Source organism: Armigeres subalbatus, chromosome 2, assembly GCF_024139115.2.
Source record: "Armigeres subalbatus isolate Guangzhou_Male chromosome 2, GZ_Asu_2, whole genome shotgun sequence".
Taxonomy (NCBI): Eukaryota; Metazoa; Arthropoda; class Insecta; order Diptera; family Culicidae; genus Armigeres; species Armigeres subalbatus.
The window spans coordinates 203,709,142-203,853,320 of NC_085140.1; the positions used below are offsets into that span (position 1 = coordinate 203,709,142).

Here is a 144,179-nt window from a genome sequence, read left to right on the forward strand (position 1 = left end):
TCGAGTAAAAATGTCTTCAATATCAAAATTACGATTGTCAGTGAAAAAATTTCAAAATCCAATAGGTTTGTAATTTCAATCATCTCCTTGTTTTATGTATCGTTTATTTTTTAACACTCGAATTGTTAGAATTCAAAAGAATACCCTTCTAAATCTTCATGAGTAAGGGCAATGACTTTCCCTTGGATTTTCTAATGAGTCTTTAAATATAGTTCCAACGGTTTTTGCCTTTCTCGTACAACTAAGTTGTACCGAAAGGCTATCATTTCACTTCGAAAACGAACTTTTTATAGAAGCTTCTGAGACCCCTAGTATTATATACCAATCGACTCAGCTCGACGAGCTGAGCACATGTCTGTCTGTCCGTGTGTATGTATGTGTATGTGTGTGTGTGTGTGTGCACAAAAGCTATAAAAAACATTAGACAACTTTTCGTATAGTAATCCTTAACCGATTTTCTCGCAACATGTTTCATTCGAAAGGGGACAAAGCCCTGTTGATCACTATTGAATTTTATAACGATCGTACATTGCGTTTCGAAGTTATGAAGCAAATGGTACATCGGACCATATAAACCCCATATAAGGTTGGTGTCTTAACTAAATGCGAGAAAGGCATCACTAACGCTAGGTGGATTATTCTGGTTTTTCTAACTGAATTTCCTTGTGGAATTCTTTTGAATTTATTTTTAAAGAATTGCCTGTAGGGATTAGGAAAAATTCACCGTGAAATACCTGAAGAAACTTCCACAAGATTTTCTGAAGAAATTTCCGGGAGAATTTCTGGAGAAACTTCAGGATAAATTCTTGATGGATTTTTCGGAGACTTCCTAAAGGAACTCCTGAAGGGATTTCGGGAGGAATTGCTGTTGAAACATCCAAAAGATTTTCTGAAGGAACTTCCAGATAAATTTCTGAAGGAACTTCCGAGTGAAATGTTAATGGAACTTCCAGAGGAATTACAGGAGGAATTCCGGAGGGATTTTTGGAAGGAATTACTGAAGGATTTTCCTGAAGAATTCCTGGAGGATTTTTCTGAGCAATTAAAATTTCTGAAGAAACTTCAGGCGGAACTTCTGGATAACTTTTTGGAGGAACTTCCTGAGGTATTGATGCAGAAATATCCAAAAGAATTCCTGGAGGAAATAACAGAGAAATTCCAGAGTATAACGGTGGTATAACTTCATAGGTATTATTGGAGAATCTTTCGGCAACATTCTTGGAGAACCACCAAGAGGAATTCCTGGAGAAACTTCCGGACTTGGAGGGATTTCCGTACGAATGCCTGCAGGAGTTTCGAGAGGACTTCCTGGAAGAAATGCTGGAGAAAGTCATGAAAGAAACAAACTAAGGAATTTCTGAAGGAACGACTGAAGGACTTTCCGACGGAATTCTTGGAGGATCCTACGGAGAAAATTCTGGACGAACTTATGGAGGAGCTCCTAGAGGTACTTCCAAATGAAATTCTGGAGAAATTTTCTGAAAACTGAAAATTGCTGGACGAATTCCTGGGGGAGCTTCATGGGGAATTTCAGAAAGAATTCCAGAGATGGATTTACTAGAGAAATTCTTAGAGAGATTCCCAGTTAAAATACTGGCAGAGTGCCCAAAGATATTTCTTGAAAAAAATATCAAAGGAATCCAAGGAAGAATTCAACAAGAAAGTGTAACAATTTTATCCTGAACTTTCAACAGAGTATTTAATAAAAACTCTGGTGGATTTGTTTATGAAATTCCTCTGATTATTTTTCAAAAGATTCTCCTGTACAAATTAAAAATAATTTACCGTGGCTATTCTGAGAAATATCCATTTAAAACCACAACAATTTTAATTTCTTGTCAACATTCGTAAGAATTTTCTATGGAAATCAAAGAAAAAATTTTGAGAAAATTGAAAATAATTTCTTGTGGAAATTTAAAACTTTCCGTAAAAATGTGGTACATGGGAAATCCGAAGAGACATCTCCAAAATTTCAAATACAAATCCCACGAAAACTTAGACAAACTTCTTGTGGGAGTTGGGAGTTCAGATGACTTTCCCGCAAGAACTTAGAAATTTGTATGTGGAAATAAAGATGAATTTCTCATTTCAATTTTGGGGGAATTCGATCCTTTATTTGCCGTTTGAAATAAAAAGTCAACTAAGTCGTGTCAAGTACGAGACACTGAAGACGACCTTACTGTTGAGGTCGAAATGCGTATCTGTCAAGGTACAATCATGTGGTGGAATTAAATGGGATGTTACAAACTCGTCTTAGTGAAGACATCCCAATGAAAAGCTCCAAATAATTGTCTTACCAAAGTCTAAAATGCGTTGCAGTTATTAACCTTATCAACCGACTAGTGTAAATGTGTTTTTACGTTTGGAATTTTTAGCCCGAGATATTAGTCTATTATGTACAACTTTGGTAATATTTATATTTATTATCTGCATTAGAAGTCGCAAAATTTATAAGTTAGTAATCAAATTATATTTTCTATTCGCTGGCTTATTGATTGTCTTCAAGTATCTTTAAATAAGAAGATAAGTCTTCAAATATTTCAAAAAGTCTTCATGAAATAAATGTCTTCACAGAGATTCAAATGTCTTCAAATTGAAGACATATCTTCAAATCTGGCATCCCTGCATCAACCTGAGTTATCAAAATTGGGCGATTGCATAACAACAAAATTAATTATCGTTTTTCTCTCAAACTTTCCTCAACTATACGTTCTTCGAAAATTTAGGGGGTTAGGTGTCAGGCCGTGCAAGCCAACCTTTAAAAAAAACTAGGGATCATATACATAATGAGAGATGTGCGAAAGTAGCCATTTTGAGCCAATCGAGCATTGAGAACTGTCGAAATGTGAGCCAAATGAACATTGTTATTGTTGCAGATTGAGATTGAGATAGTAATGAAAGAAACTTTAAGAAAAGTTTCATCGAATGAACCATTTGTTTTACTTTCGCGAGTAGAACTAATTTGGTTTATGCATTTCAAAGCTGCCCAATGGATCAATCAAGGTAACTCACCGCAGGAAACAAAACGGCGGCACTGTATATGCATATTTGTATACGGTGGCGCGGTCTGTTCATTTCATAGCGGCAGATTTTGCTTATTTATTGGTCCATTGTCTACACAAGCTGATAGTCAGCATTTGAAAAACAGAACAACTACCGGAGGAGCGGTAGGAAGAGGTCATATGCCCCATCTAAAAAAAGGAAAAAGCTTCGAGCGATCACCATCCTCAATGCCGCCTACAAAGGGATATTCCAGAACATCTTCCGCCGTCTATCACGTTGTAAAAATTCATCAAACTGACTTCGTTGACGGCCACTGGACAACGGATCAGATCTTAACTGTACGGCAAACATGCCGTGAATATCAGGTCCAACGCACCATATGTTTATCGATTTCAAGGCGTACGCGTACGATAGTTTAGACCAGCGGTTCTCATGAACTTTTTTTTTTCGAAAAGCATCTTTCTGCACTTCTCGGTTATCTCGGAAAGCAGCTAAGCAGCTTGGAAACCACCTTTTAAGAGGCTTGGAATCCTTTTTTCAATAGGCTTAGGAGCATCCTTTCAAAAATTTCGAAGTCCTGGAAGCCTTCTTTCAGGAGGCTTGGAAGTCTGCTTTTAAGAGGATTGGAAGGCTGCTTTTAAGAGGCCCAGAAACCTATTTTCAAGATGCCCAGAAGTCTCCTCCAGAGGCCAGGAAGCCTCCGATTAAGAGGCCCGTAAGCAGTGACGGGAAATGTCATATCAATGTCATGGGACTAATTTGTTATTAACTTTTTTCACAAGTAATTTACAATCGTATGTTTTATATAAACATAAAGCACTCAAAGGATACTTAAACTTTTTCTAATAGGTCATTGCTCTAAAACTGAAAATGGCGGCGTGAGAGCCGAATTAGTGTCAAATGACATTAATGTCATGACATTCCGTGACATTTTTTTAAATTCGTTATCATGCCTCACACTGTATATTTAGAACAATGACCTGTTTGGCAAAGTTGTAGGATCCTTTAAGCATTACATGTTAATAAAAAAAATCCGAGTTGTAAAAGACTTTTGAAAAAAGTTATTAGCAAATTAGTAATAGCAACCCCATGACATTTTTTTGACATTTCCCATCACTGCCCGTAAGTCTCAAGTGGCTCGGAAGCCTCCTTTTAAGAAGTTTGGAAACCTTCTTTCAAAAGGGTCGGAAGGCTTATTTCAAGCGGATCGTAAGCCACCTTTAAGTGATTCGGAAGCATCCCTTCAAGAAGCTCGGAGTACTTCTTTCAAAAAGCTTAAAATTCTTCTTTCAAGAGGCTTGGAAGCGTTCTTTTAAGCGCCTCAGAAGCGTCCTTTCAAGGTGCCAAGAAGCCTCCTTTAAAGTGGCTTGAAAGCCGCCATTCAAGAGGCTCGGAAACCTCCCTTCAAGAGGCTCAGAAGCCTCTTATCAAGAACAGACATCAGCCCGCATAAAAAAGGATGAGATTGAGCATAGATTGCTACGCGCACATAAACTTTAGCGCACGCGAGTCTCACGAAGTGTTTGCACCTCACATTAACATTGGTGAGTCGCACTGCCATGACAAACCTTTGAACACAACAGCTAATGGCCGTAAAACAACTTTGGCGGGAAATTTTCATTCAATAATATCGTGGCCTAAGTATATTCCTAGCGCATGAGATGAGTCTCATGAGACGTACATTCAGACAAGCTCACTCAGTTATTTATTGCGCGCGCTGCCTTCTCTCGCCACACTGTCTGATCCATGTATACACAAGAATTAAGATACGCTGATCAGAAGGCGCGGAAGCCTACTTTCAAAAAATTCGGCAACTTGTTTCCAGATGTTCGGCAGCCTCTTTTCAAGAGGCTCAGAAGCGTCCTTTCAAGATGCTCCGAAGCCTTCTTTCAAGATGCTCAGTGGCCTTTTTTAAGGTGGCTATAAAGCCGCCTTTCAAGAAGCTCAAGCCTCCTTTTCAGAGGCTCGGAAACCTCTTTTCAAGAGGCGCGGACAGGGCCGGATTAAGCCGGAAGGGGGCCCTGGGGCCGACGGTATGTGGGGGCCCCAAAATGTACCAAAAAGGTTGGTTTTGGTACATAAGATTTGTGGGGGCCCGGGGCCACGGCCCCCCACTAAATCCGGCCCTGCGCGGAAGCTAGAGGCGCGGAAGCCTACTTTCAAAAAACACGGATCCTTCTTCCCACAGGCTCAGAAGCCTCCGATACCAATAGTCATACATAAGTTCTGTAGTAAGCTTGATGCTTTAACTTAATTTGAATTGGAAAGTTCCACATTTTGATGAATATTAAAATAAATAACTAACGATTAAGCCATATATACAGTTAGAAGGGATTGAATCCTAAAGAGAATGAACAAGTTTCTCACTTATCATCTCTGTATACATATACGATATGTAGCATACCGCGAGAGACTTTTTTCGCCAGCTGTCATGATAGAGAACTGATTCGGGAGGCTATACCCCATGATAAATTTCTTTTAGAAAGCTCCAAATGCGGGGAGCACTGGCTCTGATGATGCATTTCAACTTGTTCTACACAGCTGTGCAGTAACCAACACGAAATGAGCGAAAACAAAGCAAGAATCACCATTTTTCTGTGGGGGCTGCCTATCCGATTCTGTTTTTTCGCACTTGTATACTGCCCCCACTCGCATAACAGTCCCATTTGACTTTTCGTCACTTTTGAGTTAACCCACTGAATATGGCTCATTTCTAATGTACTTCCATAAATCATAATAAAAATTGTGATTTTGTATGCTCATCAGTGAAAAAAACACCAAGTCATGTGCGTCCCATTTTGAAAGTACCCGCATAACAGTCCCACCAAAAATTTACATGACCTGATTGCACAAAACTAAACGATGTTTCGATCAAACTAAATCGCTGAGCAAGATACGATGATGTTTCAATTTATTAGATTTTTTTGAAGTTTCATATGCAAGATGCGATTTGGAACTTCAATGGCTATTTTCTCAGTATGCGAAAAAAAACGGTATGGGACTGATATGCGAGTGGGGGTCGTATACAAGTTTGATAAATTTGTTATCATGACTTGTTATGATTCGGAACAGTTTTTGCTTCTCTTTTATCGTTGTTCGTTTCTATTGAGAGCGATTTCTGCAAACCCATTAGTTTTCAGATCTTCAGGGGAAAGTCAGGCAAGATGACCATCCTAAGCGGTATCCCTTGTAAAACAATTAAATTCCTTCGAATTCTGCTGATTTGTCCATGGAACCACATTTATAATGACCTGCCTTTGACATAAGTATCAATAAACACTGATTAATGACTTTTCAGTATCTTATAAACTGGTTTTAAAAAAGGTGTTTTTATGATGCTTATATTTACTATAAGGCGCGATATGGCCACCCCCTCGGGGCAAGACGAGCAAGGACCAAAAGGGTCCTATCAAAAGGGTGCTAAATTTAATTTGAACGGATGACACATTTCTTGCACTTCTAGGAATTATGTTCCTGGAGATGACCTTGTTCCTAATACAGTTGGCAATACCGCCCCAAGCCAACATATACAAAAATTAATATCCTTTTGATCATAATTGCTTTGAATATCCTCAAATTAAAATGAGTCATTTAGGCTTTAAACCTTAAACTATGTAACTACAAATTTATAAGAAAATTCGAATTTCAACTAAATCATCCCAAAATTAATATTTCAAGAACAAGTGAGGTTTTCAAATTGCGTTTTTCAGTTGTACAGCCCTTTAACATTATTGTTAACCATTCCGTGTAATAATAATGTGAATATAATGCTCATTTCTCACTTAAGTCATAATCAGTGTTGACTGTCTTGCCCCACTTTCCCCCTATATCTAATGAGCTATGCTTATTTTCATTTACAGCGATAAAAAGGGGGGTACCTCAATTAATGCAAAAGTTCGAAGCATTTTATCAAAATAATAATTTTCTATGTGTACATAACATGTCGTCCCAAGGACGCTTTCAAGTTAAAGTTTCTTTATGGAACTGAAAACAAATGAATTTCGGATATTTTCCAATACAATCTGGTTTTCATTTGTCAACAGCAAACAAAGAAAAGTTATTTTATTAAAATTTTTATAATGGGGGAAACATGAGCTTACAATAGTTAGTTTAGAAATTGCTACAAATGTTAGACATTAGATTCTTCTGCCTTAGGTGATCTAAAAATAGTGTAATGTATAACAATTTTAATGTATATTTAATAAGTTTTATATATATTTCTTGATTTCTGACTAGTTAGGTGACCTGTAAGCTGGTCGAATTATTAATTTGCTTCTCCCCGCACATGATAACCATTTCACATTGTCGATTTATCTTCTTCGGGTTCGCCCGTCCCACGTTCTGATCACAATATTACGAGTTCTTTTAGACACAGGTCGCTTTTCCGCTGTTGGTCGTCGTCGTTGTTCCGCTGCTCAAATTGATGTCCCGGCTCTTGGAACACATCTCGCAAATGCGTCTGGACTCGGGGTTCAAAAATGTGCAAAATTCACAATTCCATTCGCTGCTAGTTCCACAACCGTTATTATTCGGATTTCGGCTGTCGTCTGGGTTTATTATGGTAGCGGCTGCCGTGTCGAAGCTGGTTTTCTTCTTTGCTGACGTAGATGCTATAGTGTGGGGAGCGTTATTGTGATTGACCAGGATTCCACCACCGTATGTACTGGAGCTGGACGTTGGGTTGCCGGATATGCCGTTCTCTTTACTGGAGACCGAAATCTTGCGCGTGGTGGAGTTTCGTCTACTGATTGTTCCACTATCAGCAGAGTGAGTGGGATTATTAATGTGATTAGCTCTCTGGTGGCTATTGTCTGTCTGGTTATTGCTAGAGGGTTTAACAACTTTTTGTACTGATATGGGCCTTTGCGCAGATCGAGCAACTGCTTCGTTTCGTTCGTTGTCTCGGTCGTGTTTGGTTGATTGTGATTGCTTTGACGAGGGCATACGTATCCCGTCGACTTTGTCTGCTGATTTAGCCTTCATTGCTTTCAATTTGTCATTGCTGGTACGTTTTATGGTACCGTTTCTGCTTGTGTTGGTAACTTCGGGATGTTCTTCGCCGTCTACATCGACTAGTAAGTCACCCCTTTCACCCAAATCCTTCATGTATCCCTGTTTTTCCAAGTTTTGAAATACGTAGTTCCACTGTTCGTACGAACCAATCCCGTCCTGATTCTTGCTCGTAATCCGCCTCGTCACATTTGTTGCTCGCTGATTTGCTCCAGTTAGCAACTGTTCATCTTCGTAGCTGTCGAAATCTGATTGCCGTGAGTTTCGCGATGTCTGATGATGTAAGTGAGGATGGCGATGCGTATGCTGACTCCTTTCGGCCAAAGCTTCGGGAAGCATATTAGTTTCATAATCCACAAGCAAGTCGGTATTCTTTGAGCCACGTTCAGATTTCTTTCGTTCTTTCTTGTCTTCTTCTAGACTGTCGATATAAATGAGGTCTCCAGGACTATTAGCATCCGCGCCATGTCGTACCGAAGGAACATCGTAATCGTCGTAGGAAGTCTTCTTTTTGCTCAAAATTGATGTAGGAGTTTGCGTACCGGAGTAATCAAAATTGTGATTCATGTAGAGGTCTGTAGCATGCCTTTGGGGTTGTGTTTGCTGGCCATAAATTTGACCGTTGCTACTGCTTCGATGATGGTAATATGGCGACATCTGTTGGTACCCGTTAATACTGGTTTGGAAAAAAGGCTCATTTCCGTTTTGCTTCACTGGAATTCCATTCATTCCAGGTCCCAGGTTCGTGGAGAGATTGTAGGGCAGCGGAAACCGATTACCAGAAACATTGTAAGGATGATTGGTGAATGGGATGTTACAGCTGTCAACAACATCGTAGGTTCCAGTGGGGGGACCCATTCCCATCGGTCCGCCATAGTGTGATGCCGAGGATGCTGCAGCATAATCAAAGGCCTGATCAATCGAGTGCCGCTGCATGCAAGCGGTCAAGTTGTACATAGCTGCGGCAGGGTCTTGATAATGGTCCAATGATTTGGAGTGGGGTATTGTTCCCAGAGGGGGAGGTGGAAGGGGAGGCATCACAGAGGAGTGGTTGGATGGGTGAACATGAGGTTGAAAGGAAGAGGTCGGCAGGTAACTTTGATAATTATTATGATGATGATAACCGTAAGCTAGGCCTGGTGTTTGATTATGCATACTACATGGAACGGTATTGTACAAGGACTGAGGACCGCAGAAGGACATCGGAGGAACTTGCTGAGGGAGGACAGCCATATGAGGAGCCAGCGATTGTTGCTGCGGCTGCTGCTGTTGTACGTGGGGATGAAACTGATACGGATTGCAAGAATTACAAGAACTAGCTGCTGGCGCTTGCGTACTGCTATACGATTCTAGATTAGCGGACGAAAAAAGAGAAAAAAATAAAAACGATCCATTCACTAAATTTGATGATGATAAGAATGTGTCAGAAGAAATGCTAGTTAAAATGCATGCAATACTATACTCACTAGATGAAGGATGTTGCGAAATGTATACGAGGGTAATTAACTAATGTAAGATAAAAGTTTGAGGGTTCCAGCCAGAAAATACATGCCTAGCTTTTTAAAAATAACAATAAAAGAAGGAAATTAAAAATGAATTCATGAAGAATTATGAAAAAGTTGATTGATTACTGACACCTCTAAGAAACACGAACTTAATTCTCAATGCACGAGGACGTAAAATAGCTTTTCTGGTCTAGTTGTCTTTAGAACCATAAAAGAGCTAGTTGCAGTCTTCCGAGTTGTAAATAATTCTGTTGATTATTAAAAATGCTGACTTGTACTACCGAAAAGAATAAAAACTGCACTAGGTAATTGATCAACGATTGTAACGGAGAATCTCAGGCTACAGAGATAATAAATAACATAAAAAATAAGTTGGATTTATCTACCACAATTGAACTACACAAGGTAGCACCACAACAGCCACTGCACAGGGTACAGTGGTTCCGGATCAGAGAAACGACTGATTGTGACGGCAAATGTAAGGGGCTGTCCATATACCACGTGGACAGTTTAGGGGGGAGGAGGTGTATGGCGAATGTCCACGGTTCATACAATTTTTTGAGAATTTATAAGAGTAGTTGTCCATGCTGGGAGAGGGAGGTCTATTAAACTGACCAAAACCTGTCCACGTGGTATGTGGATAGCCCCTAATCAGCTATTCGCAACACTACGTGAGAATTATCGAAGCATAATACAAGCTGGCGCAAAACAGAAAAAACTCGACTTTCCGGAGTGAAAGGCTAGCCGAAAGATCAAGACCACCCAGCAAAGGAGCAGCTGTACGTTGTACCGAGCACTATGAAGAACAACGACAAAGCGACAAACCTGGAAGCGCGCACGCCCGACATAAGGTTTGCAGCTCCAGATCTCCAATTAGCATATGTGGAGATTGGCTGGTTGGAAAACAACAAATCTCGTTCGTTTGTCATCTATAAGCAGAGCCACTAACATACGTAGACAAGGCATTGATTAGAGAGCGCTATATTGGGTAATTGCCAAGATTTGATGGGAAAATGTTTTTCCGAAAAAGCAAAAGCGGATTACTGGATGGAAAATGGACTATTACAACCTGAGTTGTTACAACTCCTGCACTATTAAACCGCTGAATGCTGCTTACAAGGTACTTTTCAATTTTCTGCAATCGTCGTAAGCTAAAACCAGTTGCAAAACCAATTGTGCTGTACGCCGAATACGGTAGAAATGCGGCGGAACATATTTACCTAAAACACATCTCTTCATTAACTTCAAAGCCACATACAGTAGTGTTCGGGATAATAGCAGCAAAACATAGTTTTTGTTTTGTAAATAATTGGAAAACAATTGAATGAATAGTAGTATGTCATTTTTCAACAAGCTGTTCAATAAATTTTAAATTTTGTGTATGTTAATTTCAACATATTTCACTCGGTCATCGGGGAACTAAGTTACAGCATGCCAGATTTGGCAAGTCGAGTCAAGTACTAGACCCTGAAGACGGCCTTACTGTTAAGGTTGAAATAAGTACCTGTCAAAAGTACAATCAAGTGGTGGAATGAAATAAAATTGTACGAACTCGTCTTATGACAAGTAAAGTTGGTTATTTTGTATGGAAATCGGCCTTTTTGCTAATATTCCGAACACCACTGTAGTTTACATAGCTTGTTTTCAATAAATTTTACTCTAATTTGCAAGAAATACTTTGCAGTAAATATTGATGTTTGGTTGATTGTATAGGCTAGGCTGAGAAAGGATCATTTATAAAACACCGTAAAATCGACGTTACCCCATACTCTTTACAAATTAAAAATATCGTGCACACAAGGGAGAGTGGTATTGAAATGGACCCTAAGTATGTAGTCCTTTTGTGAAATATAAACAAAAATGAACTGATACGTGTTATGAGTTATAAAAAGCCCTCAACTTATGTCAACAATAAGTTTATTACAATTAACGATAAATAGATCAACATGAGAATTATTGAAATTTGATCAGAATGTCCATTAGCTGATTAAATTGGAGCATGAAATGATGTTAATTATGACTGATATCGCACTAAGTACAAGATGATATTAAAGGAATCACATATAGAGCAATATGATAGATTTCAATACAGATGGATTTCATGGTTAGGACCTAGTCTACTTGATTGCAAATTCTACAGTTTTAATTTCCAAAAGAAAGGATACTATGAATATGTTTCATACGGAAGCGATCGCAAAATACCTTTTCGCCTAGCTTGTTGGGTTTTCTGGTGTTTCTCCTGAATAAGGGTAGACATAAGCTGCACAGATTTCACGACGTTCACTGAAAAAAAGCATACCTAATGTTACAAGAAACACCCAAATAAATAACTGTTGAATACATTACTTTTATTGCATTGCCGGAAACTGTAGATATCACTCCAGTTAACAGGAAGGGACATTTCAGTCAGTTGGCGACAGATTTCTTTCATTATCTGCAAACACCAAAAAACGTTGTTAAGATACATTTTTCGATTGCAAAGACTTGCAAAAAAGAATATTACCTGGCACTCTACGTTAGCCGTGATGGCATCCCTCGAGACGTTTGTAACCCGATCCGGACAGATGGGTCCCTCCAGAACCAATGTTTGGTTTGGCATTGCTCGGTATCCCATCTCTTCGAAAAGGATTTCTGCTCCTATCAGATTGGCCGATATTTCGTGCTGGTAGAACCCAGAGTACATCTACGAATTGGTTTCAGACAGTTATCGATCGACAAATTTGAAAAACAAAATAAAACCGCTATTACCTTGATCACCTTGTACTCCTTTCGCCATGGTTTTGTAAATAGATTATTTGCGTACTGGCTGATTGCATCAAATCCGATAGCTGCTTTGTATGCGGAAAAGTCTTCCAACTTTGCGATTGAACTGAACGGAAACGTCGGAAATGTTAGAACGATAGTTCAGACAAAATTTGTACGTGTATAAGAACTTTGCAAATATTAGATAAAATCATATCAAATTCATAAATGCTTTGGGTATGATTTGTTAAACGTAAATATCTACAAAAAAGCTTGTAGAATAATACAAAACATGCAAAATTCTTATGCGTGCACTAATTGGAATCATCAAATTAAGAGGGCGTTCAAGTCTAATGAATCTTACTTTTCCAGTACTCTCACAGTAGGGGGTAGAAAAAACTTCTGTTCGTGTGGCATGTTACACAAGTGTTGGAAAATTAAATCTGGAATAAAAGGAATTACACAAAATCGATTAGTACCTCGATAATTATTTTTATTCTTTCATCATGTTCCGCTGATGGCGAACCACAACTCGAGCACGACGCTACGCCATACCGTTAATGACGTTAAATACCCGGATGAGCAGCTGTAATACCTCAAACCTAAATCCCAACCTAGTCCGTCCTGAAATTACGCAATCTAACCTTGAGTCGCCACGAGTATCTTGGTCTATACCCTTATCTCCTTACTAACTGTTGATAATAAGATGATATCGATTGTAAATATCATAAAGTCTCGGCTCCGTTAAGTATTATGCACGCCTGAGCCTTTCAAATAAACGCAACAGATAAAAAATATATATAGGGAAAATCTTCTGTGACCTCCAAATGCCATAAAAACGGCCCTACGGAAAATCTGAAACATCCGCACGGTGTGTCTATGGGGAAATATTATTTTTCAAAAATCAGTATCTCTGAAACACCCACCACGTGAAAGTATATACTCTCCTCTTTCATATAGTGGGTAAACTAAAATGTTTTCTAAATTAATGATTTTGTGTGTGTTACTTCTACGTGAAGTTAAACGATTTACAATGATATGGAAATGCTAATATCATCTTCCAAACTTAGACGTACATGTTCATGATAGAATTAGAGGCGAAAGTATAGAATTGATTGTTCCGTTAGGATACGGCAGGCATGAAGAATGTTTTTAGAGAAGTTGGTTGCGACGAGACGGACGCAATGAGAAAACAGAACTGTGTAATAAAAATCCTATTCGACTAGATGCGGATGTCATATTAGAAATATGGAGACATAACTCGTCGATAGAAAATCCTTCCGCACGCGATGGCATATGAGCAAATCAAACCACCTTCCTTTTGCCAGTGGAGATATATCAGCTTCCACACTGATATTCTTCCCTCCCCCTTCATACGGGAGCTTGGCAGAAGGAAGGTCATGTGATATATGCCATCAAAAATATTGCCCTCCGCTAGCTTTCAAATCGACTTCTATAAAAACATTCTTCATGCCTGTCGTATCCTAACGGAACTATCAATTCTATACTTTCGGCTCTAATTCTATCATGAACATGTACGTCTAAGTTTGGAAGGTGATATTAGCATTTCCATATCATTAAAATGTTCTATCGAGGGATCTAGAACAATTTTTTTTTCTTTATTTTTGGTGCAAACTCCATAGAAATCGCAAATGCCGATTTAACCCCATAATGGAAAGCAAAAAATAGCAAAGCTGTGGGATGATTTTTTGGAATTGACCATTTTTACTGATACCTACTATTGATTGCACAATAATTGTGCACAATAATAATAAGTAATTATTACTTCCCCCCAATGGAGGAAAAAAAATGTGGAGTTCTGGGATAAACTTCAGGAATTAATCATTTTTTTGGTATCGACCACTTTCACGGATGTTTCGGATCTTCCAGAGGAACGTATCGGGAGTATTTGCGGGTCGCAGATAATTTGCACAATTGATTGCACAGACATTTCGCCGGTATGATTGATTATGAAGAAATTGCGAAGCTCTGGGATGTATTTTTGAAATTGGGCACTTTTATACGTATGCTCCGGATCTTTCGGATGACCGTATCGGGAGCTTTTTGGGATTACGGAAAACTTCCACTACTGATTGCATCCTTTATTCGTCAGGATGGATGATTACGAAATAATGCGAATCTCTGGGATGACTTTTGGGATTGACCATTTTTACGGATGTTCTGAATCTTCCGAAGCACCGTTTTGGAAGCATTTGGTCTCAGAGCACTTTCACTATTGATTACATACACAATTCGCCGGTATGAATGGTTTCGAAAAAATCGCGAAGCTCTCGGATTAACTTTTAGAATTGGCTACTTTTACGGAAGTTCCGAATCTTCCAGAGGGCTTTCCGATGACCGCTCAAAGGATAAATTTGGCCAGAAATGCAGGGCTGTTACAAAATAGTCGAATTCCAATTCGCGAAATCCGCGACTAGCAAATTGAAAACCGCGACTGTAAAAACAAATCCGCGACAAACAAAAATATGGTTTCTTACTTATAATTACACGTTTTAAAATTTTAAATTTTTTCAATATTTTTGCTTCTTATCTATTGGCATATTCATCAATAGAAAACAAAATGAAAGAACATTCACTTATTTATGTAATATATAAAACTGTATAGTATATAAGACCATTTTTTTTTAAAAGCAAGCGATTCTCTACAGAACTCTGCAGAGGCCCGAGCAAAGCCTGACGAATCTGATTTAAAAGCACTCATGCGAAATGAAACCAGAGGTGGACAGGAACGGTCCTAAGGCCTGCGATTTTTTAAGAACTTGGATAATATTCTCGATTTGAAAAATGATGTCATTAGCACTACGTATGAGATAATGGATGGGTATTGCTTAGCAACACGGCAGACTCGTTACGTTGTTCATTTGCCGGAAGAGCGTCAAGCGAAGATAACATGCACTAGACATCCCAGAAAAGGCCGTAGGCTTCATGGTAGGCCACGTACACGATGGCGTTTTGCCATCTATAGTGAGCATTACAACGTCGTATGTGCTATCCATCGTAGAATTCGTTTGGAGTCTCAAGACTCAAGTTCAGTCAGACAGTTTACTGCAACTGAGTAATCACGAACGAACTCTCAATGGATATAAGAACAGCGAGGAATTTTGAAGCGGAAGTAATGGAACAAAAACTAGCCTAACAAAAAAAGTTATTGGAATGCATAATAGAACAAAGGATGAATACTGAATGCTTTGAATGAGATGCCTGCAACAGTGTGAGTCATTGAGCATGGTACAAAACTAGACGCAACTGATGGTCGGCCAATTAAAAAACAACCTCTCGTTTAACCGACGATATTCGGATTTCTGAATATCGCCCCAACCATTGAAAGGCAGTCTGATCCTTTCTCACAAAGAGAAATGTCGAACAATCCACAAGGATTTTCTGTTTGGCAACTAATATTGGCGAGAATGGTCAAAATGTGGCATTCCCCACCCAGATCTCAATGCTTCAGCTTCAGCAGCAAGATAACATACCACCGGAGAACAGCGCGCATAGAAAAGATTACTGCGAGACACTCGAGGATGCAGATGAACCATATTTGCACCACCCTGAGAAAAAAGCCATAAAAAAACCCAAGATTCCAAGCAATTAGCGGCACAAAAGTTCTAAGCAATATAATAAATAGCTCTCGGTATTTCGGTAATCCAGAAATGCAATATGATCGATCTGACAATTCGACAGACTTTCTATGTATCCACTTAAACCAACATCCATACGACTATTGAAAGATTATTCAAATACTATGTGTTTGGATCTCGACGGGTTATCTATTTTGCAAACGCCCAAATAAATGACATGTTGAATTAATTTAATTGAGGGAAATCGCGATTTTCGCGAGTGTGTAATTATTAATCCGCGATTTTCGCGACAATATTTGACGGAACCGCGATTTTCGCGACTGGAAGAGTAAATCCGCGACAAATCCGCGAAATTCGCGAAAAACGCGAAAATCGCGAAATCCGCGACTGTTGTAACAGCCCTGGAAATGGCATATACAAGATAGCAAATACAGTTGGGATCATCAGAGCCAGGGAATCAATATTCGAGCAACGCCTAACAACATACCCTTTGTCATCAACAGAGTTTGTTACTGACAAACGCACCTTGCAACAAGCCTTTGTCAGAACCTGAACACAATATGACAAGAATCATTTGCCTTGCATGCTCTGATATTTCCGAGAATACGAGGCTATTTTTGTAATCAGCGTTAGATTCTCGAATATTTCCATGAAAGTAGAAACTACGATAGCATAAAACCGAAATTTGCTCTAGAGAGAATGTAAAATAACGGAATGAAAAGTTAGCAACAAAATTGTCCTCTTTTTTGTCGTGGACAAAAAATTTCGGATCTTTGTCATTATTATCTCCGACAAAAACAAAGCTTTGTCGCTGGTTCTCTTTTGTCGTTTGTTTCGTATGCGCATCGACGAAAAATTTATTCCTCTGATTCAGAGCACATATTTGCAAGCAATTTTATGTCTCATAAGACGAAACTCGAAAATTAGGTATCAAATTGAGAAGCTCAAACAGTACACCTTTAGTACAGGTTCCCCGGGGACTAGAGAGGATGAATCACCCCATGGGCTTGTTTTCGTTTGGTGCCTAAAGATTGAAAATCGGTTGAAATTTGAGTTTTTGTGATCGTGATGAAAATTTAGCCGAAGCACCTTCTTTCCCCGCAAAAATATCCACAAGGCCACATGGAGATCACCTAACCAAGAAACGGAAAACCAAATCGACCACGTTCTAATCGACGGTAAACTCTTCTCCGACATCACGAACATCCGCACTTACCGCAGTGCGAATATTGAATCCGATCACTACCTCGTTGCAGTATGCCTGCGCTCAAAACTCTCGACGGTGTACAACACGCGTCGAAGTCGGACACTGCGGCTTAACATTGGACGGCTACAAGACGGTAGACTAGCCCAAGAATACGCGCAGCAGCTGGAAGTGGCACTCCCAACGGAAGAGCAGCTAGGCGCAGCGTCTCTTGAAGATGGCTGGAGAGATATTCGATCCGCCATTGGTAGCACCGCTACCGCTGCACTTGTCACGGTGCCCCCGGATCATATAAACGACTGGTATGACGACAAATGTGAGCAGTTAGTAGAAGAGAAGAATGCAGCATGGGCGAGATTGCTGCAACACCGCACGAGGGCGAACGAGGCACGATATAAACAGGCGCGGAACAGACAAAACTCGATTTTCCGGAGGAAAAAGCGCTAGCAGGAAGATCGAGACCGTGAAGAGACGGAGCAACTGTACCGGGCTAATAACACACGAAAGTTCTATGAGAAGTTGAACTGTTTACGTAAGGGCCACGTGCCACAGCCTGATATGTGTAAAGACATAAACGGGAACCTTCTTACGATCGAGCGGGAGGTGATCCAAAGGTAGCGGTAGCAGAGTACCTTAATGGCGATGTGGTAGACGAAGATGGCGGTATGGTGATGGTCCTGGGAGAACGCGCGTAGGACATAATTCTACCGGCTTCGGATCTCCAGGAAATCCAGGAGGAGATTGGCCGGCTGAAGAACAACAAAGCCCCTGGGGTTGACCAACTACCAGGAGAGCTGTTTAAACACGGCGGTGAGGTCATTACCAAGATTTGGGAGGGGGAAGTTTTGCCGCAGGAGTGAATGGAAGGTGTCGTGTGTCCCATCTACAAAAAGGGCGATAAGCTGGATTGTAGCAACTACCGCGCAATCACATTGCTGAACGCCGCCTACAAGGTACTCTCCCAAATTTTATGCCGCTGACTAACACCAATTGCAAGAGAGTTCGTGGATCAGTACAAGGCGGGATTTATGGGTGAACGCTCTACCACAGACCAAGTGTTCGCCATACGTCAGGTATTGCAGAAATGCCGCAAATACAACGTGCCCACACATCATATATTTATCGACTTCAAAGCCGCATATGATACTATCGATCGGGGCCAGCTATGGCAGCTAATGCACGAACACGGATTTCCGGATAAACTGACACGGTTGATCAAAGCGACGATGGATCGGGTGATGTGCGTAGTTCTAGTTTCAGGGGCATTCTCGAGTCCCTTCGAAACCCGCAGAGGGTTACGGCAAGGTGATGGTCTTTCGTGTCTGCTATTCAACATCGCTTTGGAAGGGGTAATACGAAGAGCAGGGATTAACACGAGTGGTACAATTTTCTTTAAGTCCGTCCAGTTATTCGGCTTCGCCGACGACATATATACAGGGTGTTCGGTTTCTCAGTGCAAATATGTTGGGGGCTGATAGATCATCATATTTGATGAAAAAAATTGTTCTACGCATATGCTCAAATCTCAAAGACTACTGAGTTATTGTATTTTTACTGTTTTCGTACATAACTGCCTTAAATTGATCATAACTCTGAAATTATGCTACATAGCTTAAAGCTACTATCTCCACACAGCAAAAAAAATATTAATATGCCGCGACGTAACTTCTCTAGACGTACCTAATATTTCTATGTAAAAAGAGATTTTACGTATTTTTAAGGTGGCTTCGATGCTTTTGTACGTCGCTCAATGTAAAATCTAATTTGCAAAAATAATTTTATGCCTACGTTAAATCAACAAAAAATTACATACGTTCTTATGTATTTATTTACATTCAAAATTATGCACATCATTATTGTTCAATAACAAACAAAATATTACATTAAAAAGTGGTATATTGCGCAAAAGCAGTGTAATATTACAGAACCGAATCAGAACTGTCATCCTAGTCGGTAGATAAGTTTTCACTTTGATTGTTTTTATTCGTTCGTCAGAAGAAAAATTCAATTTGTGGTAGCATCAAGTGTTGAAAAGTCCTCATGAATTTCATCGAAGAATAAGAACCCTTCCAGAACAAGCAGGTAAGATGACCTCCGATGCACGAACACTTTCGCAAGTTTTCAATCTTTTTCATTTTCGAACTTGCTTTTTTTTGGTTGCAGGACAAATTTTCCGGCGGAATCTAGCTAGCAATTTTGATTTGCCGTTTGGTGGAATCAACTAGCTGGAGATGAGATGAAGCCGGAGAAGTTCCCCGAAAGAGAGCGTAACAACCAACCGGACCGGTTAATGGAACCAGCTGAGAGCAACGAATAAGAATTGCACTGACGGTCCCGTTTCGGAAAAGAGTGGAATGAAATTATTCCGGACAGTCAAACGGACCCAATGAAACGCCAATGAACTGAACGCCAATGCCAACTAGCATCAATCCATGTCAAAGGTAACATCCTCGAAACACGAAAATTCGAGCTGATTTAAAAAAAATAATGGTATTTGATTTTTTAATATTCTCTTTTTGTTTTCTAGCTGATCGAATGATACTGCGGAATCCTAGCAGCATTAAGGTAGGCAAGAAATTTAAATTGTTCTTATACATATTGTAAATGGAAAAGAAAAAAATGAAATCCAACATACTAATGATGTAGCTAATCAAGGACTCCACCGAAATTAAAAATTTGGAAATTAGAAATTACACTTTTAAAAAAATGGAATAACAACAAACAATTAAAAATTAGAAATTAAAAATTTTAAATTCAAAAATTTATAATTTAAACTAAAAATAGAAAAAAAAAATAGAAAAAATTTCAAACCTAGAACTAAAATAAAGTTAAAACCAAAAATATAAAATTTTTAAATTTATATCGAGTGTTTTAAATCTCAAGTTTAATGTTGTAATTATAAAGCATTAAGTAGGTACTACACTCCAACGAAAAAAACCTCCCAAACAGTCGGAACGTTATTTTCAAATCGCTATATCTCGGCCGTTAGTAAACCGATTTGAACAATTTTGGGAATCACAAATTTTCCCGTCCTCCAAGATTTATCTGAGACCTCAAAACGTCGTAGCAAGTCGTGATTTTCATACAAATTGCGTGGTTGGTGCTCACCAGCTCGATGTTCATGGTGATATAAGTATGATATTTTGCAATCCTTAAGATTTAGAGTTGCAAGTCGTTCCAGAAGTCAAAATGAAACTGTCGCAGATTATATTATTTCGGAACTCATCCGTTTGGCGGCGCTAGTGTATATGGGAATCTTCGTTGGGTTGGATATTTTGGAGTCCGTAAGATTTAGGAAAATGCAGTCTTATACAAAGTTGTTCAAAAAGTCAAAATGAAATTATTGCAGATCATATTATTCCATAACTTATCCGCTTGGCGGCGCTAGTGTATATGAGAATGCTCGTTGGGTTGGATATTTTGGAATCCGTAAGATTTAGAAAGTTGCAGTCTTCTACAAATTTGTTCAAGAAGTCTAAATGAAATTGTTGCAGATCATATTATTCCGGAACTCATCCGCTTGGTGGCGCTAGTGTATATGAAAATATTTGTTGGGTTGGATATTTTTGAATCCATAAGATTTAGAAAGTTGCAAACTTCTACAAAGTTGTTCAATAAGTCAAAATGAAATTATTGCAGATCATATTATTCCGGAGCTCGTCCGCTTGGCGGCGCTAGCGTATATAGGAATGCTCGTTGAGTTGGAACTTTTGGAATCCGCAAGATTTAGAAAGTTGCAGTCTTCTACAAAGTTGTTCAAGAAGTCGAAATGAAATTTTAGCAGGTAATATTATTCAGGAACTCATCCGCTTGGCGGCGCTAGTGTATATGGGAATGTTCGTTGGGTTGGATATTTTAGAATCCGTCAAATTTCGGAAGTTGCAGTATTCTACGAAGTTGTTCCAGCAGTCAAAATGAAATCCGGTAGGTCCGGTATCGAAGATCTCAACGTCTCAGACAAATCTTGGAGGACGAGAAAATTTGTGAGTCCCAAAATTTTTCAAATCGGTTCTCTAACAGTTGAGATATAGCGATTTGAAAATAGCGTTTCGACTTTTTTCGAGGCTTGGTCGTTCGTGTAAGTAAAACCTACCCGACCGAGGAGTGTTAAGTATTAACTTTCAAGTTTTAAGTTTTAAGTTCAAGTATTAAGTATTAGGTATTAAGTATTAAGTATTAGGTATGAGGTATTATTAAGAATTATGCATTAAGTATTAAGTATTAAGTATTAAGTATTAAGTATTAAGTATTAAGTATTAAGTATTAAGTATTAAGTATTAAGTATTAAGTATTAAGTATTAAGTATTAAGTATTAAGTATTAAGTATTAAGTATTAAGTATTAAGTATTAAGTATTAAGTATTCAGTTAAGTATTAGTTAAGTATTAGGTATTAAGTATTAAGTATTAGGTATTAAGTAATAAGTATTAAGTATTAAGTATTAAGTATTAAGTGTTAAGTATTAAGTATTCAGTTAAGTATTAGTTAAGTATTAAGTATTAAGTATTAAGTTTTAAGAATCAAGTATTAAGTTTTTAGTTTTTATGTTTTAAGTTTCAAGTTTTAAGTTATAAATTTTAAGTATTCAGTTTTTTGTTTAAAGTTTGAAGTATTTCCGTAGCATTTTTTTGGGTTTTGGAATAATTTCTGGTTGTTCTTACGAACGATTTCTTGTTGAATTTTTAGAGGAGTTCTTGGGCGATCTTGTTGTTGTAGGATTTATTCCTGAGGAAGTTTCGCAAATAATTCCTGGGGGTATTTTTTAAGGAATTCCTGAGAGAATTTTCCTAGTTTTTCTTGAGCATTTTTTCGAGAATTTCCTGGTTGAATTTACGGACGTTTCTCGGTTTTCTTGAAATAACTTAAGTTCCTCTGCTTTTGGCTGAATCAACGAATCTTGTGGCATTTTCTGGAGCATTTATGGGACAATTTTCGGCTTAAAGTATTTCACGAAAAATTACAGTTTTTTTTTAATTATGTGAGGAACTCTTTAAGGATATTTCTCTAGGATTCTTGAATGAATTTTCAGATGTTTTTCTATGCAACCTTTTTGGTAGAATTACTGGGATTTTTAGGAAGTAATTCTTTATTCTAGGAGGAATTTCTGGTAATATTTCCTGAGGAATCCTTTTTGAATCTGTAATTCTTGGACAAATTCGTAGAAAAATTCGCAAGAGATTTTTTATAGGAATTTTCTTAAAGACTTTCGATAAAATAAACTTGTGCATTTTTTATTTTTGTCTTTAGTGGCTTTACTGATGCCTACACTGTTGCTACCATTACCTTAATCGACTGAAGACATTTGCTAACAAAATATGAATGTTGAATAGGCCTATGCGCTGTCGCGCCACGCCGCTGACGATTTCCTTGTGCTACTGCTGCCGAACTTCCGGAGGACTTCCTAGAGGAACTTGCGGAGCAATTCCTGGAGGAACTTCCGGAGGAATTCCTGGAGGAACTTCCGGAGGAATTCCTAGAGGATCTTCCGTATGTATTCCTGGAGGAAATTCCAGAAGAATCCTTGGAAGAAATGTCAGATGAACTTCCGGTGGAATTCCTGGTGGAATTTCCAGAGGAATTCCTAGAGAACCTTTCGGAGGAATTCCTTAAGGATCTTCCGGATGAATTCCTGGAGCAAACTCCAGAGGAGTTTCTGGAGGAAATTTCAGAGGAATTTCTGGAGGAAATTGCAGAGGAATTCCCGGAGGAAATAACAGAAGAATTCCTGGAAGAAATTTCAGAAGAACTTCCGGAGGAATTCTTGGATGATCCTCCGGAGGAATTACTGGTGGAACTTTCGGAGGAATTCCTGGAGGAACTTCCGGTGGAATTTTTGGATGATCTTCCGGTGGAATTCCTGGAGGAACTGTCAGTGGAATTCCCGGCGAATCTAATGGAGGAATTCTTGGAGCAGGAATTTCTGGAGGAATTCCTGGAGGAACTCCTGACAGAGCTTGCGGAGGAACTCTTGGAAGAACTTACGGGGAACTCCTGTAAGCTTCCGAAGATTTCGGCAGAATGTTTTATATGTAAAATTAGCCCACGTCGACCAACGCCGCCGCCGCTGGCTAAAAATGATGTATGAAAATGAATCCAAATAACATGACGTCGCCATGCTGCCGCCGCGCCAAAGCCATGGCGCGCCGGATGAAAATGATCTGTCATGCAATAATGAAATCAGTCGACAATGTCTATTAGTATCTAAAAGTATAAAAATCTGACTAAAAATCCCAACACATTAAAATCTTAAACCTAAGGAACAATAAAAACTTTTGAAAGGCTTAAATCTAGAAACTTTTATATTAAAAGCAATTTTTAAAGCTAACGTGTCTCGAACATCAATAATTTGTTATTATACTTTATGTTTTTGTACAACATTTTTTTAAATAAAATAATGTATTGCATTTCTTCAACGTGTATTTCGAAAGCATGAAAGAAAATTCCCGAACACCCCTAACCCAGCTGCCGAAAGCGAGGTTTCTACGGACTGATTTTTACGTCGATTTTATTATTACGTCGAAAACATTACGTCGCAAATCGCATTATTTTGAGGAGAAAATTCCAAGTACGTCACTTTTTGTAACACAAAACTGATGTAATATCACATACGATTTGCGACGGCGATGATGTGCATCAAATCTGATGTGATATTACACATTTTTTTTTACTGTGCATTGGAAAGCTGATGAAATTTTCTACATGTATGCTGTCTCTAAACTACGAGAAATTAGCTTTCAATAACATTTGAGAAGCGAAAATGTAAAAAATTTGTATCATTCTAATGGTTTTCCATTATTTTTCGATAAAATACGTTGTTATGTACACTGTTTTATTTGACCAAAATATACCTTTGAAAATACTCTACCACTCTGTCTTTGATCCCAACTCCCTATCTCGTTTCAATTCGCTGCAATTTCAATATTAACATATCACGTTGTGTCCTGAATTAACAGTTCACAAAATCACGAATGTAGAACCACTGTGTTAATGTTGACGTCTCTATGCAGCACGCACTGTAGCGGTTCGCATGTTACGACGGAGACAAGTATGCAAGTGGTACACGGAAACGATGCAAACCATCTTCCAAAGTTAATGTTTAATTATCCTTTTGATATGTTTAATGGATGATTGGAAATGTTATTGGGGATTTCATAGTAATTTGAATTTGTGTCCCATTCGAAAGATTGGAGTAATCAACAATTAATTGTTATTAAAGATTTACAGCGATGGAAACGAAATAAAATATTTTCACACAAATTGATAAAAGTGTGTTATTACAACAAATTGTTCTTCATTGATGAGCTTTTCTCCCAGTAGTTGATTCATTTCAAACAATATTTAATGGCACGTACCTTTGAGAAGATGGAGGAAGCCTACATTGGACTGAAGAGGGAAGTCAAGCGGATAGGACTAGTCATTAACACGTCGAAGACAAAGTACATGATAGGAAAAGGTTCAAGAAAAGACAATGTGGGCCACCAACCGCGAGTTTGCATCGGTGATGACGAAATCAAGGTGGTAGAAGAATTTGTGTACTTGGGCTCACTGGTGACTGCCGAAAATGATACCAGCAGAGAAATTCGGAGACGCATAGTGGTTGGAAATCGTACGTACTTTGGACTCCGCAAAACGCTCCGATCGAATAGAGTTCGCCGCCGTACCAAACTGACAATCTACAAAACGCTCATTAGAGCGGTAGTCCTCTACGGACACGAGACCTGGACGATGCTCGTGGAGGACCAACGCGCACTTGGAGTTTTCGAAAGGAAAGTGCTGCGTACCATCTATGGGGGGGCAGATGGCGGACGGTACGTGGAGGAGGCGAATGAACCACGAATTGCATGAGCTGCTGGGAGAACCATCCATCGTTTACAAGGCGAAAATCGGACGACTGCGGTGGGTCGGGTACGTAGCCAGAATGTCGGACAGTAACCCGGTGAAAATGGTTCTCGACAACGATCCGACGGGCACAAGAAGGCGAGGTGCGAAGCGGGCAAGGTGGATCGATCAGGTGGAAGATGACTTGCGGACCCTCCGTAGACTGCGTGGTTGGCGACGTGTAGCCATGGACCGAGCCGAATGGAGAAGACTCTTATATACCGCACAGGCCACTTCGGCCTTAGTCTGAATAAATAATAATAATAATCATTGACAAATATCAATTCAATTAATATTACTACATCATTTTCTTGCTCAAAATCATTCAGTTATATTATTTCATAGGGGAATTTAGATAAAAAGGATGGAAAAAGTGTATCTTCCAACACCTCCTATCTATAATCACAACAGGACTCATATAAAATGACTATTCTTGTCTAGCTGTGCTTCGGGTATAGTTAGGAAATGTCTGGCATCGGTGCTATTCAAAACTTTTGAAAAATCTGTTTTATATTCAAAAAAATGACAAAATAAAACATTTGAGAAACGATTTAATTTATTAGTATTTGTTCGGCAAACACTTATCGATATCCGTTCAACACTTTGGGACAATAATACTAACAATTATCTGTAAATATTATTGATTTTTATAGAATACATGAAAATTTCACATAAAATGCACTTTGATGTTTATTTGACCCCAAAAACCCTTAAATTTCCAACTTTCACCAGCAAAATATATTTAGGGCCGATGCCCACGTAGCGTTTTTTCAACGCTGCGTGCACGTGGCGTTGAAAAAACGCAGGTGTGCATCGGTGCGGCGATGCTGCGTTACCGCTTTTTTCCGATGCACACATGCGTCCTTTTAACGCCGTGTGCTCGCAGCGTTGAAAAGACGCTATGTGGGCATCGGGCCTTAGTGCCCTTCTGTGGATCCACAGTGAAGAGATAAACACAGTTTTAGTACAATATCGCAAAAAAAAATAAGGAAGTTCGTAATACATACAGAAGAGCCCCACGTCCATGAAACAGTACTCACTGAATTCCTTGAAAAATTCTCTTTCTAATAAACCCTTGATCTTTTTTGTAAATTGATTGTGACGAAAGTTATCAATTGTTTCCACATTTGAAATCGGGTTTCCCCAGTGTGCAGTGGATTCAAGCCAATTGCGGTGGGCGAAATCGCTCGTCACGATAACACGAAAAAGTATCGCGACCTGCTCTATCGTTTCCACCTGGAAGGACCTGAAGCTGGTCGGGATGATAAATTATACCATCGTTAGCTGCTTCACATTTGGACACGGCAGCCGGAGTTGCCGCATAAAGCCACGCTGCAACAGATAACAAAATGCCTTCGGAAGAATCTGCTCCGCTCTACACTTCGGAGCAACTGGATCCGATCTTCACGCAGCTCGCCACCCTTCAGCGCAGTTGCAAAACACGTTTTGACCGGGACATAAGTGAAAAAGGGTTTTAGGGTAGTCCTGGTCAACGAGAACGGATTTTCCTTGAGGAGCAGGACGTGGCGTTCATTACTGAAGCAGGAGAGAACGTTACCATTCCCCGGACTTCCGGGTTGGAATATCTGGTAGTGATCCCAACGTCGCACATAGGGGTATTTTCGCAATCTAGCCGGAATAAATTATTTGATCTCTCAAACTGCTATATTTCACCTTATTTTATGATACTGTGATGATAATTTAGCTGAAAAATCAGTTTTCTTAATTTTCACTTTTTGACCCATGTGCTTTACCCTTTAAAACCCCGAAAAACATTGATAATTTCAATTAATTTGTTCTTGTCATCGCTAATACCGAAATCAGTTGTGCTCTATGTGTTTGCAAGGGCAAACATAGAGCTGAAAGATGGTGTCATGGAAATTGCTCTATGACTCTTCCTCTTTTCATGGGGATGTTGAATGTATGATATAGGTCATAAATGCCTTAAATACAGTACCAAACTAAAATCATCCGCTTTCAAAATGGCGCAAATTTGCGCAAGATTTTTCTTCAGGATCCTAAAATATAGACATAAATACGTCCTCTATACTTAAATACTACCGAATATCATCGAATAAGTGTTTTATGCTTATTGAAAATATGAGGAACGAAAATGGACTTCGAATTACTCTTTTGTATTTCTGTTCAGAATAATTTATTCTTGTCAAAAACACGTTTACATGATACTATTTTGTCTACTTTTTCATGGTATGTACTGATCTGTGGATTACTGTGACAAATATTTGACCACAATAGAACATACCGAACGTAATCAAATTCAACAGAGAAAACCTCAATGAAAAACCTTTAACTTTCTAGAAGTGTAGTGGTAAAACTTTAAATCTAAATAGAAAACCTAGTACTAGGAGTAACTCGTCTACTATTCAGAGAAGTTTGAGACATATTTAGACTGCTCTAGGACAATTTTGAAAATTTAACTTTATCCCGGCTAGAATGGCGAAATACCCCTATGTGCGTCGACTACGAGGCGCGCCAGAAACGCCTGAAGACAACCACCCCTATTCTTGTATACGGACGAACGAAACTTTCGAACGAATGCAGTTCGTTCGAATCGTTTTCCCATTTGATTTTGCTGGCGTAAACGAGAATGCGCATCAGCTTTCATTCGAAAGCGCGTTCGTACGTAAACAAGAATAAGGGTGAACAACAGCCGAGTTCCATCGAATAGGTAATCTCGGCTAAAATTGCATTAATTTTAATGATATTATAATAATCTCATTCTGATTCATCTGAACTTCTAAAAAGCAGAAATTGCTTTTGATTCAATACATTATATATTTTGATTATATATGCTCACTACTGTAGCAACTGATCCGTTGAGTGATCCGTTCTTGTCTTCAGCGACACCCGTTACGCACCCATCTAAAACAGATCATATTTCTTAAAAACAGAATACAAACGCATTGCTCGATACTACTGGTATAGTAGTTGACTAACTGGCGCTATTTACGACGATTGATTGCTTCACGCCGGTATACTAATCGTAATCCTACCCACCACGATAAGTATATAACACGGTGATGATCGACTTTTGAGCCGTGGAATTGTTTAAAACGAAAAATAAATCAGATAGTCGAACAAAACGAATTCGACACAAAAAAAACTATTAATGTGAGAGTGGAGTAAAATCCATCAGAAGCAATGATAAATATAAGCGACTTCTGGACTAGACATTAGACCGGCCATAAATCAGTTTCTTTTGTAACACTGTGTAAAACATTTACTCTTTTCTTTGTTACGACTGTCCTTCCCGCTGTCGTCGGCATGTGAGTCATCGTCATTATCGCTAACGGTCAATGGACAAAACAAATTCACCGTATACCTCATAATTAAGATTGCAATAGACTAATAAGCTAACAGATATAGAAATGTGCCTGGAATTATAATTATAGTAACCCAAATACATGTGTGTAATACCTGAAAAACATTCTATTGGTCGATTGTCACTCTTTTAGAGACAACAACTATTATAATGAACGAATAAAAATCGAGTCTACGTACCTTCCAACTTCTGCCTCAGCTCAATCTTCTGCATACACTCGTCCGCTTCAAGGAACGCCCAGTGCACGTTCGTAATATCATTCCAGAGTGCCCTGAAGATCTCGTTCTCGTCGTAAACAGGTGCCATTGCAGATGGTGGATTGTCGTCGTTTGCCGTTGAATATGTTTATCAATTAGTAACTTCTTCACGTATCATTTCTCCTCTAGCACGCTTTCACCAAACCACCGATAGTACGATTCATTCGCGTAAAGCTGGCATTTCACATAATCGGGAATGAAAAATAAACATGATCTTATCAGCACTGTTGAATAATTCACCGCCCTGATATTGATATCATTCGGATAAACAATCACATGTTACAAGCCAGGATTTTGAATATTCTAAAGCAATGATTTTCGCCATTTTCCACCGAACAACACTTGTCTACAACGACTCGGTTACTTTTCTGATCGTTTTACAGAAACCTTCTCACTACTTAGCCCAAATATTTCTGCATTCTCTCTTGCTGTCGGCTATAAATATAATAAGTGCTTCTCACAGATCTTCGCTTTGATGCTCAATGCGATAGAGCTTTGGTAAATTCTAGTGTAACAGAGGAAAACGATAAAAGTAGCAAGAAACTCTATGAACATAATCGACATAATCAGTTCTGCGATATTATTATAATAGAAGCACAGACTGATCTACCTAACGGTGGTGATGTCTTTCTCGTACATTTTACAACGTTAATAAGAAAAGCTCATTAGAAAAGGTCAAAGATAACAAATAAAGGAAACATATGTTTCCACAACCGTTATAAAAATAATCGTTACACATAAATAAATCCGGAACGCAATGCTTATTGTGGTTCATCTCCAATATGTAGCAAAAAACCGCGGATACCCCTTGGAATGCAAAATGTTGCGAACGAATCCAAAAGAACCAAAAGTGTATCTCACATGTTTGTTCACATAGTGTGTTTGACGGCGAATACCAAATCTTGATTAATTTCGGGAATACAACTTGCGGATCTGTCTTCTCTTTGTCGACTATAAGACAGCATGCGATCCAGTAAAACGTGGTAATCAAGCCTCAGAAATAAGAATATCCGGCGATACATTCGATTCCTTCGTGGATAAGTTTGAAGCAGGGCAATGCGTCTCAAACCTGCTGTGAGACATAGCTCTGAGTGGTGCGATTCGAAAATATGGTGTGCAGAAAAAAAACAGATCCATCATTAACATCGACATCATCCAGCAGTGGAATAGACCTTCGTGCCTTTCAAACGGCAGAATGAAACAGTAGGACTGGTCATAAACTTTGCCAAAACAGTATCGAAGTAACGAAGAAACCCAAACGTCGTTGGTCCCGAGGTGAAAATGGATGGGATTTGTTGACGAGTTTATATATCACACTTGGAACATTTGTGACATGTAATAATAATGTTAGCCACGTGGTAAAACGGCATTTTGAGACCGCAAGTCGGACTTTGCCATCTTAAGTCTCGCAGCTCACAGTCGCTGATCAAACTAGCTTTGTGTATATATAGTTGTTTAGTCCACAGGCCCTGTATGCCAAATATTTGGAGGAAAACGGTGAATAGCTCAGTGGGGAGAAATGACACTATCATTACACGGTCATCTATGCTCCAGGACTTTTTGGACGACATTGACCTCATTGTAATCGATGACACGGCAGTAGAAATGGTTTTGTTTACGGGTCAATTTCTTCACCTCCGCTTAACCCTTGAAGGTTGATTACCCATACGTTTAAATATGGCTGAAGCCCTAGGCGGAGGTGACGAAATTGACCCTAAATGAAGAGGGAGACGACAAATGATTCAATTAGAGTGACTCTACAAAGTAGCTAAGACAAAGTACATGATTACAGCATGCAGACAGAGGTAGACCCTTGTAATGTTAGTGCTGATCTAGACTTTTGATATTTCTGATTTGTGCATTTTCAATAGAAATGGCAAATACGATGGATGAAAACGCATGGAAGCAATGAATGAATCGCTTAATGGAGCCAAACAAATTTCGTAATTCGGTGGAGGTACGGATGTCAATCGCATGTAGTGATATGAGATACATTCGTGTCTTCAACTTACCACCAGAAACAAGTGATAGAAGTTATCGATGGCACTCGGACGATATGGGAAAGTGGAATATTTAACAAGAGAAAAATTTCCCGCGAATTCCGGCTTGGGGCATATGTCCACTGGTGTGCGTGGTGTGTTTATCGACCTGAAAAAAGAAATACCGGTCTTCAGGATGTGTGTTTTCTTTGCCGGGCTACGGGTCATCGGAAGGATCCTTGCCCACAACGACCCTCCGGAAATCGTAGGAAAGATCAGCCTAAAACCCAATCACATCCGAGTTTATGTGCTGGGGTTGTGTCTGGAGTTGTTCTAGTTGATCATGACTCAGAATGCGCGGATAAGATCATTGAACAATTGGAGGAAGATAACTTTGTGGAACCAATGGATAACGCAGCTACGGAACACTTGGATCCGATCGAAAGAGAAGATCTTGAGAACAAAAGCAAAATGGAAGATAAAGGAAGTGAAGTGGAGAAAGAGAAGATACTGAGGCAAAGCGGGTTTCGTCAGCCGGTTACCTAACGGATTCGGAAAATTATGAAGATGTGACAGATGCCGACCTTCAAACGATGCGGAACCCACAGGCGAATCCACGAAAAGCGTATGGTTTTTAATATTTGATTTCTTGTACAGATATTAGAACTTGACAAAAACATGATTAATGTTCAGCCCGGAAGGATTTGACTTAAGAAATGTAATTCAAAGGCTAGCGATCAATGTTTGTTTACAGAACCGAGAAATTTGTGGCATCTCTTTGAACTCTACAACTGAGACTCTTACGGGAAGGCATTCCCTTCAATATCTAGGCGATTATTTTTAGGAAATCTAGTGAGGATTTCTTCGGTAATCCAATCGAAATTCCTTCGGGAACCCAACACATTCCTTCTGGACCATCGCGAGAATTCCAATCGTTATTGGACATTAAGAATCTAATGGAAATTCATCCGGAAATACAATGGGGATTCTTCCGGGAGTCCAAACGTGATTCTTTTGGCAGTGCAATGGGAATTCCTTCGGAAATGCAGAGGGAGATTCCTTCGGAGATACAATGGGGATTTTTTTTCGAGAATCCAATGTAGATTCCTTTGGGAGTCCAATTCCTTTGGGAGAGCAATGGGGATAACTTCGGGAATATAATGGGGGTTTCTTCGGGAGTTCAATGGTGATTTCTTTTGAGAGTGCAATGGGGATTCCTTCGGGAAACCAATAAAGATTTTTCTGGGAGTCTAAAAGTGATTCCCTTAGGAGTCCAGTGAGGATTCTTTCGGGAATCCATTATGCAGATTTTTTTGGGAATTCAGTGGAAATACCAGTGAGAATCCATTCAAGAATCAAATCTAGACCAACATTTAAAAAGGGCGTAACAGCCAAAATTTATTCCTTCTGATTCTTCGTCTACATATAAAGCGTTATATGTAGACGAGGAATAAGAAGGAATAAATTTTGGTTGTTACGCCCTTTTCAAATGTTGGTCTAGAAATATAGGTGAGGTGGATCAACTCATCATAACCATCAACATCGATTTAGGCAAAATTGAACAATGGGCGAGGAGAAACCTCCTTTTTCCGAACCCTAAAAAAACGCAGGCGATCGTTTTCTGCAAGGAAGGCTCAGTAACACCGACAATGGACATTACCTTTTGCGGAGAGCTCATTGGTCTGAAGGACTGCGTGGTGAATCTAGGCCTCAAAATGGACCGCAACCTGAAATGGAACCAACAAATTAACGACATAACGGCAAACGTTTTTAGCACGCTGCGAACTTTTCGGAGGTTCGCTTCTGTACTGCCAGTTCAAACCCGTAGGAAGTTGGTACAAGCTGTGATAATCCTTTTCTTCACATACTATGACGTCGTCTACTACCCGGGACTTTCAGCAGCACTCCGCAATCAGCTTAATCGTTGCTTTAAAGCATCGGTTCGTTTGGTATACGGTATCTGTCGAAGAGAATCTACAGCTGTAGTTAGGAACACCATACTACGGTCTAGGACACGACTTGGACACCAACTACCAGAACCGTATAAGTTGTTTCATACACCGGGGTTATGTCGAAACTCTTCCAGTCTATCTCCAACAACATTTAACAGAAGACTGGAGCGTGCTCATACTTTTGTGATCCCCCACCACACAACGGCGAAGAGGAAAAGTGTTTTGATCGCAGGGGCAATCCACTGTAACCAGCTGCCTTTGGCGATCAGACAACAATCAATGATAAGCAATTCAATCAAAGGTAATTGCCTATTTCCGGGGATTAAACCACCCGACTTGGACGTTAATTTACAATGTTATGAAAACTCATATGTGAATATGTACGTTATGTGGAAGATATTGATTTGGAAAATGTATTGGAGGTAACCACTTTCCCTTCGATGGGACTCGAACCCATGACCCAACAGCACCAGTCAAGCGTACTGTTGGGTCATGGGTTCAAGTCCCATCGAAGGGAAAGTGGTTACCTCCAATACATTTTCCAAATCAATATCTTCCACATAACGTACATATTCACATATGAGTTTTCATAACAATGATAAGCAAATTTAAGAAAGCACTCGCTACAAGATAGGGCAATTACAGAAGCTAGACTCTATAAGACACCCTATACCAGAACCTAGATTTAGTTAAACTACTCCTACTCTGTCTTATATTCCGACCGTTCCTTTCAATACTAATGTATCTTCCTTGACCTAAAATATGGGGTAACCTATAGGCTTCCGTTATGACAATAAATAAATTACAAATTACAAATATAGTATATTAACAATATAGTCCACTTCGTGAATCTCCATATATTAGGCAAGAGACAGCACATTCACACCATCTTGCTTCAGAAAAGGAAACTAACGCCTGAAAACGATAGCCAAGGGGTGCGATAATTGCAAGAATTACACTTGTTTTACAATTTTTGAAAATTTGAATTACATTTTTCAAAACTTTATTTTTAAACTCAGATATCAAAATGGGATCATGGGATGATTTCTAGCATATTACTTCAACTTGTAATACTGCATATTGAATCATACGTTTAAGCACCCCTCGGAATGTCTCTTCACTATATTGCTTGCCTTTTGTGACACCGCGGCGCTACTGCGTTGTCTTTTCAAATCAGGCAGAGTGGACTATATTGTCAGTATACTATATTTGCAAGAATTCAATGGGAATTCTTTCACGAATCCAATGGAGATTTGTTAGGGAGTATATAGGTAGCTTCTGCACGTCCTTCTGGAGGTTCTGAATTACTTTCAAAATCCCTGGAAGATTCCCTTCGTATATCCTGGAGGTTCTCCTTCGGAGTCCTAGGAAGATTCGCTTTAGAACAACTGAAGTTCGAAATCTCTGAAGGATTCCCTGTGGAATCCCTGAAGGATTCCATTCTGAATTCCTGAATCCCAAAAGGATTCCCTGAAGGATTCACTTGAGAAATCCCTGGACGAATCTGGAGAAATCCCTGGAGGAACCCCTGGAGGATTCCCTGCGGAATCCCTAAAGGATTCTCTGTAGGAATCTCTAAAGATTTCCTGGAGGAATCCCTGGAGAGAACTCTGAAGGAATCCTTGGAGGAATTCTTGGCTAGCTCCCTGAAAGATTCGCTGTAGAAATCCCTGAAGCATTACCTGTAAGAATCCCAGAATCCCTGGAGGTTTCCCTGGAAGAATCCTCGCGAAATCCCTGGAAGAATCTCTGGATGAATCCCTGGAAGAAGCCTTGCGGAATCTCTGGAAGAATCCTTGCGGAATCCCTGGATAATTCCCTGGAAGAATCGCTGCTGAACCCCGGAGAATTCTCTGGTGGAATCCTTGGAAGAATCCCTGGCTAGATCCCTGCAGGATTTCCAGTAGGAATCCCTGGAAGATTACCTGTAGGAATCCCTGGAGGTTTCCCTGGAAGAATCCTCGCGGAATCCCTAGAGTAGAGGAATCTCTGGAGGAATCCCAGGAAGAAGCCTTGCGGAATCTCTGGAAGAAACCTTACACTCAGGCAAATGAACATAAGGCAGAAATTATGAATCTACAAGATTTTTGAAAATCGTTGAAACATAAGTCTCTCATGATTTTCATCCTGAGCTCTTCATATTTCATTATTGGGATTATGTCGTTCATTAGTAGCATGTAACGAATTTCATAAGACACCTTTCGGTATTTTGTTCAAAGTTGATTTGAAGGGAATCATAAGAAATTTTATGAAAGACATCATGTTCATATTAAGTTTCCCTAGTTGGAAGGAAGAGCTTCAGCCAAGAGAATTATATTCTCACACATTGTAAAGTTTTTCAAGCCGTGCGGTTGAATTTTTCATCGAGGGGGTCTGAAGAAATTATTATGTTGAACATTTGGTGTCAACGGTGAATAATAAGTGTTGAATAGCAACAGCAAATTAATAATTGCGCTAACAATTTCAAGTGAAAAGTTTAATTCGAATGAGATGAGCAACTTTTTTCCAGATCCGAAGACATTTTAGAATGCGTTCGACACCACTTGTTTTTTCATACTCCCTCGATGTCCTCGATACAACCAAAAAACGAATTGGAAATCACATGTATGCATAACCGCATGAATGAACCAAACATTTTAATTATTTTCTGCCATTAAGCACATGGTCATAATTCGAGAAAATTTTCAATATGCGCGAATTAAAATTCATTATGCAGCATTATGAATCGAATAATATTTAGGAAAATGCAATAATAAATTCATAAATCTGCATTATGAACTCATTAAGATATTTCATAGGAATTACGAAAGTCATAAGGCATGATTATGGCCTCCAAATGCTACTTAGGAAATTCATAATGTAGGGTTATGAATTGGTTAATGTTTAGCGTATATCGTCCATAATGCTTCATTGGGATTTCATAAAGGTGCCTTAAGAAAATATTATGTTTTGTATTAGCCATGAAAATCTAATTCATAAGGAGTCCTTTTGAATTTCAAGTTCAAAACTTGTGGCAAATTTCCAAAAGTCAGAATTATGATATTCGATAGTCAATTTGCCTGCGTATACGTATACGTATACGTATACGTAAGCCGTGGAAAATTCCCTGGAGGAATCCCTGGAAGAATTCCTGAAGGATTCCCTGTAGGAATTCCTAGAGGATGCCCGAGACCAATCCATGGAGGATTCCAGGGAGAAATCTTTGGAGGATTCCAATAAGGAATTCCTAAAAGATCCCCTGGGGATTCCCTTGAGGAACCCATGAAGGATTTCCTATATGTTTCCCTGTAGGATTCCCTAAAGCAATCTCTGGAGAATTCCCTCCGGAATCCTTGGAGGATTCCCTTTGCAATCCCTGTAGGTTTTCCGTCGGAACCCCTGAAGTATTCCCAACGAAATCTCGCAAGGATTCCCGTCGAGATACCTCAGCTGTAAGCGAAACAAAATCCTCCAAAAGAATTCCCGTTGGAATACCAAAAGGATTCCTGTCGGAGTACCGAAAGGATTCCCGTCGGAATCCATCGAAAGAATTCCCGTCGGAATCCTCCGAAAGAATTCCCGTCAGAGTATCGAAAGGATTCCCGTCGGAATCCCTGAAAGATTCCCGTCGGAATCCCTGAAGGATTCTCTTCGAAGTCCCTGAAGGATTCCCGTCGGAATCCCGAAAGGATTCCCGTCGGAATCCCGAGAAGATTCCCGTCGGTACAACAGGCGATTGATTTTGGCCTGGAGTGACAATGAGAGCTGGCCTGCGACGCGCTCCAAAATGCGTCAGAAAGCAAACCGGGGTAATGCTATATAAGCTTCGTAATGGTAATGCTATATAAGCTTCGCATGGTTCGCAAAGCCTGAGAAGGTACCCAATCGAGCAAAGCATTAAAGTAAGGAAAACTGTGCAGCTCAGGCTACTAAGCCACAGGTTGGTTCGACTAGTTCGACAGTTTTCCAGCTGACCGGAATCGCAGGCACATCTAAGAAAAGGGTGAATGTTCCTCACCTTGCAAGGAAACTAAGGGCAGAATTAAGCGAGACCTTGTTGGAGAAGACGCACAAAGACAGATACGCCAAAGTCTTGAAGTCCACACAAGGTGCCGAAAGTCATTGCACACTGGGTGAGCCACCTGGATTACCCCGTAAACTGAAGGTACGGACAGCCTGTTAGCCAATCTATTAGGGTTTCGTAAGACCTTCGGTGGACGCTTTCAAATCTGTGGTTAAATTCGAGGATGTAGCGATCCAACGCAATTGGCCTGCCGAGCAGCAACAGTCAAGATTGAAACTAGTGGGAATCTAGTAACGAGAGATTACGCACGAGGGTTACAAGTTGTCAGAAGCTCAACGCATCCCGCAAATGCTTCGTGCCGCGAGCCGAAATGTGCAGGGATAAGGATGGGAGCATCTTGACGGACGAACGTGTGGTGATCGAAAGGTGGAAGCAGCACTACGAGGAACATTTGAATGGCGCTAAGAGTACAGGCAGTGAAAGTCAAGGCAATAGAGAAGATGACTACGTCAGTCCGTTAAGGATTAAGGATGCCATCCAACAGTTAAAGACCAATAAAGCAGCTGGTAAGGATGGTATCGGAGCTGAGCTCATCAAGATGGGCCCGGAAAAGTTGGCCACTTGCCTGCACAAACTGATAGTCAAAATCTGCATCTACAAGAAAGGCGACAAGCTGTGAGAACTTTCGAGCGATCACCATAATGCCGCCTACAAAGTGATATCCCAGATCATCTTTCCACGTCTGTCACCATTAGTGAATAAGTTCGTGGGAAGTTATCAAGCCGGCTTCATTGACGGCCGCTCAACAACGGACCAGATCTTTACTGTACGGCAAATCCTTCAAAAATGCCGTGAATACCAGGTCCCAACGCACCATCTGTTCGTTGATTTCAATGCGGCATACGACAGTATAGATCGAGTAGAGCTATGAAAATCATGGACGAGAACAGCTTCCCTGGGAAGCTTACCAGGCTGATCAAAGCAACGGTGGATTGTGTGCAAAACTGTGTGAAAATTTCGGGCGAACACTCCAGTTCGTTTGAATCGCGCCAGGGACTAAGACAAGGTGATGGACTTTCGTGCCAACGTGTATTGTTCAACATTGCGCTAGAAGGTGTCATGCGAAGAGCCGGGTGTAACAGCCGGGGTAGGATTTTCAACAGATCCAGTCAATTTATTTGCTTCACGGATGATATGGACATTGTCGGCCGAAAGTTTGCAAAAGTGGCAGAACTGTACAACCACCTGAAAAGTGAAGCAACAAAAGTTGGGCTGATGGTGAATGCATCGAAGACAAAGTACATGCTTGTGGGCGAAACCGAGCGCTACAGGACCCGCCTGGGAAGCAGTGTTACGATAGAAGGGGATACCTTCGAGGTGGACGAGGAATTCGTCTACCTTGGATCAAAAAAGATTCACCACCGCACCAAAACCACGAGCTCGTCCAGCTCTATGGTGAACCCAGTATCCAGAAGGTAGCTAAAGCCGGAGCAGAGCATGTTGCAAGAATGCCGGACAGTAACCCTGCAAAGATGATGTTTGCTTCCGATCCAGCAGGTACGCGACGGCGTGGAGCGCAGCGAGCGAGGTGGACAGACCAGGCCCAAAACGACTTGACGAGCGTGGGGCGGATTCGAGGATGGAGAGACCGTGTATTGTGGTCTCAAATTGTTGATTCAGTGTTATCTGTTTAGATGTAAACTAAATAAATAAATGAATGAACTCGGTCAACCCCATGCGAAAGAACAGAAAATACTAGCTGGATAGGGCATTGACATGTTCCGCCTCATTAACCGATTCATGCGTTCAGAAGAAGACTGCATTACTGCTTCAGTTTCTCAGGCAAACAGGCTGACCGCCACTAAAAGACGCGTGAAACGACTTGGTCCAGTAGAGAGTAATATGTTGAAGCTTATACCAAACTTATAAATCCTATCATAAATGAGACATGAAGAAAAGTAAACATAAACGTTTCTGTCGTACCAATGGCTGAAAAGGAAGATCCAGAAGAAGCATAACATAACTATTCCGAGCATCGTGATCCAAGCACACGATCGACCAAGGCAAAATATTAGGATCTCTTCCAAAATTAAGGAACCTTTACTCCTTAAGGCAGAGAGTAGTTATATCAAGGTAATCTATAGGGCACTGAACGAACAAATCTCTCTTACTGAACTGTCTCATTGAATTCCACCATTAGATAACTTTATAGATACGTATGTCGATCTCAACAGTAAGGGTAAAAGGCTGTCTCCAGTTTCTTATACTTGACTTAACTTACCAACAATAATCAATTAAATAATGACAAACTGACAATAGAATAAAATGCAAAGCCTTAATGCATGTTGCAATAATAATTACAAATTCATTCAAAAATTAATCAATGACGATTTGCTTCTTTTTACCGATTTCCTTTAAACGGATCCATGATCAATAACCGACAGGCTGACGTAGAAATAAAAAATACAAACCAAACAGTTACACTTTGTCTTATTTAACCATTTTGATCTGTTACACTAGATTTCTGTGATGATGTTGCTCTTCAGAGCAAAAATGGCACGACGAGATGTTCTATTAAAAGATTTGCATAAGTACCTCTGCCTTATTTTTCTTCCGCTGGTCTCTGAAAACAGCAGACGGCTGGCCAGAGATTGATTGTTCTCTGCTATGAATCCGTCTTGATCAGGTCTTGGTAAAAAAAAAATAACTGTTTCACACCACTAGGAACCAGAAAATTTCTTTGATCCGATCACGATCGCATAACAAAAATTTCGAATCGCAAATTTACAGCTTCAGCAGCTCGTTCATTTCATCGATTAGCGTATGATGCATGCGTTATTTTTCCACCGTATTTTGCAATATCACGATCGCGGCACATAAATTACACTCGAAAAGAATAGTATATTCACTGACACCGACCAAAACTTTTTATTTTTGCGCATAACTTGTAGTAGTAAAGTTTGCTAGTTGAGCCACCATTTAGATTTTTTTTTATTTTTCCTCAAATTGGAGAAAATGACAAGTGTTCAGGAATGTTGACATTCTTCTTTGTTTTGACCGTTTTGACGCGAATCATGCCAAGTTTGCGTTTATCTCAATGCGTTTTATCCGCGGGGCGAGGGGACCATCAATTGATTGCACTGAACAAAAAAAGAGCTTTCAAAATGAACATTGATTAATATATATTTTAAGTTATATTATTTTGTTTTCCTCACTCGCACAAGTTTGTCTTATTTCCCGGATTAAATTAATACAGTCGTGATTTGCTGGTTGGAATTTTAGTACTTGGGGCACTTTTTAGTCGGGCCTTCGCTGGTTGGGCCATGGCCCACAGGGGAACGACACCCAATTTTTTCACTATGGATTTTGACAGGTTCGCCTGTTCGTGCTTTTTTGGGTGATAAATTTATCCCCCAGTGTCAAATCATCCCAATACTGATTTATTTTGCAATAGTATGTGCGCGAATTTTGAATGTTTACATTTTTACAGGAGAATATGATACAAAACGCCCATTTCACTCATTAATGCAACATGATACAATCATGAGAAAATAGAGAAAAAATGAACGAACTATAAATTAAAACTATTTTAGACTCGATTCCATGCTTTAAACTTAAGAATGTTCAACTTATTTGCTCAATTCTTTAGAATGCTGCTTGCGTAAGGCACTGTCTATGCCTTCGTTCGTTTTATATCATTTTCACCCTGGAAGCTGTTTGTGTTGCATTCGCAGTGCACTCGTATTGGTGACTCAGAAAAGATGTGACAAAGATGGCGTAGCTTGTCATCCCCGTGATGGCCCAACTAAAAAGCAACCATACGTCAAAATTCAATGTAAACACTGAAAACGGGATTTGGCGTCACTGCCCGCATAGATCTGGACTAGAAATATTAGAATAAGAGATCGGCGAAAACGCCATCTTGATTCCAATCAAACCGTCAAAAACGATTCCAATTGACCTTTCCCGTCAAACATTTTTATTCGCTCAATCGATTCTTTGGCTTATTTCGACACGGTTGTTTCATAAGGGCCAATGTCGCAAACGTAAACAATGACTTTTCCTGCAAATTCCTCAACAACTAGGACCGCTCCCAGCTAACAACCACATGGAACTGGTGGCGCTCCTGAAATCAGCGAAAGAAGTCAATGTTTACGTTTGCGACTTTCGCCCTTTTGAAACAACAATGTCGATTTAAGGTCAACTTTCCCACACGTAAAAAAAATAATGTTATTTATTATTAATATTTCTAATACTTTTTTGCCAAAGCAGGCGCCCAATGATATGTATAAGAAAAACCCAGATTAATCCACCTAGCGGTGATGGCGCCTTTCTCGCGCAAAAGGTAATAAATGTAGCCTTTACGCTTACACCTCGATGATATACAAGAAAGGCAAAACAGTTACACCGTCTAATGTTATTTATTTATTTATTTATCCATCAACAGGCTTAAAATAGCTCCAATGATGTTGGTAATAATATAAAACAAAAACAGAGATACAAATCCGGTCGGCAAATAGAAGTAAAACAAAATAAAAATAGAACAAAAAATAACAATCAATAATCTACACCGAAAAAATTCTTTATATTGAATATATTTGTCGCACACATAAATTTTTGCAATTTGGCGACCCAAATATATGCAATTTGTACCCACACATAAATTCAATAACTGCATATTAGAGACCACCCATACATTTTATATGATTATAGATTATATTTGTACTTCGCGTGGAGAGTGGTTATGTGTGCACTAATTAGAATCATGAATTAAATTAATGGATTTTTGCCAATAAAAATGTGTGGAATTTTTGTAGTGTACATTCATCATCTAATACTGTTACGGACACCTGTTAGAAAAGAATGACGAAAACTTATGACGAAGCATATCACGTGTACTGTTGAAGTCGAACAACGGTGCCACTCTATTAAAGATCCGTTGTAAGCCACTAACTCCTCCTTGCAGGCCATAATTGGTACGTCGTAGAGGCAACCGAAGCATTACACTGTTGCGAAGCGTGCGTTGTTGAACGTTAATATCGATTCGCTCCAAGATGGCCTTCGATTCGACCTTGAAGCGTATCAGCAATCGTCATTGCTCTTGCTGTATCTCTTCTGGTACGGAGCAGCTCAAGATCTATTAAACGACATCTGCTCTCGTAGCTCGGCAACTGGAACGGATTCCTCCAAGGAAGCTTTCGAGCATGAGCATGAGCATGAGCATGAGATGATCGTACAATTCGTAGTTGCTACTCCGTGATTGACCAGAACTAGCGGAATTGCACAAGGAACCAACAGATGGGACTTGGGATTAGCACTCCATCCTCAATGTGCACGTTCCGAAAGCTCAACATTTGAAGGTTCAATAACGGCGCCGGCCACGTCCTTACGATCATCGAGGGAAGGAAGGAATGTTATTGTAACAACCGTTGTTTTAGAGACCGACGAATCGTCTGCATCTCTACGGTTGTTACGGGAAGGAGTATTGTAGGTAGGGAGAGGAAGTGTCATTACTTAGATAAGGATTCACCTTGGTAAGTGATGTAATCCAAGTAACTAGCATGTTAATGTTGACGCGAGAACAAAGCTAAGATCAGCTACGACGTATTTTGTTGTGTCATTGTTCACCCAACGTAAGGGCAGACAATCAATCGCTCCGGTAGAGCAATTGTAAATGGTTTGTGATAATTCTAACATAATCTGCTCCTGAAAAATGTATGCTGGGTGTTTCTGTAATTGTAATATTACGTGGTCCCACTCAAGAAATGGCGTACCGCACATAAGAAAACATCACAATGTTATTTATTCATAGTTTAGCGGCGAGACGTGAAGTTTTGAGCAAATCAACCACTTTCTTGCTTTGTTATAAATTATTCAGAATACATCAATTTACTAGAAAGATCAAACATTTTTCATTATACTAATTTTCAATGAAAGCAACATGCAACACAGCAGCAAATAGAATATCCATTACGTAGACGAGCCTTGAAACTATAGCCTAATTATTGTTTCTATACATTCCTTTACACCATAAAACTAAACTATCTCGCATTTCGTTTTATGAATTTTTTATCGAACTTCGTGTTTCAGCAACAAATCACTCAATAATGTCATAAAAATATTTCTATCATGCTGACTGCCATGGAGGATTATTAACTAATAATTTGAGAGTGCGTTGCTAATTTCCATTTGATTAATAAAACTCAAGCTGATGTCATCAATATAAATAAATCGTTACCTTTATGGGAACACCCAGTTAAGCCAGCACTAACCAGATTGATTTGTTCTTAAAAATGAGATTATGACAAATCGTGTATACCGTAATCGATAAGTGTAAATTTGTAATAAATGTAATGAATATAATGTCTCAAATAGCTGTGCCATCAGCGTAAAGTTGTCAATTCAGAGATTCAGTTTGTAGTTTTGGCCCGGTTCAGGATGTTCAGTGTTTTGTAGATAGAACAGAATTGTGTTTTTAATTTCTATGTCTTTTTTCGATCGTATTTTTGGTCGTGTGATCAATAAACCTCAACGAAAAATCAAGTTGCCCAATAAAATGTCATGAAATAGAATTTTGTTCAATAAGTTTGTTGAGATTAAAAAGGCTTGTTCATCTCGTGCAATCATTCGCATTGAATAATGAAAATATAATGTGGGTTTTTGAATAATTTTTTCTGAACCATACAATCCAGCTTGCTTTCACACTAACAAAAATACTAGCCATTCGAAAGAAAATACTCCCTTGCGTGATGAAAACTCCTATGATCCTCTTCTGTTCTTGAATAAACTTATCATTCACTTTAGCACTTAACACCACATGTTTCTGATTCAACTTCAAAATTCGATTCCTCCAAGGAAGCTTTCGAAGCGCAAAACGAAGGAAGCGGCGCTGGTCGGATTCTAATCTTTCAGAGCCTTTGTTGTCAACCGGGCTCCAAACTTTTGCACAATATTCCAGTGTGGAGCGAACGAGGGCACAATACAGAGACTTCAGACAAAAAACATCGTTAAAATTTTTCGCTGTTCTGAAAATAAATCCCAGCGTCTTTGCAGCTTTCTCGAAGATATACGAGACATGCTGCTTGAATGTTAATTGCGAGTCTAAAATAACTCCCAGATCCTTCACTTGATTTACGCGCCCGATTGTGGTACCGTGCAGCTTGTAGGCGAATGTGATCGGTTGCCTCTTTCGCGAAAAGGTGATGACGGAACACTTGGTAGGATTCAGTGTCAAGCGGTTTAGCAGGCACCAACTGGCAAAGAGATCTAGTTGCTCTTGCAGATAGTAGCAGTCGGCGATTGATTGGATCAAAGGAAGATTTTTAGGTCGTCAGCGTACGATAACCGGGGCTCTTTATGATCAAATGCGCATCGTTGAAGTAGAGTAGAAAAATCAGTGGACCTAGATGACTTCCTTGAGGTATACCGGATGTTGCAAAGAAGCAATCAGATCTGAAGTCTCCAATCGCTACCATCAGTTGTCGGTCCGACAAATACGATCTAAACCAGCGAAGAAGGTTGCCGCAAATACCGAATCTATCAAGTTTTGCTATCACGATGACATGGTCTATCTTATCAAATGCGGCGGATAGGTCGGTGTAATATGATGTTATGATAGAAAATTTACACTAGTAGACGACAGATGGCGCTGCCAAAAGTTTCTCGAATTTCCTAAGTTCGAATTTTGACTTTCGGACAATTTCATAGTACTATGAAACTGAACGAAAAGCATACTTACGCCTAAATGCGTGCAACACGAGCATCTTTATAGTACGATGAAACTCTTAATGGGAAGCCACGGATAAAATATTCATAGATGCAAGGCATTTTTCATAACACATTATTGTTCTATGTGACTACCCAAGTAACCGTAAGCATTATAATGCTGCTTTAATTCAGCTACATAACTGCACGTAATGCTACCCATTTAATGTTTATTAGCTTTGAGTGCAGATACAATGCTGATATAATGCCGGAAAAGGCGAATTAGCATGCTGTTATAATGCACAGACGAAAGCTCAATTGCTGCATTAGTGATGCTAATATAGGGTTAAGAATGAAACGTCAGATTTTTTCGCTCACTATTTATTTCGAGCGAATTTTTCGCGCACTTTTGAAGAGCTTTTGCGAGCAGCTGATCAGCTGCCTATATTTAATAAACAACTGCCGAATCACCACGAATTGGAGAAATTGAGGCAAAACAAAAATTATCTTTTCCACCATTATTTGTTGGTGATTCAAGTTATTTATATATAATGTTTATACTTAGCAAGTTAGACCGATGATATTGTGTTTTGCCAATTTTTCGTCGTAGAATGTGCTCATATGGGTCTCGAACCTGGAAGCATGACACGCGGCTCTCACAAAGTTGCCCTCCCTTGCTCTTTCGGCCACGGATGCGATGTCATATCTTCTGCTGAAAGGCATATTTAAACCATTTGTCTCTTTTTATTAGCAGAAATTATAATAGTGGTTGTGATACATTCACCCGAGGAAGTTCTCACTACTACTTACAGAAATTCCAATCGGTTTTACTACCAAAATATTCGACTGCATTAAACACTGCTTTTATTACGCATATAACGCTAATGTAATGCTAATTTAATGTTAATAAACATTTGATCTTGCAGCATTAACGATGCAGATATAATGCTATATGAGAACTTTGATGCATTTGCAGGGCTGTTATAAAGCTTTGAAGCATCTTTCATGCTGATTTAAAGCCTAAAATTAATGCTTACGGTTACTTGGGTATGTCTCATCACTATTTTAATATTATCTATTTTTGCAATTTGCAATTATTATGAAATTCAATAGTGATCAACAGCGTTTTAGTCTCTGTCGGATGCAACTTCTTGCAAGAAAATCGGTTAAGAGTTTCTATGTGAAAATTTGGCTAATGTTTTTTATGGCATTTTGTGCACACACACACGCACACACATACACACACACACGCACACACGGACAGACAGACATTTGTTCAGCTCATCGAGCTGAGTCGAATGGTATATAACACTATGGGTCTCCGGGACTTCTATCAAAAGTTCGATTTTGGAGTGAAATGATAGCCTTTCGGTACAACTTAGTTGTACGAGAAAGGCAAAAACTTATACATCGCATTAGTCACATACATTCCGAAACTTATACTTTTCATTAACTTATGAATGTTATTAGCTTTTTGATATGGGATCATTCATTAGGTGGCATAATGAAGAGTATAAGTATTTTCGAATGTTTTTTTGCCATAACATATAAGGTTATTTTTTTACGTGCATAGAACCCATATTTTTTGACGCCTCTAAGTATTTTTAAAATTTAAAACAAAAATCAAAAAAAGTGCTGTTTTTTAAGATTGGCCCTATTTAGGCTTTGAACCATTCCACCGATTCGTTTAACTTTTAGTTAAAATTTGACACTTCGATGGTTATTTTCCCATTGTGGTTAAAATTTAACTCCGAAGCCGACCCATTTGAGTTTCGACAGATTGATAGTTATTCGGAACGAAATGGATTTGGCGCCAATTTTCTCGCGAACAAAGTTTAACTATTGAACTTTCAAATTTAACCATGCTCCGGAGCAGGGTTATTTTTAACCACGGCGAAATAACCATCGAACTGTCAAACTTTAACTAAAAGTTAAACGAATCGGTGGAATGGTTCACAGCCTTAGAAAGAACATCGGGTGAATTTTTCAGGCCGGTTTGCACGTGTAGCACTTTTTCGGTTTTTGTTTTCGATTTTAAAAATAGTTAGAGGCCTAAAAATATATGGGTTCTTTGGGAAAGTTGACCTTAAATAAGCCAAAGAATCGATTGAGCGAATAAAAATTTTTGACGAGAAAGGGCGTAGGCTAAATCTAAAGAGCGAAGCAGAATGGATACGTTTGCGTGCGCTCTCAAAACAAGCTCGATTTTGTGAGGATAACACCGTGCAATGCTGCATATTTATTTTATTTTTCCGTGTGAATCTCGTCGGAAGTGGGCCTTGCTGCCCTTTTCATCAGCGTCATATATACAAACAGTTTTGGTCCAAATGCACAATATTGTGCGTCTCGAGAAAAACACAAATATTGCGGATTCTTGCTGGTTGCCTCTCAGGTTCATCGCAACAGCCACTATATACAACACGGGTAGATCAAACAACCCAAATTTTGAGTTGTTTTCGATCTGGCATCTCTTTCATTCCATCCTTTGATGTCAAAAACAGAGAAAGAAAACCACCCAACGATAGCAGTTCGATGGGGGAAGCCAACGCTAGGTTAAAGGGGTTGAACTCAAATTTAGGTTGTTTAAATCTATTTGAACTTAACATTAGGTGAAAACAACTTAATATTTAGGTACTTTTTCACACGGCATCAAACGGAAACTACTCAAATCCGAGTTGGGCCACCCAACTCAAAATTGGCTTCCCCCACCAACGGTCCAAATTAAGTGAAATGAACTTAATTTTGAGTTGTTTGAACTTCATTTTGGGTTGTCTGATCTAACCGTGAACAAAGTCAACATTAACCCTCTCCCGCCCATGGTGTCTGTGGTGCACCATCAAATTTTGCACCTTCTAACCTTCATCGAATTGTTTCAACAACAAATAGGAATATTGTACACATCTTTATGGTTCCATTAGACTGGAAATATAATCTTTTTTGAGTACAAATAGTGAAACTATTGAAAACAATCAATTAACTATTGATTTACAATCAAAAACTTTTTTTTCGTTTTCCACTAATTTTGGCTATGCCAAATAACTTTTGTTCTAGCATTTTTCTCAAAGATGATTACTTCTTATTGAAAGCTTTGAAAAAAGTCGTGGGCGGGAAAGGGTTAATCTTCCCCACACAGCAAAAAAAGTTGTTGAATATTACATCGAAATCGCTGCAACCCGTTGAATCCATCGCTTGTTGAATATTACATTGCACGATGTACTCGAGAGCTTGCTGTGTAATAAACAAGAGCGATGTAATTTCTTTCGATGTAAAAAATAAGATGTAATCAAAACGATGTAGAAGAATGTGATGTAAATCCGTGCGCAATGCACTGAAATGAATGAAATTATTTCGATGAATTTTCGTTTTCAAATTTATTTTTATTGAATTGGCATGATACTTAATTGTTCTTATATATTTATTATTTGATAATATATGTTTCTATTAATAAAATAATGTCATGCAAAGAAATGTTTTTCTATACAGCTGAAGCGGCATAATGCGACTCGGTGACCATTTTTCGTTTATTTGATTTTTGATTCGTTGTCCTGGATCGGTCTATCCGCAGCTCTAAAATGTAATGGCAATATCAGCCAGGTCAAAGAGCCATAGTGAATATAACCTTCCGATGCGGCGAAAGGTGAGCGGCTTCTCACTCGAAACTCGCAGGTCACTTCCAGATAACTTGCCAGCGTGGAAAACAACAGCGGCACTGACTTCAGGAGTCTTGGGCGACGTCGAACGCTGAAAACGAGAATAAAAAGTGAGGCTTATGAGCGATAATAGATATTTTTTAGAACGATTCATGTTTGTTATTTTTTTAAAAACATCACTGATGATTCCCCAGAATTGTCTTGTCTTCTGAAAACATCCTTGGGATACTGAAAAGAATCCATCTGGGATTCTGAATGGAATCTTTCTGGGATTATAAATAGAATTCATTTGGAGTTCCAAATAGAGTCCTAATGGGATTCCATATGAAATCTTTCTGGGATTCCGAAAGAAAACCTTCTGGGATTCCGAAAAAATCCTTGAGCTTCAAAATAGAATATTTTTGATATTTCAAAGAGCATCCTGCTACGCATTCCGAATGGAGCACTGATGATATTCCAAAGGAAGTTCTTATGGGATTTCAAAATAAATCCTTATCGAACTCGAAGGGAATCCTAATGAGATTCCAAAAGGAGTCCTTATGAAATTCCAAAATAAATCCTGTGATTTCGAAGGGAATTCTTATGGGATTTCAAAGAGAGTCTTTAGGGGTCGTTCAATAATTACATAAGCATTTTTTCTTGGTTTTTCGGACGAACCTCCCCCCCCCCCTTGTAAGATTTTTCCTAAACAAATTATTTTTTGTTTATATGAAGAGTAAGAAAATGGCAGACCCCCCTCCCCCACATGTGCTTACGTAATTAGTGTACGACCTCTTAGGGGATTCAGAATGGAGTCCTTATGACCTTAAAGGATTCCGAAAGGAATCCCTATGAGCTTTGGAGGGAAGCCTAATAAGAGTTTTCCAAAATGAATACGAAGTGCATTCTTTTGGGATTCCGGGGAGAATGATTTTGGGATTCGAAGAAAATCTTTTAGAGATTTTACCAAGGAAATCGTGGAATTCTGAATGAAATCGTTTTTGGATACCAGAAAGAAACCTTTTGGGATTCCGAAGACAATCTTTTGGAATTAAATAAAAACCCATTCGGATCTTCGGATCCTAAAAAAGAATTCCTTTGGTGGCCCTTAAGGTTTTCCATCAGATTCTAAAAGGAATCCTTCGTGAATCCCGACGGGAATTTTTCAGGGATCCCGAAATGAGTTCTTTCGTTATTCCGAAGTAAATCGTGAATTCTTTCGGAAACCCGAAGCGAATCCTTTTGGGATCCGAGGAGGATTTCTAAAGGAATTGTGAGATTCCGAAGGAAAACCGTTTCTGGATACTAAGAAAAAAACCTTTTAAATCCTTTTAGGAATAGAAAAATAAATATTCGAATTCTGAAAAAGAATTCCTTGGAAGTCTCAGATGGTTTTCCTTTTTGAATTCTAAAGAGAATCCTTTTGGGACTCTGAAGGGAATCCATTTTGGATTCCTGAGGGGATTCTTCGAAAAATTCGATGGGATTATGAAGGGAATCCCAAGGTGCCCCATATGCAATTTCTTCAGGCCCCGTTAAGATTTCTTCGATTCCTTCGAAAGCCCGTATGGATGCACTCCGGAAGCTCGTGAGAATTCCCCTCGAAGGTCGGGAGAATTCCCCTAGGAAGTACGTAATGAATCCCCCAAAACTCCGTGAGGAATCCCCTTCGAAAGCCCGGTGGATTCCTTTCGGAAGCCCGTGAGGATTCCCTTTGGAAGCCCGAGAAACTTCCCTTCGAAAGATCGTATTAATTCCCTCCGGAAGGCCGAGAAGATTCCCTTCGAAAACCCGTGAGGATTTCCTTCGATCGTCATAATGAATTTTTCTTCGAAAGCCCGCGAGGATTCCTTTCGGAAGCCCGTGAGGGTTCCCTTCGAAAGCCCGTAAGGGTTTCCTTCGAAAGTCAGTTAGGATTCCCTTTCGAGGCCCGTTAGGATTTCCTTCGGATGCCCTAATGAATTCCCTTCGGAAGCCCGTGAAGATTCCTGTAGGAAGTATGTAAGGAATCCTTCCGGAAGCCCGTGAGGAATCCCCTTTGCAAGCAAAGCCCGTGAGGATTCCCTTCGGAGGCCCGTGAAAATTCCCTACAAAAGCCCGTAGGAACTCCATCCGGAAGGCCGTGAGGATTCCCTTCGAAAACCCGTGAGGATTTCCTTAGATCGCCCTAATGAATTTTTCTTCGAAGGCCCGCAAGAATTCCTTTCGGGAGCCCGTGAAGATTCCCTTCGGAAGCCCGTAAAAATTCTCTTCGGAAGCCCGTAAGAATTCCCTCCGAAAGGCCGTGAGGATTCCCTTCGAAAGCCCGTAAGGATTTCCTTTGAAAGTCTGTTAGGATTCCTTTCCGAAGCCCGTGACGATTTCCTTCGGACGCCCTAATGAATTCCCTTCGGAAGCCCGTGAAGATTCCCGTAGGAAGTATGCAAGAAATGCCCTTCGAAAGCCCGCGAGGATTCCTTTTGGAAGCCCGTGAGGATTCCCTTCGGAAGCCCGTGAAACTTCCCTTCGAAAGCCCGTAGGAATTCCTTCAGGAAGGCCGTGAGGATTCCCTTCGAAAACCCGTGAGGATTTCCTTCGATCGCCCTAATGAATTTGTATACGAAAGCCCGCAAGGATTCCTTTCAGAAGCCCGTGATGATTCCTTTCGGAAGCCCGTAAAAAATCTCTTCGCAAGCCTGTAAGAACTCCCTCCGAAAGGCCGTGAGGATTCCCTTCGAAAGCCCGTAAGGATTTCCTTCGAAAGTCCGTTAGGATTCCCTTCCGAAGCCCGTAAGGATTTCTTCGGGCACCCTAATGAATTCCCTTCGGAAGCCCGTGAAGATTCCCGTAGGAAGTACGTGAGGAATCCCTCCGGAAGCCCGTGAGGAATCCCCTTCGAAAGTCAGTGAGGATTTCCTTCAAAAGCCCGTAAGGTTTTCCTTCGAAAATCCGTTAGGATTCCCTTCGGAAGCCCGTGAGGATTTCCTTCGGACGCCCTAATGAGTTCCCTTCGAAAGCCCGTATGGTTTCCTTCCGGAAGCTCGTAAGGTTTTCCTTCGAAAGTCCTTAAGGATTCCCTTCGGAAACCCGTAAGGATTCCCTCCGGAAGCCAGTAAGGATTTCTCTCGGAAGCCCGTCAGGATGCCCTCAGAAGCCCGAAGAATTCCCTACGGAAGCCTGTGAGGAGGCCCGTGAGGATTCCTTTTGGAAGTACATGAGTAATCCCCTTCGATAGACCGTAAGGATTCCCTTCGGAAACCCGTAAGGTTTTCCTTTGTAAGCCCTTAAGGATTCTCTTCGGAAGCCCGTGAGGATTCCCTTCGGAAGCCCGTGAAAATTCTCTCCGAAAGCCCGTAGGAATCAATAATTCCCTCCGGAAGGCCGCAAGGATTTCCTTCGGAAGCCCGTGAGGATTCCCTTTAGAAGGCCGTGAGGATTTCTATCCAAAGTCCATAAGGATTCTCTTTGGAAGTCCGTGAGAATTCCCTTCGAAATCCCGAGGGGATTCCCTTAGGAATACCATAAAGATTCTCTTAGGTAGCCCGTTAAGGTTCCCTTCAGATGCTTGTAAGGATTCCCTTCGAAAGCACTATGGATTCAAGTAAGCACGTAAGTATTTCATTCAGAAGACCATACCGATTCCTTTCGGAAGCCCGTAAGGCTTTCTCCCGGAAGTCCAAAAGAGTTCCTTTCAGAAGCCCTTGAGAAGTCCCATCGGAAGTCCATATTTCTCTCCTCCTATATCAAAAGCGCGGTCAGGTCCTGAGACGTGGGTAGGACAAAAACTGGATTATCAAATCTATAGAATACTTTTATGGAATTTCAGCGAGTTTCCAGGCATCCTCTCAGAAGAGAGATTTTTTCGGACATCCTCAGATAAGTTATAAGATACCCTAAGACTATTAGGACAATAATTACATTTCTAGTGTTTATAGAACATTTCTTAAAAGCATATCTTCAAACATTTTTACGAATTTCCAGAAGTGGTAATGGATTCCTGTAAATTTTATAAAATATTGGATGATTTCAATTATTTCAATACAATTTCAATTATTTCAATATTATCACAAACTTCTAGAAATTCTAACCTTTAAAAATTCTTTAGAATTTCACTACGATCTACCAGTGAAGCTTCTGATCGTCCAAGAATCTTTAAGGGTGTTCAGTATTATTCACGGGTTTTCTGAAATCTCAACAACAATGTTACTCCGAATTTCAGACCATTTTCTTTCCAATTTCTAAAATTCCTTGCAAACATAGGTGTATATTTGTGATTCCTACAGATTTCAATAAACTCTTAGAAGCTTTCAGAATTGTTTTTTTCATTGGCCTGCTACCAGACATACGAGTGGACTACAATCATTATAGTGCTAAATATTCGTATATTTCTGAGATTGTTCTCTCATATCTTTGTCTAGTTTCTCAACTTAAGACTACATCACTTTTCTAAGTGAATCCTTGATCTATATTTCTGTTCATCTACTTTACCGGGTTAACGAAATCTTCTTTCTGTGGTATTTGAGGATGCAAAGGTTTTCTCGATGTGCGAGGGGAATAAATATGTTCTACGAACACCAGCGTATACAAATTTTGTAAAATTTAATTGAAAATGGCTAGAAGTATAGGGTTTTAACACCAAAATACTAAGCCAAGCCAACTAAGCATTGTCTGTTGATTGTAACCGATGTTTTGTACCGTGCTCAAAGCGGCGCTCACAGCCGCGCTGAAAACATCAATGTTCGAGCGCCGCTGTGAGCTCGGTGCAAAACATGAGCATCCAGCCTACCCTCGGGCTCATGTTCATTTTTACGAGTGCACGTTCCAGTCCGAAGCGAAAGTTCATTCGAGTGCGGCAGCACGGATAAACATTTGCTTGGTGCTGCACCTTGAAGACTGGATTTGTACCAGGTGTATAAAGGGCTGTATATTGTTAAGCTTATACAACACGGCAGACTGCGGTGGGCTGGACACGTTGTTGGTATGCCGAAAGAACGTCAAGCGAAGATAATATTTAGTAGAGAACCCGGAAGAGGTTGCAGGCTTCGTGGAAAGCCGCGTACACGATGGCTATTTCCAGTTTAAGAGGACCTGAGGGTCTCAATGTTCAGGGCGACTGGAAGCGATTGGCCCAGGATCGAGTCCAGTGGAGAAGGATACTCCATAGGTTCATCAAAGAGCTGTTGCCCATCAAGTAAGTAAGTAATCCCTGGAAACTTGCACGATTGCCAGTTAAATAAACTCTGATAAACTTTCAAACCTCTGATTAACTTTGAAACGTTTTAATTATATTTTTATAGATCTAGAAATTGAAATAGTATTGATAGTATTAGATCTTTAATTGATCCATATGCTACCGTGGTGCATCGGAATCCACTGTATTACATTGAAAACTGCGAAAAATATGATAACATAATGAATAAAATCAATACAATCTTATTCGAAATCCGTCCACCTTGAACGGATTTCGAATCACAGGATCATAACCCGTACAACTATTTCCTAACTTTAATATTTAACATAACAAAATGGCGCCTGAAACATTGCGTTTTCTGAGTGGCGATTTGTTATTCAATTGTGATATTTAAATTTCAGAGCATATTTCCATTCAACGGCCAGACATCTTACTGTCAAGATCAGTGTAAGATAAATGATTAATAAATGTTATCCCCCAAACCCACTTCAAATTATAGTGATATTTCACGAAGTGAATGGAATTCGGTGTTGTACGGATTTCTGTCCTCCACGGTATGTTCTTACTACAATCATGGGTAGGACAATGCTTTGACTGTCCTACTCAGTTATTTTCATGCGCCAATGTCCCATATGAATCTCACCGGATTCGTAGAATCATAATATGTACAAATGTTAGACACAACTTTTATACAGTTTGCTATTCGTTAATTTTCTGGAATTAATCGCGACAGAAGGTTCCCCCTAAACACACGCGACGCGATTCTATCGCTTGGTGACTGCGATTTTGTCGCTATTGGCATGGAAGCGTAAATGCAATATTGCCTACAGCGACCCAACGATAAAATCGCGGCGACTAGTTGTCGCCGTCGCGGAGATGATATCGCTCAGGTCTGGGGAAACCTTAAATCTGTTGAAACAACATGTGTAATATTAAGGGCCCCCCACACTTTACGATTTCATCGCCGCGACGGCGACAACTATTCGCCGCGATTCTATCGTTGGGTCACTACAGGCTATATTCCATTACCGTTTCCATATCAACGGCGACAGAATCGCAGTCGCCAAGCGATATAATCGCGTCGGGTGTGTTTGGGGGAACCTGAATACTAACATCAACAACAAACTTTAAATTCACTTTACCTCATACCTGCACTGCTTCAAAAACTTCATCCAGTGTTCGTTGAATTCTCCGCTGGATGACTCACTTCACAGGTCATGGTGGCATGTTCAACTCGCTGACTACCTGTATTTCCACTTGGCGAGACACCGTACAATCGATTTTGCTTCCAACTTGCCCTACCCGGCGTACAGAGGGGATATCTAAATTGATTGTGGTCAGCTGGTGTCATATCCAAACCTCAGTTGGTGAAAGCGCGTTTATTTTTCCTCGTTGAAAACTTAGCAAACTGCTCCCAGCATTTGATGCATATGTCGCCGTTCAGATTTCTACAAACTTCTTTCCACAAATCGGCCAATTTACATACAATACAAATACTCTCCTTCCACAGATGTTTAAATTTTTCCAGTGCTCTCGGACTTAATCATGTTGTTATTTGCAGTCGGTTATAACCTTGTGCGGAACGATTCGTTACCTGCACGACAATGTTGTTAAAGGTGGTCTCGGATCAACTTCGAAGGTGTCCTGCTTCATAGCGCATACTTCTGGCACGTAGTTAACCCTTTGTTCATGTTCCTCTTCCTGCAGCTTGATGGAAATACCACGCACCTGGGGGTGACGCAGACGCTTTTTCAGATGTTTCTCGAACGCGGCAATTCAGTTGCGCAGGGGCGGTAGGAATAATAACCACTTCTTCGATGCAGCGCATGTCTGTGGAGATTCCTCGTCAACCGAGTATAGTATATTTCTCATTAATGAGCTTCTTGATGGTCTAAGTACGCGACAACCCATTCTGGCTAAAAGTTTTGCTGTCGGTAAAGTCGGCGTTTTTTTTGCGAAAATTCCGGACAAGCTTTAAAAAAACAAGTAAACTAAACATCTAACTCCCGTCGATTCGGTGCATCCTACATCCAGCCAGCAGATGTGAGGAGTGTGCCACCAGTCATACGACCGGTACCGTCCTTGCGATATTTGTGTACAACAAATCGTACTACGCTACGGTGTCAAATTGGTTTCTGGAAAGCAGATGTGGATAAGGAATGAAAAACAGTAACAAAAAGCAGATTATTATGCAGGTGTACCTGTTTCCTGGCTAATGCATTGCGGTTACAGATGACTGAGGACATTTTTATGGATTACAACGGGGCGTAATCTTGGCCTTTTCTCATTTTTACAGCATTGCTCCAGCCGGTATTAAATTTAGTTGGGAGCTGCAAGCTTGGTACCGGTTAATAGATACCTACATGGTCTGGAATCTGGATGCAACTTGTATAGCTTCTGTTCGATTGTCCGCACAAATGAACTCCCGAGAGCGATTCCGGCTATTCGTTTTTGTTTTTCAATAAAGCTGCAAAACAAAAAAAACATTAGAGAACATTTTGAAGAACAATAAACTAAATTATGTATATTACAATTAATATCAATAAACCTTTCGAAAAATGATGTTGGAAAAAATACTTCGCTGCGAAAGATGGCGGAGAGCGGACTGAGCGTTGTGAAACTTCAGCGATGGAAAGCGGATGAACAGTGTTGCTAGATTTAAATTTGCATTATACTTTTATGTGATCTTACATTCTTTTTGTGTAATTTCACACAGTCATATTATAATCAATGGGTTGCATTTTCATCTATGTAATATTCATGTTATTTCTACGTATTTATACATAGAAAAATGTAATTAGAAAAGCGAATTTACTTGTGTGTAATTTGAAGAGCGATGTAATATTGTGTTGAAGTGAATGCAAATTTATATCTGAAAATGCCTATTACATTGGAATTTAAGTACATAGCATGAATTACATTGGAGCAAATTACATTTCTTTTTGCTGTGCATCGTATGCACTTGTCTTGAAAAACACTAATGCTGTCCAATAAGCAGCTCGAAGTTGTTCTCATCCTGCTCGTTCTTTTTTGTCAACAAATGGGCATCAGCAGGACAGGGAGAAACCTCGACCTACTTCAAGCTCTCATTGGACAGCACTACTCTCTATGTGCTCAGTGAATCCGGTGATCTCTCACTAATACAATCGAACACTGCTGTCATTTGGCAAAAAACACGTGGTTTTGTTTTCAGCGGGAAAATTCTCCCTATATTTTAACCCGCCGGCTATCTTGACGATTACCTTCGCCACAGATAACAGATATTGAGGCTGGCATCCAATAGGTGTGTAAACATCCGCAACCGTTAATTCAAACACTACTAAATATTCACACATATTTATTGGCAAAAATCCATAGATTTAACTTAAGATCTATATTAGCGCACACATAACTATTCTCCACGCGAACTACTAATAAAATATATATCCAAATAAACTTTATGTGTGGTCTCGAATCAGCAATTTATTATTTAATTTATGTGTGGTTCTATATCGATTATATTAGGGTATAGAGCTATTGCAAAAATTTATAGCTGTTATAGCAGCGCGTTTAGTAGCGACCGGTAAAGTGTCAATGCCAAACGGCTTAAACTCACCACCGGTAATCTTGCTCTTATGCAGGTAGCGTTATGGTGATTCTGGATTTGGAGAACTCCAAGGCTATAGAAAGTGCTGGAGGTGGATTAATCTTTTCTGATGCTTTGTTTCTGTGTACGAGCTCCCTCGGCCGGCGTTCAGCATCACCCGCAACTGTCAAACTGTGCGTTTCATGTTTCCGTTCAACTGTCTCCTTCACTCCTCTGCACATCAGCTGCTATCGCTGTCACTCCCCCGGCAAAAAGTCAGCTGAATCGACCGACTACTGCCAAGACCGGACGGCTTTCAGACTTTCATACTCGTTCGCTCGATTCGACCGCGACGTCCATCTTTCCGAGCCGCTAGAAGAAAAGTGTCACTCTTGAGAAGGGTGTTGTAAAGTTCGAAGAAACCAGGAAGGAACTAAACGAAGATGTCGATGATCTCTGCCCGTCTGGCCGCTCAGGTGGCCCGCCAGCTGCCGAGAACCGCTAGCCAGGTAAGAGAAAACTGGAAGAACGAAAAAAATACTCCGCCGCTTTTTTTTTTTTGCTGATCAATGGAGGCTGCTCGACGACGAAAAATGGTGACATAATCAGACCGAGAGAAAATCGGAATAAAGGCAACTAGTTTTGGGCATCGCACTGGGATGATGCTAAATCGGATACCGAGGTATTTGCGGAGAGTGTTTTTGCTGGAAAATTGCGAAATTTGTGATCTTGCCTGGACTTTTTTTTCGCGAGCCGGGGCGATTGTTATGTAACGTCATCCTCTTGAAAGCTGAAGTTCTGTGCTGGAAAATCTAAAGTGGACAGTGATAAATAAAAATTCAAATAAAATATTAATAAACTTTCTTACATCTGATACTGTATTCAAAGTGATTCATTTTCTAGTGTTTGAAAGTGATTTGACCAAGAGATTTTTTGGATTCGTATACGGAACATTATTTTTTGCAGGGCTGGTTGCATTCGAATTTCTATGTTTCTCCAGAATTCAATTTTAAACAAAAGAGTGATATGAATTTCGTTTAAATGTAAAATTCAAAAAAATATTTTTTAAATTACACAACAAAAAATCTTGTGTTTTATGTCTTATATAACTAACATAATGATTAATTTGTCCAGGATATTTCGGATCATAGTTTTATTAATGCCATCATTTAGTAAATCCACTGCATATTTTATAACTGTTTTAGTTATTATATGGCAAATATGTGGGAAACAATATGTAATTTATGGTGATTTAGGGTAATTTTATATGTTTAAGTATTCGTGAATTAGATTCAGTACTCTTTCTTGCTATAGTATTAAAAATTAGAGGAATCGTCGATCGAACTCCCATTCTAAAGTTCTGAACTAGTATGCTTCGAAATATTTTTCACATTTAGTAGAACATTTATGCAAGCTCAAATTTTCAAATCCACTAGTCAAACATCTTATACAAAAAAAAAGCGTTATTACAGCCTAAACCATTGCTTCAGCTAGTTTTTTAGTACATTAAATAACTTTGGGTAGTTAATACTTGGACAACTGGAAGTTATATTCAATGTCGATTTCCTTTTTCCTTTGATAGAAGTCGCTAGGTTTAGCGACTAAGGATCATACTTTAATGACTATAATATACATAAGTAATAATAATCCCATTTATTTTTTCTACAGGTCGCTAAGATCGCTGTGCCAGCTGTGACGGTCGCTGCCCGCAATCTCCATGTTTCCACTGCTAACCGCGGTGCGGAGATCTCTTCCATCCTGGAGGAACGAATCCTCGGCTCGGCCCCGAAGGCTGATTTGGAGGAAACTGGACGCGTGTTGAGCATCGGTGACGGTATCGCCCGTGTGTATGGTCTGAAGAACATCCAGGCCGATGAGATGGTGGAATTCTCCTCCGGTCTTAAGGTTTGAACACCGTCCACATTTCAGTTGGCATTTATTTTAACTTATTGGACGTCGTTTGCACAATTTCAGGGTATGGCTCTTAACTTGGAACCCGACAACGTCGGTGTGGTCGTCTTCGGTAACGACAAGCTGATCAAGGAAGGTGACATTGTCAAGCGTACTGGTGCCATTGTCGACGTTCCGGTCGGTGATGAACTGCTCGGTCGTGTCGTTGATGCCCTGGGTAATGCTATTGATGGTAAGGGCGAAATTAAGACACCCCAGCGCTTCCGTGTCGGTATCAAGGCCCCGGGTATCATCCCTCGTGTGTCTGTGCGCGAACCTATGCAGACCGGCATTAAGGCCGTCGACTCGCTGGTCCCAATTGGTCGTGGACAGCGTGAGCTGATCATCGGTGACAGACAGACTGGGTAAGCAAAAATAATAATTAAAATGAATAAGCAACTTTTTTGTCTATTCTTTCCTAATCCACTATTATTATTATTATTAACTAATTATACATTTTTCTCCAAACAGAAAAACTGCTCTGGCCATCGATACCATCATCAACCAGCAGCGTTTCAACAACGGAACTGACGAGTCCAAGAAGCTGTACTGTATCTACGTTGCCATCGGTCAGAAGCGTTCGACCGTGGCCCAGATCGTGAAGCGTCTGACCGATGCCGGTGCCATAAACTACACCATCATTGTTTCGGCTACCGCTTCTGATGCCGCTCCTCTGCAGTATCTGGCCCCGTACTCCGGTTGCGCTATGGGAGAGTACTTCCGTGACAACGGCAAGCACGCTCTGATCATCTACGACGATTTGTCCAAGCAGGCCGTCGCCTACCGTCAGATGTCGCTGCTGCTGCGTCGTCCACCAGGTCGTGAGGCCTACCCTGGTGATGTGTTCTACCTTCACTCTCGTCTGCTGGAACGTGCTGCCAAGATGAACCCAACTCTGGGAGGTGGTTCCCTGACTGCTCTGCCAGTCATTGAAACCCAGGCCGGTGATGTGTCCGCCTACATTCCAACCAATGTCATTTCGATCACTGATGGACAGATCTTCTTGGAAACTGAATTGTTCTACAAGGGTATCCGACCAGCCATTAACGTCGGTTTGTCTGTGTCCCGTGTCGGATCTGCTGCCCAGACCAAGGCCATGAAGCAGGTCGCTGGTTCCATGAAACTGGAGTTGGCTCAGTATCGTGAGGTCGCTGCCTTCGCCCAGTTCGGTTCTGATCTGGATGCTGCCACCCAGCAGCTGTTGAACCGTGGTGTTCGTCTGACTGAACTGTTGAAGCAGGGTCAGTACGTGCCAATGGCCATCGAGGAACAGGTTGCCGTCATCTACTGCGGTGTCCGAGGTTACCTGGATAAAATGGACCCCGGCAAGATCACTGCTTTCGAACGGGAATTCTTAGCCCACGTTAAGACCAACGAGAAAGCTTTGCTGGGCCAGATCGCTTCAGAAGGCAAAATTTCTGACGAAACGGAAGCTAAGCTGAAGAACATTGTCACCAGCTTCATGTCCACCTTCAGCGGTTAAGAAGTTACATCTTGTGTTAGCTTTTAAATCGAGCTGGGTTCGATACAAGCCTGAACTCAGCCACAGTGCGTTTTTGAGTCACTAGCTTTATTTTAGTGATTCGACACGTTCCATCATCAAACTAGTAGGTACCATCTTGCGAGCGAGCATAAAAGTTGAAAAAGGGGGAAATGGAAAATTTGCGATACCCATGCCGTAAGTAAACAGGAAATTATGTTAGTGAGGTAAAAAACGAAACAAAAATAATCGCAGCGACATTATTGTAGCTCTTCAAATTGTATTAAACAAAAAAAAAATATGGAGATAATATCCTAATATCGAAATACAGTTTCCAACCAATAAGTTTACGTTTCTAGTTTCTATTGTTTAGAGAAATACTTGGCAGATATTCATCTGATATTTATATCTGTGCCTATAACAGATCGATGTTATGCGGTGGATGTAGTATGAGAATACCCATGATTGATAGCGGCTCGAGCTCGGATAGTTGTTACACCCCCGTCCGCAATTAAGCAACACATCAGGGGGACTATTGAGAACACTCACGCCTATGCTAACGCACTCGACGTTAATACACACAACATCGACTTAAGGGTGGTAACCTCACCACCCGTCGATCGCAAGATATAATAGTGCGGGGTTAGGGACCACCTCCAACAGTAAACGAGGGATGCAGGACTACATCCCCGACCCGCTAAACCGTTTCCATTGCCGCCAAGCCCATAGTCCCTTCGGTACTACCAGAAAGTAATGTTTCAAAGGGGGGGCGGGAGCAGTGCACAACGCACCCTCGAGGTTAGCTGCGTGTCCTTGCAGCACCGAACATCGTGACTCGCTTTTTTAGAAGAACACCATGGTATCGTGCCAGCGCATTGCCGGCTTTCCAGGTGGCCTTACCACGCCCTATGTCTTCGGAAGGTGGGAAGGTCGATTTCGCGCCTGCTTCCCTCTGCACGGCTGGAATCAAGAATGATTACGCCCAAGGATGTTTTTTTTTTTTATTTGTTTGAGTCTTCGAAAATATAAAAAAAATCGTACAGACTGGTAACTTAAATATTAATCTTAGATCTAAACACATTTTTCGACATAGTAAAATCAAACAAGTGGTACACATCATTAAAACGTTGACAACACACATCTAGCGGATTATTTTGTCCATAAAGAGTCCGATGCGCTGCACGACGAAAGAAATCAAATCGCCTGGTTATCCTTTCTGGGGCGTTGAACCGAAGCTTTCCCAAGAGTTCAGAACAGTCGATATTGCCTTGGAGCAGGTCAAAATCAGCAAACGTTGGAGAAACTCACGTCGCTGTTGTAGCGTTGGTAAATTAATCAAGGCACATCGTTGTTGGTACGGTGGAAGAAACTCACGTGTGCGCCACGGTAGGTGTCGAAGTGCATATCGTATGAAAACCTTCTGGACTCGTTCCAGACGATCGATTTGCACGGCGTGATACGGGGCCCAGATAGTAACACCATATTCCAAAATACTTCGAACAAGCGAAACGTATAACGACTTGAGGCAATAAACGTCAGTGAAGGTCCTCGTGTTACGCCTTATCATTCCCAAAATAGCAAACGCTTTGGCGGTAGCAATTGCGATGTGCTCAGAAAATCTTAGCTTGCTATCAAGTGAAATACCCAAGTCCTTGATGACCGCAACTCGTTCCAGAATGATATTCCCCATCGAGTATTGAAAATTGATTGGAGAGTGTAAGCGAGAGAAAGTGATCACGTTGCATTTTTTGACGTTTACTTCCATGCCATTTGTTACGCACCAGCCAATCAAAGCATCCATGTCCATCTGAAGAGCACAGCAGTCTAGTAGGGATGTCACTATTCGGTATATTTTTAGGTCATCTGCATACATTACTTTACATGATTTGAAGATGGAGGGCAGATCGTTGACGAAGAGCACAAACAGTAGTGGCCCTATATGGCTACCCTGAGGGACCCCGGAGTGTACAGAGAAAGGCGCCGAAAATGCTGAGCCAATTTTAACATATGCTCTACGATCAGCCAGGTACGATTGAATCCAGCTAGTAAGCCAAGTCGGAAGTCCATATCGTTTCAACTTTTCGACCACCAGATTGTGAGGGACACGGTCGAAAGCTTTAGAGAAGTCGACGTAGATAGCGTCCACCTGCTCACGTTTCTCAATTTTGTCTAATAGAAGGGACACGTATGACATGACATTTGTTGTTGTGGAACGTTTCTTAACAAACCCGTGCTGTTCATCTACGATGATATGGCGTATAGATGGATATATGATGTCCAACAACATACTTTCCATGATCTTCGGCAGGCAGTTGAGTATGGATATTCCTCTGTAGTTTTGGACATTATGTACGTCTCCGGCTTTATGGATTGGAGTTATTGCAGCCATCTTCCATAAGTTTGGAAAACGCGCCTCACTTAAAGAGCGGTTGAAAAGCAGCGTAGTAGGTAAAGCCAACGAGGAGCAGCATCCCTTGATGAAGCATGGTTGAAGATTGTCAGAGCCAGGGCCTTTCGAGGTTTCAATGTTTAGGAGCTTTCTATGCACCTCTTCTACCGCAAAAGAAACAGTTGGTATGTTCAAATCATATTCCGGTAAACTGCTCAAGTACTGTTCAGACAAAGGTGGTGAGTTATTACTTGCCACGTTTTGAAAGAAAGACGAGAATAAGTTTGCAGAATCGATCGATGAAACTGATGTGGTATCCTTGTAGAACACGTTCTGAGGGATTCCACCGGTTGAAGTCCATTGTCGCATGTACTTCCAAAGACGTTCTGGGTTCGTTTTGACTTCATTTTCGACTCGGTGAACGTAAGACCTGAAGCATGATTGGTTCAAAGAGTTGAATTGACGCTCTAATTCCCGCACAACCGCTTTTTGATCTTCGCATCTTTGCCGAAAATATCGTCTACGCGCTTTACTAAGCCTTGCGCAAATTACGTAGCTCGCCATTCCACCAGGGTTGTTTATTATCAAAACGGCGAATTCGTTTCCATTACGGCACATTATGTTGAATAATTGAATCCAATTCAAGGTAGAATCTGCTAACAGCATCGTCCACGTTACGCACTGCAAGTATCGTTGCCCAGTTGATCGATGAAACTAACGTATTCAACTCGTCGTAGTTGCAATTAGTAAAATCATAATAGTACACGTCAGTTGTGTAGTCAGGTAATGAGCGTGCCGTGACGAGTTTAATTACAAATGGTTTGTGATGTCGATCAATACTCATTAGCGGCAATGGAGGTTCGAAAATTTCACATGATTTAAAATCATTAATAAAAACCAAATCGAGCATTCTCTGGTTTTCATTCATTAGGTGATTTGCCTGCTGTAAGCCAGATACCAGTATCGATTCAACCAATGTAGTCTCTTGTTCGGAAGCTGCATTGATGGGAATATAGCATTCTATATCATCATCGAAACGCCAGTGTAGCTGTGGCAGATTGTAGTCCCCCAATACCACTATCGTATCACGTTCTTTCATTTGATGATAGATGTTGTCGATGCAAGTTCCGTGACGTTCGTAATTCGTTGGGTCAGAATTGGGAGGAAGATATATCGCGCAAACGTACAGAGCCTCATTTCCCACATTTACGCGCACAACTATTTGCTCCAGCTGGTCTGCGTCGTCAATAAAAACGGTGCTGCTCGGCAAGTGGTGCTTTACACCTATCAACACGCCACCACCACGCTGAAACTGGCTTGTATTTGGATTACGATCACATTGTTATTGATCATTTAGTAATTTGCGTTCGATCATTTAGTCGTTTGTCAATAACTCATTCCAGAAGCCGAATTTCAAAATGTATTGTATGGCGGACTTCTAGTGCGAAGGTTTTTCTAAAACTCTGCCTAATGGTTTGTTGTTCCAATTCAACTAATAACGGAGTTAAAGCGCCAGCTGCAGTAACTTAAACTAAATGATTGGAATGTTATTATCATTTAGTCTAAGTTACTGAAACTATAGCTATAACTCCGTTACTAGTGGAGTTTAAGCAACGAATCCTTAGATAGAGTTGTAGAAAAACCTTCGCTCTAGAAGTCCGCCATACAACAAATTTTGAAATTCGGCTTCTGGAATGAGTTATTGACGAACTACTAAATGATCGAACGCAAATTACTAAATGATCAATAACATCCTTGATTATGCCGCGTGCACCCCAAATCTCTGCGATAGGACCTATTCGCCAACACACAGAGGGACATGCGGACCCGGTGCCTATGCCTGCCCCAGCCTTGACGAGGACCCCTTTCCGTCCTCGGGCTCGGAACCCGCCCGGTTGACCGACGCCGCGAAAGCGACGATACCATGTTGTTCTTCGCGCGGCCACTTGTTCGATAAAAGGATCGAGTTCGACCACAGGGCACCGGTATGAACCATGATGCCGACTCCGAACCCTTGGACCACCTCTTATTTGCACCTGAACTAGTCAACTTCATCTTTACACATCTTCCGAACTAGATTGTCCCGGGTAGTGTCCAGACCACATGTGGTCACGCAATGTGCGACAACGTGGGCACACGAACAACACGTGTTCCGCCGTTTCCTCTAAACCTGCGCACACCGGACACTCAGGCGAGGCCGAGTGTCCGAACCGATGTAGATACTGTCTGAAGCAACCATGGCCTGTAAGGACCTGGGTCAGGTGGAAAGTGATTTCCCTATGGAGTCTCTTGACCCACGTGCCTATCTCCGGTATCAACCTATGTGTCCATCTTACCTGCACTGTGATTTTGCAGCACGCGGCACTTCGAACCCCCCATGGGGTGCTTGCTGTTCGCAGCTTTGCTGGAACATATCAAACAATTGGGAGGGTTCGTGCAGCATTGTGCCTTATGTCCCTCCAATCCGCAGCGTCGGCAGAGCTTGCTTATGTCAGGGTCTTTGCAGTCCCATTGCTTGTGCCCCGGTTCCAGGCACTTGAAGCAAACTTCGGGTTGCTCGTATATGCGCACAGGGCATACCGACCATCCCACCTTGACGCTCCCTAACTTGACTACCTTGGAGGCGTCCGCTGCAGATAGCCGAACCAATGCTACCTGTGTCCCTGCCGGACCTTTCTGTAGACGATTTCACACTGTCGCTGCAGTGCCGTGACGAGCTCTTCGACTTCGGTGATCTCGTCCAGGTCTTTTACCCTTAGATTCACCTTCGTCGTGAGTGCCCTTACCTTGACCCTCTCGCCTAGGACCTCCTCAGCCAACTTCTTGTAGGCGGCGCCTTTTTGCGAGACGCCCCGCTCAAGCTCGAGGATCATCTCGCCCGTCCGGGTACGTCTTAATCGACGTACGTCGGCGCCGTGTTCACCTCATCGCCTTCAAGACGTCCGAGTACTTAGCCTCGTCCGTCTTGATGACTAGGGTATCGCCCCTGGAGCGATTGGCGCCTACCCTAGACTTCTTGCTACCCTTATTCGCCTGGGCCTTCTTTTCGGCCCTTGACGTCTTCGGTTTCCTCTTGTTCTTGTCCAAGGTCTAGGAGGCGTCATCCCCCTCTATTTCCCTGGTCTGGTGGTTTCCTGGGTGGACGGTTTTGGAGATACCTGGTCGGGGTTCAGCTTCCCAGCCCCACTACCCTTGTTCGGGGTAGTAACCCTCCGCGTTTTGGAGCGGCCCCCAGGGAGCTCATCCCCTGGATACTGTCTCCCCCGTTTTTGTGTCTGCTCCGTTGGAGCATTCACCCCCGACGTGCCCGCGAATACTTGAGCCTCAGTCTGGGTAGACTTTGGCACTACCGTCTTCGCTGGCACGCCCTCGGTCGATTCGACCTTGCCCGAGTCCGCGAATCCTTGGGCCTCAGTATGGGTAGACATCGACTCGACGGATTTCACGGATTTACACTTGGCCGTCTCGACCGCCCTCTCCAGCTTGGCGCCAACATCGACTTTCGAAGTTTCAGCAAGCTCCCCTTGAGGTCCTTACTGATATTATGCTTCGATGACGCAAAGTCGATGATGGTGTCCAGCTGTTCCGTCATCACCTCGAAGGTCGAAAGCCCATCGCGTTTGCGGTTCATCGCCCGCACAAGCCATGAACCGTCCATAACCACTACCAGCATAGCCGGGGAGAAGGTTAAGTGACCCACGCTGGCGCTGCGCACCGAGCTGCCGACTATTGCCTCTGACCTCCTAGGTGGAGACCTGAACAACCTGTAACATAGTTACAAAATAGGAACCGTTTTAGTAGATTTAATTGAGTTTGATGGGTTAGCTTCTCGCCATGAGAAGCCGATTTAAATCATCTTGTAGGATTAAGTACTAAGATTCGAGCAAATACGTATTACCGGTAGCGCCTCTGGTTGTCGCAAAATGCAACTACCTTACATACTGAATCACAGGCAACTTGGGTGTCACTCGCCGTTTTTCTTTTCAGAAAAATATGATGAGATGACGAAAGAATTTTGAGATAGTATTTCTTTTAATAATCTATTTACCTTTAAGATTCCAAAGGTTATAAAGAAACAAATTGCCAATCTGGATTTCTGAGTTGAACGACAATTGAAGCGGACGTAGTCCCTGAGAAAGTGGAAGTTTGTGACCATTATTAGCCGGAACAATCGTTCAATCAAGCTTTAGTGAGGCAAATTGTAGAACCTTATAAGTACGTTCTTTGTAAAGCATTTCTATGCTGTTCTAGCTATCAGAATCACGAAAATTGGTGGAAGAAAGTTATCCGATGTAAGAAATTGCAAATGTAAATTGTTACATAAAAAGAAAAGCTTGATGAAAAATTTCGTTACAGTTAGTATTTGAAAATTAGTACCAATATCTAATTTTAGTAAAATAAGTCGTGGCTGCTCGAGGCTCAGGTAAGGCATCGAATAATTCTGCTCAATCAAGTCGTAGTAAAATTGGTGTTATGTTGTGCTAATGTGACCTGTGATTTATGTTTTTCCTTTTTGGTGTGTGAAGGAACTTGAAATCCTTCACGCGAAGGTGTTCCGTCCGGTCTGAAGATCGGATTGTAGGTTGCGAGAGGTCTCGATCACTCCGATTCCTCTTGGTGGATCCAGAAGCTTGGCGGCTTGTAGGCATTTGTCTCGTTAGAATTCATTGTCTGTCAACGAACAATCAACAAGAGAGTACGGACCGTAACCATCGGCGAAGACCACTGCGACGAAAAGGGACTAGCGATTGGAAACTCGGTTCGTGGCACTGCAAATTTCTGAACTTCATCGGGAGCACACGCATACTCGCCGATGCTGCAGGAGGTTTGTTGGAAGGGATCAATGGTGCGAACGTTTAGGGTCTGTCTCATTTGGAGAATTAAACTGAAATTAAACTTAAAGGTGACATTTCAAAAATTATCAAATAACCCTGCTCGCAGAGCAAGATTACTTTTGACACATATCGAATCATTTTGCATCGATGTCTTATTGGAATTGCTGGGTAGCACCAGCCATTCTTATGACTGGGTTATTTGCTAATTTTCGAACTGTCACTTTTAAGTTTAATTCTCCAAATGAGACAGAGCCTTAGAGGTAATCATACCATCTATCAGAGCTGCGGCAACGGCAACACACACGAGCTGGGAACAGCTTTCATAGTGATGGGCGATATGCAAAGGCGCGTGATCGGGTGGTGGCCGATCAATGAAGGAATGTGCAGGTTGAGGATCATAGGCCGGTTCTTTAACTTCAGCATAATCAACGTCCATAGCCCACACTCCGGAAGCACTGATGATGATAAGGACGCACTCTACGCGCAGCTGGAACGTGAGTACGACAGCTGCCCAAGCCACGACCTCAAAATCGTCATAGGAGATTTGAACGCTCAAGTTGGCTAAGAGGAGGAGTTTAGACCGACTATTGGGAAGTTCAGCGCTTACCGGCTGACGAACGAAAACGGCCTACGACTAATTGATTTCGCCGCCTCCAAGAATATGGCCATTCGCAACACCTACTTCCAACACAGCCTCCCGTATCGGTACACCTGGAGATCACCACTGCAGACAGAATCACAAATCGACCACAAAGGCACTTCTCCGACATTATCGACGTCAGGACATATCGTGGCGCCAGGGTAGAAATATTTCACAGTCAATGCAGTGAAAAACATGGATTTCAGTATAATCTGCAGTCGCTTTCATCGCCGCCGTGGTGAGTGCGACTGGGGGCAGCCGAAAAATCATTTCCAACACCGACCATTCAATTTCGCATTCAGCCACTCACAAGTCGCTCTGACCGGCTGCTCAGTTCGTGTTTTACCGTATGACTGTGAGTGGCCCATTAAGGTGGTTATACAACAAGGCCACAAATCGGCTATCTTGGAAACCACGTGCGTTTCCTAGGTATTTTTCAAGAGCACGAATTGAGAGAACCAAAACGCCAATGGGGTTGAAACTTCCGTTGATCTTTTGCTTACATATGCTAAACAATCGACTTTAATTTCAGCATTGTACCAAAATAATTACGCTAGATTTGAACTTTTAATAATATGAGTAGAAAACCGTGTGGTGAATTTGAAATTTACCACTTGGCTTGATTGTATAATCACCTTAAAACGCGTGGTGAATTTTTTCAATTTGCTGGGTGAATGTGTACATTTTGCTGTGGTAGATTTCATCTTCGCGGCGCAGTGGGTGATGTGAGTTCTGTTGTTTACTTTTCTGCCTCTCCGGGAATGTGAGGTTGATTTCAAAGCAGGAAGAAAATAAAAAAAATGATATAAAAAAACATCACCTTCATCCAGTGCTGCCGAATATTTACTACCCTGCGTGGCGCTAAAATCGACTCTGACCACTATCTGGTGATGGTTAAACTGCGCCCAAAACTATCCGTCATCAACAATGTTCGGTACCGACGACCGCCGCGGTACGACCTAGAGCGACTTAAGCAACCTGATGTCGCCACTGCATACGCGCAGTGGCTCGAGGAAGCGTTGCCGGAAGAGAGTGAGCTCGATGGGGCCCCTCTTGAGGACTGCTGGAATACAGTCAAAGCAGCCATTAATGACGCAGCGGAGAACAACGTCGGGTATATGGGACGAAGTCGACGGAACGATTGGTTCGACGAAGAGTGCAAACAGATTCTGGAGGAGAAGGACGCACTACAGCAAGGTACCCGGCAGAACGTTATAGACGGAAGCGGGGACAGCAGACCTGCCTTTTTCAGGAGAAGAAACGCCGCCTGGAAGAAGCAGAGTGCGAGGAGATGGAACAGCTGTGCCGTTCTCAAGAAACACGCAAGTTCTATCAGAAGCTCAACGCATCCCGAAAAGGCTTCGTGACGCGAGCCGAAATGTGCCGGGATAAGGATGGGAGCATCTTGACGGACGAACGTGTGGTGATCGAAAGGTGGAAGCAGCACTACGAAGAACATTTGAATGGCGCTGAGAGTACAGGCAGTGAAAGTCAAGGCAACGGAGGAGATGACTACGTCAGTTCAGCGGACGATGGAAGCCAACCAGCCCCAACCTTGAGGGAAGTTAGGGATGCCATCCAACAGCTAAAGACCAATAAAGCAGCTGGTAAGGATGGTATCGGAGCTGAGCTCATCAAGATGGGCCCGGAAAAGCTGGTCACTTGCCTGCACAAATTGATAGTCAGAATCTGGGAAACTGAACAGCTACCGGAGGAGTGGAAGGAAGGGGTTATATGCCCCATCTACAAGAAAGGCGACAAGCTGGAGTGTGAGAACTTTCGAGCGATCACCATCCTTAATGCCGCCTACAAAGTGATATCTCAGATCATCTTCCGTCGTCTGTCACCATTAGTGAATGAGTTCGTGGGAAGTTATCAAGCCGGCTTCGTCGACGGCCGCTGGACAACGGACCAGATCTTTACTGTACGGCAAATTCTTCAAAAATGCCGTGAATACCAGGTCCCAACGCACCATCTGTTCGTTGATTTCAAGGCGGCATACGACAGTATAGACCGCGTAGAGCTATGGAAAATTATGGACGAGAACAGCTTCCCTGGAAAGCTTACCAGACTGATCAAAGCAACGGTGGATGGTGTGCAAAACTGTGTGAAGATTTCGGGCGAACTCTCCAGTTCGTTCGAATCGCACCGGGGACTAAGACAAGGTGATGGACTTTCGTGCCAACATTGCGCTAGAAGGTGTCATGCGGAGAGCCGGGTGTAACAGCCGGGGTACGATTTTCAACAGATCCAGTCAATTTATTTGTTTCGTGGATGACATGGACATTGTCGGCCGACCATTTGCAAAGGCGGCAGAACTACCCGCCTGAAACGTGAAGCAACAAAAGTTGGACTGGTGGTGAATGCTTGTGGGCGGAACCGAGCGCGACAGGGCCCGCCTGGGAAGCAGTGTTACGATAGACGGGGATACCTTCGAGGTGGTCGAGGAATTCGTCTACCTCGGATCCTTGCTAACGGCTGATAACGATGTTAGCCGGGAAATACGAAGGCGCATCATCAGTGGATGTCGGGTCCACTACGGGCTCCAGAAGAAACTGCGGTCAAAAAGATTCGCCACCGCACCAAATGTGTTATGTAAGCTAATAAGAAGCTAATAAGACCGGTAGTCCTCTACGGACATGAAACATGGACAATGCTCGAGGCGGGCTCGCAAGCACTGGGAGTATTCGAGAGACGGGTGCTTAGGACCAACTTTGGCGGTGTGCATGAAGACGGTGGGTGGCGGCGAAGAATGAACCACGAGCTCGCCCAACTCTACCAGTAACCCAGTATCCAGAAGGTAGCTAAAGCCGGAAGGGTACGATGGGCAGGACATGTTGCAAGAATGTCGGACAGTAACCCTGCAAAGATGGTGTTCGCTTCCGATCCGGCAGGTACGAGCGTGGCAGGCGAGCGTGGGGCGTATCCGAGGATGGAGAGATGCAGCCTCGAACCGTGTATTGTGGCGTCAAATTGTTGATTCAGTGTTATCTGTTTACATCTAGACTAAATAAATGAAATGAATAAATGTTTTTTTAAAGGCTGGCTTGGAGGGCCTGACACCAAACCCCCTAAATTTCCGGAGGACCATTCCTCCTTATTCCCGGTGGACCATGGTGAACAGTTTCACTTAGAGTCCCTCGCTGGCACTCGGACGATGACCAGCCGCCCCTAACATGGAGAAAAGACGCTGTTGTGAGCCGATCCTGACATGGAGAACAGACGCTCAGTAAGATTTGCACCTCCGGAGAGGAGCAACCCCCCCCCCCTTCCCTGTCAGCATACGACCATAGTTCCCACCGGGGTTGGTTACCCGATCTTCCCTAAGGTTGCTCGTATCCCGGCCAGCACCACGGGGAGGTAGGGATAGGAGTTGCTGGGTAAGATGCTAAAGACCGCGAAATGTGGTCTATTTTATTCCTTCAGGTACGCGAGTTATTTTAAGTTATTCCTTCCAATCCCGAGCAGGATAGATTGGCTCAATAATACCTAATTCTGTTATTGATATCATACCCTGTTATGAACTAGCCCTGCATAAGAGGTAAAATACCAAAGGAATAATACCAAAAATTAATATGCACAATACCTAAGCCATAACATACTTAGTTATTAAATTGAATTTCAATACCAAATGCATAACCAATTAGTATTCATTTTGTATTGAAATACCTAAGCATGTTATCCCTCAGGTATTCTGCATAAAAGTTTTTGGTATTTTTGGTATTTTATCTCTTATTATTATTATTATTTATTTAATTCATTTGACAGCAGTCTACATGAATGTCTTAGATAATTAATTTAGTCTTCCGGACCTTTCTATTGTCTTGACAACCAAGTAAATCTTCAGATCATCAGCGTAGACTAGCACACATTTCGATCCTAGCAGCAATGTAACATCGTTGAAGAACAGCGTAAATAGCAATGGACCCACACGGAAGAAATAAACTACCCAATAGTGAGTTTAATTCACCCAACCTCGAACATCCGTACGGGAAGCCAAAATTGAGTAAGTAGGGTCGAAGTAGTTTGCCTTTACTCCCATGTTAAAAAAGTACCCAACGGAAAATTTATTTACCCAAATGTAAGTTTAATTCACTCAATTTCGACCTCAGGTAATAAAACTCAAAATTGGCTTCCCGTATTGAACTGGCGTCGTTGGATTGTTTGGCTCTTTTGTTTTTGACAACAAAAGAAAAAGTGGATGAAAGAGAATAGAAAAAATAACTCAAAAGTAAGTTTAAAAAAACTCAATTTTGGGTACTTTTTTTCTTCCGTGCAGATTGCTACCTTTTGGTACACCTGATTTATTACTAAACGGACGGGATACACACGAGTCGATTTTAACGCGCAGAACACGATTCGAAAGATAGCTTTCCAGCCACAGCGTAAAACGTTCAGAGGCACCGAGGTGGGAGAGCTTAGACAGGAGTATTCGATGGTCAATCACGTCAAAGGCAGCTTTCAGGTCCGTATACACGGCATCCACTTGCGCCTTAGCTTCAATCTGCGATATACAAGTACTAGTAAACTCCAGCAAGTTAGTTGAAACGGAACGACCGGGCATAAATCCGTGCTGATTGGATGAAATGTAGCTCCTTGTGGCACTTAGCATAGCATTGGTTACTATTATTTCGAAGAGTTTTGATCCTGCGGAGAGACTGGTAATTCCTCTATAACACCACTGTAAAACTTACCCGATGAAACAGGAAGTGCGGAAGTGGCGGTTACTGGCGGTTACGTTTACTGGAAAACTGGAAGCCGTACTAGTGATCCGTTTTTTGGATTTGGTTCAAATTCTCGTACAGTTATCCCCTCTGGCCAATAAAATGAATCACCAACAACATTTGAGACTGTTCTGCTGACTGTCACTTTGCAGGATACAAAGGACAAATCTTCTACGTTCTTGCCGCGGGGAACTAATTTGACTGCTTTTATCATGGAAGTGTCAATGTTCGAAATTTCAGCTACGTACTGTTTGATTTCGTCTTCGTTCTGGTCAGGTGAGAAAGCTGTCACGTAGAAGGATTCCAAATCTAGAGTAGGCTGCAAAACGTTCGCAACTTTCAAAGGAGTTGAGCTTGTATTGCCGGGTCCACCTCGAGCAACACGGCGATTTGCAAACTGGTCATCATTCCGCTCGGGATGTTTAATGAGTCCTGTACTTAGTGTTTGTTGAAGAGCAGTTGATGATGCTTTATTGCTCGATATGTTCGAATGCTTCTCAGGTGCGGCCGGAGTTGATACGCTGACGCGAGAGGTAGTTTTGTTGACTCCAGAATCAACCGAATTTGTGACGATTTGCACACGTTTGTTCGACCCAACGACAAATTTATCCGGAAGTTGTGCAATGGAATTATTTATTTCATCAAGGACTTCAAAGAACGACGTATCGTCGCAGGACCTAGAGCGGTTAATAGGGTCTTCGGCAGTATCGTCCAGGGTTAGTTCATCAATGCATCGTGAAAAAGAGGCTTGGTGATGCGAGATTGATTGCGAGCGAGCTTAGATTGCGTTTGAGTTCCAAACCGCAGATCCAAACATTGTCCGATTGATCTTCCGAAGATTTTCGCCATCATTTCCTTCAGGCGGGTATCCATCGAATCAGTGCGTATGAGCAATTCACGTAATGCCCGTATGATGGTTTTCTCCCGATCGTATACTGCCGGTTCAAAGTTTAAGCGGCAAGAGTTAAGAATCAAAACAAAACGGTTTTCGCACACCATGCAGAAAATTGTGATTTAGACAGTCCAACGCAAACGAAGTGAAAGGTCCTACCGCAAGATCCGCTGCAATTAATTGCTCGATTTGAATCCAGAAGATTTGAGCATACTTCACATGCTTCCATCGTTACAAGTATTTTGTTGTACACTGTACCAACTCGTAAAAAGCGCCAATGCAAGAAAGTACTATCGAGAGAAAGTAATATATTACCGATAAATCCCTGAAGATGTCGCTTCCAGAGAAAAAAATTGCGTGGGTTTTGTTAGAGTTGTTATGATAGCATCAACTCAATTAATTAACAAGACTACACTTTCAGGCACAATCACAATCACAGGTTTACCGACGGATTGAAGACGAACATACAGTGCATTGAACAAAAGCACGTGTGTGAATAAAAACGATGAATAACGCACAAAAAAGACAATGCTAGGAACTTTTTTCAAATAGGCGTAACTGTATTTGACCTTGGAATTTGAAACGGCTCCTACTTTCTCTATTCAGCATATTTTGTGCAACTGGCGTTACTACCTGATAGATCGCAATTTATTCTTTCTGTTGAGTACGTTAGTTGACTAAAATAGTTCGAGTTAACAGCACAATCATCAAATCAAGGTCAGAATCAATTACGCCCATTTGAAAAAAGTTCCTAGAATGTATTTACTACGCTAAATGCGAGCGAACTTTCGAACTCATTAGACCGGTCCGGCTTTATGCAAGGCTAGTTCATACCAATTTCTGTTATCGAGGTCTTTGCTCCTGCTCTGGATGGTACGCTTTACCCAGCATTTGCCGTGCCATGTATAAGTATTAGGGTGGCTCAAATTAGCATGGGAAAAAACTTATTTCGAATTTTTTGATGGGCCACCATCTTATTCCGACAAAATTTCAGCCAAATCGGTCAACGTTTGGGTGGTGCTAAACTTGTTGGAAGCTTTAAATACGAAAATATATGGGGGAACATCGAAAAACAGTGATTTAAAGTTAGATGGCACCATTCACGAATAAAAACTATGATACTTATTCAGCTCATGCAGAATGGCTTGCTGAAAACCGCGAGAGGTTAAGTAAACGGCAAAGTTATTAGCAGCCCATAAAAAAAAGGAAAAAGTGTTTTTTTAGCCATCTTAATATGTATATGGGCAGGCAATGAATTAACAAATTGGGGTATAGCATAGAACGTTATGTGACAAACGCGGACTTTCACGAATCATTGATAACGCCTATACAGTTATGTCACAATTATTTTAGCATTTATTTGCAATAATAATAGTAATAATGATATAATAATAATCAATAATATAATAATTGTGTTGTGTATATAATAGTTTTTTTCAATAGTTTGTTTCACTTGTTTACCATATATTATTTTATGCAAGTATGTTATTCATTACAATATGCTTTTGTGTGTATTATCTGGTTATTGTTTGCAAATATGTGTTTGTGTGTGTATGTGTGTTTGTGTATGCATTCTGTTCGATTTTTTTTTCACTCACGCTTTTCAATGCAAAACAAAAATCAGTATTATTCTATTTGTGAGATACAGTAGTAAAAATTTGAGATGTACATTTCCTTTTTTTTCAAATGCTGACTATAGAGGTTCACCGCCAGCACTCTTGCAATAAAATCTTGCGCAATTAGCAGTGCACGCGGATTCCGTTTTAAATATATATTACGTCTCTCTGGCTATACAATACCTTTGTTTCTTCCCTTTCTCTACCTTCTACACGCAAGTATGCCTCGCACCACAGTTAAATTGTGGTTCGCTCTATCCGCACAAAGGTTACTCTCTGTTCTGTGTAACACTTAATATAATAATATACTAATTACAATTTTCGCTTTTCTGTACTCTCTGGTTGGCAAAGTTGCCTTCACCGAAGACTTTGCTGTTTCTTTAATTCGTTCTCTGAAAGTGGTTCCATGTGTTTTCACAATGCTTTGTTCTTTTTTCTCTTAAATGTATTGTTTTAAGAAAACGATAAAAACTAAATATTCTCTTTCTTGAAAGTCTTTAAAATTTACTTTCACACACATTCAAAACTCTCCTATAATACTCGATCATACTGCTATAAATCTCTATTGTTTCACTTTGTCGCAATCACTCTTTTTTTTTGCAATGCAATCGTTTGATTCGTCTCTCCTACACATAAAAGTTATCTTGCTCTAGCTGAAATAATATATTTTTCTTTCTGTTTTTTTTACTCCGACGCTCAACTACTCACTTTCTACTTTTCACTTTAGCGGAAAAGTGGGCGTGTGCTTTGCGGATCTCCACTTAAACTAACGCACTACTATATGCAAAAATATTGAGTGTGTATGTGTGCTGGAAGGTTGTGTGTAAAATTATGCAATGATGATTGTTGATGACAAAGGGGCTGGTTAAATGGGGATGATTTTTGTTATGTCGATGAAATCTAATGGGTTTTCTGTTTCGTGATTTTCGCTTACTTGCTAGAAGATGATTACATGACAACATAAAATCCAACTCGCGAGTGTATTTGATTTTTAAATAATGACGATACTGGAAATAGTACGGGTTTAATGTAGACAAGGCTTATCGGTAGTGTGCGTATTCACTTTCGTTTAAGTCATTTCTGGAACAAGGGAACTGGAACTGTAGAATATTCAGCACGGCTTTTTTACCGTACCTAAAATATTTGTCGGTTTTTTACCGTGACAGCACCATATTTTAAGCAGAAGAACATTTTGAAAACAGGCCTCAAGAATACAACTTCACTTTTTATGCCCTGTACGTTTAATCAATTTCGTTGCGTTAAGAATCTAGCAAAGCTAGATTGCGTCTTCTAGTCAATTTCATTGCCTTTTTTTCTGAAGAAGCTTGAAAGCTCGTTCTATTGCAGAAGCATAAGCTGGGTTGCGGGTGTTGAAAAACTCAAGAATTATCCACTTTATACCTAGAAGCAGAGAAATAAGAGAGGGAAAGGCTACAAAAACACTGAACATCCCTCCTTTTGGGAAAACAAGCCAACCGTGAAAATTCCTTCTGCTGATTGCTGTGATGGATCCATTATGCGATTGATTGGCAACACGTGTGCCAAACAGAAACCCTTCAATTTTGCTGTGTTCTGCATGAAATGGCCACACAAGACAGCATTGCAAATGTCCTATTCGTTCATGGCAAAAGATACCCTTATGATGTGTGCGATGGCTTGCGTAGTTTTTGGTTAGAGAGGCAAGTGCGGACAAGGATGTTTTCGGGTGGGGTACATTCTCAACTCCCTGCATTTTGCTTAACAAAACACGATCTCATGCTATGGCGTTTATGTTCCAATTGGAATGTAGAACCATTGAAGAAGAAGAAGAGTGGCAAGTACAATCAGCACTGTGCAAAATTGATACTCTACATGAAGATCAACATCATAGCATAAAGTGCATAATACGATACGTGTCGATGACGAAATACACGAAAGCGAAAGAATCAAGAAAATCTGCATTGCTGGTGTTGTTTTTGAAGTGGTCTGGCGTACAGTGAGCAAAACTGATTGAAAAGATGGAAAAGGTGCTTTAACGGACCGACCAGGGGCTTCTACATACTAATCAAGAAATAGAGAGGTATCTCTCTTTTGTCCACAAAGACGAAATTATTGGAAATTTGCCGAAACTGCCGCTTATAATATTATGTAGTGGCGCCGCTCTCTGCACGCTTTGGGATGCAACAGGGAATCGATTTTTGTTAACGAAGACAACCAATTTGCTAAGATGATCGCTGAAGATTCTAAACATTTGGGCTCGATGCCCAAGTAGCGTCATTTCAACATTGCGTGCACGCGGCGTTAAAAAGACTCAGATGTGCATCGGGAGAAAGCAATAATGCGGCGAAAAATAATCTGCGTTGTTTTAACGCAAGTGGCGTTAAAAAGACGCTACGTGGGCATCGGGCCTTGGGAAGAGGCCTTCTGCTTAAAATGCAAACTGGCCCAGAGGAAAGGTTTCAACTTAACTCATGCGAAAAGGCACCACTCCCATGTGAACGCTAACGGAGATGACAAATGCAGCGAAATTTCCGCACTACCGGTATAGCCTGCTTCCACCTACTTACTACACGTACTGAAACGATTGTTGCAGGTAGTCGATAGATTCTGTAAAGCTGTCCACAAACTGTAGATTGTTGGTTTTAGATATGTCTGTTAGGGTGTGATCCTGTTGTTGCTGTTGTGCTTGTTGATGTTGTTGCTGCTGTTGCTGATGTGGATGCTGTTGATTCGGGTAGCTGATACCTGCCGTGGGTTGTTGCTGTTGTGACATCTGATGAGGGTGTCCTGTGGCAGAAGGTCCAGGCGTTCCATGATGAGCACCAGGTGGCCCTGGGGTATGCGGATGATGATGAGGATGCTGCGGGTGATGTGGAAGATGTGCATTGTACTGATGCTGCAGCTGCTGCTGTTGTTGGGTTCCCTGAAGCTGCTGCATATGAGGCGGGTGGTGATGCGGGCTTGGCGTTTGTTGCTGGCCATGGTGACTGTGCAACTGCCCGTGATGAGCCGGGTGATGAGGCTGTTGTTGATGATGCAGACCATGATGGGGTTGCTGGTGAGGATGATGGCTTGGTGCGTGTGGGTGATGTTCTTGGAAATATTGCTGCTGTTGCTGCTGTTGTTGGTGATGGTGTTGGCTGACCATCGGGTTGTCCACAGACATCATATTAGATTGCTGCTGCTGTTGTTGTTGATGGACATGTTGCTGTTGCTTGTGATAGTTGTTTTTGGGTGGAACCTGCTGCACCTGGCCTGCAGACTGAGTATTTTGTTGCTGCTGCTCCGCACCCGTGGCAGGTGGTATAATGTCATAATTCTGCTCATAATTACTATTGTTGCCTATCAGCTCTAGATTCGATAAAATGTTTCCAATGTTATTGTACGAGCTTCCTGATACATTCGAGTTGGTTACATCTTCTTGGTATTCCATCTTGCCCATATTAGCGTTCCAGATTTCCTGTAAAAATAATTTCAAAATTGGTGAGATTTACAAATTTACAGAAAGAGATCAGCATATACCTGATAGCCCATGAACTCCTGGTTATTCATCATTAGTTGTTGTTGCTGCTGATGCTGCTGTGTTTCCTGTGAACTCTTCACCTGTACATTGGCACCAGGAATAGTCTGATGCGGCTGTTGCTGTTGGGTCTGCTGATGATGAGGATGCTGTGGATGAAGTTGTTGTTGCTGCTGATGATGATGTGGTGACTGATGCTGCTGGGATTGTTGAGATTGGATAAAACCGCCACCGGCGGTACCACTGGAATCCATCACGGGATAATATTTGTTAGCTTTCATGGTTGCGGCTACCGATTGGACGGTTGGTCCAACGGTTCCGGATGTACCCATTCCTGGGTCAATACTGTTTTGTAACTCCATACTGCGCCACTCAAACGAACTATTCATCTGTCCATAGCCTCCGGCAGTATAGCCTGTATTGGACGCAGCCGTAGGATCAATTCTGTATGTCATGGTTTGTTCATTGGCAGCCCGCCCTGCAGGGCCATAGTGAATTGCGTTGTTCGGATTTTGTACAGTGAAGTGTTGCTGCTGCGGCTGTCCCTGGCCAACAACATTATTGTAGTGCATTCCGGTACCATACGGATCGTAGGGTATCGTATTTGGGTTACTTCCAGTTCCCGCACTACTTGTACTGCTGGTTCTAGAAGGAGGCACTAACATGCCAGTAGGCGTTCGTGGTTCATGTTTCACCGCGACCGATGGACCAGCCACGCTACCCATTGCAAGTGCAGCAGGGGTGCCCCCAGGAATCACCGGAGGTGGCTCGGGAAGGAGCTTTTCACTGGCTGCCGCTTTGGCGGCTGCTGTCGCCTTGGCTTTAGATCCGCCTTTCTCACTCGGATCTGGTCCAATACTGTGCACCATCTTTTTGTGCTTGGTAAGGCTGGCAGGGGTCTTGAATGACTCCTTGCAATCCTCGACTGGGCAGGGAAATGCACCTTCCTCCTCATGGCATAGTTTATGGCGTTTGAGTGAGCGCTTAGCGGCAAACAATTTGTTGCAAATGGTGCACTCGTATTTTTTCTCCTAAAAAAGAACGAACAAAAATGATAATAATATTTAAAATTGGAAATGCAGTATAATATTGGTCTGAATAATAAGTTTTAGGAATATATTATATAGGAATAACAAAGTTCATGTCTGAATCCTGACATCGACATTTCTTTCTATAATAAATTAATGACTTTCATTTTACCCCCTATATCCAAGCCTTCCCCTTAGACGTAGTTTACGCCAAAAATCCCGGCCCTTTGCGATAAAATCTACCAATTGGCCATATCTTTCAGGGGATGCAAGTAGGCTCCGCCAAAGCGACCGTGTGTCGCTCAAAGCGCACAAGCCCAAGTCCTGGTATTAGGTGGGACGCTAAACAGACCTGACACGACGGCCCTCCGACGAGACAGAAGGTTTGCGCAGGCCTTATAAGCCGCCTTTGATTAGGATTAGGAACGACATAGAAGATAATACGACTCGATACAATCGGCACAATTGGAAGCTTGGAACATGGAACTGCAAGTCGCTAGACTTCGCAGGTTGCGACAGGACAATCTACGATGAATTACATCCCCGCAACTTCGAAGTAGTAGCGGGCATCGAGCGGCTACCTTCTACCAAAGCTGTGGCACCACCAACGTTTTGGGCAAGAAGCGCCAACGCATGATTGGGTAGCAGCCAATAAACGCAAGGATGTGCAAGCTGAGGATAAAATGCCGTTTCTTCAATTATAGCATCATCAACGTGCACTGCCCACTGCGGGACGTCAAAATCGTCATCGGCGACTTGAACACTCGTAGGAAGGGAGGAAATGTATATACCGGTCATCGAACCGGAAGTCTGCATACCGTATCGAACGACAACGGCCAACGATGCATAAACTTTGCAGCCTCCCGCGGAATGGAAGTCCGAAGCACTTTCTTCCCCCGCAAGTATATCCACAATGCCACATGGAAATCACGTAATCAAGAAACGGAAAACCAAATCGACCACGTTCTAATCGACGGTAAATTCTTCTCCGATATCACAAACGTCCGCACTTACCGCGGTGGGAATATCGAGTCCGACTACCTCGTTGCAGTATGTCTGCGCTCAAAACTATCGACGGTGCACAGAGAGAAAAAAAATTGTGCTTTTGAGAATATCACACTCTCGTTTTGAAAGTTGTTCATTTCTTGTGATTTTGAGTAACGAAACATTTACTCTGAGAACAAAACTTTCTATTTCAAAGTTGGTTTGTCAATGAAACATTGTACCTTTGAGAGCGGAAATTTTTGAACTGAAAAGAGAAAAGTTCTTAAATGAATGCTCTTCATTTTCTTGGTTTGGCGACACTGGCTATAAATAAAAAATACTCTGGCAACCAAACGAGCTGTCAACGTCTTGAATCAAGAAAATACTCCCGGCGTATTCTACACTCTTCAAGGCCTGAATAAATTCCTTCGAAGAATTTAATGGAATAACAGGTAAATACGAGTAAATATTTCAAAACGCTCTATTTTTCAATGAAAACTCCATGGTCTTTTCTTATCTACCGTCGTAGATGTGCACTGACGTCAGAAAAGATAATCGAGCACGCAAACAGCTAACTTCAATCGGGCATCCGGCTGTCGGCATTCAACGGTATATTTGTGCTTGACAGCGTTTATTTTACGTGAGTTTCCATTATACCGATAGTGATTTAAAAAACTCAAGATTTTAATATTAAATTTTGTTTACAGATCCAAGCTGTTATTAATAGATCACATCCATCAAAAGATAAAATTTTCACGACAAAATCCCGAAATCCAGGAACGAACTGCACCAACCAACCACCAAGTTGACCGCCGCTGTCCTGAAATATGAATCTGAATTTATAAATATGATCAGAAGGAAAAAGGCTTGATGAATTATAAAATAGACAATAAAATTAAAGCTAAATAACAAATTCGAATTGTTTTTGTTTTTTAATTTGGCAATTAAAAATTATAAATACGCCTGTGAAATTGAGAGAGAATACAACTTGTTGTTTTGAAAGTACTACTAGTTGATTCAAATGTAAAACTCACCTTTCAATTTGAAAGGAAAACGTTATTTTGAAAATGTTCCTCCTGTCAAACTTCTTTCCGAGGTGACATTTTTTGCATTGGTAGATTTAACAATTATATACTTTCTACTGAAAATCACTAACTAATTTTCTTAATTTTACCAACGTTTCTTTTAATTTTACCAACGATTTTTTTGTGTGTGTACAACACGCGTCGGAGTCGTCCGCCGCGGCTAAATATTGAGCGGCTACAAGACGGTAGCTACGCGCAGCAGCTGGAAGTTACACTTCCAACGGAAGAGCAGCTAGGCGCATCGTCGCTTAAAGATGCCTGGATCTGCCATTGGTAGTCCCGCAACCGCTGCACTAGGCACGGTGCCCCGGATCAGATAAACGACTGGTATGACGGCGAATGTAAGCAGTTAGTTGAGGAGAAGGATGGGGCTACCCCGTTGGGCATAAAGTCATTTGGCATAAAGCCGTTTGCCATAATGGTCATTGGGCATAATAGTCGTTTGGTATGTTTTTTTTTTAAATTACTTTATTAACGTGATTTTTATAAATTTTACAAGTTCATCACGGATTTGGTATAATGGTCGTTTGTTTACGAACGTTAAACGAAGCTTTCGCTAATACGTTTCGGAACAATTGACGTAGCTGTATCAGCATTCTACGACAAACTGTATTCGATTTGCAACGATTTCGTGCCCCGAAAAAGGCAAAAAATTAGTTCAAACTCCAACAAGCCTTGGTGGACGCCAGAGCTGCGACAATGTAATGTGCTTCGAAAATCTCGACATCGTTTCTTTCTAACAAAAACTGAGGGAGACAGAGAAACCCTAAGGGAAGATACATAACCAAATTCAGGCTAGTGTTAGACTAAAGCCATCACGTTTCTGGGATATTGTAAGGAAATACTAATCATCAGATCGCATTCCTCACAATGTTAGCTATGACGAGATTCAAGCTAGTCCAAAAGTGGAAGCTGCTAACTTTTTTACGATGTTCTTTGAAAGCGTATTTAACAATGAGTCGCCGATTCCACGTAGTGTGCTCTTCAATCATATTCCTATCTCCCACTCATTGAGTGTTCGCCCGAAGTAGTTCCGCAGGCTATTGATGGATTAGACGTTACGACAGACAATATACCTCCAATGCTCCAAAGATGTCTTCAAAAACCGAATCAGTAGAATGGTGTAAATTAGATATAGTATTATAAGTTTAATTCAGTATGTACGATTTATTTTCGAAAACGGAGTGTAATAAATAAATAAATTAATAAATAAGAAGGCTCATGCTTTCAAAGAAGGCATCATCAACTCTCTGCATTGTAACAACCCCACGTTGCTATTATTGTATACATAGAGATACATACTCTTTACATGTAACAAATAACAAATTAGGAAAATGCACGTTCTCTTATGGTGCCCTGAGAGAGACGGCTAGGTGGTGCCCACTACACGGTAATACAAGAATACTCATTTTAGGAGTACTTTTTAATCACTTTGAAGAATGTTGCCTATACGTCAAACTATGCGTACTTTTAGTTATTGGCGTGGGAGTACTTTTCACGCTTTTTGTGGTTTGAGGATAAAACTGAGGAATGCGTAAAAAGTAGTCCATCGCAAGAAAAGAAAATTTTCATGCACGCGTCTTCACAGCTGCAATCAGTTAGTTGTTGAATATTTTTTGATTTATTCTTACGTTTGTAATATACGGAAAGCTCTGCGTATAAGACAGGTACGTAACGGTAATATTTTTCAAAGATTCTTAAAATCAATTATAATGATCATTGTTGTCCTTTTGTAATAGGAATCGCGTGAATAAAGAAACCCTCAGCAAGAATCTGATCTTATGTGTTGCTCCGGACTGGTCTACTAGAAGTCCATGGGGAGTCGTTCCAGCTGACAAATGGCAAGCTTGCATCCAGGTCGTACATTTTCCAAATCAAAAGACCAGAAAAATCAAACTATGAGGTAACGCTTAAGCCTCGCTAACCGCTTCCGTTACGGTAGCCGCAATGTTCTTCAAGCTGTTATATACGACGTGCTGGTAATATTCTGCTACCACTGCGATCCGCCGTGGCTATGGAAAGCCTGGCTACCACCGGTACCGGAAGTCTCCAAAGCATCCAAGAAAGCTGAGTCAGACTTAAAGGTTCCGGAAGAAGCCGATGGTGACGAAATGTTCTTGGTTCCAGAATATCCCCGGACGCCACGGGAATCGAAGGTATATAAGTAAAATGATAAGTATACTAATGCAATTATTAATTTACTGAAATAAAAAAGCTTATGGATTTAAAAACTGTCCTGTTTTCTTATCGAAATAAACTAGGTTGGAAAACCTTACCGAATTTTAAAACCGAGTCCATACATGGAACTGTAGGGGTAAAAACTACACATTTTACTTTTGCTCTCGGAGTAAAAATTACACACTTTTTACTTGTAGAAAAGGAGTAAAAAGTATGCCCATTTTGACGTATGAGCAGTATACTCATAAATGAGTAAACGAAATTTACTCCTTTTAGGCGTAGTTCCACTTTTCCAGGATTATGCGTACTTTATAGTTCTAAAAGAGTATATTCAGGTTACCGTGTACGGGAACTGACGACGTTTCATAGGGGCCGTACACTAATTACGTAAGCATTTTTTCTGGGTTTTTCAACCCGCCCTCCCCCCATGTAAGATTTTTCCCATACAAATCATTTTTTATTTATATGGAACGTAAGAAAATGGGAGACTCCCACTCCCCCCATAAGTGCTTCCGTAATTAGTGTACGACCCCATATAAGATTTTGGTCCATCAGCCAAATCACGCAAATATATTTTTATTGCGTATTGCGCTTTTTGTCTACAGCAATTAGTTTGCTGAATTCATAGATGAGCTTTTGTGTAGGATTCTTATCCTATATGGGCACCTCGAATCATTTAATGCCATTTGGAATCAACTATTCGATGTCTGTGTCTGGAGCGAATTTGGGACAAATCGTAACTAAACATTTTATTGCCTACTTCCAGGCTTTCCTCTTGAGTCCAGACATAGAATCAACAAAAAATAAAACAGACACAATATAGCACAGACGATACAGACTCGACCGAATATTTACTGTTTGAACAAATTAAAACCAACCGTAACACAACCTTATCCAACAGCACCAAATTTTTCATGAATCGGAGAACCGATTCATGAAAAACTCTTAAGTCAGCTAGTGATGAATAATTTGACTAGAGGACTAACAGACCGGAAACTAAACCAAAGCCACAAATCTCAAAAAACTAAATCTATTCTAAAACTTAATAACGGTAGCGAATCCTACCAAAAGTTGTCTGAACACCAACGAGTTTTGGCAAATTGTCCTATAATCAGATTCTTTGCTACACTGAACAAATTCTGTTGTTCCTACAAATAAATTGGATAACAAAACCCTAATAAAAAAATCCTATAGAATAACAGTAGAAATTATTGTAACAGTACGCTGAAATTAATTGTAATTACGGTAAACTCTAATGTGGCTCACAATAAAATAACATTAAAGAATATTGTTTTCCACCATGAAGCCTATTGTAAATGTCAGTTTTACAATAGAAAATAGGGGTTGTTATGTATCTTTACAATAAAAAAATCGATTGATTCTCAAAATTTTTTTTGCCATTACAAATGAATTTATTGTAAATCTATTGCCAACATTTTACTGGCAATAGATTTTATTGTACGTCTATTGGAACAACAATATGGCACATTAATTGGTATGATATAAAAACAATAGAATTTATTGTACATCAATAAAATGTATTGTAATTTTATGATATTTTATTGTAACTCTATTGTATTTTTTATCCGGGAAATGATTCTCGCGAAAAATAAAATGAATCACACACTAAACAATCAAATCGATACTTGCCGTAATGTCAAATCGTCATTCCTATCATTGTGGGTTATTTAAGCTGGGCGCCAGTGTCACAGGCCTCACGCTACAATTATTTTATACAACCTTAAAGATAAACTATCAAAATGTAACAAATGACAATTTAAAATAATGCACGTTCTCTCTTGGTGCCCTGAAAAAGACGGCTAAGTGGTGCTCACTACGGGAAATGACGAAGTTTCATGTGAGATTTTGGTCCATCAGCCAAATCCCGCAAATATATTTTTATTGCACATTGCGCTTTTTGTCTACAGCAATTAGTTTCCTGTATTCATAGCTGAGCCTTTGTATAGGATTCTTCGGACACGAGACCTAGACGATGCTCGTGGAGGTCCAACGCGCACTGCGTACCATCTATGGAAGCCTGCGGTAGCCACTAGTGGAATTCAAACAACGAATCATTAGGCGGAGTTGTAGAAGAACTTTCGTACTAGAAGTCCACCATACAACACATTTTAAAATTCTGCCTCTAGAATGAGTTATTGACAAACTACTAAATGATCGAATGCAAATGATCGATAACATCCTTGGCCTAAGGAAACAACAACCCGCCTTTCGATCCACCGGAGGAAGCCAGCAAACAGCCTTTTGAGTTGAGGCTTGAGTTAATTAAGTCATAATTAGAAAACAGGCTATTTCAAAACATTAAACACGGATACATCATTATATGCGTCCACTGTTAAAGTATAGAGGTGTTGGAAGTCATTTATTTAATTTAAAAAATATTGATAGTGATAGAAATAAATTCACCTGTAGGACCCCACTTATCCCTTCAAATGGGGCAAGTGGGACCTTTTCTGCTTCATACTGTCGAACGCAACTAGTTTGAAGAATGTAGATATACCGTTATTATAATTTCTGTGTATTAGTATTTTCTGATCATGGATGGAGATTGATTTCATGTCGGACTTTGTGTTTGCAACAAGGAAGGGATTATAATGTTCAGAGTCTATTATATAGAGTTTCGCAAAGAGTATTTTCTTACACTTATTCTGAACGATCTTCTTGTTATTCTGTTTGCAACTTTCATTTTTGTTCAACCCTTAAAGTGACTTCACGGGAGTGTTCACTGCTAAAGCTTTCTAATTCGATAACCAAGTCACCCACATAGTGCAAACACGTAAGTTTCTTGTTGCTATACTTTATTGGGGGGTGTATTGAAGTTTTTTCAAGCTGTTTCTAGAACAAATCTTCTTCTTCTTCTTCTTATTGGCATTACATCCCCACACTGGGACAGAGCCGCCTCGCAGCTTAGTGTTCATTAAGCACTTCCACAGTTATTAACTGCGAGGTTTCTAAGCCAGGTTACCATTTTTGCATTCGTATATCATGAGGCTAACACGATGATACTTTTATGCCCAGGAAAGTCGAGATAATTTCCAATCCGAAAATTGCCTAGACCGGCACCGGCAATCGAACCCAGCCACCCTCAGCATGGTCTTGCTTTGTAGACACGCATCTTACCGCACGGCTAAGGAGGGCCAGAACAAATCTAATACATTTCAATTCATGCGTTTTAATTCGCCATAACAATTATTAGGCGATAACAATACTTCCGCCTTACCAACAAGCATTTGTTTACTTTGCTCGATAGGTAGACGGTTTGACAGTTCAATAGGTAGATTTGGCTTCACTCTTTGCGTAACTCTATATATAATAGACTCTGATAATGTTAGCAGATATGAAAACAAGACAACAGCCGATTTACTGTTTATTCGACTGTTGTCTTGTTTTCTATTAGCTTACTTTAGTTACTACTTACTTACCAAATGTTTTATGTGGAAAGGATAAGCAAATCTTTATTCTCTTTTCGTATGAATAAATATTTCTCAGTTTAAAACACAAATTATTACAGAAATTAGTACTTCAAAAGAAACGGTTTTCATTTAGGCGATGCGCAGTGTTTTACATTTGTAACAGAACAAATTTGCCAATTCATGTGTTTAAGCATCTTATTTATTTTAAAATCTGTAAATCTGATGCAAAGTTCGAAAATAACAAAACACAAAATAAATCTTGTTGACCTATTGTAGAATAGATTATTTGCACTGTAAACGGAAGAACATCGCATAGTTATAACCATTGCTCTTTTTCATGCGGGAGATAATTTTTAGAATGTAAAATACACATTAGGTAATTACCTGTACAATACTTTTTAACACCGAAATCAAACTGCATCTGATTCAGTTCCATATGATATTTGAGTAACGAAGTTATTCTTTAATAGACAACAATCCAAAAACAATAAAAAATAGCTTTATCGAAAATGTTGTTCAAATATAACAGTCATATAAGGTACCCCGGGCCAATGTTAAAACTCAAGATCAAGAGAAAATTGCAGATTTTGGCTTTAATTAAAACTTTTCAATCGTTTTCAATGTCACACAATTATTTAATTGCGCAAAATATTCACTTTTCACATCAATGACAAATTTAGAAACGACTATTTCGTTGGAAATCCATTGAATTTAAATAAAAGTAATAGATTTTCCCGGTAGTTTAAAGTCATGATCAAGCAATGCCATCAATATGGTGCCTCAAATGGTTTTGATATCAAATATTTGTGTGTCGGGGGAATTCGTTGATAGTTCTGCTTCATCTTCCTAGAGCATTGTTACCATTAAAAACGTTCATCGAATCTTCGGCAGTCATAGTACCCAATTACCACGTATTTTCACTTGCCCCGGGGTACCTTACATAATTTGATTGAGGTACAGTGGGGCAAGTGGGTAAAGAAATTCGCATAGCTCAGGTTTATTGAAGGGTCTGTCTCATTTGGAGAATTCAACTTAAAAGTGACAGTTCGAAAATTAGAAAATCACCCAGTCATAAGAATGGCTGGTGCTACCCAGTAATTCCAACAAGAGATCAATGAAAAATGATTCGATTTCTGTCAAAAGTAACCTTGCTCTGCGAGCAGGGTTATTCGATATTGTTATTGAAATAATGTCATTTTTAAGTTTAATTCTCTATACGAGGCAGACCCTACGGTTTTGGTCCGATTCGCGAATTAAAATCAAATTAAACTTAAAAGTGACAGTTCGGAAATTATGAAATCCCCCGCTTATAAGGATGGCTGGTGCTACCCAGCAAGACCAACAAAACATCTATCAAAAAGCCATAGAAGTTGAATAAATATTGAACAAACAAAGGTGGAACTTACCGCAGTGTGTGTAATTTTGATATGTTCCTTCAGCGCTTCCTGTGACAAAAACGATGATGCACAATGCTCACAGATGACCGATTTGTCGGTGACAGTTTGGTGGACCAGCTGATGTTTGTCGTACTCCTGTTTCAATATGAAAACCTTAGAACACTGCTCACATGCGTACCACGTTTCTGTTAGGAACAAACAAGAAATTAGAACAGGCAATCTACAGTGAAGTAGAACAATAACCTACCATTTTTATGACATTTGAGCATATGCTGATAAACTTTGAGATTAGAGTTGAATATTGCACTACATAGATCACAACCGACGCTGTCGGTGTGATGGTTTGTTTTTTGAATGTGACGATCTAGTTGGGCCCCCGTTGCAAACACCAAGTTGCAGGTTTTACAGTTTAATCTTATTAATTCTACGAAAACATGGATTTAGAACAACCTTCAACCCTCGCACAATATAGAGTACTTACTTTTTCCGGGGGCATCTTTACCATCTTTCGTGGAGAAATGATCCTGTATATGAATTTGCAACTGCTGGCTATTTAGGAAGTTAGTTTCATCGCAGTGCTCACAGATGAGATTTGGGTCCTGGAAATTGATTCATTTAATCAATCACTAATTGTATTCACTATAATCACAAATTTCTTATTACCGTATAAGGTCTTATGCCTGGCAACGCTCCCGTCATGTAACCCGTAGTGTGAACTCCTTCGATGTATCCCTGGGCGAGCGGATCAATGCCCATCGTTTGCTGCGAAGAACCAGGGCCACCACTGAACTCGATGTTTTGCCATTCAAACTGATCATTGGCGGCTCGTCCATACCCTTGGTTAGGGTCATTGAAACCAACCGTCGTACTTGGTACACCAATTCGGGGTCCCCCGGTCGGGCCGATCATGTGTATTCGTTGCTGTTGCTGCTGATGTTGTTGTTGCTGACTGGGATCTACACCCGGAACGGCTTCGACATAGTCGTAGTTGAACGTTGAGAGGTTATCACTGAAGTTGGTGCTGCTGTCGCCGATGGACTTATCACTGCCGGCGATCACTGGTTTCTTCATTGGGTTGTTTCTGCTCGCTGATGAGTCACCGGTACCGATGGGATCTAGAGGGACGAAATCCGGTTCCTTCGGAATTCCTTTCTGCATGCGCTTGGATGGAGGATCGATGTGGTGTGCCGTCTTCATATGACGAGCCAGGTGAGATTGGTTCTTGTAGGCCTCCTTGCAATTTTCGACAGTACATGGAAAGGGTCGTTCCTCCGAGTGACATAGCTTGTGGCGCTTGAGAGACCGTTTTGCTGCAAACAGCTTGTGACAAATGTTGCACTCGAATTTATCCTCCTGGAAAATTAACAAAGCAATTAATCCATCTAGAGTTGATGGTTACATTATTTTGTATTGGGGTGCTTTCATCACAGGAACAAGTTTTGTTTTGACTCTTGACTCTAGAGAATACCGCTTTGACTCAAATCTCAAACACTGGCCTTTTTGTATGGGGCCGTACACTAATAAGCAATTTTTCTGGGTTTTTCAAACCCCCTCCTGTAAGATTTTTCCGAGCGTAAAAAAATGGCAGACCCCCCTCCCCTCATTAGTGCTTAGGTAATTAGTATACGACCCCTATTCTAAAAACACATTAGGTACACAATGTTTGAATGTGGAAGTTGTTTGTTTAATCTTCACTTCAACGGGTAATTTATTACATTGTAGCAAACCGCGAAGTCCACTGGAAAGTGGAATGTCTATCAGTCCGCGCTTAAAAAGATGCTTCATGATATACAGAGGAAAAGATTTGTTCCATGGATTATGGAACCGTCATTGATGTTTTTTTTGCTTCAGATTGTTTATTTGAAGGCTCACTCACCGTATCCAGCTTTACAGAGCCACTGTCATATTTTACAACTTTTTAAATTAAAACCTTTCTCATTTTTATTTTTTTCCCATTAAAACAATTTCTTGCGATGGATGTTTCTTCAATAATTATCGCGTGACCCGTGTTGGGAGAACACTGATCACAGCAAACTTTATTTTGTTCCGCCTTCCACATTTCGCTTTGACCGCCGTTTGTTTGTCGCTACAATGTATACCCGTAGGCGAGTTCGATACATTATCATCAATGTCGGCCCATTCGTCGTCGCTTCGTTTGTTTTCTTCAGCAGTAGGTTTGATTGTTTTAGTGGAGGATGAATTTTGCTGCTCGTTGTCAATGAATGAATTATTGGCGGTAGCTGATTTTCTACTCGCCGCTATCACATCCCGGCGCTATAGTATATGCGCAAAATAGCCAGCATGAGTTAACCGCCAGAAATTTGTATGGCGAAAGACATCTAACGCGGGTTTTCTCAAGATTAGGAACTTTTCATGAAAAACTATTTGGTACCGGTTATGAAGGATGGTGTCCGCTATCACGCCTACCAAATATTTTTTCGATTAAGGTGCTTAATTTCGAGTAATCGAACCGTAGATGCCTTTCGCCATACTGATTTCAGAAAGTTAACTCCTTCTGTGCCGCTGTAAGCACGCTCAAAGTAGGCGATTCATTATTGGCAGTGGCTGATTTTCTACTCGCCGCAGCCACATCCAGGCGCTATAGTATATGCACAAAATAGCCAGCATGAGTTAACCGCCAGAATTTTGTATGGCGAAAGACATCTAACGCTGGTTTTCTCCAAATTAGGAACTTTTCATGAAAAACTATTTGGTACCGGTTATGAAGGATGGTGTCCGCTACTACGCATACCAAATATTTTTTTGATTAAAGTGCTTAATTTTGAGAAATCGTACCTTAGATGCCTTTCGCCATACTGATTTCAGAAAGTTAACTCCTTGTGTGCCGCTGTAAGCATGCTCAAAGCAGTCGATTCATTGGAGGAAAAAAGCCTTGGGTGCATAATCCACCACTTGGAGTCGAAGCTATCGTTGTCGCAGTTTGACTTAGATTGTTAGAGGATGTTGTGGTTTCTAGGCACTTCTTACCGCGATGAGTCAACTGACCACGCTATGCCGTCATTTGAACTGATTTAAATATGTTACCATTGAGGTTTCGGTGTCGATGGTGATGTATGACGGTATAGAACGTAAAAAAATTCATTCGTAGAACTCGAACGTCATTTGGTATACCCGGGAAATAGTGTTTCCAAATCTCATTCCTGATGGAGATTACCTCTCCATATTTCAACATAAAATCACTGACAGTGGCGTGACTCATCGACGGTGGTAGGTCTTGCCGCAACACCACAGTCAACGTATACGGGGATAAGAGAGCTATTGTTTCCACAGTGCATTGTGTGCTTCCAATTGTGAACCACGTGGTAGCGTGAAACAATTTCATAAGATTTCATTTGGATGAGCACGCAGTTTTTTGTATTATGAAACTGTATGCTCTGAACATCCGTATACCAATCATTCTCCAAGAAACTTTGCACTTTTCCAGCCTCTGGACGAACTGGTAGAACACTGAAATCTATCACCAGAATATGAGAGAAATTAAGGAAAACACGTCCATCGGGTACGATTTATGGATGTCAACTGGTCATTGATGTTAAAAACAGTGCGAATGTTTGCGGAAATTATCCGAATGAGCCGCATTTTCAGCAATTCAGGAACCAAGTAACTTTTACAGTTCCGACTGCCGACTTCGCTTACAAAGCAAGACTTCCTTTATTGTGACTAATCTTACGAACTCGCGCATACGCGTAGCGACTTGCTTCACTGCGCACAGTGTAGCTTTACTTGAAATATTATCATGATCTAGTATTGAGAATTTTTTTCGTCATAGTGAAATAGGAATAATAAACAGAAAAAACTTACCGCTGTATGTGAGAGCTTCATGTGCTCCTTCAACAAAGCCATTGAGATGTACGAGGCACTGCACTTGTCACAGGGAAAATTCTTCTCAGCAATTGTCGTGTGCTGTAACATGTGTCGATCGAGATTCTGCTTCATGTTAAACACTTTACTACAGTGTTCGCATGCATAACGTTTTTCTGTGAGATGGAAAGAAACAAGTTATTACATTTACAGTACTGGCAAACATATGCTCTAACTTACCATTACTATGAGTCCTAGCCATATGCTGCTGGAGTTTTATGTCGGACATAAATATTGCACCACACGTTACACACACGACACCTTCGGCCTGATGACCACTTTTCTGTATATGCTTTTCCAAGTATTTCTGATTGTTAAAAACGATACCGCATGAGCGACAACTGTACTTTTCGGATTCTGGAAATGTAAATAAGTTGGTTGCTTGTTCATGATCATTTATACCATTGTTCGAACATACTTTTGCAGTTCTGCTCTGCCTTGCTGATGAAGTGGCCCTGCACGTGGACTTGATACTGTTGATTGCGAGTAAAAGTTTCACCACAGTGTTCGCAAATATGCGGCCGATTCTTATGGTAGATTCTGTTGTGTTCGATGATGTCCTGTAAAGATTATAGAAATTAGTAAATTGCAAATACTCGTAGCACAGAACAGATAGGCATCATAGAACAAACTGCAAATTTCAAAGTAGACGTATGTCCAATCCGAGAGAAAGAGACAGCAAAGCATGCGATGCTGCTCTGTCTAATGCGCGTTGTTCAGTAAAGCTTGACTTCCACCGCTAGGTTCGCTAGCGTTCCAAAATCATGGAAGGACCACATTACACGGCAAAGATCTCCATATGTTATGCGCTTGTAGGGTATTCAGCCTACGAGCTATTATCGTTTGATACATATAAAACAACTTTGATGTCAAAGTTTATGTTTGCCGTTTTATAACAAGACTATCTGTATGTATCCAGTAGTTGCTGATTCAATCGGGGGACTCTAACAAAAGGCGGACTCACAAAAGGCGGAATCTCAAAAGGCAGACTCGTATCAAAAGGCGGAATATATCATAAGACGTAATTACAATAGGCGGAAATACGAAAGGCGGAATTTCAAAAGTCAGAATTCTGTCATATTTTAGTTTTACACAGGCGTCTGCTTGAGGTAAGGGAGGACATATTTTATTCTTTGAAGGCTCGCATCTGCCCGGTCTAAGTTGAAGAAGGATATGATTCCTTTTTTTAAAGCACGCCCCTCCGTATATTTGTCTACTTTCTATCGGGGTACGCCGTTTGGCATAAAATAATTTGACATAATAGTTTTTTGGCATAATGGTTAAAAATTATTAAAAATATTAAAAATAATCTATACTCAGAAAAATTACAATTCTTACAGAATAGTTATTATTGGCATTTATATAAATTATAATTGCAATATGGAAAGATCCATTAATTACGTTACGCATAAAATCGAGTATTTTCAACTCCCTCCCCCTATGTCATGTCACACTTTTTGTATGAAACATCTGAAAATTGTGTATGTATCGTCACACTATCAACCCCCCCACCCCACTCTAAGCGTTGCGTAATTTATGATTTTTTCCTTCATCTGCACACAGGCTGTTTTTTCAGTTTAGATGGCGACACTTTAGTAATTGATATTCTTATCAACGATTTAGGTTCTTTTCCATTTCCCAGAAAACTGTCTGTCAAAAAACGTATTCCATTTGAATCTTTTTTCCCAGAATATATTTACTAATTCATCAGAACGTATTATTCCCCAAAAAGTGAAAGTAAAAGTAATTCTATTTTATTGAATTTTTGTTCGATTACTTTCTTAAATCAAACGGTCGCTCGAGATAAGGCGAAACGCGTGATGTGGGCTTTAGTTTAAAGCACGCGTTTGCTCGGTGCAATGCGAAAGGGGAGACTATTCTTTCTTTCAAATTACACAATAGCTCGGGATAATGTAAAAGAGTTGATGATGCCTTCTTTTAAAGCACGGAGGGGAGATCATTCCTTCTTTAAAATCACGTGATCACGATCTCTCGTATGCATCCAAGCGTTGAACGAGAAATGGTAGAAAAAATGGTAAAGGAATGTCTGCCGATACTGTTAAGGCCGTCCCGCTGGTACGACTAGGAGCCGACACGACTCGTATGACCTTTATCTCGTACAAAATCGGAATAGATCAAAGGTTGCGCGAAATGGCATTAAATACCGATACTTGGCCTAAGGGAATTCTGTTCCGGGAGTTCGAGGATCATTCCTCAAAAAACTTGTGGCTTCCCCGGGGATCATGATCTCCGTCGAAATTGGAACACCGCCGTTTTCGACACCTGCGTCTGGATTGATCCATTCTCTCCGTTCCTGTACGCCAGAATGCACTGCCTGTTGCCCTATGGGAGACCCCAAACCACTCGATTAAGTACCGCTAGCTGCTTCTTGCCTGCACAATCGCACTGTTTCCTGCCATCAGAGTCGTTCTGGCTCTGCTATCGAGTTTGGTGTAGGGGTCTCCCAACCACCTTTCTCAGGCAAGTATGCAATCCGTAACAATATTTCTTCGCCTGATCTGCTCCCGTGTTCCAGCGCAACTTTCAATTCCACTGTACCTTCAAGCAGCAGATCCGGTAGTGATGCAGCTCCGACCAGAACATTTTTTACATGTAAGGTTACTTTCAATCCCACGTTATCTTCGCAACCCGGACGCATTGTGGAAAGCATTATGGAAGCCCCCGACTCCTCTAGCTCAGCCTTCTGCTAGCCTAGCCTTCTGCTGCCTGCGCTCACCTCTGTCGTCCTGGTCCTGACGCTAGCTGCAGATCGGGGGTCTTCCAGCATCCGACGACAGGCAAGTACAATCAAGTTTTCGTTTCTCCGACGTCTGATGCCGATCCACTTTTCAGTATCCTGCGCTCGACAAATCTACGTGCTGATTCCCCTATATAGCCTACATCTGGGAATCCGGAACGCGCCGCAGAGAGTTTCAAAGGAGCCCTCAACTTCTACGACTCAGTCAGGCCTCTTGCCGCTCATCACAGTTGCTCCAATCCTGCTGTCGAAAGCGGGGAGAGGGTCGTTCAACAACTTGAATACGCTGAAGAACATGATTATCCGTCAGCTCAACCGAGATACGATATCGCACACCTTGCCTCTACATCCAGTACGCTCCCGGGACGCACTTATGCCGCAAGCTCTGAGGAAGCCTCTAATCCTTCCAACTCAGTCGTGCCATTCCTGCCAGCGACCAGCAGACGTCCCGGTCCTGTGCTTGGGTCAGGAAATGGGGTCTTCCGAACTCCTTATGTCGGCAAGTACTCTCAGTCAATGAATTCTTCTCTGCCTGATAGTGTTCCGATTTGCAGTGCTTCATCCGCTCCTCGCCACATGCAGTCCGACATATCCATCTACTACCAGAACGTTGGAGGAATTAACGGCCTTCTGGACGAATATCGACTAGCTGTTCTGGATCAGAACTACGTCATAGTGTTTACTGAAACCTGGCTATGGTTATCGAACTATTTCGAGCTACGTTTTTGGAGCCGGCTACGAAGTTTTTCGCTGTGATCGCAACACGGAGAATAGCAGGAAAACTACCGGAGGTGGCGTACTTGTTGCAGTTAACTCCAGCTTGAAAGCAAAAACGGTTGAGGATTCTTGGAACACCGTTGAGCAAGTATGGGTTGTTATTCAGCTTGGTGACAGGCAACTATTCCTCTGTGCTGTGTACATCCCTCCGGATCGGACTCGCGACTTGGATCTCATTGACACACACTGCCGATCTGTATCTTGTGCTTCAGATATGGCCTTGTGATGAGGTTGTGATTTTGGGCGACTTCAACCTTACGAGCATTACATAGACTCCTATTCACAGCGGTTTTTTCCGTCCGGATCTTGCAAGCTCCACGTTCCACGCAGAAACTTCTGGATAACTACAGTGTCGCAACGCTATCTCAAATCAATGGCGAGGTTAACGAGAATAATCGTTCTCTGGACCTCTGGACCTTCGTGAGTGGTCGTACCACGGCACCTTCCATCTGTTTGGCTCATGCACTCTTAGTAAAGGATGTTGCTCATCACCGCCCTCTAGTGATTGCCGTCGAAGATAATGTTATGCGTGATTTACTCAACCCCCCAGCCGTGGTGTCGTACGATTTCCATAGGGCGGATCATCGCAGTATTACTGAAGTGCTATCAAATATGGATTGGGAACACATTCTTGATCCAGTAGACATTAATTCTGCTGCAGGCACTTTTTCTCACATCATGGTGTACATCATCGACAAGCATGTCCCAAAAAAGTTCGTTCGATCAGACTCTCGTATTCCGTGGATGACGAATGCTCTCCGGTCGCTGAAAAGGTGCAAGAAAGCTGCACTCAGAAGTTACACGAAACACCGTACGTTGCCACTCAAATTCCACTATGTCAGACTCAACAACGAGTATAAGCGGATCAGTCGTTATCATTTCCTACGCTACCAAAGAGGGATACAACGACGACTAAGATCTCACCCAAAGTCCTTTTGGAGCTACGTAAATGAACAGCGCAAAGAGACTGGATTTCCATCGTCCATGGTATTCAATAGTGAATCTGCAAGCACCCAACAAGGTATATGCAACCTGTTCTCAGCTAAATTCGCCAGTGTGTTTGAAGACGAACAACTACCTGTTGATGTCGTGACCACCGCTGCCAGCAACGTCCCATTGGCTAATCAATCGCTCGGTGATATCGAGGTGAATGTCGAAGCCAACTCAAGAGCGATGTCTAAGCTTAAGACATCATCTAAGCCTGGTCCTGACGGTGTTCCATCGATGATTCTCAAAAAGAATATTACCTGTCTACTGAAACCCCTTCTCCTGTTATTCCAACTCTCTCTATCCAGCGGCACATTCCCATCTTGCTGGAAGACTGCAGATATGTTTCCGGTCTACAAAAAGGGGAGCAAGCGTGATGTGAACAATTATGGGGGTATCACATCGCTTAGTGTAATAGCGAAGCTGAATGCCCGCTGAATGCCCACTGCAAACAATATCTTTGCGCTGACCAACATGGTTTTACAGCTGGCCGTTCAACAACTACTAACTTGTTGTGGCTAACGTCGTACGTCACGGATAGCATGATTGTACGCACTCAAACGGACGTGATTTACACGGATCTTTCTGCAGCATTCGATAAGCTGAACCATAAAATTGCAATCGCCAAGCTTGACAGACTTGGAGTCGGTGGAAATCTTCTCGATTGGTTTCGATCATATCTGACCGGACGCCAGCTTGTGGTTGCTTTAGGTGATTGTCGCTCAGATAGTTTTCGCGCTTCGTCTGGTATACCGCAGGGCAGCCACTTGGGGCCTTTAATTTTCCTGCTTCACTTCAACGATGTTCACCATGTAATCGATGGACCACGGCTATCCTTTGCGGAAGACCTGAAGATATTTCTTCGCATCTGCTCAATAGCCGATGGCCAATCCCTCCAAAATCAGATCACTGTGTTTGCCAACTGGTGTACTCTGAACCGACTTGTGGTCAATGCGGCGAAATGTTCGGTAATTACTTTTTCACGAAAAAAGGAGCCGATCCGCTTTAGTTACTCTCTTCTCGACACGACCATTAACCGAGTGCATAGCGTTAAAGATTTGGGAGTTCTTCTGGATTCGCAACTTACATTTACCCAGCACATATCCTTTGTCGTCGATAAAGCGGCCAGAACGCTTGGCTTTGTGTTCAGGGTGGCGAAAAATTTCACCGACGTACATTGCTTGAAGGCACTCTACTACTCTCTAGTCCGGTCGACGTTGGAATACTGCTCGGCGGTCTGGTGTGTTTTGCATTGCGCAAACTACCATGGAGAGATCCATTTCGCCTCCCTAGTTACGAGGACCGCTGCCAGCTGATCGACCTTCCGTTGCGTATCCAACTATGGTTTGGGCAACGCACTGAACGGGCTACAGAGAGTTTTTAATAGGGTGGCATCAGTATTTGACGACTACCACTTGACAAGAGATGCGCTTCGCCCTAGTTTTGTAAAAGTTTTTTGTCGTAGTAACTGACGCGCATATGCTAGATAAGTGTATTTATGTCCCATGACAATTTTATTTTTCGTTGTGATTTTACTGTTTTGTTAATTAGTTATTATTGTAATGACCATACTAGTTTTAAATCATCATTAGGATTACGAACAATCTGTTGATGTACACCATAAATAAATAAATAAATAAATTTTCGGCCCTAGGCCGGCTCATCTCGTGGCGAAAAAAGACGAAACGAGACAAACGACACACTGCTGATGGTGGTTCGATCGGAAACATCTTCCCATTGTCCAATTGTTTATTGAGCCTTAACACGATATTTATTACACGGTTAGAAAAAAGTACCTAATTTTAGGTACTTTTTTCTCTTGCATCTCCCTCACTCTTCCTTTTGTTGTCATAAAATGAAGAGCAAAACCACTCAACAAGGGCATTAAAGTGTGGGAACCCAACGTTGAGTAATCTCATGTTTACAAAAGTTGAGTGAAATTTACCTAACTTTTGGTTAGTTTCTATTCAAAATTAAGTATATTTCACTTAATATTAAGTGAATTTTATTTAATTTCGAAAAAAATTACTTAATTTTGGGTTCCCACACTGAACCCCCAATTTGAGTGAAAAGTACCTAATATTAAGTACTTTTTTCTAACCGTATACGATAAATAATCTAATCGTAATCTGAATAGGCTATTAAGTTTATTGAAGCATATTTTGACAGAATCATTTCAATGATTACAGCGCCACTGGCGTTCTATTACTGCTTTACTGTAAAAACCTTCGGAAAATGCTGATATTTTTTTTTAATTCCTTGGGATTTCTTAGGAACTCATTCAAAAGTATCTTAAGGGAAATTTTAGAAATACCTGGAGGAGTTTTTCCGGATATTTTGCTTTTAAGAATTATTTGGAAATACTGATCCCGAAATTGCTTAGGAAGTTCCTCCAAGAATTGCTTTGAAAAATCCTAACTAAAGTATTTCTAATATATTCCTAATGAATTTCCGAGGAAATACTCAAAAGAATTTACAAAGCAATCCCTTATTGATTTCCCGAATAAATTCATAGATTTTACTAAGAATAGCTTCGGAAATTCTAGAGGAATTCTTTAGAGGATGGCAAAACGTTTTTTACGGAACAACGATCCATTAACGTTCACTACATTTTCAATAGTTTTGATTAGTATATTTATTCAGATATTTTCAAGGATTTTTTTTCATCTTTTGAGAGAATTTCACTCATGATCACCGGATATTGAAATTTCCCTGATTATGTCAGGAATTCCCTGATAATTCCAGGTTTTTCCAGTGAGTAGACACCCTGTTTATAGGTTTTGATTCACAAACTGATGTGGCTAGAAAAATTCGGACATTTGAGCTAGGGAAAATACCTATTCTTGGCAGTCTAAGACATTCGCCAAATTGAATGATAAAAATAATGAATAATTACACTAAAACACAGGTTAAACTGTACTGGTATACATTTGTATGCTCTTTCTTTGATGATTGGTGATCACTAAATATAACAGCTTTTACCACAAACTCAGTAAATTAAATATAAAGTAACAGGTCAACATTTCTTCTATTGGCATAGCAATTTCTATTATCAGCAATGAATTTGCTCCCTTTAGCAACTAGACATGGAAGTAGAAAACTGGTAATGTATTGGTGCCAAATGCTAGTTGTTTATATCCTCCAGTAGTAAAATTCATTCATATTAATCGGCCGCACGCTCATCTCGCGTCACTCAATTTTGGAACAAACTTTATTGTTTATCAAAACTGGATTAAAACAAAACATTAATTTTTAGCCTTGGCATCAATTTCATGTCTTGTAGATAGATAGGCAAAAGCATTTAAACACATTGTAAAACAATTTTAACCCTTATGCGGCCAACAAAAAACAGACGTGAATGGCAGATAGGGTACCCGTGTACCCAGATATTGACATTTTCATAACTTTTACCTTTTTAAAACTATTTGAATAAAGTTGGCCATTTTGGAGAAGGAAATTTATATGCTTTTTGTCCGCTGCCAAGATTTACATCTTTTGTCTTTTGTAATGCCTTAGAGTCTACACGCGTAAGTAAAAGTCTATCAACCAGTTTCAAATATACAACTTGCTCTTTGCGGTTTTTACATGATGTTTTTTCATAAAAAAACATAGTGGTTGTGTACATGACACGACCGCTCGACGTAAACTACGTAAAACCAAATCTATATACATAAGAATAAATTGTTGTCTGTCTGCCCTTATAGACTAGGAAACGGCTTGAACATTTGTATGTAGAGGTTTTTGGGAACGATGAAGATTCTTATGATGGTATTAGACCCTTCCTCTGCTGGAAGGGGGACTCCCATATAAATAAAGTACAAATTTCTGCTTTAATCGAAAATTTACTAATTTCGAATACTTAACCCTTTAAGGCAGTGGCAGCTATATTGCCACTAACAAATAATATGTTTTTCTATTTATTAACAAGAGCTCTACTTATTATATCACATGTAGTGACTTTATTTGCTTCCTAGTAACACCCCAGATGAATTTGAGCCATAAAAAAATTGAAATGTCAATTTGAGAACAGTTTTTTTACGAACAGATCGTAAGTTTCGAGTGGAAGAAGGATTTTCAGTTATAATTCGTTAAAAAAACGACAAAGATATATTTTTTCCCGTTGGTATCAATTAATTTGAATCTCCTGTGTTAGATTACTACGTGATTAGCGTGAAAAAAGCTTTGCCTTTCTGTATATTTGGTTTTTGGATTTTTGACGAAATTGTGTTTTTTCCCAAGGGTCCCCCCTTGGGAGAAAAAACGCGAAAAAAAATTTTTTCACTTATAATGCGTTTTCTGACTAGGACTCTTCACCAAAAAATGTAACGTACCTTGATTTGACTGGTTCTACGTAAAACCAAATTTTTAAAAATCTTTTTATATTTTTGTTGTTGCCTGTTTTCCCGCTTGCCGGGCAATGGCAACTATATTGCCACCAATGTTGTCCCGCTTCGCGGGCAGTGGCAACTATATTGCCACCAATTTTTCAATGTTTCTGAACTGTTTAATGTATAACAAACATACATTTGAGTTTAATACCATGTCAACATTGTGTCCTATTGTTGTTTTTGTTAATTTATTGTTTAGATTCGTCTGCCTTATAAAGGGTTAACCGTCTTTTAAATAATGTAAAAAATATAATTAATCAATTTTAGGTGAAACGAAGCACGTCGATTCTGGTAGTATAGTATATTAACAATATATTCGCGAGTCTTCATAATATTATGTTGAATAATGGGCAGCACTATCCTATCTAGCCGCTGGAGCCACCCCATTCTTACACTACAGTTGAATAATAGATAATACCCTAAAAGTAGGCATTTATTTATGGTTGAAATGCGCTATGTAGGAACGGGAATGGTTATGATTTTTTTTGATGAGCTTGGAAAGTATTGAAGATGCAAAAGGAAAACGGTCCTGTCAGCCACATAAGGGTTTAAATATATACGGTGTTGCTATCCTATTGATATAATTCATGGTCTGCGTTAAAATCTGAATAGAAGCATTCGTATTTTAACACTTATTCAAAATAAATGCAACGCCGGATATTTTGTTCGCAGTTTTGCTAAAATCAAATGATATAGAATTGTGCGTGGTATTTTAGCGTGTGTTTGATATGCTCACAAACACATTCTCTCGCTCTACTCGAAGTTTGCTGCTGTCAAAGAAAACAAACAGTCCCGATTTTATTTAGTGAAACATAGAGCAAATATTGCATAAATTTGCTCTTTGTGGTGATAATCAAGTGGTGATAAAGTGTAAAAAGTAGTATACGTACTTAATTTGTCGTGTCATACGCAATTAAGAGGAGAAACAGGCGATCCAAAAAAGTAAGTAACAGTTTGCTTTTCGTGCGCTGCTTTCTTTGGCAATGCAAAACGGCAAGGATTTCGTAGGTGCAAATTTGTTTCGGTGATTAACTCATCAAATCTTGCTACTATTACACAAACAATTTATTCAAATGAAAGCTTAGACTTGAAATTGTGTGATTGAATCAAAATTATGTTCATAAATAGTGTATGTTTGCTGGAAAACGCAAATATTGTTGAGGGTGCCAACAACGGTCGCACCCTGCCAATGCCGTATTCTACCCTATCAAAAAATAGTTTCCAATGGATTAAAAATGATGGCACTGTTACAGTATGCCTGGGGTCAATCTCCGTCGGTGCCATTGGACATAAGTCTTCGAGCAAGTAAGTACTTTGCTTGTTTCAGTCGTCGCGAAAATGAAAAAAATATGTATTTGGTGCGTTCGGTGGATTGTGCGCTAGTATTGCGCTTTGCTCCGATCGAGACAAGCGCGATATTCAATAGTTTATAGTAGCCAACGAGCAAGTAAGTACAGTGCATGTTTTAGTCGGCGCGAAATGGCTAAGATACCGAATTAGTCTTCGGTGAAATACGTTAGACACACATTGCGTTTTCGTCTTTGTATCATCATGAATATGGCGTCGCTCGGTGAAAAAAATGCTTATAAAGGCGATTTCCAATAGATTTTCTTCCCAACGAACATACAAACTAAGTTTTTATTTTTCAAGATCTTCAAAATCGGGCACCAATTTCAGAACTGAACTTCGGCAGAAAATTTTGTTTTTTTTTGCGGATTCTCAGCAAAATGTTTATTGCATCTGAACAGCCTGTGGGGTTTGAGTAAGTTACCATCAGCGTGTGATTATACATTACGCCTCAGCGTGTCGATCAGTGCGCAGCAAGCAATGACTCGTCCTCTTCTGGTCAGACCTCCGTGGCGTGCGCACACACCCACGGAAAGCTGCTGTCATAACAATTCACTCCGGCCATTTGGGGCCACACATTTTGGCGATCCTGCCAGGTTTTTTGTTGGATCCTGTCGCTGATTTCAAAAGGTGCTAATGTGTTAAAATATTTGATGATTAAAAAAAAACACAAGGCAATGGGTTTGTATTGCTACAAAGCGCGTCTGGAAGAACGCTACAAAATGGATTGTGGTTTGGAAAATCACAAAGCGCGTCTGGAAGACCGCTGGAAAATGGATTGTGGTTTGGAAAATCGCAAAGCGCGTCTAAAAGACCGCTGGAAAATGGATTGTGGTTTGGAAAATCACAAAGCACGTTTGGAAGACCGCTGGAAAATGGATTGTGGTTTCGAAAATTACAAAGCGCGTCTGGAAGACCGTTGGAAAATGGCGTGTCTGGAAGACTGCTGGAAAATAAATTGTGGTTTGAAAAAGCACGTCTGTAAGACCTGTAAAATGGATGTTGGTTTGAAAAATCACAAAGCCGAGAAAAGGGTTGACAATCTAGAAAATCCCAAGGTGCGTCATGGAAGCATTGATTTTGGTTAAAATAAATTTAGTTTAAAATGTACTGTCCCCACTCGCATATCAGTCCCATACCGTTTTTTTCGCATACTGAGATAATAACCATGGAAGTTCTATACCGCATCGTTCATATAAAACTTCAAAAAATCTAATAAATTGAAACATCATCGTATCTTACTCAAATTTTGCTGAGTTGTTCATCGTTTGATAGATTACCGTAAAGCGATTTAGTTTGGTTTAGTTTTGTGCAACCAGGTCATGCAAATTCCTTGTGGGACTGTTATGCGGGTACTTTCAATATGGGACGCACATGACTTGGTATTTTTTTCACTGATGGGCATACAAAATCGCAATTTTTATTATGATATATAGAAGTACATTAGAAATGAACCCTATTCAGTGGGTTAACTCAAAAGTGTCAAAAAGGCAAATGGGACTGTTATGCGAGTGGGGGCAGTGTATAACTTGGCGAATTTAGTGTACATGGGACTACCAGTTAAGCTAGTTCTATCGAAATCTGAGAGATAGGTATGGATATCTATCGTATGCTACAAAGATGTTTGGAATGCTTAATATAGTATCTTGAAGTTTATTTTGGAATTTACTGACTTATATCCAACATTCACGAAGCTCAAAAAAGTTTCTAGCATTCACAAAGTCATAAGTTTGAATTGGCTGATAGTACTGGTTAACATAAGTCTAAAATTCAGGTATACTTATGCTATCTCATTTAAGTATGATATCTCTGCGAAATTTTAGATAAATATCATATCCAAGGCCAGGTGTTTTCCAAACTATTCAAGACAAAATTTTCAAAACGACTTATCTGCTTTTGTAAACAAAAATTCCAACGACGATTTGACAAATCTGATAGCTCTCCCACGCAAACCAATACCATCAATAGGTAGGTGAAAGATTCCGCTACCTGTTAATGGTGTTGAATTGCGTGGGAGAGCTATCAGATTCGTCAAATCGTCGTTTGAATTTTTGTTTACAAAAGCAGATAAGTCGTTTTGAAAATTTTGTCTTGACTTGTACATGTGACCCATCTAGCCGAATCGCATATTGCTTGCAACCCTCCCACATTGCCTTTTAGAATTTGGATAAAAATTAATTCGCGTTAGATTGAACAAACCATTATGAATTGCTTCATATCCCATCATTATATTACTTTGAATGGATTGGAAATTATTTGGAATTCGAACAGATTTAGATAGGATTTGGATTAGATTTTGGTTGGATTTGGATTTGATTGGAATGGATTTGAATTGGATATGGATTGGATTTGGAATGGATTTGAAACGGATTTGGATTAGATTTTGGTTGGATTTGGATTGGATTTGGACTGGATTTGGATTGGATTTGGATTAGAATTGAATTTGATTGGATTTGGAATGGATTTAGATAGGACTTGGATCGGGTTTGGATTAGATTTTGATTGGATTGGATTTGGAATGGATGTGGAACGGATTTGGATTGAATATGGAATGGATTTGGATTGGATTTCGATTGGACTAGGATTGGATGTTGATTGGAATTGGATTGAATGTGGCTTGGATTTTTTATTGGAATTGGATTGAAAGTTGATTGGATTTGAATTGTTTGGATTTCATTGTATTTTAGAAAATCTCAAAATTTATTGTTCTTTATTCACTACATAGATCCAAATCTAATGGCTGTGATAGATTTGTGGGACAAAATAGGGACAAAAGTATGAATCAAGATTCGTCTTTCGCAACCCATCATTGATCAGCCCACGACCTCCCTGGGAGTCGCGGCCCACAGTTTGGGAACACATGTTCTAAGCGGTTGTTAGCAAGTTCAACATCGATATGTTGAAGGTCAGCTTGCTGGTATTACTATATATGAAGCTGATAGTTGGATTTAATGGACGGTATAAGATATTTAGATTATTGCTACAATATAAAATGTTTCTTATGAGATCAATATCATAACACTAGGAATCAATTTAGTTTAACATTTAAATGATTTGCTGACTTGCATTTCGTTGTTCTGAGATTGAAAACCACGATGATCAGACAAGCTTATCTTGGAGTTCAGTTTTCAAAGGAAACTATCGGTTTCTTAAAAGCAATATGTTCATCTTCGTCTTGCGTAAATAACTTTAAAAAAAATCAATGCGTTCTATGCTAGAGGATTTTTTTTGCCTTTTTTAATTTGAGAAGAAGGGAAATGTCGGGTTTGAGTAAGTTATCATCAGCGTGTGATTATACATTAACGCCTCAGCGTGTCGATCAGTGCGCAGCAAGCCATGACTCGTCCTCTTCTGGTCAGGCCTCCATGGCGTGCACACACACCCACGGAAAGCTCACTCCGGCCGTTTGGGACCACACACAGCCGAAACGTAATTTTTACTGAGGTCTCGGCAATAACATGTTTGGTGAAACTCCACGGTACCCGCCTCGGGAAAATAAAAAAAAATGCTGAGACCTCGCCGAAAAAAATAAATAAATGTGTACTATTCTTGCCCAGTGCGGTCATGGAGATGCAGAGGATTGCTCGGTCTTTTGAAGCAATGAGTGTCGAACTAATTTTTCTCCCCTTGACTGTGAGGACGTGGCCGGCATCGTTATTTGTCTTGAATTAAAGAAACTCCGAAGCATGTACAATGAGAATAGCTTTCTAGTCCCAAGAAGGCTATTCAATTGGTGAGCTGTGCATATTTGTTGTGATATGACAACTCTAAGAAAGGAACAACAATAGTTCACAATGATGCATCACAGGATGTGATTGTTTTTTCCCCCAGGGATTAATTCTATGGGCACAGTAATTTACGCAATGAATTTTTCGGGTTTTTTTCAATCGCCTCCCAACTTTACTTTTTGACGTAAACTACGTCTAAGGGGAAGACTCGTATACAGGGTGTAAGATGAAAATTTCATAATTGGGGACCGTCACGAAATCATGTAAGATTTGTAACTTTAATAGGTCCTTTATCTTTCACCACCAATTTGCCATTAGTATTGAAACTTTTGAGTATCAACGCTAAACTATTGAAATTTGTAGTTCTTTCATGCATCAAGCATCTCCTAAGCAGCGCGTTCCAATCCTTGGTAATTGCCTACTTTTAGGGTATTAGCAATAGTTGAACTTGGGTGTATGAATGGGGTGGCCCAGCTGCTAGACTGTAAGGTCAATGCTCCCTCACAGAGTGGGAGATGCTGCTAAAGCTGGGTAGTAGTGTCGGTGGGATAGTTCCTTCTCTTCTACATAGAGCGGAATAATTGGATCAGTGTACTATATTTGGTTTAACGTAGTTTACGTCGCGCGGTCGTATCTTGTATACCACCCCATAAGTTTTTGTACGAAACTTGATGAAATTATAGACTCCCTCACCTAAACCCTTGTATGATTAGTGTAAGATATTTATGAATTCTGGGGCTACTATGAAATTCTTGAAAATCGTCATCCAAGTGACCAAGTGTGTCGATGTTTTAATTTTTAAGAAAACTTGCGCTGCACTCCTCTAGTATGCAATCTCCTAGTATGCCAAAATTAACGCCCAGTTTGTCAAAAGAAGCCCCGACGGTAGTTCCCTTTACTTTTGGCCATAAGGACGTTGTGCAATCTTTACTGAGCTGTTCTGCCTATTACGAAGTAGTTATGATGATTTTTCTGATGTTTGAAAATCAATTTTCACTACATCAATCCTATGGACTTTTCCAAAAGGGAGTAATAGATCTTAACCTTGGGGGTTTGGACAGCGTTTGTAAAATCTCACCCAAACCTTTTCAATGAGTTAAGAAAATTATTTTGAGCTTTTTAGTGGAATGTCTTCACTTGTCATAAGACGAGTTTGTACAATCCCATTGAATTCCACTACTTAATTGTATCTTGACAGATACTAACTTCCGTGTATTGACCACGCGGAGAGGAAATTTATTTACTATTGCTTTTCTCAGCGAAGAATAGACTACCGTGCAAATTTGTCGAAGTACAAAAACAAATGATCATATGTCCAATTGTATAGAAATTAGCGAAAGCACAATCCAAAACATCATTTTTGCACCTTTTTTGCCTTTCTCGTACAACAAAGTTGTACCGAAAGGCTATCATTTCACTCCGAAAACGGACTTTCTATATAAGCCCTAAAACCAATCGACTGAGCTCGGCGAGCTGAACACATGTCTGTCTGTCCGTGTGTATGTATGCGTTTGTGTATGTGTGTGCACAAAAGTTAAGGGAAACATTAGACAACTTTTCATATAGTAATCTTTATTCGATTTTCTCGCAACAGACAGAGGGTAAATCCTAGTTGATCACTATTGAATTTGGTAACGATCGACCGTTGCGTTTAGAAGTTATCAAGAAAATGGTACGTCAAACTTTTAAGCTCCATATGAATTAAGTTGGGTTTTTACACCAAAAAAACCTCTTTCTTGCACTGGAGACGTCATCAATATATGGGAAAACTGGTGGGAACATATTTTGGTGGGACAATATTTTTTGCATGGGAGTCGAACACGGCGCAAAATTTGCAATATGTTTGAAAACTCGATTTGTGCATATGTACAACATGTAAAAGATTTAGTTCTAAAGATGTATTCTTTCGTAGGGGTTTGATCTCACGACTACATTGGTGCTTTCTTTACTAAGCTATGATGGGACTCTGTCTGATAGTTACGTCATTTGAACGAAATAGACTTTCGTATTCTAGAGGTGAGCCAGCCCAGGGCTGAAAACCTCTAACAAAATAAAGACAAAAAAAATAAAATTCAAATATAATTATGTCTATTTGAAAAAAGCTCCTAAAATGAGTATTTTTTGCAATTATAATATGTACAACATCCGCCATTACGCGTTTTTTCTCAGGTATCCCCAGAGACCAACAAAGGTACCCCAGGTTGAGAACCGCTTATATAGTGGATATCCGATACCTGTCCTGAGGCAGAATCGGTCAAAATGGTTATCGACTGCTGTACGATGGAATATCCCAACGGAATTAGGATAAAACATAATCATAAAATTTTCCTCCATCAGTTTCCGCATATAATAAGTAAGTACATACCTCTGATGATACACCGCGTTGTTTTCCACAATCCGGGCAAAATCCAGGGTGATTGCTGAAGTGAATCACTAGAGATTTCCGTTTACGATAACTAAAAGAAATTTGACACAACATTAGGATACACCGCCAAAGAATGACTCGAGTCTTTCAAAAACAGTCGACTCGACAACGATAAAAGCCTCCCACAATCCTTTTCAAATCTTACCTTTTATCGCATAACAAACACTGGTAAACCTGCTCTTTGTGCCGCTCACCGGACAGCATGTTTGAGTCATTGGTATCCAGCGTGTTGGTGTCCGAGGACAACATCAGCGACGTATTGTTCGTCGAAGATTCCTCCGAAAAGATCTCATTGGAAATGGAATCGTCGTCTTCGTCATCGTCCTCCTCTTCCTCCAGCTCATCCTTCATCATCATAAGATGATGGTCCTCGTCTTCATCTTTCAGCTCTTCGAAGCAGGGATCATCGACCGCCGAAAGAGAGTACGGGGCATCGAAATCAAAATCTTCCTTCTTGATGTAGGCTGCAGGGGGCGAATGAGACGATCCACCGCTGTAGCAAATCGACGGCATAGTGGGGCGATTACGGCCCCCGCCTCGTATGGGTCGTTCCTCTTTAAAGATTCTCCACGTTGGAAAAATGCTTTGCTCAAACATGTTGAACAGCAGTTTGAAGTTGCGGGAAGCTATCATCCGTACCAGAGAACGATTCAAACGGATTCGTCCGAAATCACCGATGACCCCAACGCGAGGTCGACGCTTGAACTTCACTGCACCAGACAATGGGATTCCATCAAAAAGACCTCCACGAATTAGCTTGCCCTTAATTTCGTACGGTGTAAGGGTCAAAAGTGTCCTGCTTTGGGAGTCAGGATGGATGAGTAAAATTCCATCACTGTCGATTCGTCCCGGTGCGTTGTTTCGGATGCTGGTTCGCAACTCACCACCACAGGGAACTAGCGAGGACGACGATGACGACGGCACCGTTGTTGCAGAAGCAGCTGCACTTCGTGACTTCAGCAGATTGGCAATAATCACATTCTGGATGTTGTTTAACTCTTTGAGTATTGACGGCTTATAAATTCGCTCCTGACTGTCGTTGTACAAAAATTTGACGTACAGCTTAATGGCCGAAATGAGAAACAGTAGCGCTTGGTATTTATCGTCCGATTGCAGACATTTCAGCGTTTTGATCAGGGATTTGACCTGTGTAGCAGGAATTCCAGTGGCCAGTTCCGAAGCCAAAGCCACGGGTAATAAGAAGATGGAAGGAGAAAAAAGAGTATCAGAAAAATTTGCTCCAGTTCAGTGTGAAGATTAGAGTGGATTTTCCACAAGGAAATTGCTATTTCCCGTTACCTACCTGTATCTGGAACAAGTGCGCCTGGGAGTTGTGCTGCATTTTCACCTCCATTCGGGCCGGAAAGCACTTGGAAATTCAGAATTTCATCCGATTGTTTACGAAAAATCTCCGCGTATTGACATATTGCTTTTCACAGTAGTTTTTTGCTTCTGCTTTTTTTATTTGTCAAAGCGGGGCGAAATTTCGCACCATCTTCATCTTTGCGAAGCGGCGAAAAAATCTGCCCCGTGCAGCGTGTAGAGTTTTTTCGTTGCATCGAAAAGCTGATATGGACCAGTCGTAATGAAACACTACATGTCACAATAACAGTGAAACATAAATAATCCGGTTGATAGCAACAGCCCGCATACACTGTGCCACCAAAGTACTCTTTAATGGGTAAAAAAATGCCCATTATGAAGTTAAATAACAAATTTACCGTTCTTCGCACAGTTACAAATCAAGACAAATTTTTCAAAACGACTTATCTGCTTTTGTAAACAAAGATTCAAACGACGATTTGACGAATCTGATAGCTCTCCCGCAAACCAACACCATCAACAGGTAGCGAAATCCTTTACCTACCTATTGATGGAGTTGGTTTGAAATATACAGTTACAGTTTCAAATATGTCATGGTCATAGTTAATATCGTTACTCATTAACATTAAGTTCTTCGAACAATACATATATATGGTAAAACAATTATCTCAACCTTAATAAATGAAGTTTACGGTCTACGAACCATAATCAATATAGTACTGATACAATCTTTCCTCCAAAAATGTATGAAGAAAATCGTTTTCTCTTACGTTTAACATTCTTAACAACCCGTTGCTCATACAGTCCGGTCTACGAAAACCATAGTCAGTATGGTCAAAACGTTATCAGACTACAGTACGGTTATGGTTAAATACCATTATCATTATGGTTCAACCTGGAACATATACCGTTCCAATAATGGTTCGGCTATCGCTTGGATTTATGCGGGAGCATTTCTATTTAAAGTGCTTTGAGAATAGGTCGTATGTGCAAAACAGAGTCTCTTTTTGGTTCCTTTCTCTTTCGATTATCACACAACTGCCCAACAAACAACGACAAGCTACAAATAAGCAACTAGGTTGAATTATTGTTTATTTGTGATCTTCGTAGCTGAATAAAATGGATGCTGAATAATTCGCTAGACAGATTTCATTTCAGCATTTAATCTAACTAATATTTGACATGTACCTATTTATTTGTTTATTACCTTTATTTGAAGTCGAACTAACGTTTTCGTTTTATCCCATTTCAGTACATTGGGGAAGTTTAAAAATGTGCTGAACTATTGATTTTTAAAGTTCTCTGTTCGACTATGATGTGATGCTCCGAAAGGGTGGTCGAATTGAGTTTGAATAGCAAGCATTTAGACATCCTTCTTAACCTTGGTCCTTCTTAACCATTGGATTTCACATTTATCTGATCTATCGCACAGTGGAAAATAAAAAAAATTGCTTTTTCAGTTTGAGAGAAAATCTGGATTCTAGATCTGGAAAATTTGATTTATAAGAAAAATGGATGCTGAATAATACAAATACAGTCGCGATTCGCTGGTTGGGCCACGACCTCGACCCAACTAACGAATTCGGTTTTTTAGTTGGGCCAACTGACAGCCATTTGAACACGTGTATTTCGACATGAACATCACAAATGATGTCCAGTGATGCCCAATCCAGTTTTCCGTGCTTACATTGATTTTTGACGTACGGTTGCTTTTTAGTTGGGCCATGGCCCAACCAACGGAGGCCCAACTAAAAAGTGACCCAAGTATTAAAATCCCAACCAGCGAATCCCGACTGTAGACATCAATAAAGACAATAAAAAGACAATAAAATAATTATTTATTTTCAAGACATGGTTTTTTTATATTCTTCGTTTATATTCGTCATTTTATAGCTGTCGGAGATTATAACGAACAAAACTGCTGTAGCAATAAAAAAAATCATGCATTCATCCGGAAATAAATTTACTAAAAGCCGGACATAACCCCGTTGAATAACTTCGGAAAATTATTGAATCTTTGATGTGTGGACCCAAGTACCCAGGTAACCATTAGCACTTTATTTCGCCTTTTCGGCTATACTATTATAGAGCCAGTATGAAGTTTGTTAGCTCTGTGGTAGCCTTATAGTCGCACGTATGGCTTATTTTAGTGCTTATGGTTACCTGGGTAACCATGAAGCTATATATGTTTGCAAATAATACAGCCACAGACAAACAGACGTAACAGCTTGAACATTTTTCTGAAAAATCCATCGCTCAACTTCTCTATCACCATCTTGCGAGCATGTTACACGAAACAATGTTTCGTATGACATTGTCACCAGAAGGCGCTGGAGTGAAATGTCAAACTCGAAGGATTACGACGCTAGCGCCTCTAGCTGTGAAACGCACAATCGATCAAATTTAAATTGATCGTTGATGTCATGGTCGATGGTAATTTCACTAGTGTTACGTCTGTTTGTCTATGATACAGCCATTAAAGTTTACTTAAAGTGGAAAAAGGCCCTTTTACGACCGAAATAATGCCTAATTACTTTGACATGTTGAAATAAAGCATAAGTAATGTATCGCTGCATTCGTAATGCTGAAGTAGTGTATCGTTGCCTGACAGCTGATGAATAAATGCATCTTTACATCGGTAAAACTGAACTAATGCCATTAGCATTTAGTATGTTGATTTTTGCGGGCAGCAGGGACTATGTCCAAGGGCTTGACGATCCCTCCCCAGGCCATCTGCGAGTTGTGGGGCTTGCCTAGGATGTGGTGGGGTTTGACAGTGGGCCCTGTTAAACCTCTATAAAAGCTGCATGTATCCGCAAGTAGGCTCCCCACCAAAGCGACCGTGTGCCGCTCAAAGCGCACAAGCCCAAGTCCTGGTGTTAGGTGGGACGCTAAACAGCCCTGACACGACGGCCCTCCGACGAGACAGGAGGTTTGCGCAGGCCCAATAAGCCGCCTAGAAAACTAATCATTACGAACAATATAAGAGATAATGCGACTCGATATAATCGGCAAAGACCTAGGCGACGAATACAGGATCACGATTGGAAGCTTGGAACATGGAATTGCAAGTCGCTAGGTTTCGCAGGTTGCGACAGGATGATCTACGATGAATTACATCCCCGCAACTTCGACGTCGTGGCGCTGCAGGAGATTTGCTGGACAGGACAGAAAGTGTGGAAAAGCGGGCATCGAGCGGCTACCTTCTACCAAAGCTGTGGCACCACCAACGAGCTGGGAACCGGCTTCATAGTGCTGGGTAAGATGCGCCAACGCGTGATTGGGTGGCAGCCAATCAACGCAAGGATGTGCAAGCTGAGGATTAAAGGCCGTTTCTTCAACTATAGCATCATCAACGTGCACTGCCCACACGAAGGGAGACCCGACGACGAGAAAGAAGCGTTCTACGCACAGCTGGAGCAGACATACGATGGATGCCCACTGCGGGACGTTAAAATCGTCATCGGTGACATGAACGCACAGGTAGGAAGGGAGGAATGTATAGACCGGTCATCGGACCGGATAGTCTGCACACCGTATCGAATGACAACGGCCAACGATGCATAAACTTCGCAGCCTCCCGCGGAATGGTAGTCCGAAGCACCTTCTTTCCCCGCAAAAATATCCACAAGGCCACATGGAGATCACCTAACCAAGAAACGGAAAACCAAATCAATCACGTTCTAATCGACGGTAAATTCTTCTCAGACATCACGAATGTCCGCACTTACCGCAGTGCGAATATTGAATCCGACCACTACCTCGTTGCAGTATGCCTGCGCTCAAAACTCTCGACGGTGTACAACACGCGTCGAAGTCGGACGCCGCGGCTTAACATTGGGCGGCTACAAGACGGTAGACTAGCCCAAGAATACGCGCAGCAGCTGGAAGTGGCACTTCCAACGGAAGAGCAGCTAGGCGCAGCGTCTCTTGAAGATGGCTGGAGAGATATTCGATCCGCCATTGGTAGCACCGCAACCGCTGCACTAGGCACGGTGCCCCGGATCAGAGAAACGACTGGTATGACGGCGAATGTGAGCAGTTAGTGGAAGAGAAGAATGCAGCATGGGCGAGATTGCTGCAACACCGCACGAGGGCGAACGAGGCACGATATAAACAGGCGCGGAACAGACAAAACTCGATTTTCCGGAGGAAAAAGCGCCAGCAGGAAGATCGAGACCGTGAAGAAACGGAGCAACTGTACCGCGCTAATAACACACAAAAGTTCTATGAGAAGTTGAACCGTTCACGTAAGGGCCACGTGCCACAGCCTGATATGTGTAAGGACATAAACGGGAACCTTCTTACGAACGAGCGTGAGGTGATCCAAAGGTGGCGGCAGCACTACGAAGAACACCTGAATGGCGATGTGGCAGACGAAGATGGCGGTATGGTGATGGACCTGGGAGAACGCGCGCAGGACATAATTCTACCGGCTCCGGATCTCCAGGAAATCCAGGAGGAGATTGGCCGGCTGAAGAACAACAAAGCCCCTGGGGTTGACCAACTACCAGGAGAGCTATTTAAACACGGTGGTGAGGCACTGGCTAGAGCGCTGCACTGGGTCATTACCAAGATTTGGGAGGAGGAAGTTTTGCCGCAGGAGTGGATGGAAGGTGTCGTGTCCCATCTACAAAAGGGCGATAAGCTGGATTGTAGCAACTACCGCGCAATCACATTGCTGAACGCCGCCTACAAGGTACTCTCCCAAATTTTATGCCGTCGACTAGCACCAACTGCAAGGGAGTTCGTGGGGCAGTACCAGGCGGGTTTTATGGGCGAACGCTCCACCACGGACCAGGTGTTCGCCATTCGCCAAGTACTGCAGAAATGCCGCGAATACAACGTGCCCACACATCATCTATTCATCGACTTCAAAGCCGCATATGATACAATCGATCGGGACCAGCTATGGCAGCTAATGCACGAACACGGTTTTCCGGATAAACTGACACGGTTGATCAAAGCGACGATGGATCGGGTGATGTGCGTAGTTCGAGTTTCAGGGGCATTCTCGAGTCCCTTCGAAACCCGCAGAGGGTTACGGCAAGGTGATGGTCTTTCGTGTTTGCTATTCAACATCGCTTTGGAAGGGTAATACGAAGAGCAGGGATTAACACGAGTGGTACAATTTTCAATAAGTCCGTCCAGCTATTTGGTTTCGCCGACGACATAGATATTATGGCACGTAACTTTGAGAAGATGGAGAAAGCCTACATCAGACTGAAGAGGGAAGCTAAGCGGATCGGACTAGTCATCAACACGTCGAAGACGAAGTACATGATAGGCAGAGGTTCAAGAGAAGACAATGTGAGCCACCCACCGCGAGTTTGCATCGGTGGTGACGAAATCGAGGTGGTAGAAGAATTTGTGTACTTGGGCTCACTGGTGACTGCCGAAAATGACACCAGCAGAGAAATTCTGAGACGCATAGTGGCTGGAAATTGTACGTACTTTGGACTCCGCAAGACGCTCCGATCGAATAGAGTTCGCCGCCGTACCAAACTGACAATCTACAAAACGCTAATTAGACCGGTAGTCCTCTACGGACACGAGACCTGGACGATGCTCGTGGAGGACCAACGCGCACTTGGAGTTTTCGAAAGGAAAGTGCTGCGTACCATCTATGATGGGGTGCAGATGGCGGACGGTACGTGGAGGAGGCGAATGAACCACGAATTGCATCAGCTGTTGGGAGAACCATCCATCGTTCACACCGCGAAAATCGGACGACTGCGATGGGCCGCGCACGTAGCCAGAATGTCGGACAGTAACCCGGTGAAAATGGTTCTCGACAACGATCCGACGGGCACAAGAAGGCGAGGTGCGCAGCGGGCAAGGTGGATCGATCAGGTGGAAGATGACTTGCGGACCCTCCGTAGACTGAGTGGTTGGCGACGTGTAGCCATGGACCGAGCCGAATGGAGAAGACTCTTATTTACCGCACAGGCCACTTCGGCCTTAGTCTGAATAAATAAATAATAAATAAATAATAATGTTGATTTGTGATTGATTAGATGCATTAATTAATGCTTGGTGGTTACTTGGGGAATCTCACTATTATCGCATGGATGATGATCTTTATTGCGGAGAAATTGGAATAATCTTAGCATTTGACAATCATATCGCAACCGTTTATCAAGAGATTCTGAGGAAGGCCGAATATAGATTGATTTACCGGAGATGAGCCAGCCTCGGGCTGAAAGTCTCCTAAATAAAGACAAAAAAAAAGATTGATTTTATTTTCATAAATTCATAAATAGCATTGGGGATGGATTTTATTTTATCGTTTATCGACATTATTTTTACGTATTTTTCCTAGTGTGCGGTGGTTATGACTGACTGAACAATGGTTGAAATAAAAATCTTGTTCAGTTATTAACAAACTATGGTTTGACAGATCGACTTATTGAATAAGAGTCCAATTATGATTCATATTCAGCAATAATATTATTTATGTTATGCATTGAGTGAGCCATATCTAACAAATCAAGGATGGCGCGGATGACAACGTTACCGGCGGATGATCAAATGACAGCAGTTCGAGACCCGATTTAGGAAAATTTTAAAATGATTATATGAAAAAAGCAATTGCTCCAAAATACTTTCATTAGAGATCTTGATGATGTTTTACCTTCTATGTGTTATTATTTTCGAAGAATTCACATGCAGCTGAATTGAGGCTTAGTAAGATGCATATTGTGCGGTACTAGCTCAGAATGAATGAATAAATAACTTGAAGGAAGACTCACCGTGAGACTCTCCATAATCATCCAAGCAATCCATGTGTTACCTTACCTCAATCAGTTTCTAAACGTCAAGCAGACAAGACGTTCATAAATAGTGTCGGCTCAGAGTGATTCCTTTTCGTTGGTATTTAGGCACGCACAATGGCGATCCTGCCAGGAGTTGCATTTTTTTTTACGACAGCAACTCAAACTTCGAACCTTTTGAGAAATAAAAATGAACAACTGAAAAGGGATCACTCTGAGCCAAAGTGTTATTATAAGTGTGACATAAGACAATTTTGTTTTGATTTTGAAAATAATGTTTATGATCGACAGTATCAGCGAGCCGTCAGCACGGCGCACATTGCGGGTCGATGAGGACCGCGCTGAGAGCGGGTCGATTAGGACCGCGCTGATAGCGGGTCGACAGGACCGCGCTGATAGCGGGTCGATAGGACCGCGCTGATAGCGGGTCGATAGGACCGCGCTGATAGCGGGTCGATAGGACCGCGCTGATAGCGGGTCGATAGGACCACGCTGATAGCGGGTCAGTTAGGACCGCGCTTACAGCGGGTCAGTTAGGACCGCGCTTACAGCGGGTCAGTTAGGACCGCGCTTACAGCGGGTCAGTTAGGACCGCGCTTACAGCGGGTCAGTTAGGACCGCGCTTACAGCGGGTCAGTTAGGACCGCGCTTACAGCGGGTCAGTTAGGACCGCGCTTACAGCGGGTCAGTTAGGACCGCGCTCATTGCAAATCGACCACGATGAGAGCGGGTCGATTAGGACCGCGCAGATAGCGGGTAGATTAGGACCGCGCTGATTGCGGGTAGATTGGGACCGCGCTGATAACGGTTCGATAAGACCATGCTTATAGCGGATCGATTAGGGCCGCGCTGAGAGAGGGTCGATTAGGACCGTGCTAAGAGCCGATTGCTTAAGACTGCGCTTATAACTAATCAATTTGGGTCGATAACATTGCGTACAGTGAACGTATACAATTTCACAGAGAATTAATAGCCCCGCGCTTGAAGCCTATCAATACCACCACGCTTGCAGCGGGATGATAAAACGTTTTCATAGCTGGTTGATAGTTGATTGGAACAGGAACAGCGGACGTAAATGTAGAACTGTTTACAGTACAACTAGTCATCATTGTCGTGCACAATCCACTGCGTAATAAAACCGAGTGCCTTCATACTGTTGATTTAGCATGTTGTCTGAATATCGAAACTCCGAAGCACAAACTTCAATAAAGAGAAAATAAGAAAAAGTGGAAACAACATGTTCATGTTTTTAGTTGTGCTAATTGACTATTTATTGTTGTATAAGAAAAATGAAGGAATTGCGTTTGATACAGATGTATCACAATTGAATTGCAGACTGAGAAAAGTCAATGACTGGAGATGAGGATCATGAAGATTTGGACTAATAAGGGGCAGTCCCTAACATGGGACACTAACCTGGCAGTTTTGAACAAGGCTGGACTTTAGCCGCACTCTTCGTAGATAAAGTCAGCGATTTTAGGAAAAGCCGTATTGTGAGCTTTTGGATGTAGTTGTCCATTGGACAATAAGAAAACACATAAATAAAGATGATAAACAGCACAATCCACATTTCCAGACCGTAGTTTTATTGTAATCATGTTCAATAAACCCGCATTACGTAGTCTAGGGCGTGTAGTTGGATCAGATTTTCGTTAAAGAACCTGTATGGATAAAGTCTCAACAGATACATAGCAAAAGAGGAAGAACTCGAAAAGGAGAGAAGGTGATTGTAGAGTAAAGAAGAGAACACAGCGAACATAAGGTTTGCTAAGGATCGAGAAAAGAAAGAGTGTAGTTTGTGTCACGGGGAAAATCAACCACCGGCGTAAAACGTCAATCCATAAAACTTACCAGAAATAGAAACCAAGATGTAAACTTTTCAGAGCGAAGGATTGCAGAAAAACTGTTCGAAGCGGAGGTCCACGCAAAAAAAAGCTTGATCAGAACCTCAGATCGCAGTCCAACTAAAGGTAAATTATTGTAGGCCCACTCTGAGAGCGCCAGTTCTCGTATTCCTGCTACGCAGGGGTTGGTCGGTTGGTGTCAATATAAGGAAACGATGTTAGCGAAGTCAGTAAGGAAAGCCCCTCTAGCTGACCTTGTTATGATAGTTTAGGAGCAGAGGACTTGGTCACTTGGTTACAACCCTGGAATGACCAGGGAGGCCCGCATACTTCCGTGGGTGTAACTTACACCCGGGTTGGAATACCCGGGAGGCCCTGTATAGTTTGTCCGTCTTTGAATAATTTTGATCTCAGCATCCAACAGATGGAAATTCACAACTGCACGATTAAGCTTATTTTTTTTTTCGAAAAGTTAGAATAATTACTAAGTACAGCATGGCAAGGTAAATGTAGCGTAAGTGAATTATTGTGTTATGAGCAGTGTTTGTACTTTTCGTTTCGATGAGGCGAAATACATCGATTTTCGTGTCGAAAGAGAATCTGTTTTCGGAGTTTGTAGTGGTTTTTTTTTCCTATCCCTATTTTCTCTAGAGCAAACCAAGAAGATGATAATGAATTTCTTTTTTCGTTTCACCACTTTTACGCCTCACTAACTTTTCGCGAACATTTTTCGGTAAGCAATTACAAAAAAATATGACCGCAACGGGATTCGAACCTAGAACATCAACAAAAACGATGATGGGACTATAGCCATATCACCACATCGACTGTATGTAGGGGTTAGGTTGTTTGTTCCATAAAGGCTACTCTTCTTGCAATTGGTGATGGCACGGAAAGGAAGAAAGGAGTGAGAAAACGAGCAAATCAATTTTTCGCGGCACCGATGGTGAGGGAGCATTCTCTGCTCGTGAGAATGAGTGAGAATTACGATCTCTGGTTATGAGTTTTTTTTACCAACCAACTTCATTAGTTACGATATAATACCTACGGGGTCTCCAGTTAGCCTTGCGAACAAAGGCGTAGCATTGCCAATACGGAGATGGCGAGTTCGATTTCCGGTCCGGTCTAGGATGTTTTCGAGTGGAAAACATTCTCGATTCTCTGGCTGGGTATAGTGTATCCATTGTACTTGCCACACAAGATTACATACTTGTTCGATTGCGGGCATAGAAAGCTTTCAATTTAATAACTGATAAAATGCTAATAGCATCCTAAGGGGCCCTCCTTAGCCGTGCGGTAAGACGCGCAGCTACAAAGCAAGACCATGCTGAGGGTGGCTGGGTTCGATTCCCGGTGCCGGTCTAGGCAATTTTCGGATTGGAAATTGTCTCGACTTTCCTGGGCATAAAAGTATCATCGTGTTAGCCTCATGATATACGAATGCAAAAATGGTAACCTGGCTTAGAAACCTCGCAGTTAATAACTGTGGAAGTGCTTAATGAACACTAAGCTGCGAGGCGGCTCTGTCCCAGTGTGGGGATGTAATGCCAATAAGAAGAAGAAGAAGAAGAAGATCCTAAGTTGAAAAGCAGGCCAAGTTCCAGTTGGAATGTTGTGCCATAGAAGAAGAATAAGATGATACCTACATACCTCTACATATATGTGTGTTGAGAGGATTGCGCAGCTGACGAACGATTTTCAATATGTTACCATCTTTTTTAGATGACGATAATTTGTGTTGTTCTGTTAGAGAGTGTTATGCACATAAACCGCAATTTAACCTCTACACTATTTTAAATATTGGCTGATTAAAAACCATGTAGATATCTGCCCAATGCAATTTTTAGCGGAAGGCATTCTCCGAGAAAAATAGAAGTTGGTTAGGTTTCTCTTTTTTAGCGAGAATGTTACCGTGGATAGGTAAATTCACGAAAGTGTGTATACCTTGAGACATTGATAAATCATTAATCAGCAATCCAACGAAGATCAACTATGAATGGAATGCTGGACATATGCTTATTTGATTAAATTGGTTTTTCAATCACAAAAAAAAGAAATAATTTCACATGAATATCAGATTGTAACCGTGACGTACACCTTTTTTTTCGAGAGGAAGGTGGATGTGTGGTACTAGCTCAGAATGAATGAATAAATAACTTGAAGGAAGACTCACCGTGAGACTCTCCATAATCATCCAAGCAATCCATGTGTTACCTTACCTCAATAAGTTTCTAAACGTCAAGCAGACAAGACGTTCATAAATAGTGTCGGCTCAGAGTGATTCCTTTTCGTTGGTATTTAGGTACGCACACATATTAAAGGTTTAACGAATCAGTTAATAAAGTTGTTTTTCAAAATGAGATGTTGTAGTTGTATAACTTCGCCAAAATTGTGTGAACAAAGCTTGAACAGAAGTTGTGATAAGAAATAGTACAGACATAATTCAACACAGCGCTGAATTAAATCATCACACTGATGTTTGTTCAACTAGTGAATGTTTGTTGGGTGTCCAGCTTTTCGCGCACGGTAAAGGCTACCTTACACCTCGGGAAAATTTTCCGCCAGATTTTGGTCCCCGTGCATTTAAAATGGGGCCTGATGGATTTTGATTTTCCGTGCCCAAATTCCAAAAACATCGCATAATATGTAAATAAAAATGCATGGGGAAAAATCCGTGAATCAAATTCCCGAGGTGTTTTAGAGTAAAATCAGCAGTGATTCAAATCGTTCGGGGCTGTCAGTTTGAATATGAATTTGAAACATTCATTTTCCCAGGAGCTGTTCTAGATTCATTTTTTATACCAGCCAAATGTCAAAAAACCCAGATTAATCCACCTAGCGGTGATGGTGCCTTTCTCGCTCGTTCAAAAGGGTTGACATTCAAATTTTTCACATTTGTTTATGGCAGCCTTACTTTGTACCGTTAAATGCACAAAAACGATCCATAAAAAATGAAAAACGATCCATAAATAACATCTGAATGTTCCATAAAACGCTACCTTAAATCCTAAAAATAGCTCAGGCGTATCCATAAAGATTAATTGAAAAATTCATTTAATCTTTTTGATTATGATCGTGATTATGATCCAATTCGGTAATATGGTCCATAGTTTTGGATATATGATCCATACTGTTGGTCATTTGACTTTCGAGTGTTTCTTGTTTTGAAGTCAGAATCCAGCTTAGGCTTCTGGCACCCATCAATAAGTTAGCCTTTTTAAAATTATTGTTTTGAATAGTATGATTTTTCATATAGATAAGAATTCATTTTTGCTGATAGCAGTTCCGTTTCTGTCATTGACATTCAACCACTTTTAACTAAGATTTACGAATTTGATCCGACTTAATAAAATTTGAAGGGAATTCTACTATGGTTGCTTTTCTTCATATGGAGAGCATTTCGGAGTGATTAACCGAAGGTTTTATTAAAATTGATTCATATTAATTTGTTTTTGTATACATTATAATGAACTGATCTAAAATTATTTATCAGATCACTCTGTACAGGTAAACTATCACTGTAAAAAATCTGATAGATAACTCGTGACAGAGCTGGTGTTACCGAAATCAGCATACTTGGGCCAATAATGTGTAATACTTCATATCATACTGATTGCATACCTGATATTATTCTATCAGGAAATCAAAAATCGTTGATTGCCTTAGAGTAATTTGTTATGGATTATAAAAAGGATGTTTTCGATCATTTAGTAATATAGGTTCGATAATTTAGTAGTTTGTCAATAACTCATTCCAGAGGTTAAATGTCGAAAAATATTCGCACCAGAAGTCCACCATAAAACACGTTTAAAATTTAACTTCTGGTATGAGTAATTGACAAACTAAATGATCGAACTTAGATTACTACATGATCCAAAACATGCTTGGATTGTAAAAAAAGTTTGGATACATTTTCCATTGACTTGCCAAAAAGAAAAATTTTCTTCAAATCCTACCGAATCTCAGCTTCTCCCACAATATCCGAGTGCTATTTGAAATCTTCAAACACAGCATCCGGTGCGTTGCCGCACGAATGTACAAGCAGCCGATGATAAGTGCAAATTGCGTATAACGTGTTATGCTTCGATCACCACTCATCCAAGAAGTAAAGATAGGTGAGGGGTAACGTTCTAGCCTCTCACTCAGAGAATCTGTGTTCGACGCTCGTTCGGTTCTCATTTTTTTTCAAAAACATATTTATATAACAATTTTTATTTTCTATAACTCAATACCACATTTTTAAAACTACTTCTCTGCGTTTGTAAACTAAGATTAAAACATCGATTCGTCAAATCTGAGAGGCGAGAGCACTCCCACGCAATCCAACACCACCAACAGGTAGCCGAAGTATTTAGGTAGCCGAAGTATAACATACATATGTTAGACTACATATCTACACATGTCTTTTAATCGAAATAATTAGACTTTCATGTTGCCAATCTAAAAGAAAATTAAATTTCAAACCCGAAAAATCTAGCTATTTTCGGCTAAAATGTGTTTTAACATTTTAACCCGTCATTTTAAAATTGACGCCCTTCACCCTTGCCGGGGTGATGGGGCGTGTTGGTGATGCTTCCTTCTGCAATGTTCATCCAACGGCAAGCGACTGAAGCGAATGCAGTGACGTTTTATTTTAGTATTAGCATTTATTTTAGTATTACAAAAAAATCCCGGGATATAGAACAAAAAATGTTTCCAGTTGGCAAACATTCGAGTGCTTCCCAGTTTGAAGTCAGAATCCAGCTTAGGCTTCTGTCACCCAATCAATAAGCTAGCCTTTTAATTATTGTTTTGAATAGTATGATTCTTCATATTGGTAAGAATTCATTTTTTGCTGATAGCAGCTTCGTTTTTGTCATTGACATTCAACCACTTTTCAACTAAAATTAACGAATTAGGTTGCTTTTTTTCTTTGGTTGCTTTTTTTTCATATGGAGAGAATTTCACAGTGATGGTACGAAGGTTGAATTAGAACTAATTAATTTTAATTTGCTTTTGTATCCAAAATCCAAAAGATCCAAAATTATTTATCAGTTCACTCCATACAGGTAAACTATCCATGTACACAATCTGATAGATTACTCGTGACAGAGCTGGTGTTACCTAAATCAGCATACTTGGGTCAATAATGTGTAATACTTTATATCATACTGATTGCATACCTAATCTTCTTCTTCTTATTGGCATTACATCCCCACACTGCACTGGGACAGAGCCGCCTCGCAGCTTAGTGTTCATTATGGAACGTACACACGGTCAAGCAGTTTGACCAACATTGACTCCACCTCTCGTTTATTCAAACATCCATCAAGTTTTACCAACAGCGACACGAACAATCAATTTATTCGACCAACAATATCACACACGAACGACCGAAGCACCAACTCGAGCACCAACCATCAAAAAATATATTGGGGTTTGTGCAACTTCACTACAAATGCTCAAACACGTTCGGCGAACCTTGACTCCACCCCCGACAACTCAAACCAAAATCAAACCGTTTTAATTTTTTCCAACCGAGCCGCCAACTGTCAAATGGTTGTTCAAACCACTTCACACACGTTCAAACAAAGCAGCAACCGAAGCGTTTTCTTGGGGGCGGAGTCAATGTTCGTCGAACTGCTTGACTGGTGTGTACGTAGCATTAAGCACTTCCACAGTTGTTAACTGCGAGGTTTCTAAGCCAGGTTACCATTTTTGCATTCGTATATCATGAGGCTAGCACGATGATACTTTTATGCCCAGGGAAGTCGAGACAATTTCCAATCCGAAAATTGCCTAGACCTGATTGCATACCTAATATTATACTTAATTAATTTATTAATTATCAAACCTGTACATTTAGTAGTTTGTCAATAACTCATTCCAAAAGTTGAATTTCAAACGAGATGTCCACCATTTCTAGTGCGAAGGTTTATACAACTCTGCCTTATTGTTGTTTCTTTTGCACTAATAACAAAATGATAGCGCTAGTTGCAGTAACATACTGACTAATAATAACTAATAAAAAAAATTGTTATCATTCAGTATAAGTAAACTAGTGCTTTAAATCGATTATTAGTTAAATTAAAACAACAAACTGTAGGACAGAGCTGTCAAAAAAATTTCGCACCAGAAGTCCACCATAAAACACGTTTTGAAATTTAGCCTCCGGGATGAGTCATCGACAAACTAAATGATCGAACTAAGATTACTACATGATCCAAAACATGCTTGGATTGTAGAAAAGTTTGGATACATTTTCCGTTGACTTGCAAGAATGGAACATTTTCTCCGAATCTTTCCGAAACTCAGCTTCTCCCACATAATCCGAGTGATATTTGAAAACTTCAAACATATATGTTATCACTATGAATGGGGTTCCAATTAATTGGTCTAGCGAAGTCCAAGATTTAGGACTTATGTATAGCATGAATTAATTAACTATCAAAACCACACAGAAGATATGCAAGCGAATAGGTCGGAATATAGTAAGTTAATATTTGTAGAAAATCAATACCATTTACTAAAATAAATTGTTTTATTTACAAACTAATTGTTAGAAAAGCCATGTTCTACATATACTGTGCCAATATAGATTATTTGCTGTAACGCCAGGAAGACTGCATTACAGAGGATTCAAATTAAACGTTGAAATTGATGTTGCTGCACATCAAAACACTATGAATATTAGGTGACATATCTGAATGAATTGACACAAAAGCACATAACGTAGACTCAATCGTATATGTTTTTCAACGTCAGATGATTTAAATATGCCACGGAACCCAAACACAGCATCCGGTGCGTTGCCACACGAATGCACAAGCAGCCGATGATCAGTGCAAATTGCGTATAAGCTGTTATACTTCGATCACCGCTCTTTCAAGAAGTAAAGCTAGCTGACGCTCGTTCGACGCTCGTTCGGTTCTCTTTTTTTTTTCGAAAACATTTATAAACAATTTTTCTTTTCTATAACTCAATACCAAATTTTTAAAACGACTTCTCTGCGTTAAAGATTAAAACATCGATTTGTCAAATCTGAGAGCCGAGAGCACTCCCACGCAGTCCAACACCAGCAACAGATAGCCGAAATCTTCACCTATATGTTAGGCTACATATTTACACATGTTTTTAATCGAAATAATTAGACTTTCATGTTACCAATCTAAAAGTAAATTAAATTTCGAACTCGAAAAATCTAACTATTTTCGGCTAAAATGTGTTTTAACGTTTCAACAATTATTTTAAAATTGTCGCCTTATATCCCTTACCGGGTGAAATAAAAAAGCATCACCTGGCCCCCATTTTGTTTACTCGCTTCCGTCAGGGCCAAAGCGGTGTGTTGGTGATGCTTCCTTCTGCGATATTCATCCGACGGCAAGCGACTGAAGCGAATGCAGTGCCGTTCGCTCCCGCCGAAATGTGCTTGCATAGCGTCCTCACGTACACCAGCTGCGCTCCCATACGCTGATTGAACGCCACAAAAATAGCTGCCACGTGAGAAGTTCACTCGTATATAGGGTATGCGAGCGCATGATAGCAAAATAATAGAAAAAATGGGCCTGATTACGTTTAGTAAAGAGAAAGGTTATTAATTATTGAACAGTTTTCTCTTCGTTAGAAGTTACCCAAATAAACACTTATAGGGCGATCATGCCTTCAGTGAAGACAATGGGTTCTTAATAATATTGTCCATCATTGCATTTCTTAACTGATACGACACGTTGTAATTATGCCATTATGAATACTAATTGAAAACAATAATTTCCCCAACAAATTGGCTTTCCTACCTATATACTGCCGCCGCAAGCGTAACTGTTCCATATTTTCTTCCATGCAAAATCAATATTGTACGATTATGCTTGTGACGGCAGTATAGTGGAGCTCATTTTACCTCCAAGAAATTTAGATTAATTATCAAGGCGAAATGAATCCAATTTCATGTCTAGCAAATTCAAAGTTTGTCTATCAGTTAATGCATTAAAACTATCAATTTAGAACCACTATTGATTTTATCAAATATATTTTCTTTCATTGATTCAATAATACTTCCAATATTGGTACCGTTACCCTAGCAGAGTGAACTCTGTGGCTTTGAAAAGAAATGAACGTATACCAATTTGATGAATACTGTACAACTTATATTTACTCATACCATGTGTGTCCCGATGGTTTTGTGATATAGTAAGCGCTTTCCACCCCAAAGGTCAGCAGTTCAAATCTAGGAAAATTCAGTGTAGAACATTTTGCTATTTTTTTATACGCAAAAACAGTTTTTTGGCCATAACTCCAGATTGCGATGAGCTGTTGATCTAATTTTCAATAGCAAACAATGGGACTGAATTCCGCGTCGACTGCAACTTGTTGCGAGCAAATCGGACAATGGGAAGTTCAAAAAAGTGTGTCTACAAAATTTGTACACATACACACATACACACATACACACATACACACACACACATACATCCACACATACAGACATCACCTCAATTCGTCGAGCTGAGTCGATCGGTATATAAGAATCGGCCCTCCGGGCCTCCTATCAAAATTTTGTTTTTGAAGCAGTATTATAGCCTTTACGTACACTTAGTGTACGAGAAAGGCAAAAACTGGTATAACGCTCTGTTCTATTTTCTGCAGATTTGAACCATGATTGAATCACGAGATTCAAATAAAGAACCTCCATCGCTCCATCGCAAAGTAGGACACAAATCCTGGTAGTAACACAAGACTGCAGTCAACCAATCAAATCGACGGCTAGATTCATTTCCGCCAAATCCACATCAACCACAGGCACGGTAGCGACACCGCACAAGTCGTTCTGAGCCCTGATTATTCGACATTAATACAATCAGTGGAGTTCAATCTTTGCCACTCTGATCAGATCAGAGCAACCCGCACTACCCACAGCCATATATAGGTCATTGCGCGCGGTAAACCTAACCTCACTATTTTGACAGGTACTGGTCCTGTTGTTTACGTCTTGGACTTAGAATTTATTTGATCCAAAGTAAATCTGCATTTTTCACGATGTTGAAGACATTCTGTACATTCCGCATTCAAATATTGGTAATTATCGATAAGTTTAGGTAATTATCGATCAGGAAATCCAAAGAATGATAGAAGTATCTCAAAATTAAAATAAAGTCGTCTGTAAACAACAGGACCAGTACCTGTCAAAAGTCGTGCGTGACGTCACTGTGCAATGGAGTATACTCTGAACCTGCCAATCCGTTGTAAAACAACCTTTTAATAAATATGTTTGTAAGTTCTTTTGTAGATTTTCTTTTGAACAAACACTATCAGCAATTTTCTGTATTTGGCGCATATATATCTATACCATGTATTAATGCATCTCGAGATAAAATAGAATACTGCGGCTTCCTGCTGGTTGCTTTTCAGGTAATCGCAACGGTCACTAAACACAACAGTGTCAATGAAAATCTCACCCACCGTATGCACTTGCCATGATAAACACTCTCCATGTACTTAGTGACTCCGGTTGCCTCTCACTAATACAATCGAACACTGCTGTCATTTCGCGAAAAGCACGTGGTTTTTTTTCGAGCGGGAAAATTCTGCCTATGTTTTAACACGGCGGCTATCTTGACGTTTACCTTCGCAGTCGAGCCTGCGAGTGTAAGACCGCCGCAGCATTCTAGAAAAAGATAAGCGCGACCATATTTTAAAGTATTTAACATCATATAGTGTAATGAAATAGAATGAATTACATAATGATATCTACGCAAAAATCCATTATCTTTTACTTGGAAATATAGTCAATCGAAGGGGACTTTCACGTAAAATGTATGTAATCATCATGAGATGAGTTGACGTTTGACATATTTAGCTTTATGTTTACATACTGTAGCATTTACGCGAAAAGTGGTGTGGAAAAAATCCATGTATGTTTTCACGTAAACCTTACGATGATTATTTTTTGGGTGTAAATCAAAATAATTGGCTATATTTTCTGGCAATTTGATCTCATTATTGGAATATCACAGTAATATCGGCACAATGTTAACCCGAAAGAACATCGATTTGAAAATATATCTCTAGGGTAAAATCAGCAGTGATTCAAATCGTTCGGGGCTGTCAGTTTGAATATGAATCTGAAACATTCATTTTCCCAGCAGCTGTTCTAGATTCATTTTTTATACCAGTCAAATGTCAAAAAAATAAAACTGGTATAACGCTCCGTTCTATTTTCTGCAGATTTGAACCACGATTGAATCACGAGATTCAAATATTTTCCAATTGTTTTGGTGTATGAATGCGTCATTTTATCTACCGATCAATCCACTTTGCAATTACGGCGCCTTTCTTGGCGCCAACATGATGATTTCATTTAATTGAAAATTTGAAAAACATGAATAGAACACTGCTGGGGAAACCTCCAGATTCAAACTAGAATAGAGGTCGAAAATTTGGAATGAAACTGAATCACTCCTGATTTCACTCTAATGAATGTAAGCAGTAAACAGCTTATATCATTAAATTAATGATTTCGTGTGTGTTACTTCTACGTGAAGTTAAACGATTTACAATGATATGGAAATGCTAATATCATCTTCCAAACTTGGACGTACATGTTCATGATAGCATTAGAGGCGAAAGTATAGAATTGATAGTTCCGTTAGGATACGGCAGGCATGAAGAATGTTTTATAGAAGTCGATTTGAAAGCGAGCGGAGGGCAATATTTGTGATGGCACATATCACACGACCTTCCTTCTGCCAAGCTCCCGTATGAAGGGGGGAGGGAAGAATATCAGTGTGGAAGCTGATATATCTCCACTGGAAGAGTTCACTGAAAATACCAATTTATCATTTTTGTGAAATTTTTGTAAGACGTTATGCGTCACAGATGGGGGTGGGTGGGTATAAAGAAAATGTTACAAACAAGTCACGGAGGGGTGGGTGGGGGTTCAAATCTGTGTTTTTTGCGTTATGTAATTTGTGAATGAGCCCTTATAGGGGGAAAGTAAGAATGTGCAGCAACAAATATTATTTATTTTTTATTTGATGTTCCATGATTTTTGAATTTGGTGGCGGCATTATCGAGGATGATGTCCAACAGCTCCAAGGTGTGCGACAGTAGACGTAGGCTACTGGCAGGCGTCGCCGCATCTATCCTTAGGTACGGCGGCCCGTCCTGGGCAAAAGCACTGGGGGTAACAAGTTACCTGCAGAAGCTGGAGAGCACCTACCGCTTGATGTGTCTCAGAGTGATATCGGCCTACCGCACGGTATCGCACGACGCATCCTGCGTGATAGCGAGAATGATGCCAGTCGGGCTGGTCATCCGGGAAGACGAGGAGTGTTTTGAGCTACGTGGCACCAGAGGAGCCCGCGAGCGTACCAGGGTGACTTCGGTTGCCAGATGGCAGCGCGAGTGGGATAACTCCTCGAAAGGTAGGTAGGACTAGGTAGGTAGGACTCACCGGTTGATTCCTAACATATCAAGCTGAGTGGGGAGACCCCATGGGGAGATTCACTTCCATCTGACACAATTCCTGACAGGCCATGGCTGTTTCAGACAGTACCACCACAGGTTTGGGCACGCGGAGGTCCCCGTATGCCCTGACTACCCAGGTGTTGACGAAACTGCAGAGCACACCGGATAACCTGTGTGGATGTGTCAAGCGGTGGAGAAGTGGAACGCAGTCTCGACTGCAACCACTCAGATTGCCTGCAGCTTGCAGAGTGCTAACTTGTGATTGGTTAGTTAGAGCGAAAAGTGCCTAACGCGGAAAAGTATGTGAATGGTCTGCTCATGCAGAAGTTATGGCGCCGCAGCGGGTGGCAACCGAGATCGTCACCTCGAAGCATGGCAGAAGTGTGAATGAATAGGTGTATGCATGGACTGCACACGCCGTGCTGAGAGTAGCGCAGGAATTTTGGTTCCTATGACTACTGATGCCCCGCGGCGTGGCAGAGGAGTGTGGACAGAGTGTAAAACAATCGAAAATTTTTTGTGAAGTCCACCTTTCTTCACTTGTCAGCTCACTTCCAGACACATTCATAGTCGGCTCTGGACTGTCAATGTGCCGTTGAATATTAGTCATTGAATATTTATGCACATTTTACAAATTGATAAGTTATCTGAAATCTGAACACGTTTCAAATAGTTAAAGTAAATTATCACATAGAACTGAATCCGATTTTCAGCTGCGAGGCACTTTCAACGGTAAACAACAACATAAACAATGCTAGTTATGTTTTTTCTGCACATAGTAAGCACACTCAGTGACAGTCGAATGGATGAGTTGGTGGAGTAGTCGTCTGACTATGTCATTCTATGTTTTGAATATTCTTGCGATGTTTGTCAAAATTCGGACCGAAGTTGCTTCATGAAGAGGAATATTTTATGCTCTGAGTGTGGGTGAGCATCCAAGTCAGTCTCACATGGTACAGTAGGAATGAGCACTCAAATCAGTCTCAAATGGTATGTTTGAGGTGAGCTAGTCTAATATGGTATGAGCGAGGTGAGCACCCAAGTCAGACTCACATGGTATGTCAGAAGTGGGAACCTAAGTAAAATGTCCCATCAGAGCGAGAGTTAGGTCGAATGACTAGAGTAGTATGTGTTAGCGTGAATTGAATAAAAGAGGTGAGCATCCAAGTCAGACTCACATGGTAAGACAGAGGTGAGCATACATGTTAGATTCACAGGGTGTGACAGAGCATGTAGGGTGTGTTAGAGAGTGCGATAGAGCGAGCACCCAAGTAAGATTCGCATGGGGTGCCTGTGTGAGCGAGAATGAGCGAGTACGTTAAGTACTGCCATCCCCCAGAAGTAGTACTGGGAGGTAGTTCCTGGTGGAAACGATGGCGGAGCCCAAGGGAGTTTAGTCGGTATTACCGGTACGGTCGACTCCGACACTCCAGTACACAACTACAATGCACATGTGCTGGGTTAGTGTGTAAATGCATTCTCCCTTGTAAAAAAAGCCCTTCACATCGTTCTGGACTTCGAACTAATTATTCTACTAGGAGAACTACCCGGATAAAAATGTACTATTGGTTCAATAGTATAAACAATTGAATTACCATACAATGTACGGTATACAATAGGATACATTGTTTCTTGATGGTTGCACAGATTGTATCAACACTAAGGATACAATCTTCTTCTTATTGGCATTACATCCCCACACTGGGACAGAGCCGTCTCGCAGCTTAGTGTTCATTACCCGCATAACTCTGAACCGTAATTGGACCATCTCTCAGATCATTTATGATGATAAATAATTTTATTCTTGCCATTCCGATTGCTGTTTATAACTATGATAAACTAACCTCATCCTAAGTGGTTCTTACAGTATGTTAAATTGTGTTTGGCAAATCAACCACGTGGGTAATGGGCGGTTAAGTATAATCACTGTACAAAAGTGGACATTTTCCAGTAAATTTTTTTCAATGCACAATATGTGATGCGGTTTAGTTACAATCCTTGTTATCAGATAAAACATTATGGGATGCAATACGGATACAGTAGAATGATACATGAAACAAAAGTCGACGGACCATATCTCTTATCTTTGATTAGTAGGAACAATCATTGGTATTTTTCCACTTATTTAATGAAATCAAAACAAATATTCTACATGCTAATAAGGTGTTTTATTGAGAAAATCATTTGCTTCTCAATTCCTTTTTAAATTAATTCGGTACTTTTGATTGCACATGAATGAAAGAAACAGTAGTCTCCTAGGGTATCGGAAGTTTAATAACTGGTGTCCATGGTGGAAATTGCGGCCGTTTCCTTGGTGCACTTGATCCTCTACTGGTCATCCGGCGGTACGGTGGCCCAGAGTCTTTTTGCAATCCTTGTCCATCTTCAGCCCAAAACCCGGTACTTCGACGGATGAATGGTCATGCGGCGGACCTCGCTGGATTCATCCAACAAAAACAAACTTTTTCCGGTAAACTTGCACAATATTGCCTACTTGATTGCCCTTTTAGTGACCACGCAGGACCAGCAGCACTTCATCGTCCTTACAGATTGACATCGTTCGGACAGTTCCTTGGATAAAAACGCCGACATCATCTTCCTGCTGTTTGCGATGTGATGAGGTATCATTTTAGTTTATCCGCAGCACCTGGGCAGCCGTATCCTTTCCTTCAAATTGTTGGAAACTAGAGGAAATGACACATCATGACATCCTGCAGGAATAATAATTTATTTATTTCGAAATTGAATTTATATTGTGTATAGATAAATTTTATTATATGCTTACCTTTTTAGCGATGTAATAAATAAAACAAAAAATAATTCACCAACTTAAACACTTTGAGCAAACCCGCATTGATCACATCTAAATAAAATATGGCAGTACATCTGTCAATAGATACGCACACTGATTGCGGAAGAAGAACGCTTACCATAGTTTTATCATTGAACCATATGATTTTTGAATGTACGTGTGGAATCAGAACGAAAAATATCAGCCTCAGATGATACATGATTATATCATAGCTACAATCAGAATTGTTACTATATCTGTTGATGGCCAATCCCAGTTGCTTATCGTATTCATTTCACAGAAAATCGAACATGGATTGTATGAAATTGTATAAATCCAATATGTTGTGAAATTATTACATATGGCGTCGTACATTTAAAATTTTGTATAGTATTTGTTCTAAATAAACTTACAATCGTATTTTAAGTCGATGATTATATAAATAGTTACCATATTGTTTAATTCATATGAATAATAATAATAATAAAGCAGATGGTTTTATTTTATGCGGGTAAGCACTTCCACAGTTATTAACTACGAGGTTTCTAAGCCAGGTTACCATTTTTGCATTCGTATATCATGAGGCTAGCACGATGATACTTTTATGCCCAGGGAAGTCGAGACAATTTCCAATCCGAAAATTATCTAGACCGGCACCGGGAATCGAACCCAGCCACCCTCAGCATGGTCTTGCTTTGTAGCCGCGCGTCTTACCGCACTGCTAAGGAGGGCCCCTAATACTAAGGATACAATACATCAACATATTTCTCTAATGTAACAATACTTGCAATTGTTTTTGAAACGTTTTTGTACATAAGGTTCATACATTGATATTGTCTATCCGGAATAAATTTATACCGCTTTTTATACCGAAGTTGGATTTTTTTCCAGATACAGGCAACTTTCCCAACTTCGGAAGTAGTGCGCTGGATTCGCCTAAAGATGCGCTAAACAACGCATCAATTAGTTTGACAAATAAAACTTCGGAAGAAAGTTCGGTTCGGAAGTCCCGACTTCCGAATTCTAACTTGGTGCTACGCCGACAATAACTTTTGAAACGTTTCTTTACATTGCATAAAAACTATTTAACAATATTTGCCTCATAGCGCCAAATATGCATTTTTTCCCTTTAAATTGCATTGTTGAACAGGAAAGCTGTCACAACTGAGAAATCAAAATCGTATTGTTTTACTATACAAATACAATACAATCCATTGTATTTTGAACAGTTTTGTACGGATGTTTCAACAATATATTAACCATACACTCTATTGTGTGACGAAAAAAATGTATGGAAAAATCTCAGATTTTGTATAGCTACGATACTTAACAACCCGTACATGCTATTGCAAAAACATCATTTACATTTGAGTAAATGGTTCATAACAATGCATTCTAATGTATTTCTATAGTTTCATTCACAATATGATCTATTGCCAATTTAATGTTATTAATAGTAGTGTTACAATAAATTGTGTTGTTATTCTACTGTATTTTTTATTCGGGTAGACTTTGTAGAAAATTGGCAGCAACTGATCAAAAAAATCCTAATTCAAGAATGATTTGGAGAATATAGAACATCTGCAGGACTATTTATTGGCTGCATAATTATTGTTTTGTCGATACGAATGTTTGACTATTCTGTGCTGCCGTATATTTAAATTTTTTCGTTTGAAAACAACGCCTTAAAACACTGTAAAGCTTGATACAATTTTCTTATATATCGGTGAAGTTGAACATTTAGTTACAAACGTTGCGGAACAAGAGTTTCAAGCATATCTGTGAATTTCTGCGCAAGAATGAGGAAATCAAAAGCCATTTTTCTGTTGAGCCACTACCCAGAACAATGCAGTGCAATAGATGTTCTCTCCCAATCGACCGCAAAAGTGATGGGTTCACTATTCTTTATTCTTTATTGTTGCTTCTTATTATTAATATTATGTGTGAAGGCAAATGTGCAAAGCGGTACCGTGCCAATTGTGTGGGACTATCGGAGTCGTCGATATGTACTGACAATACCCGAAATCGGATGTAAGACTGTAAAAATGCAGCCAAAGACTTTTGGCTATCTTTTTCGAGGGTGAACCCAAACTTTTGGCCGGGAGTGTTTGAGTAATTTTATAAATTAAGTCATTCGGCTCGATGAGTCAGTATAGTCATACACTGTTCTCCCCTATGTCTGTTTGTCCATGCTTTGCGGGAAATGTCGCTTCTTGATGTTCAGAAATGCAATTTTCATTGACATCCTGAATTCCAAATGCACACTTGCAGATTCTAATTTATAGATGTGATGTACTACTCAATACTAGACTGGCCCAGATTACTATGGAGAGAAAAAAATGTTGTCGAATTCCACGGGGCACCCCCCAGAATTGTGTCTTTGGGTGAGAAAATCAATCTCTGAAAATTTCAGCTCAATCGCTTGTTGCATAAGCTGGCGCATTTGATTTGAAGTTTGTATGGGGATTTCAGCCAAAATGTATAGGAAAATCGTCACTCATTCGATCTGGAAATTGGTTTTGATTGCTCGATTGACCTCAGAATTGCAAAAACGGCAGTTGGTATGCTACAGAACAATTTCACAGAACATTGCATGATGATTAAATGAACTTTTATATAATTTTCGGCTGATTTATTAGGAGCTGATTTGTGTATTTTTGGGTTTTTTGATCGAATCGCATCAGCCGAAACCTATATAAAAGTTCATTTAATCATCATACAATGTTCTGTGAAATTTTTCTGTAGCATACCAACTGCCGTTTTTGCAATTCTGAGGTCAATCGAGCAATCAGAACCAATTTCCAGATCGAATGAATGACGGAGGTGTATTTTCCTATACATTTTGGCTGAAATCCCCATACAAACTTCAACTCAAATGCGCCAGCTTATGCAACAAGCGATTGAGCTGAAATTTTCAGAGATTGATTTTCTCACCCAAAGACACAATTCTGGGGGGTGCCCCGTGGAATTTGACAACTTTTTGTTTCCTGGGCCAGTCTACTCAATACTGTATGAAATGATTTATTATTGTCTTGTGTTGTGCATTCGCATGTCGTGAAAAGTACCAGTTTCAGAACAATTTATAATTAAAAATGACATACTACAAAACTGCAACCGTATATGTATTATCATTCGAACAAGCAAACTAATTGACTGCTAATGAGATAAATATACCGTAAGAACATGTTTGGCTGATAAAAATAATGAGAATTAATTATGCGCCTTATCAATTAGTGCATACTGTTCTACGAAACTGTTAAATGTTAAGGTGGCTAATTGATATTGACAATGGTAATTGACAAATTGAAGCGAAATGATCACCTCCTGGTTTGATATATAAGTGCAATGCAAAATGCAGACTACAGAACCATACCATATTCTATTGTGCAATGATGGGTAAGGGATTTATTGTCACTATATTCTTTACAGTTTCAATCGCAGCTACAGTAATCGGGGATTATTACACACCCAGTGAGGAAGTTGGTAAGATCAGACCATATAGTCCACTTTTGATAGTTTATTAATTATATTTATCTACGTAATAGGTCGTAGGCTGTCTAATTATGATCCACAGGTTGACAAACAGTTCCCTTTCGAGTATGGCCTGGGTACCTATTATCAAGGCGATATAATGCTCGTTCCGCCAGCAAACGGGCGCGTGTCCATTCCGGATACGTTGACTTCATATATATGGCCAAACGGAACAGTGCCATACGAAATTACTGGCAACTTTTGTAAGTTCGGATTTATTCATACGTATCACAAGAAACATATGAATTCATACATATATGATATACCTTACAACAAGCTTAAAAGTATCCTCAAACCTTGAGAATATCGTCCGTGAATTTTGTTCCCATGCGTTTTTAAAGTGGCAGGATTCACGGGATTTTCACAAGGAAAATACGCCCCATTTATACAGACATTGGGACACAAATTGACTCGAAAATGTTCGCAAGGGTCCACTAAACTGGCGTAGTCATCTTCTCCACTGCTTTGGCCACCACTGCCTGTTCTATCAGCTCCATTCAGGTGTTCCTCGAAGTGCGGTATCCACCTTTCGATCACCACACGTTCGTTTGTCAAGATGCACCCATCTTTATCCCTGCACATCTCGGCTCGCAACACCTTCCATCTCCTCGCCCTCCGCTTCTTCCAACCAAGATTTTTTTTATGTACAGGTTATATGACTTCGTCAGTAGATGGGAATAACCAGCTCGGGGGGGAAACATAAATTTTCAGTGCAAAACGTAAATAAACGAGCATAAATTCCATACAAAAATCCAAGATGGCTGAGTTGGGGATATTGACAAGTCGGATAACCTGTACATAAAAAATCTTGCTTCCAACCGTTCCATCGACTTCGTCCCGTCAGTGAATTACGGATTTTTTTTAGTGTAGTGAATTGATCAACTCATTTGTTTCCAATTGACTTTGATTGATGTTCAAATCAAGTATTCTTTAAGCACTTCCACATTTGTTAACTACGGTGTTTCTAAGCAAAGTTACCATTTTTACATTATTTCATCATGAGGCTATACGATGATACTTTTATGCCCAAGTCGAGAAAATTTTCGCCCCTAAAATGTCCTAGACCGAACCGGGAATCGAACCCAGACACCTTTGTAGCCGCACATCTCACCTCGCATGGTACTTCACGGTTAAGAAGGTCGCGTGGCTTATACGCTAATCAAATATCTAAACACTTATTTTAACTCACTTGAATGAAGTTGAAGTGGTTAAAACATGCGTGATGTAAATAATTAAAAGGTTCTTTTTTGAGCCCAAGGTTTAACTTAACGCTAATTGAGCATGATAGTATGCTCCAGATATGCAATGCATTTCATCCTCATGGTTATTTGAGAAAAATTCTATTTATGCATATCGGCGGTTTAAATATTACGCGTCCCTAATAATGTAATTTACCTTTTCAGCCAACTCTGAGTTAAGTACTATTCAATCTGCAATGAACATGTTCAAACGCTATACATGTGTCCGATTTGTCAAACGGACTGAGAATGATTCATTATTTGTCTCAATTGTTAACAATAATACGGGTTGTTATTCGTATATCGGAAGACAGACCAACAATCAGTATAATCTTATAAACCTCCAAACTCCGCAATGTTTAATGGCTGTCGGAACGCCAGTTCATGAAATGATGCATGCATTAGGTTTTTACCATGAATTTGTACGCCCAGATAGAGATGAATACATCCGTATCAACAGAAGTGCACTTCTACCAGAACTTCAAGGTTGAGTTAAAATGCAATAATATTATTCCAGTCATCATAACAATTTGGTCTGTTTCACAGCTGATAACGTGTTTGACACCAATTTTGGAAAGTTACGGCCTGAAGACGGTCAAACATATAATATTTCATACAATTATGGCAGCGTTATGCACTATTCTCGTTATGCTGGAGCACAGAGTCGAAAGTATCCAGTACTTATTAACAAGGTAATTTTAGAGTTTTTGAGGATAGCTCGTATGTGATATTTTTGACATGATTATCGATAACGTCGATAACTACGATTTTGTTTTGCTTTCTGCAATCACGACCATGATAACTGATTTAGTTTTTTCTACTTAACATAGGTTCTATCCTTAAAGCACTCTATTTCTTAAGCAGGTTTTTCAAATTCCTCCTTAAAACGTTGAAACTAATAATGTTTATTTTATTTTTAGAGACCATGGGTCGGAGATTTTGGCAATGACAACGGTTTTGCTACAACTGATGTGTTGGAAATCAACCTGCGGTACAAATGTTCGACGACCAATATATCGCCAAGTCCTGGGGCATCTTGGTTTGGCTAAATGTGTGAATCCATACTAATCATAAAATTACGATAACAGGCTGCTCAATCACATGTAATGTTATAGAATAGTAAACTTTACTGAATCGTAGTTTGTATACTAGAAAAAAGCATTATCCATTGCACTCAATTAAATTCCCTGCATCATAGACGAATTTGTAGAAGTAATGGAAGCCCTCTCACAAATACAAAATACGAGAGTTCATGTAACTCCTCTCTGAAACTGACTGATCACTTCTGCGAGCAGCCGCAGCTCTTTTTATATAAACGAGACATAATTTATTTCGGCTGGATTTGTTTCTAAATAATAATATTATCAATTCGGTAGAAAACCGAAATGGACGACTAGCAAAGTTGGATCTTTCTCACAATCCGTACGCTAGACCTTACTTCGGATGTGATGCGCTGTTTTCATTTGGTGATGCGGTATACAGCACACCACTTCCGAAATAAGGTTTAACGTATGAATTGTGAGAAAAATCCAACTTCGCTAATCGCCCAATTCGGTTTTCTACTGAATTGTTAATAAGAGTATTAACGCGTTTTCTCTATGGCGAAGCAAGTACAGATTCAAATATTTTTGAAAGTAGGACTGGTGGTCCACTTTGTATATTTTATTAAAAATGTTCTAGCAATCGCTAGAACTGGATTCCATACCATTCCCATCCTCTATTCAACTTCAACTTTACTATTTTAACACTCGAATATTCATCCATTTATTTAACTTACATTTAAACAGATAACACTGTATCATCAATTCGACGCCACAATACACGGTTCGAGACCACATCTCTCCATCCTTGGCGGCTCCCCACGTTCGCAAAGTCTTTCTGCACGTCAACCCACCTCGCTCGCTGTGCTTCACGCCTTCTTGTACCTGCCAGGTCGGAAGCGAACACTATCTTTGCAGGGTGGCTGTCCAGCATTCTTGCAACATTCCCTGCCCATTGCACACTTCCAGCTTTAGCTAGCTTGCGGATACTGGGTTCGCCGTAGAGTTGGCCGTGCTCGTGGTTCATTCTTCGCGGTCACACTCCGTCTTCTTGCATACCACCAAAGAAAAATGGTCCTAAGCACGGGTTTCTCGAATATCCCGAGTGCTTACAAGTCCTACTTGAGCATGGTTCAAGCGTTCTGTACATGATATATTTGGTGCGAGTGTATTTTTTTTACCGCAGTTTCATCTGCAGCCCACAGTAGGCCCGACTTCGTGGTTTCGCGACTAACATTATTATCAACTTTGGTTGCTTCACGTTTCAGGCGGGTGTACATTTCTACCACCTTTTCAAATTCTGCCACCTGATAGAAGCCTCAGAAGTTTGGGGAACAAGTCCCAATATGTTTTTAAGATTCATCACTTGACAAAGCTAGATCAAATGGGGCATATATCACAATCAGGGAATCAATATTCGAGCAACGCCTAACAATATACCCTTTGTCGTCAACAGAGTTTGTTACTGACAAACGCACCTAGCGACAAACCTTTATCAGAACCCGAACACAATATGACAAGAATCATTTGCCTTGCATGCTCCGATATTTCCGAGAATACGATGCTAATATTGTAACCATTGTTGGATTCTAGAATATTTCCATAAAAGCAGAAACTATGATAGCATAAAACCGAAATTTGCTCTAGAAATAATGCAAAATAACGGGATGAAAAGTTAGCAACAAGATTGTCTTCTTTTTTGCTGCTGACAAATTTTTTTTGGATCTTTGTCATTATTATCTCCGACAAAAACAAAGTTTTGTCGTTGGTTCTCTTTTGTCGCTTGTTTCGCAAGCGCATTTCAGAAAAATTGATTCCCTGATCACAATAGATCTAATAAATGTTCGCAATGATTAAAATACCTAACAAGGAAAAAAAGGCCGGAGTGATCGATCCACCTGATCGATCCACCTTGCCCGCTGTGCACCTCGCTTACTTGTTCCCGTCGGATCGTTGTCGAGAACCATTTTCACCAGCCCACCGTAGTCTTCCGATATTCGCGGTGTGAACGATGGATGGATCTCCCAACAGCTGATGCAACTCGTGGTTCATTCGCCTCCTCCACGTACCGTCCGCCATCTGCACCCCACCATAGATGGTACGCAGCACTTTCCTTTAGAAAACTCCCAGTGCGCGTTGGTCCTCCAAGAGCATCGTCCACGTCTCGTGTCCGTAGAGGACTACCGGTCTAATAAGAGTTTTGTAGATAGTCAGTTTGGTACGGCGGCGAACTCTATTCGATCGGAGCGTTTTGTGGAGTCCAAAGTACGTACGATTTCCTGCCATGATGCGTCTCCAAATTTCTCTACTGGTATCGTTATCGGAAATCACCAGTGAGCCCATGTACACGAATTCTTCAACCTCCTCGATTTCGTCACCACCAATACAAACTCGTGGTGGGTGGCTTACATTGTCCCCAAGTAACCACCAAGCATTAATTAATGCATGTAATCAATCACAGATCAGCATATTAAATGCTAATTGCATTATATCAGTTTTACCGATGTAATGATGCATTTATTCATCGCCTGTCAAGCAACGATACACTAGTTCAGCGTTACGAATGCAGCGATGCATTACTTATGTTTTATTTCAACATGTCAAAGTAATGAAGCATTATTTCGGTCGTAATAGGGCCTTTTTCCACTTTAAGTCAACTTTAATGGCTGTATTATTTGCAAGCATATATAGCTCCATGGTTACTTGGGTTCTCTCTTGAGCCTCTTCCTATCATGAACTTCGTCTTCGACGTGTTGATGGCTAGTCCAATTCGTTTAGCTCCATCCTCCGTCCACGTCATACGCATTGAGTGGATACAAAGGCAGTTCATAGGATTTGCGTTCATTAGACCGGTACACACTGGTTCAGAAGCCCCCAAAACGTGCGTTTTTTAGTTTTCGACCTGAAAACTACATTTTAGAGTCATGATGTCTTCAGAAGAGTTGAAGGATATTTCTTGGGCTTTTTTTGATAAGAAAATATCAATGATCTATCCACCTTGACGGGCGGTATGGAATAAAAAATTACGCAGATGTACAAAAGCAGTGGCTGTTCTCTGCAATGTTATAAAGAATGTGAATTGCAACATCTATTCTGAAGACACAATATTGGACAAACGGTTTTCTAACGAATTAGTGCACGTTTTGTATGAATGACCCCCAAAATCAGATTTTGAGCATAACTTTTTTAGAAATGATATTAGCACTATGGTTTATTCTAGAAAGTTGGGGGTCGTACACTTTTTACGTAAGCAATTTTTCTGGTTTTTTTGACACCCCCTCTCCCCATGTAAGATTTCTTTCATACAAAATTTTTTTCATTTATATGGAGCGTAAGAAAACGACCAACCCGCCTCCCCATAAGTGCTTACGTAATATGTGTATGGCCCCTTGTGCATAATGACAAAAAACATGTTTGTCTAGAAGACTACTTTGATCTATATTGAAACCTGTCAAAGTTTTTAAGGAATCTTTAGAAAAAATAGTCAATTTTCACATCAACACACCATGAAAAGCGGCAAGAGGCGGCAAGCCGAAAAGCCACCATCTGAAAGATTCGGTTTTAAGCTACCGAATGCACAATGTTTTGTTTTGTTCCGTCGTGTTCCACTATTGTTTTGAATCAACTTAAAATTGTCCTTAATGTACGTTTTTCAGTACAACTGTTATGTAAACAATTAAAAAGTGGCTAACATGATTGGTTATTTATTGCATAGTAAAAATCTCCATCAAGACGAAACAGCCACATTTAAGACGAATGGCTGTCATTTGTCGAGATTGTAACCACGCAATAAATAACTAATCATGTTAGCCACTTTTTGATTGTTTACGTAACAGTTGTACTGGAAAACGTACATTAAGGACTATTTTAAGTTGATTCAAAACAATAGTGGAACACGACGGAACAAAACAAAACATTGTGCATTCGGTAGCTTAAAACCGAATCTTTCAGATGGTGGCTGTTTGGCTTGCCGCCTCTTGCCGCTTTTCATGGTGTGTTGATGTGAAAATTGACTATTTTTTCTAAAGATTCCTTAATAACTTTGACAGGTTTCAAGATAGATCAAAGTAGTCTTCTAGACAAACATGTTTTTGTCATTATGCACAACTTTCTAGAATAAACCATAGTGCTAAAATCATTTCCAAAAAAGTTATGCTCAAAATATGATTTTGGGGGTCATTCATACAAAACGTGCTCTAATTCCTTATAAAACCGTTTGTCCAATATTGTGTCTTCAGAATAGATGTTGCAATTCACATTCTTTATAACATTGCAGAGAACAGCCACTGCTTTTGTACATCTGCGTAATTTTTTTATTCCATACCGCCCTTCAAGGTGGATAGATCATTGATATTTTCTTATCAAAAGAAAGCCCAAGAAATATCCTTCAACTCTTCTGAAGACATCATGACTCTAAAATGTAGTTTTCAGGTCGAAAACTAAAAAACGCACGTTTTGGGGGCTTCTGAACCAGTGTGCGCTGCTATTTGGTGAACTATCAAATGTCAAACGCCACCATGTCAAATGCCACCGGTACGAAATGCAGCCACCAAAATGATATTGCGAGAACAGAGAAAACTTCTAATTTTGCGGAGCAAAGAAGAAGAAGACTGAGTGTCGGAAACTTCAAATGACATGCACTGTGCGAAAAGTGTTGATATTCCTTGATATTAAGAATATTCGTTAAGTCTAAAATGTTTCAAAATCGCATAAATACGTTCCGAAATGCATTGAAATTACCATAAAACTTATTTAAAATATATAGCGGCATGTAACACTCGTTTAAAGTTACATATTTTCTTTGATTTCAATAATCAACGTTCACACCAAAAAAAATCAACCAACATTATTTTCCGTGCATCAAGCGATTGGACGTTTGCGGAACAACGGTCGACCGTCGGACCCTCGTTCGAATTTTTCTATCTTCTCGCAATAACCAAAAATAGTGACCGATGCGAAAAAGTTTGACTAATCTAAAATGACAGCACGGCGATGGTGATCAAAATACTCGCGCCCAGTAATGATGCTCTAACGCGTTCTAACACTTTAGATACTTACCACGGTACAAAGCCCTAGTGATCTACCGTTGCCCAGCACCAGAAACTGTAATGAAAAAGACACTTTCTGCACCATACAGTTTCATTATTTTCATCTCTTCGCTTATTATAAACAAAACTGTACACGCTCAAATGAATCTAGCCATTCTCCGAGAAAAATGATGAGCAAAAGTTTTTG

General features: G+C 40.6%; 4 protein-coding genes and 2 long non-coding RNA genes across 12 annotated transcripts; 3 read left to right on the top strand and 3 right to left on the bottom strand.

The window, feature by feature from the left end:
* Window positions 1–7,029: 7,029 nt before the first annotated feature.
* Window positions 7,030–39,509, bottom strand: LOC134211519 (protein tamozhennic). 2 transcript variants are annotated; one of them, XM_062688434.1, is made up of 8 exons: window positions 39,070–39,509; window positions 28,463–28,714; window positions 12,625–12,703; window positions 12,267–12,387; window positions 12,022–12,201; window positions 11,865–11,952; window positions 11,721–11,801; window positions 7,030–9,362 (listed from the first exon to the last, which is right to left on the bottom strand). In XM_062688434.1, the coding sequence occupies exons 2-8, from the start codon at window positions 28,587–28,589 to the stop codon at window positions 7,369–7,371; spliced, it is 2,670 nt and encodes an 889-aa protein (XP_062544418.1). In that variant the 5' UTR covers window positions 28,590–28,714; window positions 39,070–39,509; the 3' UTR covers window positions 7,030–7,368. The 2 variants fall into 2 exon arrangements, with proteins under 2 accessions (XP_062544418.1, XP_062544419.1); XM_062688435.1 differs by lacking the exon at window positions 39,070–39,509 and adding an exon at window positions 28,817–28,936.
* An 8,025-nt stretch (window positions 39,510–47,534) lies between these two features.
* On the bottom strand, window positions 47,535–55,611 carry LOC134215778 (uncharacterized). Of its 2 annotated transcripts, none has more exons than XR_009980304.1 (4): window positions 55,509–55,611; window positions 55,179–55,444; window positions 54,120–55,112; window positions 47,535–47,919 (listed from the first exon to the last, which is right to left on the bottom strand). It is a non-coding gene; the product is annotated as an uncharacterized LOC134215778 (long non-coding RNA). The 2 variants fall into 2 exon arrangements; XR_009980305.1 differs by having other exon boundaries at window positions 55,526–55,573.
* A 1,230-nt stretch (window positions 55,612–56,841) lies between these two features.
* LOC134211520 (ATP synthase subunit alpha, mitochondrial) lies at window positions 56,842–60,322 on the top strand. Its single transcript, XM_062688436.1, has 4 exons — window positions 56,842–57,051; window positions 58,211–58,447; window positions 58,517–58,857; window positions 58,964–60,322. The coding sequence occupies exons 1-4, from the start codon at window positions 56,986–56,988 to the stop codon at window positions 59,973–59,975; spliced, it is 1,656 nt and encodes a 551-aa protein (XP_062544420.1). The 5' UTR covers window positions 56,842–56,985; the 3' UTR covers window positions 59,976–60,322.
* A 14,463-nt stretch (window positions 60,323–74,785) lies between these two features.
* On the bottom strand, window positions 74,786–110,430 carry LOC134211521 (uncharacterized). 3 transcript variants are annotated; one of them, XM_062688437.1, is made up of 13 exons: window positions 110,266–110,430; window positions 109,108–110,108; window positions 108,903–108,993; window positions 92,971–93,112; window positions 92,733–92,909; window positions 92,493–92,668; window positions 89,334–90,023; window positions 89,152–89,269; window positions 88,918–89,094; window positions 88,680–88,855; window positions 78,570–79,598; window positions 77,624–78,507; window positions 74,786–76,469 (listed from the first exon to the last, which is right to left on the bottom strand). In XM_062688437.1, exons 1-13 carry the CDS (start codon window positions 110,314–110,316, stop codon window positions 76,448–76,450), a joined length of 4,734 nt encoding a protein of 1,577 aa, XP_062544421.1. In that variant the 5' UTR covers window positions 110,317–110,430; the 3' UTR covers window positions 74,786–76,447. The 3 variants fall into 3 exon arrangements, with proteins under 3 accessions (XP_062544421.1, XP_062544423.1, XP_062544422.1); XM_062688439.1 differs by having other exon boundaries at window positions 77,615–78,507; XM_062688438.1 differs by having other exon boundaries at window positions 74,786–78,507.
* LOC134215779 (uncharacterized) lies at window positions 80,708–81,596 on the top strand. Its single transcript, XR_009980306.1, has 3 exons — window positions 80,708–81,031; window positions 81,109–81,219; window positions 81,287–81,596. It is a non-coding gene; the product is annotated as an uncharacterized LOC134215779 (long non-coding RNA).
* A 24,338-nt stretch (window positions 110,431–134,768) lies between the features above and the next one.
* LOC134215780 (high choriolytic enzyme 1-like) lies at window positions 134,769–139,122 on the top strand. Of its 3 annotated transcripts, none has more exons than XM_062694897.1 (6): window positions 134,769–134,830; window positions 136,565–136,618; window positions 136,681–136,869; window positions 138,070–138,390; window positions 138,451–138,596; window positions 138,825–139,122. In XM_062694897.1, exons 3-6 carry the CDS (start codon window positions 136,767–136,769, stop codon window positions 138,951–138,953), a joined length of 699 nt encoding a protein of 232 aa, XP_062550881.1. In that variant the 5' UTR covers window positions 134,769–134,830; window positions 136,565–136,618; window positions 136,681–136,766; the 3' UTR covers window positions 138,954–139,122. The 3 variants fall into 3 exon arrangements, with proteins under 3 accessions (XP_062550881.1, XP_062550882.1, XP_062550880.1); XM_062694898.1 differs by lacking the exon at window positions 134,769–134,830 and adding an exon at window positions 136,242–136,310; XM_062694896.1 differs by lacking the exon at window positions 134,769–134,830 and having other exon boundaries at window positions 136,271–136,618.
* Window positions 139,123–144,179: the final 5,057 nt, after the last annotated feature.

Coding starts and splice junctions, on each gene's coding strand:
- LOC134211519 (XM_062688434.1), bottom strand. CDS start 28,589: ATGGCACCTGTTTACGACGAGAACGAGATCTTCAGGGCACTCTGGAAT. Junction 12,388..12,624: donor ACTGTGAGAGTACTGGAAAA/GTAAGATTCATT, acceptor GTTTCCGTTCAG/TTCAATCGCAAAGTTGGAAG. Junction 11,953..12,021: donor CGGCTAACGTAGAGTGCCAG/GTAATATTCTTT, acceptor TGGTGTTTGCAG/ATAATGAAAGAAATCTGTCG.
- LOC134211520 (XM_062688436.1), top strand. CDS start 56,986: ATGTCGATGATCTCTGCCCGTCTGGCCGCTCAGGTGGCCCGCCAGCTG. Junction 58,448..58,516: donor AATTCTCCTCCGGTCTTAAG/GTTTGAACACCG, acceptor GCACAATTTCAG/GGTATGGCTCTTAACTTGGA. Junction 58,858..58,963: donor ATCGGTGACAGACAGACTGG/GTAAGCAAAAAT, acceptor TTCTCCAAACAG/AAAAACTGCTCTGGCCATCG.
- LOC134211521 (XM_062688437.1), bottom strand. CDS start 110,316: ATGGAGGTGAAAATGCAGCACAACTCCCAGGCGCACTTGTTCCAGATA. Junction 93,113..108,902: donor AACGCGGTGTATCATCAGAG/GTATGTACTTAC, acceptor TAATCTTTACAG/GACATCATCGAACACAACAG. Junction 76,470..77,623: donor TACCTGCAACAATCGTTTCA/GTACGTGTAGTA, acceptor CTCTGCTTCTAG/GTATAAAGTGGATAATTCTT.
- LOC134215780 (XM_062694896.1), top strand. CDS start 136,525: ATGATGGGTAAGGGATTTATTGTCACTATATTCTTTACAGTTTCAATC. Junction 136,619..136,680: donor CACACCCAGTGAGGAAGTTG/GTAAGATCAGAC, acceptor TCTACGTAATAG/GTCGTAGGCTGTCTAATTAT. Junction 138,597..138,824: donor ATCCAGTACTTATTAACAAG/GTAATTTTAGAG, acceptor TTTTATTTTTAG/AGACCATGGGTCGGAGATTT.